Source organism: Carassius gibelio, chromosome A13, assembly GCF_023724105.1.
Source record: "Carassius gibelio isolate Cgi1373 ecotype wild population from Czech Republic chromosome A13, carGib1.2-hapl.c, whole genome shotgun sequence".
Taxonomy (NCBI): Eukaryota; Metazoa; Chordata; class Actinopteri; order Cypriniformes; family Cyprinidae; genus Carassius; species Carassius gibelio.
In genome coordinates, this window is record NC_068383.1 from 19,883,133 (window position 1) to 20,027,311 (window position 144,179).

At 37.9% G+C, this 144,179-nt stretch overlaps 4 protein-coding genes across 7 annotated transcripts; 2 read left to right on the forward strand and 2 right to left on the reverse strand.

Annotated features, from left to right (window-relative positions):
* Positions 1-23,856: 23,856 nt before the first annotated feature.
* Positions 23,857-36,135, reverse strand: LOC128026644 (pituitary homeobox 3-like). Its single transcript, XM_052613895.1, has 4 exons — positions 35,929-36,135; positions 30,028-30,154; positions 27,321-27,526; positions 23,857-25,170 (listed from the first exon to the last, which is right to left on the reverse strand). Exons 2-4 carry the CDS (start codon positions 30,134-30,136, stop codon positions 24,604-24,606), a joined length of 882 nt encoding a protein of 293 aa, XP_052469855.1. The 5' UTR covers positions 30,137-30,154; positions 35,929-36,135; the 3' UTR covers positions 23,857-24,603.
* A 1,316-nt stretch (positions 36,136-37,451) lies between these two features.
* On the forward strand, positions 37,452-118,081 carry LOC128026440 (Golgi-specific brefeldin A-resistance guanine nucleotide exchange factor 1). Of its 4 annotated transcripts, none has more exons than XM_052613601.1 (40): positions 37,452-37,668; positions 39,694-39,796; positions 40,211-40,277; positions 77,708-77,839; positions 86,436-86,554; positions 88,429-88,537; positions 89,449-89,509; positions 92,398-92,452; positions 95,268-95,412; positions 96,030-96,247; positions 96,324-96,492; positions 96,581-96,792; positions 96,881-96,979; positions 97,063-97,257; positions 97,694-97,886; positions 98,005-98,145; positions 98,242-98,330; positions 98,431-98,633; positions 99,686-99,809; positions 100,520-100,645; positions 103,417-103,499; positions 104,432-104,668; positions 104,799-104,892; positions 104,986-105,162; positions 105,275-105,339; positions 107,731-107,848; positions 107,981-108,052; positions 108,180-108,274; positions 108,389-108,542; positions 108,721-108,946; positions 109,070-109,218; positions 109,364-109,613; positions 111,133-111,335; positions 112,916-113,066; positions 113,185-113,315; positions 113,425-113,526; positions 113,605-113,718; positions 114,348-114,525; positions 115,334-115,498; positions 116,370-118,081. In XM_052613601.1, the coding sequence occupies exons 2-40, from the start codon at positions 39,701-39,703 to the stop codon at positions 116,603-116,605; spliced, it is 5,553 nt and encodes a 1,850-aa protein (XP_052469561.1). In that variant the 5' UTR covers positions 37,452-37,668; positions 39,694-39,700; the 3' UTR covers positions 116,606-118,081. The 4 variants fall into 4 exon arrangements, with proteins under 4 accessions (XP_052469561.1, XP_052469559.1, XP_052469560.1 ...); XM_052613599.1 differs by lacking the exon at positions 37,452-37,668 and adding an exon at positions 38,927-39,574 and having other exon boundaries at positions 98,245-98,330; XM_052613600.1 differs by lacking the exon at positions 37,452-37,668 and adding an exon at positions 39,459-39,574 and having other exon boundaries at positions 111,133-111,323.
* LOC128026441 (E3 SUMO-protein ligase ZBED1-like) lies at positions 81,664-84,507 on the forward strand. Its single transcript, XM_052613602.1, has 3 exons — positions 81,664-82,768; positions 83,004-83,608; positions 83,699-84,507. Exons 1-3 carry the CDS (start codon positions 81,916-81,918, stop codon positions 84,128-84,130), a joined length of 1,890 nt encoding a protein of 629 aa, XP_052469562.1. The 5' UTR covers positions 81,664-81,915; the 3' UTR covers positions 84,131-84,507.
* A 3,286-nt stretch (positions 118,082-121,367) lies between the features above and the next one.
* On the reverse strand, positions 121,368-128,275 carry LOC128026443 (core histone macro-H2A.2-like). The gene is made up of 10 exons (XM_052613603.1): positions 128,092-128,275; positions 126,442-126,476; positions 126,150-126,331; positions 125,937-126,043; positions 124,900-125,088; positions 124,713-124,820; positions 123,003-123,102; positions 122,776-122,865; positions 122,215-122,389; positions 121,368-122,066 (listed from the first exon to the last, which is right to left on the reverse strand). Exons 3-10 carry the CDS (start codon positions 126,319-126,321, stop codon positions 121,901-121,903), a joined length of 1,107 nt encoding a protein of 368 aa, XP_052469563.1. The 5' UTR covers positions 126,322-126,331; positions 126,442-126,476; positions 128,092-128,275; the 3' UTR covers positions 121,368-121,900.
* Between the last annotated feature and the right edge of the window lie 15,904 nt (positions 128,276-144,179).

Genomic DNA, 144,179 nt, shown 5'->3' on the forward strand with positions numbered 1-144,179 from the left:
AAATCTGACTCCATTTTAGTATCTTATCTGATTCCATTTTAATATAACCTTGAATTTAGGTCTCTAATTATTATTATTCTGAGATTTGATTATTCTATTTATATTCTCCTATTATTGTACTCGTTCATTCGGGTTCTCATGTCGCTCAAAGATATCGCTTTGGCCTTAGCGTATCTTAAGGTCACATTCTCATCTCAACATGTGGGGGCATGTTAGAACAAGCTGTTTTAGGGGTTTGTGGTTTATAAAGAATATCTCTGGATTTTACTTCTTTATGCACCAAGAGTTTGTAACACTCCAAAGAGAAAGGAAAACGTGTAATTGCATGATATGATCCCTTAAATACTAAATACATCCAACTATCACACTGTAAACTACAAAGCACAGTAAACTATTTCTATGAAAAATGATTGCATTACTGATTACTTTGCATAGAATACATTGTTTAACAATTCTTTGCACACTCATCCAGCTGTATTTATTACCACAGTTCTTACACTTGTATATATAATCCTACATTGCATTCCTATTTATATTCTTTACTGTACATACTATGCTTAATACTGTATATAGCAACTCCACTGTACATTCTGCACATCCCCAGTGAAAAATAATACTTAAATGCATGTAAGATTAAGCATAGCTTCACTTACTCTGCACTTATAAAACACTATATTCTTGTACTTCTGGTGAGATGCTAACTGCATTTCATTAGCTCTGTACTTGTACTCTTCATAATGACTATAAAGTTGAAGCTAATCTAATCTAACCAAGAACTGATTGGATTGTGAAAGGCGAGTGTTAAACTGTATAATGATGACAAGTTTTTGGATGGGAAGGGTTGAAAAAAGTATGAGTGATTTGAGCATCTTCAAGCAGTAGAGCTGCTGTTTCTGTATGAAACTGATACAGTTACTGCATTTCTATGACGCAGCATGTTTTTGCTGAATCTGCAACTCCTGTTGGATGAGCACTGATGGGCTGCATGCACTATTCCATCCCACAACAGAACATTTGTTGAGCTACTTTGAGACCAATAGTGCATTGCACTATAGATAACAGTCCTTTACCTGTTATGGTGGTAATCCAAAAGTCTGTGTATGTGTTTTTAGTTGAGAATCATATGTGACCCTGTGCCACAAAACCAATCTGAAGCTGAATAAATACGATTTCCACTGATTATAGAATTGGACAATATTTGGCCGAGATACAACTATTTGAAAATGTAAATACTGAGAAAATCCCCTATAAAATTGTAAAGGGGGGGAGTGGGGGGGGGTTACAATGGTGTTTCGTGTATTAAGAGTTGTTCAAGGTGTTAAAGAGATGGATTCTCATGCTAAACATGGCCAAAGTTATAAAAAATAATTTAGCAAAATGACAAAGAATTACTGTGCCGAAAATCGTACTTCCGGGTTGGTACAATTTCCGGCTGTTTTTTTTTTTTTTTTTCGATCGTGGATCTAATGACGTAGACCAGAACGGAACATAGAGCAGAACTCCTTATATGAGCATTTCTGTCGGAAAAGCACAACCCGCACACACATTGGCCAGAGGAGAGCGAGACCGCACACATCAACACGCTTCAACATCGTAGGCAGCGATAAGGGCGTTTTTGGATGTGAGGGAAAGTTTACCGTGTTCAGCTTCCCCAAGAACCCAGAGTTACATGAACAGTGGATGCAGTTTGTTTTTCCAGGGCAGTAACGGAGTGTAAGTACCTTTGTCATTTGAGTGATGAATGTTTTATAAATAAGGCCCAAGTCGACGCTGGATTTGCTCATCGTTTTCAATTAAAACAAGGAGCCGTCCCTGTGATAAAAGACCCCATTCATGTAAGTACAATTGCATCAGATTTCTGTATTTTGTTGGAAATCAGCACATAAGTGTATTTATGTTAATGGAAACAACGCAAAACATCAGTATTATTGTTCCGCTCATGGCACGCATCCAGGATCTCTGCTTTTTCCGGAAAGATTCGGAAAGCATTTTTTATTATGGAAGCCCAGGTTTCTTTATTAGCTCCTCTGCATTTTTCAATCTGCATTTTTCGATCTCTTGTTTCTCATCTTTCTCTTGACAATACAGTCTGGTGAGTTTGCTGGCCAGTCAATAGATAAAAGTCTTATGAATATTTATTTTCTTGCAAGAAAAGTTCAACAGTCATACAGTCATCTACGAGTGCAACATAGAGGAAAACACCTTGACCCACATATTCATACCTGAATCAAATCAGTATGCATATCATAATGCGTACTCAAGAAATGTGTCTATGTAATAGGGCTGTGCAAAAAGTCTAATGCGATTTTCATGCGCATCTCCTCAGTAAAGACGTGTGATTAGTAGTATATCTCCAGCACGTGTGTTCAGGTCAGGGTTGGCAGGTTTTCAAAACAAATCCTGCCAAGTTGCTTCTCAAAACAGTATTGGGGTCACTTCAACCCGCGGACATGAAAAACACCCGCAGACTTGGCAACAATGGTTCAGGTGGAGCGGCATTTACTACACCGAGCCATAGTCCAACGACAAGCTCCCCAAAATCGCTTTCAAAATCGACAAAGAATCCCTGCGATTTTGAAATCGATTTTGTGTGGATTTTCAATGAACTACGGCTATGTGTAGTAAAGGCCAACCAGTGTTGCCAAGTCTGCAGTTATTTTTCATGTCCACGGGTCGAAGCGACAGTACCAATAATGTGATGTGTAGCCCCTAAAATGCGAATTTTACAAAAGCAACCATGCCAAAAACCCTGGGGTGCCATTTTTATCAGGGAACCTCCTGGAAACGCGATTGGGATAGTTTTGGACTAGTTTTGAGAAGCACCTGGGCAGGATTTGTTTTGAAAACTTGGCAACCCTGATCTGAACGCATGTGCCGGAGATGTACCTCTAATCACCAGAGCGCTTTACTGACGAGATGCGCATTGAAAATCGCAATAGATTTTTTGCACAGTCCTACCATGTAAGATATCCAACTCCCCTAGATGTGTTTCTAAACATTTAATACAAATCAATTTCTAAGAATCTAGGTATAAAAAAAAATAATTTCTCGTCTCACACTTGTCTTGCACATACACACACACATTGAATGATGTTATCTCTCAGCTCATCAATAACTCAAGCCTATTGAAGCAAACTGAAGCACTCAGAGAGTCTAAAGAACACTTTTTAGTATGGTGAATCACATAATATTAATATTCATATTTTAGATAAAAATAACATCATTCCTCCACATATGTGTCAGTTCACTCATCTAATTAAGTCCTCATGTGACTTCAGCATGGTAATATAATAATTCTTCACCTAAATTCCATCATAAATATGCATGGGTAGAAAAAAAAAGTTATTAATCACTGACAGAAATGCCCTTATGACCCTTACTGTCCTGTGACTGCACTGACAGAGTTTAAAGATTAAGAAAAAAAGTATATGTATGAATCAATCCACTGTCAACTCTTTATCCATGAACTTCGAGGACATGGTTGGCATGCTTGGAATACTTGGTTTGTTTTGTAAATTAGAGCCAGAGAGAGGGCAACTTTTAAATCACAAACAATTTAATCTTGTTAATGAGTTTTCTTTGGGTAATTCCAAATGAACATTAGAATATAGTGATGTTTTTGTGTAAGACAAAATATGAGCACAATAAGGCCATTCATTAAATTCTCCCAGACATACCATGGGAAATGTTGAATTTTTTTAAATGGCTTGCAGTGTGCCAAAGGACTGAAGATGATTACAAAGGAAAACATTAGTGTAGAAAAAGCATGAGAAATGTAAGGCTAACGATTGATACAGTGTTGTTAATTAACTGATCATAATTCATTTTAGAACTAATTGAATTGCTGAGGGAAGGCAGATGCATGATCGCCTGGGGAAACCCAGGATGCTCTATGTTATGCAATGTTTTATTCACTGTAACATTAACCACAAGAGGAGCCCATGTTTTCTGGAGAGAGGTCAGAATCATATCTAACTTCTTTAAGTCATGTGATCTAGCTTATTTTACTTTTTCACAGGGGTTTTATATTAAAAAAGGTATATAAAAATGTATATTTGCACAGAAGAATTTTCTTAACAACTATTGTAGATAAACAGCGGAGTCTGCCACATTATGGTTGAGAATGACCTGCATTTGAACATTGACTTCCTTTACTTTCACTCTACAATTCAAAGACTTGCTTTGCTTTAAAGGAATAGTTCACCCAAAAATGAAGATTTGCTAAACATTTGCTCACTCTAAGGCCATCCCAGAGTTTGTTTTTTATTAGAACAGATATAAGAATGTATCATTACATCACTTCACCAATGGATCCTCTGCAGTGAACGATGCCGTCAGAATGAGAGTGTCATGGTGAAGGGTGACTTCTCAGCTTCCCCTGCGGTCTGTGTTGTCCTGTCTGCTCTGTAGCTCGTGGTCTGGGCAATCAGCGCTGATTGTGGCGGGGGTGCGCAGATCACAAGCTGATTCTTTCCTACCTGTCGCTCGTTCCCCCACTCCCTTATATGTCTCTGCCTTTCTGTTTGTCGTCGTGAGTAGATTGTTTTGTCTTTGCCTGTGTTTTGTGTGTGTCCAAGCTCCACTCTCACCTTCTGTCTTCCTGTCAAAGGATCCACAGTTCAGAGATCTGGTAGCGCGAGTGGTCCGCAGTGTGCCGGCCAGCTCAGAGACCTCTCCCTACTTTGCATCTGATTCCTCTGTCTAGATCACACCCTGACAGAATCTACTCACCAATAAATGGATTCAGTGGAGGAAATCGCGGCTTCTCATCGTGCCTACTCGGAGATCACTGTCCAACTCAACCAGCTAGCAGAAAGGCTTGACCAGCTGCAGGGCAGCCCTTCAGCAGCTCCTACTGTTCCACCCGCTCCTCGCCACACGGAACCACTACTTAATCTGCCCGCTCCATACTGGGTGGGTGAACCCAACTCATGTCTGTCATTTCTGTCCCAGTGCTCGCTGACTTTCACTCTCCAGCCTTCCTGTTTCCCCACGGAGCAATCCAGGGTAGCATTCGTCATCACTCTTTTAATAGGTCAAGCAAGAGAGTGGGACAGCAAGCATGACTGTTGCGTGTCGTTTGAGGCGATCAAAAAGGAGCTATGCAAGGTGTTTGACTGCTCAGCACGCGTTATTGAAGCGGCACGAGCATTGTCGTTGCTTCAGCAGGGAGAGCGGTCGGTGTCTGGTTACTCCATTCAATTCCACACGTTTGCCGCGTCCTGTGGCTGGAATGAGAAGGCTCTCTGGGATCACTTCCTCCACGGCCAGGCAGAGCATGTGAAGGATGAGATGTATTCTCTGGAGCTGCCCTCTAGCCTGAAAAGCATCGCCCCACCATAAGGCACGGCGCTACCACATGACCCGCCTTACCGCAGTACAGACACAGCTGATTATCAAGGTGACAGCGTCCCTCTCCTATGGTCAGCTGTGCTTTCCCGATCTGCATAGGCTTTTCTGCCAGGACCCTTTGTGACACCCATCTCACTAATATTACTCACACAATCCAGTTTGTCACATTAACTTTGTCCAGTAATCATGCTGAAGAGATTAAATTTCACCTTATTCACTCACCCACCGCTCCAGCGGTGTTGGGTCACACCTGGTTGGTTAAACATAACCCTCATATTGATTGGGCCCGTGGTTCTATTTTGGCTTGGAGCCCTTTCTGTTTAGCTCAGTATTTGGGTGCTGCATTTTCCCCAGTCTTGTCTCATTCCGTGTTGCAGGAGGAGCTGGTAAACCTGGTGGATTACCAGAGGCTTGCCATGATTTGAGAGCGGTTTTCAGTAATTCCCGAGCTTAATCTCTGCCTTTGCACTGCCCATACAACTGTGCAATTGACCTGTTGCCGGGCACTTCTTCACCTAGGGGGCATCTTTACTTTGTCGGGTCTGGAGAGGGAGGCCATGGAGAGGTATATACATGATTATCTGGTAGCAGGGATTATCCATCCCTCTTCCTCTCCAACCGGGGCAGGGTTCTTCTTCGTGGAGAAGAAGGATGGATCATTGTGCCCCTGTATTGACTATCGGGGTTGAATGACATCATGGTAAAGAATTGTTACCCTTTTCACTTATGTCATCGCCCTTCATGTTCTTCAAAGGGGACCATCTTTACGAAGTTGGACCTCCGCAGTGCTTATCATTTGGTTCGGATTAGGGAGGGGGACGAATGGAAGACCACATTTAACACCCATACGGGGCATTTAGAATATTTAGTTATGCCGTTTGGGCTTTCCAACTCCCCGGCGGTCTTTCAGGCAATCGTCAACGACGTGCTCCGAGACATGGTTGATCGGTTTGTTTTTGTTTAAATCGACGACATCCTGATCTTCTCCAAGAATGAGCGGGATCATGTCCAGCACGTCAGGCGAGTGCTCCAGCGGTTGCTGGAGAATCGTTTATTCGTTAAGTTGGAGAAGAGTAAGTTTCATACACAGTCGGTTCTGTTCCTGGGGTTTATACTCCCGCCTGAAGGTATCCGAATGGATCTCGCCAAGGTAAAGGCAGTTGTTGATTGGCCCACCCCAGGTAGTCGTAGAGCGGTCCAGCACTTTCTGGGGTTTGCCAATTTTTACAGGCGGTTCATTCGGAACTTTAGCCAGATCGCCCTTCCTCTGACTGATCTCACCTCCACAAGGAACGATTCTGTTGAGCCCCTTTCACACTGCACGTCGGACCCGCAATATTCCCGTAACATTGCCTGGTCTCCTTCTGTGTGAAAGCAACCCCATCCCGGAATTGATTACCGAATCGAACCCGGGTCGGGGACATAGTAACATTGCGGCAATCGATCCGGAACGAGCGCTTTGTGAACAAAAGCCGGATCTAATTCCGTATTGAAGTGATGACGCGCATTATCGCGCGACTTTTTTACCGGCTATTTTGAAGGAAGATCAACATTCGCGACGAAAACATATGTGCAAACTGTAATGAAGCAGAGATCAGTTAGTTCCTCACTTTCCGCGCTGACGCAGAGATCGTTTGCTTGCTTCAGTTAAAGTATAACGTGCCAAGCGTTGTCGACTCGTACATTACACATCACGCGCTGATGTCACGTGTCGTTACGGGATCTTCAAGGGTTGTGTGTGAAAGCACGCACATATACCGGGTCATCACTGGAAGTGTGAAAGTGCCAAATCTAGCGACCAGGGAACAATTACAGGAGACCTCTGTGTGCACCAGAGCATTTCATTATTGTTTTTTGTTACTTTGTGTTTTGTGGCGAGAATAAAACTTCTCCTTTGCCCTACTCTGCATCTGAGTCCTCTGTCTAGATCGCACCCTGACAGGGAGTCCAAAGAAGTGATAAAAACATCACAATAATCTATAAGTAATTTACATGAAACCAGTAAATCAATTAATGTCTTGTGAAATGAAAGGCTGCATGTTGAAATCCATCCATCTGTTCTGATAAAGAAACAATCTCATCTACTCTACATCTACATTTGAGGGTGAGTTGATTTTCAGGCAATTTTCATTGTTGGGTGAACTATTCATTTAAAATAAAAACAAAGCCAGAGGAAACACTTTGGACTATTTGACTCTGCTTACTCATTCAAACATAAGATTTATTTGATGAGCATCGACGAATGCTTTTATATCTGTCTCCCTTTACAGTGAAATAATTCAACTGTCTGTCTGCTTATGTCATTAATTTATTTTTGACTGAGCAGAGACGAGACATTATGCTATTCCCTGATATTTTTTATGTTTATTGAACTCATAACTGCGGTAATCCCAACACACCAATATGCACAAAAAACAGCTCTCTTGCATCTTATTCTTTTCATTTCATGCATTTTTAATCTTAGATTTCTCATGTCACATCAGTGCAATATTGTATATCAAGTTATGAACTAACAAACAATTGGGGAATTTGAGTGGATACTTATTAGGAATTAAACATGCTGCTGCCTCTCTTTAATAAATAAGTCTTATATTCAACAATGATTTTTTTATACAGTATAGCTTAGTGCGGATATACTGATTATGGCTCTTTAAATTGCATGTCATAACTCTCATAAACAAAATGTCATGATTGATGAACAAAAGTCTTGTGGTTTTGGAATGACATGAGGGTCAGTTAATAGTTTCATTTGATAATAATAAAAAAAAAAAAAAAAAAAAAAAAAAAAAAAATATATATATATATATATATATATATATATATATATATATATATATATATATATATATATATATATATATATATACATATATATATACATATATATATATATATATATATATATATATATATAATTGCATGGCAGAGATAATCCTTAACAATAAAGACAAGCAATGACAAACATGAACAAACTGCATTAACAACCATGAACAATGCTTGCTGACATTCACATAGGAGGAGAGCAACATCCCACAGGATATTGGCTGAAAGCCACAATACTACAGCTAACCTAAAAAAAACATCTGAACTGTGTCACACAGTGCCTGTGTGAACCAGACTCAACTCAAACTGTGGCTTGTGAGTTGCAAGACCAATTGGCCAACGAGCAAAGATGTGTAACCTGATATAAAGAACACAATACCTTAATTTCAGGACAATGTATCAAGGGTTTCATGAACACCAAATGCTAACAGCCGTCCCAGTGACTGTATCATTGTGAGGCATTTGAAGCCCTGAGTGCAGTGATTTCCAGCTCTGGAAGCTTTCTTTCTGATTAACTGTGTTCAAAATGTTGTGCATATCACAGTGCAGTGTACTTGTCTTGATCTTTTCAGTCTGATGATTGAACTGCAAATTAATTCTTTATTTTAATTAACTGCCAAAAGATATTTTACACTAAATTGAATTTAAAATGCAAAAACAGCCCATTTTAGCTCCAAAATGTTAACAATGTAATGTTTCATGATTTAAACTGATTACATTTCCATTTTGGTGCTGTTATAAGATTAGAAAATGCACACTGCAACTTTACAAAAATGATGAGACAGGTTTAATGGGTTCTTTTTAAATGATTTAGGCTAATTTTCATTTCAGGGGCATTTACTTTTCATTTGGGGTGGGGGGGTGGGGGGGGGGGGCTAAGTATTTTTATTTCGATAATTCTGAAAAACAATATCTATCTATTCAGTGACTAAGCATCTTGTTTTATTGACCAGGCTAGATGGATTAGATTTTTATTGTATCATTGCCTTCTAGTGGAGAAACACAAGCAGCTCCTCAAACATCACCTGGTCAATGCAGAAAGATAAACTACCAACAAAGTAGCATGGATTTATTTCTTTAAACAAATCATTGTTCATTTTGACATAATTATTTTTATTTCGTTTTAGTCATAATCTTTGGGCTAAAATGTCATCTAGATTCATCTGAATTGTTTTATTTTAGATCTACAGTAGATTTAGTTAACTAAAATCTGGATTTCGTCACAGTGTAATGCATACTATACTGAATATTCCTGGAGATAACATCTATATCAGTAGACTACTTGTCAGTTCAAAAGTGTACATCTGAAGTCCCAACCACCCAAGATATTACTTCTGACTGGATCTCTTCACAAATAGCTACTGGCTAAAAATATACCCAAGCGACTTAAGACTGGTTTTGTGGTCCAGGGTCACATTATGTTGTTTTGCATTGAATGCTTTTTTTATGCATGCTAAACAGTCAGGTTCATGTAACAGATGTAGAAGAGAAATCTTTATTTGCCAATTTCATTTCTGCTTCTTGTAATAGAGAAAATTGCTGAAAGAATGAACAACCAAAGCCTATGCCAATGTTTTCGTGACTTTTCTCATCAGACATGCACAAAGAGGCAGTTAAATGATTTGCTGACTGTCAAAAAGGATTCATTTCACAATACTTTAACATCAAGCCTAGTTTTAAAATCAATGCTGAGGAGATGTACTGCACAACAGGCCTCAAAGCATGTGATTTTATAACGTGGGATTGTAAAGACCGTTTTGGGTCCTTTAGTGATTTTACTGAAAGCACAACCTGCCAAAACAATTTAAACAGTATCTTAACTCAAGCTAGGGTCAGAGGCTGGTGACCCAGCTGGATGATGGATATTGATGCACAAGCTGAGACAAAATCATCGCCCTCTGGTTAGAGGAGGGCATCCACAACAGCGGGGATATTCCATTGGTAATCGATTACTAGATGTTAGTTGCATTAATTAAACACTGACAGACTATAATCTGCTATATTTAAAATTAATTATTGTTTGCATAAAAGTGGATCAAAAGTAATGTTTTTTTGTAAACCACAGCATTAATTGTTTTTTTATTCTGAATCTAGATACAGACTCTGGACTTCTCTCTGGAGGAGCGTCTGTGTCTGGCTCTGGACAGTGAGTTGCTGGTCAGTGGGAATGGCATCCATCAGGCCTGTTTGACCAAATGAATGCAGCCTTGGTGAGCATAAGATACTTATTCAAAGTCATTAAAAACTATATATAAATTATTATTCCAGATAATATTTTTTGTGTATGTACCTGTATGTGTGTGTACAACATTTTAGATACTCATTTTGTTGCATAATGAGAATAAGGATTTTGCATTTCAGTAAAAAGAATTATGGGAATAAAATAAGCTTGAGTTGTGCTGAAAACAATTTCCTAATGCACAAATGCTAAAAATAATTTCTCTCTCCCACTCTTTTGATATTTTTGGGATACAATGCCTCTTCACCTGAAGTAGCAATTATTAAGTAGCAATATTCTGTTAGGTCTTGGCACTTTAAATACACTACTGTTTAAAAGTTTGGGTTATCATATGTTGTTCTAGAACTTGGATATACCTTTCAGCATTGATTGAACTGAGAGCCGATAACAACTTGGGTTGTCCTTGTCCTCTTTAGTCCGGATGGCATGGCGTCCCAGTTTTCCAAAAAGAACTTTAAATTTTGATTCGTCTGACCACAGAACAGTCTTCCACTTTGCCTCAGTTCATTTTAAATGAGCCTTGGCCCAGAGAAAACACCTGCGCTTCTGGATCATGTTTAGATATGGCTTCTTTTTTGACCTATAGAGTTTTAGCCGGCAACGGTTAATGGCACGGTGGATTGTGTTCACCGACAATGTTTTCTGGAAGTATTCCTGAGCCCATGTTGTGATTTCCATTACAGTAGCATTCCTGTATGTGATGCAGTGCCGTCTAATGGCTGAAGATCACGGGCATCCAGTATGGTTTTCCGGCCTTGACCCTTACGCACAGAGATTGTTCCAGATTTTCTGAATCTTTGGATGATATTATGCACTGTAGATGATGATAACTTCAAACTCCTTGCAATTTTTATCTGAGAAACTCCTTTCTGATAATGCTCCACTATTTTTCGTCGCAGCATTGGGGGAATTGGTGATCCTCTGCCCATCTTGACTTCTGAGAAACACTGGTTGTTCCTTCTACATTTAACTTTTCCGGCCTCTTACTGCTACCTGTCCCAACTTTTTTGGAATGTGTAGCTCTCATGAAATCCAAAATGAGCCAATATTTGGCATGACATTTGAAAATGTCTCACATTCAACATTTGATATGTTATCTACATTCTATTGTGAATAAAATATACGTTTATGAGATTTGTAAATTATTCCATTCGTTTTTTACTCACAATTTGTACAGTGTCCCAACTTTTTTGGAATCACGTTCGTATATATACACTGAACAAAATTATAAATGCAACACTTGTTTTTACCCATATTTTTCATGATCTGAACTCAAATTTTCAAATTTCTATGTACACAAAAGGCCTATTTCTCTCAAATATTGTTCACAAATCTGTGTTAGTGAGCACTTCTCCTTTGCCAAGATAATACATCCACCTCACAGGTGTGGCATATGAAGATGCTGATTAGACAGCAGGATTAAGTCAAGGTCAGGAGGGAGTTCAGCTTCAGACTGCTGGTCCTGGCCTGGAGACTCCACAGTCTCCTCCCTGATAGCAGCAGACTGAAGAAGCTGTGACAGTTGTGTTAGATCACCTGTGATGCAGAGGGCTTTATGGGTGAGACGGGTTTCATAAAAGAGACATTTACACGGCCGAGGGGATGGACGGCCAAAGTAATGCCAAAAAATCCCAAAGTAGCACAATATCAAAACTTAAAGGGACAATAAGTAACTTTTTAGGGATTTTATTATCTAAAATAAATATTTTTATTCATAAATATGCCCTCAATGGTGTACAAATACCTATGCCAATGTTTAAACTAATCCTCGTAAATGAAGAATTTATTATCTTTATATACATGGGACGGGTAGGTCGACGGAGGCTTCCATGTAGTTCCGCCATCTTGCAAAACTATAATAGCAGAGAGGGACAAAAAGTACTAAGCCAACGCGTTTCCACAACGCGTTTTCGGTCAGAGCCAGAAACGCAGGTTCAGAGCAGTGAGAGGCGCTTGAAACTGCACCGGCAAGTTTAAAAGTCTGGATTGCATTCTTATTATGGACCATACATATGCCGCGCCACAGGAGAAGAAAACATAGTCGCCAAAACAGTCAAAAATAGAACGTAAAAGGAAACGTGACCGTAGATTACAGAAAACAAGAGTTAATGTCGGGGAAGCTTTTTCTAGGTAGAAAGAGCTAATGCTTGATAAAGATTTCAAAAGAGACGCTGAAGTGGCCAGTTTTTTTTTCTCGACAGGTAAGTCAGTGTTACAATCTATATTACAATATTTTTTTTATATCTAACAATGCACATTATTCAGAAAATATAACAAATAAAGAAGACATAACTACTAATTACAATATTTCATGTTTTCCACAGTCAGTAATTCATCATGTTGCTGTTTGTTTGAAATAACACACCTGTTCACCTGAAGGAAAACTTGACTAAGTGCTATTAGAAGACATCCTGTCAAAGCTTTTTGGTACATATCGCCTACCGTAGATGCAACGCGCATTTGAAAAAGCGAGGCGCTGGAGAACAAAATTAGTTTGAATGCAAAATACAATTTTACCACTAGATGGGAGTAATTCCTACTTAGTGTCCCTTTAAAATAGTACATTTCCATACTTAATATACATATTTACAGTCACTGTTTAGCGTATTTATCATAAACACCTTTAAAAATGAGACTCTGCCAACAAATAATCAGATATAATGAATGAGTATCAATGTGTTTTCGTTTCATTCGTGGTAAAACCATAGTTAATTTTCGCAAGGGAGTAATCAAGTACACGCTGCCATCTAGTGGTGGAAAGTTTCACATACAAACAAACATTCATCATTCACGTTTATCCATCTGAACATTTCAGATTTGGTGGCAACAAACCTTGGCAGTACAGGGTTAATTACACTTAGTAGGTCCCCAATATGAAATAACAACCTTAGTGAGAACCATAACAACTTCTACAGATTCTGATTAATGAGTCAAAAGCAACTAGCCATTTATAGATTGCGTGATGCAGATGCTTGTACTTTTGCGGTCAGTCAGACCATACACTGTTCCTTTCATAGACCCAGAGGTGATTAGGGTGCTTCAGTTAGAGATGGCATGACAGTCTCCACAACAATCCATGTCAGCTCAAACGTCATCTCTCATGGATGCATCTTATGTCAGGTGTCTGGAACATTTAAAAGTAAAAACATGCATAATGAACAATCAGATAGGCCTTTGTCAGAATGGTTTAGCATTACCAGCATTTAGTTAATAGTTTTAATTTCATCATTATTATTAATATCATTATTGAAACACATTTGATCATAAAGTTTACTTTAACTTATGCTCTCATATGAGCAACCAGTCAGTAATGATACTAACTGAAGTTGTACAAACCTTAACGTTGAAAAATAAAAAGAAGAAAAATAATGAAAAAATCATAATTGCCATGTTGTTGCAAACCAGTGTGGCTGTCTGTCAACATAAAATAAGATCATTTAGGTACTATCCAGTTGTGTAAATCGCAACATATTGTGACTTAAAGCACCCAATGTCAGCATCATCCAAGTAATCATCTTCCAAGAGCTTAGATCATTTTGAGCAAATTAATACATAAATCAATATATGCATACATACATACATACATACATAAATACATACTCAATATTTAAGCAAATGTACTGTAAAATCATGGCAGTCATCAGTTCTCCTGTGCACCATCCACTCCAGTCCACTGGGTGGCAAAGTTCACACAGGTGGATGTTCATTAAATTATATTATTCTGAGTTAGAAAACAAGTCATAGTGATTTGAAATGACAGGAGGGTGAGTCAAAGATGATGGAATATTTATTTTTAAATAAACTCACCTCACACATAAAACAGAATGAACTATGGTTGGTTGCTTTCTGTCTAATTTGGCAGTTATTGACCAAAAAAGCCACAAAGTGTTCCAGACCTAATGGCCCAAGTCAAGCGTCTGGTTCGGGGAAACTACTTTAATCAATGACAACAAAAACAGACAGTGTTGGCATTTGGGGGAAGTCTTTGAATGTCAATGAATGGCCCGGACTCCTGTGAAAAGCTGCTTTCCAGTCAGCCTGACAGAGCCTGAGTGGATCATTAAGACTAAATGAGGACTATTTAAACCAATTACAAAGGGTTTTTTATTCACCTATCTCTAATATGACTACTTTATTTATCATGTATGAAAGCCTTTTTCAACCACATAAAAAAATAATAATAATAATCCTGCTGTGGTAAATAATAATTATGACAAAGTCAACACAGTGAGAAACTAATTAATAATTATGAAAACTCAATTATGACAAAATGCTGAAATTATTATGGTAAAATTATCAAATAGAAAGTTTAATTATTATGATTAAAATTACAAGTACCACTGTCATAAGTATTAGGTAAAAAGTCTAAATTATAAAAATAAAAACAATTACGATATAAAAAGTCAACATTATGAGATACTAAGTCATCATTTAATGCATAATTGAATTATTAAAAATCAGAATAATGATATGAAATGTCAAAAAAAAACAGTTAACTGAAAAAACAAAATTATGACAAAGGTCGAAATTGTGAGACACACAGCGAGATACTAATTCACAAAAGAGAGTTTAAAAAATGAAATTATGAAACAAAATTTTGGCAGTCAGCAAACTGATACTAATTATTATTTTTCATTGTGATATACTGAGTCATGAGATCAAGTCAAAAGTGTGGTAAAAATTATGGGATGAAAGTTGAAATTATAAATGATAAAATGTTGAAATGTGACTTTGTATTTCATAATTATGAAATTTTATGAAAAATGAAAGCATGATTTGTTTTCTTATGTGTGTGTTCAAAGGAGAGGGTGGTAATTTACCATGCTTTACAGTGTGGGAACAGCAGAGTTTATAGGTGTGATCTAGATAAAGCAATCACACCCAAAGGCGTTTACGAGGAGTGTCAAATGGGAGATATCATTCCCTGTGGACGTGGAGTCAATGAAGTCATGCTCTGTGTCTTCTCCACAGTTTGATTGGGACGCCTCCCAAACCCAGGATAGCAGTAGAATTAACAGGGACAGCTGCAGATACGGTCCCTCTGTCAGCGGCCACAGCAGAAACCGTCCACTAGGCCTGGGCCCAAATCAACTTCTAAAACCATAGAAACTGTTCACAGCCATATCAGTGTCTTGTGCTACAACAGGTGGCCCCTGTATTCCCCAATTCAACCCCCCCCACCTTTGTCTCAAGTGTGCTGCCTTCCACTCACATGAGACCTGCGGACACTTGAGCTTTTTATTGAAGAACTCACAAAGTTCCTCTGCTTGGTTTGCATTTTTCGGGCTAAGATAAAATCCCACTTGCAGACCCTAACTTGTCTGTGTCAGAGCAGCAGTATCACATAAACCTTTAAAGCTTTGGAAGCTGTCTCTGCAGTGCTTATGGGCTCTTAGATGGATGTCTCGGGTACCTGGAAAAGGAGAGGAGTAAAAATACCAGGGTGATGGAGATAAACCGAATGAAGGGATGAATGGAAAAGAGGAAGAAGGATCAGAGAATGGGTCAGAGGGATTTGTCTTGTTTTCTCACACCATGAGTTGACCAGCATGCGTCTAAAGAGTTCCAGCTATGTAGCTTTGGCTCCTTCAGTCTTTCTCATCGACTGGATCAAACAGAACAGATTCAGCTGTGGCCTCCGATCCCATCCCGCTGGAATTGCACAAATGTTGCCACTCGAGCCGCGGTGTCACTCCCACCCCCATCCGCTAACCCCTCTCCAGCTGATTTCAAAAGAAACCTGCTGTCTGTTTGAAATGGTGTTAAACAGTGGTTCTGCGCCACAGGACTCTCTGATGCCCTGCTGTCTTGCTAAAAATAACTCCGCCAGTTGCATGCACATATGCATGACCGTGCATGATGCTTCGTTTTTATTGCATAGTGTGATTTATAATGGTAAGGTAAGTGTACAGGGCACGCCATACTATTCAGTGGTCTTTAAAAGTACAGGAGATTGTTAATGCTATTATAAAATGTCACAGTGTTGTTAGGAATGTTGTAGATCTTTTATTGTTCATACCGTCAAATAATATTTCACAGATGATTTTTGTAATTCATATTGTCCTCAGTTTAGGTTGAATTCTTATGTATAAGCTAGTCTTTAAAATATAATACATCTATTATACATCCCAAAACTCATTCATTTCCTATATCTTTGGCAAGACAATAATCAAGCTAAGTGTTATAATATATTAAAATAATTTTGAAAGAAAGAAATAAATTTTTAATTCAGCAAGGACGCATTAAAAAGTGATAGAAAAGACTTTTATCTTGTAACATTACAAAATATTTATATTTCCAATATTTAAAAAACAAATGACATTGATAATAAGAAATGTTCTGAAGGATCATGTGAGACTGAAGCTCTGAAATTACATGAATTAATTACACTTTACAATAATAGTTATTTTACATTGTATTAATATTTCACAGTATTGCTGTTTTTATTTCATGTTTGATCAAATCAATGCAGCCTCAGTGAGCATAAGAGACTTTAAATATATTTTAGAATTACTATGAAGCATTCATGCAAACTCATTTGAGCTACAATATTCTTTTTAAAAGTTTCTCATGATGCACTTCATGAAGTTGGCTGAGAGAATGAACAGAGCTGAAATATAAACAAATTTGATTAATTTGATTTGTTTACCAGTTGTAAATATTTTGTACATATGTACTCTTGTCTTATTTATAGTTTGATGCTTTTATTAATATTTTACATTATTTATTATTTACTAAATGCTTTTATTATTGTTTTAAACGTGAAAAAAATATATATGAGTGGGTTTAGGAATATAATAGAATAGAATAGAATAGAATAGAATAGAATAGAATAGAATAGAACGTGGCTTTATTTAATGAGCTTTAAGCTGTCTGTGAAGCCACTGGATGTTAGCTGTGACCTTGTGTGATGTGCTGTTTACTGTCGGTGTGAATTTCCTCTCTGATGACAGATGTTTTGATGTGAATGGTGTCTGTTGTGGAAGGCTGTTTACTCTTAATAAATACTTCACAAGACTATATTATTATCTAAAAACTGCCGAAACATTATATGAGATATGATTGAATCAATCAGCTTGCAGCTATACATTCTGCTTGGGTGATTGTGAGGATGTCTTGATTCAGGTTGTTTTATATATTGAGATCCTGTGAGTTTGGAGCGTGCTCATGTTTTTGGCTCTCTGATTGTTGAGTCTCCACCCACTGTTTTCCAGTCCACACATTCTGTGTGTGGTTCACGTCTTTAGCTGTCAACATGAGCTAGATGCCGGACGAGTGCATTTAAATTAAAGGATTTGAAGACATTTCACCCTGTCCAGCACCAACTCTCAGTTCTCTCCATAGATTAGAAAGACACTACTGCATTGTTTGTGTTACTTTTATTTTTGAGTGGCCTATTTCGTCTATTCTTCCTATTCTATCAATGACATATATTGCAAAATAATTGTAATTACATGGTTAGAAGTAGTCAGTAGTATGAAACACTGGGCTGTGACATGCTTTACTCTTTATGGAGGTCTGGAGGAATGACAATCTCCATATACTGAGCTTCATAAGTTCTGTTTTCTGACATTTAGACCTCATTACCGATAGATGGCAGCAGAGTGCATTACTCTTATATGCTCTCTTTCTGTCTCTGGACTTCTTGTTTTATTTGTATTATTATTTTAAATAAGCAACAGAAATCCCTATAATTAATAACAAATTATGGTTAATTACTCATAGTTTATAGAAAATTGTAATTCTTCCACATGGGACTCATTAGACGCCAGCAGGCTTAGATCATATAGGCCAAGTGGATGAAAATGGATAGCTTAGTTATGTCTTTGTTATTGTAAGAATGTTATAATGAAGGTGTACACGCAAATAAAACTAATTATTAGCAAACTGACAATATTAAACAAAAGTAAAACAATTGAGGCGTAGGCAGTAATTTCTGCTAGATGAGATGCCGAAACGGCTCCAGTAATTGGTTCTCAAGCCCAACATAATCCTATTCGAAAATACCCTCAAGGTATTTTTTGCTTTTGTGAGATGCCTGTGCAAGTACTGATCTATGATGAGGTGTCTGGTGCATTGTGGACCAAATGGGTGAGGCCAACAGCTCTGACAGGACTGCGGTGGTTTGCCAGATGGAGCCACAATAGGTTTTGATGCTGGCATATTTTAATGGTTAGGGAGGCGTGTCAATAGCGCCGTCACCCATCATTATTTTATACTATGCAACTCACTTACAATATTGCTTGAGAACAAAAAATGGATAATTAAAGAAAGAAAGAAAAAGATGTGCAAGATGAAGCAGGCCCTTGTGAAAAAGAAGTACTCTTTAGCATACCTTTAACCCTTTAACTGCCACCCGTCCCGTATACAGGACGCCTACATTTACAATTATAAACAATTGAATCTATATTACAATTGAATCTAATCTAATCTTGACAAACTATATATCGTTGGAAAGGTCTAAGGCTCCCAAATATATATTTTACCAATGTTCTTTGTTAAAAAATTAAGTAGGAAAAGTAATAGATTAATTTATGACAAGAGTGCACCCTCAAAAATCTACATTTTAACAGGAGTTCTGACCTTTGTTTTAAAAAAAAAAGACTTCTTCATTGCCTTTTTCTTTCTCACATTTTAGAAATCATCAGAAATTATATATCAACTGAAAACTTAAAATCTAAAAATTCATCTGCTGAATGTACTGACAGGCATGTTAGTCCACACAAGTGTTCTTTAAGGTATAGCAAAAGATTAGTAAAAGGATGATTTTAAATGTACTTTAAGTAAAGGTTTTAATTTGACACTATTACAAAGTGAAGGTTTTAAGTGTACTTAAAGGGGTAGTTCACTCAAAAACGAAAATTCTGTATTAGTTACTCTTCCTCAAGTTGTTCCAAACCTTTCTTTCAGTTGTTAAATGCAAAGGTACATATTTTAAGGAATGTTGGTAACCAAAAAGTTATCTGCTGTAGCTACTGACTTCTATAGGATGGGGGGAATTTTTTTTTTGGTGAACTATCCCCTTAAGTGTGTTAAGAAACATAGTCACAAATATATACATGCAAGATAAATAGCCTAAATACATTTAAGTGGCCTTATATTTCACTAAGATTATATTACCTGCAAGTGAAGTTTTTTAAAATGTTCTTTTACAGTTTGTTGTACACTAAAGGTGCACATTCAGTACAATTAAGTACACTTCTTTTTCATTCCACAGGGAAGAGTGCAAGATAGCCGGCAGCTTCTTCAGGATTTACCTGTGGAATTTTAATCCTGCTAATGTATTACAGTCAGGGGTTTGGACTGAAGCACAGACACTCTTCAGGGCAGAAAGGCTTTCTGACGTAGAGGGGGAGTGATTGGAAGAGTAATTCAGACCGTCATGATGATGGTATAATCCACAAAGGTGTTTGTGCGATCCACACAAGATGAAAACGTTGAACCAAGACATCTTTTAGTTCTTTTGTTGCATGCTTGAGTTTTGAAAAATGTTTGGTGTTTTTTTGTTGTTGTTGTTGTTATTGTTTTGTCGTCATGGAAACTTCAGTAATGATCCCTATTCAGATGAGACAGGAGGGAGAGTGAAACTGCTGGTAATTGGGAGGGAACAGCTCTGAGCTCGTATCCTCCCAGGGGTGAGACGTTGTGTGGTCTGTGAATTTACACCTGCCTCAGGCAGCGCTGCTTGGGGCTGCTCAAACCATTTCTATTGTATCCATTTTCTAAGCTCTGTCTGATAGGCCACAAAGAGCAATTGCGGCTTATCATGTAATGGCAGATTAGCACCTGCTAAAACAGTCGTTTTTTTTTGGAATAAAATGTTTTGGAACCGCTTTAGATGAAAAGAATTTAGGCTGTAGGCAAACTCAGGCTCCAGGTGTGATTTATAAGGTCTGCTGTACACAGTTTGAGCCTCAGCATCCATTTACAATACATTATCCTGTGCTAATTGTGTCATTTGCATATTTGAGAGAATAGTGTAAGGGTTCAGTTGAATTCTGTCATCATTTATGCACCCGATAATGAAAAAAATATACTTTAAAACAATGTGTGTTAGTGCAAACTGAAGGGAAATGTTTCAGGACACGTTACTGCATGTCAGTTGGAATGAAATGAATTTAAATTTACAAGAAATGCAATTAGTGGAACTTAAGAATGCATTTTTACCTACTTAAGTAGGACTTAAGGACATCTTTATATTTATAATTTCATAATTCCCACTGTCTTTGAACTATGGTTAGATATATATTTCAGAATGCACTGATAAGCATTTATGGTAAACTGAAATATACTTATTTCTGGTTAAACTTTTATATTATGTTTTTTATAAAATATATCTGTAATGATGAAATTTACTATTTAAAATATACTTACTTCAAATGTGCCATATAGATAGATAGATAGATAGATAGATAGATAGATAGATAGATAGATAGATAGATAGATAGATAGATAGATCTACTATACAAAAAATTAGCTTACTTCTTTAAAAGCCTTTTATTTCATTAATATTATATTATCGCAAGTACTCTTAAGATTTGAAGTACACTGGTGCTCATTCAGTACAATTAAACACACTTACTTTAAAGGTATGCATTTAAATGTAAATACATAATCATTTCAGTTCCATATGATATTATTTAAATATAATATAGTTTCATTTTACTTCACAAAAGAAAGGTGATTAGTATATTCCAGATCATTTTAGAAAGACCCCATTGAGTAGAACTAGTGTTTTTCTCATTTTAAAGTCAAATTTTATTTATGAACTTTCGCAATAACAGGCATATTTCAAACGTTCATTAAATATGTAATTTGCCAAGAAACAAGTATTATTGAGCCAAGAGAGGCTCCATCTGTCTTTGATCAATTTGTCTTGTTAATAAGTCTAGAGAGTGAGCCAGGCAGACTTTAATTTCTTTAATCCTCACTGGGAACATAGTATAAAAAGAGATTTCATCTGTCTGTTTTTATTTTCAATACTAATTATTATAACAAAGGCAACCTGTTCAGGCTTCAATTACATTTATCCAATTTTCAGTTGTAATTTCGACTTAGTGCCCATGACTCATGAATTCACTATACCATGGACTGAAAATAAAGATCAAAACCTAATTAAACCAATGACCTCCAATGATATATGCAATTATCCAATTGGGGAGCTGTTATAAAATGGCATACTATTCTGATTGTCTTATGTAAGTGTTAATAATAAGATTTCATTAATTCAAAAGTAGTCAGCTTTAGTATTACATGTTTTGTAATATTCTGTTCCTTATGTTGCCTAGTTCTTTAATTGATACTCAGATTATTTATTGATTTATATTTGTATTTTTTATTGGATGTAAATGAACATGTTTGTAAATCTCAACGCTGTTTTCATAAGCTACTTCTGAGTAAACTGTAATGTCAGAAAATGCTTCAAATTAATTCAAACCAAAATGAAATTCAAATGGAAGCATCAAACTGTATGATGCATACTAATTTCATTTTGTGATTTATATCTGTCAGTAAGTCTTAAGAGACTCACAGATTATCACAACAGCTTTGAGTAACCAAATGTTTTTTCTTTGTCTTTGAAAGCTTTACATTCACTTCAAGGTAACTGAGGCGTCCCGGCTCTTTTGCATGGTGTCGTGCTTTAACACTCTTTGATTCATTGTTTGGGTGCATGCTTGGTTTTAAATCCGTCTGTACCAAGAGGTTTTCCTGCTGGTGCTATAAAAATGTCTTACTTGATTTCTATTAAGCCAAATGTTCATACACTTTATTCACGCTGGTCTAAAATCCCAAATTCCATAAGTAAAACTAGTTCTTAATATAACGCTACCTGTGTTTGAAGGTGCCTTGGATTCTTAGGTTTTAGGATTTTTGCAGGTCGTGTATATTGTAAATGTGTTTTCTGTTCAGTTCATACGTGAGGTAAACATAAGGGAGCAGTTGATGTTTACCCTTGGAGTGGGATATTGATTTGTAGTGCTCCGTGGATCATGAGTGCACAGACTCCACTGCTTTAACAGTGTGACGATTTATTTTTAAAGGATGCCTCTCCCAAATCCTGTTTGAAATGCTGATCCGTCATGCCAGAAAGCTGTAATCATATGTCATTGTCACAGTGCAATTTAATTTCATTGCATGATGTCCTTTTGAAAACTAAACATCATATTTTCATCTGTACAAGCTGGTTTTACTTGCACGGTGTATTATACATGAAAAAAAAAAAACTATCTGTCAAAGAAAAAACTCTTTCTGTATTTCTTATACTGCTTGCTAAATCAAGTGAATATTTTATTTTATGAAAATGAATGTATTTATTTAAGTCACTCTAAAAAAAGAACATGTTTTATTGTAAAACTTTTTTTTAGATATGCAATTTATTAGTTTTCTCATAGAAGTGCTCTTTCATTTTGTGCAATATCTATTTTTTCCCCAGGTTTCATATGCTGCAGGTGAAGGAAAATATGACAGAAAAAGAGAATATATTAATTGTTGATGTAATTATTATTAGTAGTACTACTACTAGTAGTAATAGTATTAGTATGTATTATTTACATTTATAGTAATCTATTTAGATATAAAAAAACGTAGTAACAAGAGTGATAATAATAAATATGTTGTTCTCAAAGTGCTTGTCTGTGCGTGTGTTTGCGTGTGCGTGTGTGTGTGTGTGTGCGTGTGCGTGTGTTTTAAAACATACACACACAAATTTATATTTTCCTTTAGGAAGGAGAATGCATTTTTTTGTTGTTATGTATTTTCACTCCAAATATATAATATTGTAAGAACAAGATAATATATATGGAACAAGTATTTAAATGGACAACAGATTTCACTTATTTTATATATATATATATATATATATATATATATATATATATATATATATATATATATATATATATATATATATATAAAATTATTTGTATTCAAGAGGCACAAACTTTTTTATTGCTGTTGATTAATTTGGTCATGATAGAAATTATATCAAATTTTCTTGAATGCTGAATAACAGCATTTGTCTGTTGTCTTGGCTGAGGTGCAGTGGGAACTATAAGGCTGCTATAGCTGTAAACCTGAGCATGCTCCCACGTTGCGTCTCTCTGGGGGGATGCCTCTCTTATACACTTACATAATCTTGGCGGCATTCCCTCGGAAGTACGAGGCACCGCACCAAGAATCCCCCCATTACAGGATAGTGAGCGCCACTTGATGTAGGTCAAACAGATCAGTGACAGGCCAATGAGAACATCTATATCTCTCTGCCTCCCGCGCCGTCACTTCTGTTGTTTAATGTTGCTATGGATCTGAGGTCGCGTTGCTATGTCACAAGGACATTGTGTTTTTGACCAGACCAGTGTCGTGAGGGGTATTTTCTTTCAAAGCATGGGTTATTCATTAAAACAAATAATCATTTATTTTAGGTTTAATGAGACAAAGCGGGCAACACCAGAAAAAGCTTGTTTTATAACAACTGCACTCTTACATACATTATATTACAGTCAGAGACTCCCTTTTTTTAGAACACCACACAAATCTATTTACTCAATGGCTTTTTAGTAAAATCTTTTTTTTTTTTTTTTACATTTTCAGAGCTTTTCTTCTTCTGTACTTATTTTCCTTTTCATCTGAAACTACTCACTGCTAGGTTTCGTCTTGTCATCTTACAACAACCTTTGACCCTTGACCTCTGACCTTAAGTGAATGGAATTCACAACAAAGATTAAAATTCCTCAAGGAGGTACATCCGCTTGTGAGGAACATGCTCCTCTCATCATTAAAATACTACATGTCCGAGATATTTTATATCACATACAATACAGAGTCCATTATGTACACCCTCTTTTCTGTACTGATGATGAAAACAGGTAGTCGTTAGGCTTGGCAAGGTCTTCCCCTGAGTGTAGTGGAAGTCTTTAGGTCCTCTTTTGTACTTCACTCTAATCATGCAGTGGACAAAAGCTTGATAATAAGCAGTTGGTCGGTTCAGCGACAAAGTCACGACATGTTATCGCATGAGTCCTGGTCCATTGTGAGGCTCCTTTCCTCATGGAGCTTATTCCTATTTTGTCCTTTCAGAAACCATAACAAGTTCATTGCAGGGTGATGATGCCTCGGAGTCAGATGTGGGGTTGGCTTGACAAGAGCTTGAAATTCGGGTTGGTATTTTTGGAGTGCTAGACGTTAGGACTTCATACTGGCCGGTCCACAGCATACTGGCAGGGGCTTAAGTTGGACACAGGGTTCTGCACGGCCGGGTAAGCAAAGTTGGCGTGCTGTTTGGCCTTGAGCCGCAGGCTGGCCAGACTGGAGTTACAGGTGTCTTTGTACATGTACGAACTAGCCGTGGTGGCATAAGGGCAGGCAGCTGCTGACACCGCCACAGAGTTGAGGGTGGGGCTGTTCAGGTTGTTCAGGTTTCCCAAGTTATTGAGGCCTGAGCCCGGCACCCCTGCCATCGCAGAGGGCACCATGGAGGAGGCCATGTTCATGGAAGGGATGGAGCTGGGCGAGGAGAACATTGGCTGGGAGGACAGTGGGCTTACATTCATGGAGTTAAAGAAAGGAAAGCTTTTGGCTGACAGCGGGCTGCTAGCAAAACTCTTAGTGGCCCAGTTGTTGTAGGAGTAGCCCGAGTACATGTCGTCGTACGGCTGCATGAGTCCGTTGAACTGGGCGCCGAAGCCATTCTTGCACAGCTCGGTTTGCTGGTTCCTTTCTCGCTTTCTCCATTTGGCGCGCCGGTTTTTAAACCACACCTGTTTGAAAGACAACGAGGAAAGAGATTAAAACAGGGCTTATGATGGAAGTACATTTACTACAGTCAGATCAACTGGAGATTTACATCAGTGCAATTCAGGGCAAAACCGTACATTTGAACACCATTTTATTTATCACTCTAACATGTGCTCTTAATATTAAATATAAGAGACAGAACTTTCATATTTTGATTTTTTTTTTAATCATGAGATTTGAACAAGTAAAGTTGCAGCAGGCATAACTGAAGTGCTTCATTTATTAAACTTATTTATTCACTTATTATGAGTTTGCCCAGTGAGAAATGTCATTAAAGTGCTTCTCTCACATTTAGTCATCTTAAGTTTAGGGGATACCGGGTGGAGTTTTAATGTGAAAATTGAAATGAATATATTTAATTTAGCTCTCTTTTAGAAATTATAAAGCTGTTTTCTTGTCGATCTTTCCTTCTGAAAGGGTTTGCAGACTGCACTTATTAAAGAAAAACAAGCTGGAAAGGAAAATAAGAAATTAAGAGCTTTTTTTAATTATAAGGTTTTAGCAGTATAAAAACCGTCCTTTTATATCCAGTATCTGAATGAATTCCTTTAAAAGTAACATTCATAATATGACAGCGGCACAAAAAATGCCTTCATCATAACTCTACAACTCATTACATTATTTTTAATGTTGGTAACATCTAAAGAAATACGATAAAGACATAATCGTGGGTATTATGACTCAAAGTTACTTCTGAAAAGGATCACTGTCTCCACATATTTCACAAATAATCTACACTTGTGATTCAGTTTTATGGGAATATATAATGCCATCTTTATCCAGCATACTGTAAACGATACCAGTTTATATTAGGAGAGAGGGAATATACCCTCCATGTCCTACTGACATTTTGACAATGGTGTTTAAAGCCTTCCAAAATAACTCAATATCAAATATAGTTCAAAGGTCGATGTGCTCATTCTGCATATTTTGGCATATGGGAATTTCATGATATATGAAATGGCTTGAATGTAGACTCATTAAAATAAAGGTTCTTAACTGGCATCTGTGGTTCCATGAAGAACCTTTAACATCCATGGAAACTTTCAAATACATAAAGTTGTTTTGTTTTTTTAAGGGCAAAAGGGTTCTTTAGATTATTAAAATTTTCACACTAAAACAAAATAGTTAAGAACTGTTCAATGAAAGATTATACTGGGAAACCAAAATGGTTCTTCTATAGCATAACTCTGGATCTCACCGCCATCTTCAAATTTCAGATAACTTTCCAATTCAAGCTTTTGTTTTCCCAAAGAAAAATCACAAGGAAAATGGTTAAGCACATGGCACATGCTTTCTCTCAATATTGATGTAATAAATGTAAAATCCAGCATCAAATTGAGAAGAAGCCTGCTCAGTCATGTGTGGTCCACTGTGCTGGCATCAGGTCAGGGCCATGATTTAGGGTTTGTGTGTTTTTTAGAAGCAAATACTCTATCAATTGCATAAATCAATATGACAGCAGAAGCATGCGGAATATGTGGCATAAGGCTAAACTGGGATTACTGAAATACATGCACGGTTCAGGAGGCCACTGATAGACATTAGGAAAGAGGTATCTCTACCTCTGTTGTTCTTTCAAAATAACAACCAAGACTGTGTGCAATGTGACCTTTTCTCTGGCCAACATGAATTCGATCCATTAGATGCACGCCATCTAAGGAGCTAATGACTGTATCGTCATCCATCAGAACGGGAGCCCACCTGCTCTCTTTGGGAGATTCACCCATCAAACTTCTGCTTTTTGTTGGAACAGAAGGTCACAAAACTTTTCAAGGTACAGTATTTCTAAGCAAACTATTGGTCATGTTACTTCACAAATCTCACCAATCCTACAGAAGCTTTCTGGAAACAGAAAACAAAGCCACAGCCAATACCAAAACTGATCTCTTGTGTTTAAGTGTTCCTGAAAATCTATAATTTATGTCCCTTGGTTCAAAAGAACGTCCTTTCATTTCATTACAGTATCCAAATGCACCATAGTGATAGCATAGTTTACATCTTATCTTTTTAAATTAAATTCGACTTCGGTTTTGGTTATAACGTCTGAAGATTTTGCTGAAACACAATGTGCCGTAGCTATGCAGTGGTTTAGTTTGGCAGGGAGACGCACCCGTACTCTTGCTTCTGTGAGGTTTGTCCACACAGCGATCTCCTCTCGCGTGCTCATGTCAGGATAGCGGTTTCTCTGAAAGGTGGCTTCAAGTTCCTGGAGCTGCTGGCTGGTAAAGTGTGTCCTTTGTCTGCGCTGTTTTTTCTTTAAAGAGCCATCCTCCGGGTTTGACTCATCTGTGTGGTTCTGATGGGACTTCTCCGTGTCTGTATGGGTCACAGGAAAATGCATTACTTGATAGATACACTCTCAAAAAATATCTATGTTTTACATCTACTTTGAACATCCATGAAACCTTTCATTGTACAAAAAGTTCTATAGTGGTAAAACATTTCTTTAGATTATAAAATGCTCTTCACACTGAAATGTTCTTTAGAGACGGGGACCCAAAAATATTTTTTATATGACATTGTTGACCAAAAAAATTACAACTTTTTTAAGTGTGTACAGATACAGTTAAATCCCACAATATACAATAAATACACAATCACAAAATACTACAATAGATTACAAAATAATATAAGCTTTGGATAAATACATGTGGTAAATACAAAAAGGAAAAAAAAAATTGGCTTGAAAACAAAATAAGAAAAACTGCAGGGCCCAGTGTGATGAAAATCGTCCCACTGTGGTGTATAGCTCTGCAAATTCAATACCCCACAGAAAGCGCTAAATTAGCTGGCAACATAATCCTGGGATCAGCCATTAGTGACAGGGCAGGTTTGGGGCTGTTTGGCAAGAGCTTAACTCTCTAGGAGCAGTTCGAACTAATCAGCAAGCTTTCCAGGACTCCACGGGGCTTCTGGGAAAACCAACAAAACATCATGCTGCCATCTCTCAGTGGACAGAGACCCTTTAACTCTATTAATCAGAAGGTGCAATAATAATAATAAAAATAGTAAAATATTCAAAGTCACAAGGTCATAACATTTCAAGTTAAATTGAATTAGAGTTTAATTAAATGAAAAGGAGAAACTGCTGAGAAATCAACAACATTGTGGGTTTGCATCAGTGGTCGGTCGTATAAACTAATGGGAGGAACACAGGACTTTCAACACTGCTGTATTTCTTCAGTCTCTTTGATGTATCAGGCCTACGTACAACGCTATGAATTAATTGATATATTGTTCCTCTGTAGTTCGTTTTATTTTTAATCTGAAAATATGGTAGCGAAATATTTTTGTACATGAAAGAGAGTAGATTTCGATCTATAGACGCCGTTGACTGAAAATAAACGTGTTTACTATTCGTTCAAAATGTCGACCAAAATTAAATTTCGTATCATATTAAAATATAGACTAGCCCTAGTTATAGCATATTTATTTTATCTCTGGTGTTCAGAGTGACGGGAGATTCTTGATTGTGGACATATTTTAAAACAAACACGTTTAATTATAAAAAATTATGATGATGATACCATTTCATGCTATTAAAAGTAGTGTAAAGATACCCTATAATGAAGATTTAACATCTCTTTTACTACATATAGGTATATAGTTTTATAGGTAGGCTATATAATTTTTTTTTTTTTTTTAGAAATGTCGTAGTCTAATTCTGACAGAGTAAAATATTCCTTAATATACCCGCAACGTAGTCTATATATCAATTAAGGGTGGATCTAATGTATGATCATAATTTAACATCTTAATATAATAATTTTAACTGAGTTGATCAATAGTGGGAGATTTTTTTTATTTTTTATTAGCGCACCCGCTCTTTGTGACAGGCTACGTTTCAAAAAAATATAATCGTCACAAAGCAACCAGTTCTATACTTATTTAGGTCAGGGACTCAGGGCAATATCAATTTATGATAGGCTGAATGCGATCAAACATAAAATGCGGTCCGACAAGACACATGCTGGTATTTTTCAGTAGCCTATTATAGACCTCCTTTACAATATAGCCTAAGGTCCAACGTTATTAAAAAAAGACACTAAAATCGCTTTGCATATTATTATAATGTATTTTAACAATCAACCTTATTTTTGCATCGACCTGCTCGGTGAAACGCTGTCAATTTGCAACGCGTTAGGTTATGCAGTTTACCATAGCTAAATAAGCAGTGATTTAAGTCGATAAATAGACTCTTTGTCTTAGTTTGTGTAGGATTACATAATCCTCTGTCTTGCAGTTTCTCGTGCGGATCTTCTTTAGATCATTGCTCTTTTCACAGGTGTTTAGGTTTACTCAGGCCTACTGAAGGAGTCATTTGGATACCAAATTTGAGGCACAGAAATGAATAATTTATGCACCGTCCCGTCGGCACGTGACTGGTAGTCGGGATCTTCTTCAAATCACGACTGTCATCACTGTGTACATAGAAAAGACTGTCCAACATCTGTAAAAACTAGGCCTGGATTCAAATCAGCCAAGATTATTCAAAACGATACAACCAAAGTGGTGCTGTTATTACAAGCCCACTTGAACTTGAAAACGAATTAGACCTGGAGAAGAACACAATGTGCCATAAAATACCCAACAGGATGTGCTCACAATAGCATTCAGTCATGCAGTTGACTCGAATGGCTGGATGTGCACTAGATACAAAACAAAAAATATGAGGTTTTGCTATTTTACAAATAGTAAATTCTGATATAGACACAGAAGCGGCTTCATTTTAAACAAACACTCTCGAATACGTGAATGCGTATTTTTGAATTTTTGTGTGTTAACTTAATTAGACATAAACATGAACATGAACTGACCACTGTTGTCTTGGCCTTTGCATCCCGGCTCGTGCTGAGGAGTCCCGGAGTCAGACAGAGACAGCGCCGGGCTACGGGCCTCACTGTCCGCGAGGAGGTTAAACTCCATCACCTCGACCGCCAGGCTCTGCGAACAACAAATAGCCATAGGCTGTTTACGTGAAAGATGATATGCATACACAAGCTCAGTCTAGAGATAAAGCGAAGAGCCTCATGAGACTGCACTGTTTGCTGAGGCGCAATGACGCAACTCAATAAAAGACAAACACTTTTGATCTAAACATTTATGGATTAAAAAAATATATATATATATATTTTTGTAATCAGATTTCAGATTTAATTTTACCAGATATAGGGTACAGGATATAATATTTCACGACTGGTCAATGTGGATTGGGAATATCAAAAAAGAGGACGACACTCTAAACACAAAAAGTAGACTACTTGCTATTTTGCTAATGTTTGAGTCAATTGATAAGTGCATTACAGTGTTTCCACAACCTTGGATTTAATTTAAGATGAGAAATAAATAATTGGAAACTCATTTGAACCCATTTAATAGAATAGAGCAGGTTGAATGGATACAGCTAAACGAAGATGTTACAGGCTAAGGTTGTGTGATAAAAATATTTTCACATTCTGGATGTCCTTATATTTGTCAATAAACTTTCGATAATTACTATCATTATTATTATATTATTATTATTATAGTATTATTATTATTATTATTATTATTATTATTATTAATGATTTAAATACTGGTAATTTAGATTTTCCTGCGCAAAAATGGTACAAGCGAGATATATTATGAAAACAGAGTTAAACCTAAAACACGAACCTAAGACAAATGAAACCTTGATAAACCGACGACTAGAATAAATCAGAACAGCTAGAGAGAGGCAAAGATAAACCGATTAGGCAATACGAATTATTTGCATGTTTCATCAAATCAAATGAGATATAGGCTATTAGCCTAATTAAGGCGTTTGTGTTGCAAATCTCCAAAATGTCAGTCAGGTAGGGTTCATCCATTTACAACTGTCTGAAGTAGTTTTGGACTTTAGACACCGAGCAATCAAGGATCAGAATTACGCGAACCGAACAGCCTCGTAACAGAGCCTAAAACAACAGCTCGTTTATTTATGTTACACCCTAGAGATTTAGAAACACAATCACTCTCTCGCTGCGTCTTGAGATCTGTGATGTGACTGGATGAAGAGCGAAAGCTGATCAGAATTCAGAAAACGCCACCGAAGCTCGCGCGCCGAGGAGAGGGAACCGAACACGTGTGATTTCCTCTTTTTATTCGCTTTCTTTTGAAGGATTGGTAAATTGTTAAAGGCGTAAATAATAGACTGGTATTTTATAAAATAGCCTTTAATTCACTTAAATTATTATTATTATTATTTTTTACAAAAATTATTTATCATTACACGCATGCACAAAATACACTCTTAATACAATTTTCCAACTATCATCACCTGAAACGTAATTCCATCTCATGGAGACATGCATTTTCTTATCCTGTCTATCAGTTAAAGGTTACACAAACATATTTACGATGCCTTTTAGTTTAGCCAGTTAATCAAAAAGCATCAAAAGCATCGTTATTTCAATAGGGCTAGGCCCAAAACGATCGTAAATAAGCGAGCGCATTGGACAAGTGCATTTGCTTTGACAGAGATTAAAGGTCAATAAAAACATTCAATTAGAATTTATTATAAACGAGAAAATAAAAGTAGCCTAGCCTATTGGTTAAAAATGATTTACAAACCACAAAGCGCGTGGGCCTTTCATTTGATGAGCACAATAATATTAGAATAATAAATGTTTAATCGCTTCCAGATAAAATAACGTGTAATTTATTTGTTTGCGCTATGTAATGTTTAGCGACATTTCCGGATTGATTCTGCTAGATAGGCCTAGTTATGGGTTGTGTATAATGAGGAAAGTTTTGACCAGTTCTGCCCCTTTAGGCTTGACAGACATTATCGAAATCAGACATTACTCCACCTTTATGACCACTTTCCACAACATTATTTGATCATACTGTATTCAACAGCAGTGTCTCAATACAAACACCTGGCCATATATCCACATCCTAATTTCATTAGTTAGTTGAATATTATTGAAAATAGTGAAAATATTAATATCTAAATATTAAAATCTAAATTCATCATTATGAAAGCCTAAATAGAATTCCAGAGTCCTTCACTGCTTCTTTCTTTCTTTCTTAAAAAGTGCCTGTAAAATCAATAAAAGATACTAATGGAGTCCTGCATCCATTAGAAGAAAGCAGATTTCAATAACAAACAAGTGCCATAGTGATCACAGAAGTGACAGGCCCATGTAGAGATGATCAGTGGTGATAAATAGACTGTTATATCACTGATTTAGAACACTTTCTACACTGTTTACTAGTCTTTTTCAGAGCACCCAAATCCCATTTTAACTTTTGTTACCAGATAATAAACATTGAAATTATATTGCATATGGTTAAAAATATGATGGAATACGTTTAGTAGGTATGTTGTCGAATAAAATATAAAAAAAATGCAAAAATAATTACAATCATTTAAATAGAAGAGAAAGTGTGTTCATCATACTTCAGACATGTTGAGTGATGTGCTGAAAACACTTAGGCCTATAATGAATGATTAAAATAAAACATTTGGATAACAAATATGTGCTTTACCAAAGCAGGGTGTCCTGTTAAATTAGGATTTGTTTCAGTATGCACAAGAGGGCATGCCATTTGACTTCACAGACTTTAAAGATTTATATGATGTCTGGTGTAATTAGGCCTAATAAATGCCATTAGTTAATATACACATGCAGTTTATATATAAAACAGTTTATATACACGACAATCAATATCACAAAAATATGATTTTTTTATACATTCTAAATCCTACAAGAGTAGTTGTAGCACAAGACCTTATTATCAATCACTTTTCTTTTTAATCTAATAAACAATTGAGGTAACTTGCCTTTTAAGTACAGCTGGCCTGTGGGGAGGCTACCATGAGAATACAGAATTACAATCAGGACTGTGGCCTATATACTTCAACACGTACCCAAAGTGACTTTGATTAATGGTGATCTGTCAGGCAGGCTGCTCAGATGCTGTGTCTTTTGGCCAGAGTTATAAGTGACGTAAGCTGGTTATTTCATCCTAAGCAAGTTGTGAATGCACAATTGGCCCCTGCCAAGACTTGTGACATTATTACATTTCAAACTCTATCAAGGGTCCTCTAAGGATTGTGAGCCAACAAGGCCAGTGATCAAAGACTCAGTGCAAATGCCACAGATGCACTAATAGATTTCTTATATGTAAAACATGGAGAGACCAATAAGGAAAGTGACCAGGTTTTTCAGACCTTGGTTTATCTCTATGAATTATAACCAATTGTCCATGAATATCCAAAGGGTTTATTTTCAAATAGGTAAAAGGTTAAAATAATACTACTATACTTATAGCAATAAAATTAATAATCATTTATGATTTATAATGTTATTGATAATTTTAAGCTGTTTTTATTTTTATTTTAATTGTTGATTTTTTTCTTCTTCTAAATTTTCTGTGAAAGGAAGTTTGGCTCAAACTTAAAGTCTGTCCTCGGTGGCACACATCATGTGTTAATGCCATCTGGAGAAAGGAGATTTAAGCTGCTTTTGATATATTCTTATGGCTCAGGGAATGCATGTCGGTGAGGAAAAGTTTATGTACACGACATCGATCTCATTAAAATATATATAGCCAATATAAGAGAAGAGATAGCCTAATAGAGGTAAAATCCTCTCGTTTTTCAGAAGATTGCTGGATCCATCTGTTGGTTCGACCGAGGCAGACAGCATACATTTCCAAGGGCTGCTGCATTATCTCAGGAATTATTCATAAACGCGTTTAGAATTAATTCCTTGGATTAAGAGTTGATTAAGATGTGTGTCACTTTGCTGTCTGAGAATTTATTAAGGGCCCACTCGAGCCGGCGGCAGATGGAATTTCTACCCAGTGTTTGTAGATGTTAATTTCTCCCCTCCTAACACCCATTTGCATTTGCGTATGTCAAAGCGAGGCTTTTCCTGCACGCACAGCTCCGAATATTCGTGGACATGGAGATGCTCATCTATTAAGATCGGTCATGCTTATTCCATTACACAGTATACGCGCGAACACTAGTCACGTTCGACTGAGATACAAAACAAACTAGATGTTTTGAAATGTGGAAACATCACACCAACAAATGCTAAATCTTGAGATATAACCTATTTATTTATTTATTTTTTTTTTACATATTTTTGAATAATTTTAGATATGACCATATGACTGCAGGCTGAAGCATAAGCTACTGTGTTTATTAAAGGGAACATTAGAAGACTTGACCAAACACAAGAGCGTCACGCACTGTTCTCTGTTTTAAGCACACATAAATGAATGAAATGAATGAAAATGAATGAAAAAAAAGAAAAAAAAAAGAGATATTTTATTTTTATGGCTGACATTTGAGCATTTTATTTTAACGATAGCTATTTACCGTTTGTAATAAAAATAAATAGCTAGGCTAAATAAATATAAAAAAATAAATAATATGTTGACAAAAAATCATTCATCATACACAAAATAGCTACAATTTAAACACTGAAATAAAAAAACAGCTAGGACATGAAAAAAAAAAAACAAGAAAAAAGAAAAAAACAAGAATGGCCGCATGTAAATTTAAATAAACAGGTTCGTTTTCCGGAGTAGGCTATTTTATTTTATTTTTTAACAATTTTGACGAACAGAAATGCCACCAAACATTAGATGAATAGGCTACTGTATAGCCTAAATCGCTGCGTGCCATTTTTCCTTTATTCTAATTTTATTAAGCGAATTAAGCGAAAAAAAAAATTCGTTTACAAAATAACTGTTTTCAGTCTGGTTCTCTCTCTGGTGTCTCATGGCTTCGGAGCACCTGCCACCTATCCATTTAGACTATATATACCTATTGCATTAATATTTTCCCTTTTGCCGAAACAGTCAGTCCCGAAATACCGTGATGGTCTATGCAGCGATACAGAAAGAGAAATTCAGAGATATTTAGACATACGTTTTATTTTACTATTGTTGTTTTTGTAATCCAGTATGAGACAGTTGTGTTTATGTTAAAACGAGGCGTAACAAAAGTTTAAACCGCCGACTATTCAACAAATTTAGCTGAAGACACAAACTGGCTAAAACTTAACTTTAACAAAATCAATGTAGCCTAAGCTTTTAGTTTAACATAGGCCTACAGCTAATTTAAAAAAAAACATTATTAAAGCCTTCACAAGGCAGCGTTTGACTTAATAGCGTTTAAATTTAGATACCCAGGTTAAAAAGATTAAAACATGGTTTAAGTCAAAATGATCCTGAAATAATGCAGACATAATTTGGAAACATCCTTTCTCCGATTTTCTTAATGTATCAGTGTTATCAAGTTGAACAATTGCTTCTGATCACCTAATCCATATAGGCCTATTTTAAACAGGCTACTCTAATAGGCTGAATAGATTAAATAGCCTATATATTTAATCCTAAATTTAATGCATTTAATAGCTGATTTTCATAACCTTAAGTTCAAGATAGCCTATTGCATTTTTTTAAGTTGAAGCAGGCTAACCTGTAACCCTGTAACCCTACATGCAGCCGGTCATCATCAGCACATAAACTGATAAAGGTTACTCCGCAGTCAGGACACCGGTCAAAAGCGATCTTCACGAGCGATAGTCTGCGTGCGCCGCGATCAGACACATCTGGATTCAGGTGTAGCCTGTTGTTGTGAGACTGAGGAAGACAACATCCCCACAGCTTCTTCATTGCATGAGAGCACACATCATCAACACCACAGTGATTTCCATCATGCATAGGCTACTCACATGAATCCCGGTCTAGTGGAGGTAATCCTCGAAAAATGCACAACTTTTCGTACAGCGCGTGTTAGCTGTGAAACGATGCAGTAGTCATGTAGAAAGTTCCTTAGGATGATCCAACGAAAAGAGACAGTTTCTTTACCCTTTCTCTCTCTCTCTTACTGGTGTCTGTCATAAGTTTGAGAGTGATCCCCGTGCAGAGGGGGACTGACTTCATGCTAAACATCTCGTGCGACAGGTCCGAGGCAGAGAGGAATGCCCACCCCTTCTCTCTCTCTCTCTCTCTCTCTCTCTCTCTCTCTCTCTCGGTCTTTCTCACACATGCGCTGACTAAACATACAGTAAATCAAGGTTTCGGTCAATCACATGAGATCTATTGCACTGCTTCTCCAAAAAAAAAAAAAAAAAAAAAACCAACAACACTTATTTAAACCATGAACATTTATATATTTATCGTGGTACGTGGTATATATGACTATTCCTCTCTGCTTAGCAAATTTTATGTTTTGTATGCTCAACACTTAAAGTAGGCTAAAGGTTCTTTATTTGCATCCATGAATATGGAAACTTTCAGAGTTCTTTATAATGGAAAAAGCTTCTTCAGTTTATCACAATGTTCTTTGCATAAGAAAAATGTTTATTTTATTAAGATATATTCACTGAAATTGTGTTCTGTGCGGGCATCGCTGAGAAACCCCCCTTTTGCGACCTTTATTTAAGAGAGAATCGTTAATAGCAATATGCAGTATTTGTGCACTTTAAATAACCTATGCAAATGAATAGCCTAAATGAATACATAAATAGCCTAATAATAATAATAAAAACCTAAGCCAATTGTAGGCTAGTTTGAAGCAATTGTGGAGTTTCAGAGGGTTTTACATTCTAGAATGAATCGACACATACTGTAATTGCCTCACGAGTTACTTTTCATTTTCATTTATCAAATGTAGCCTACTTAATTAAATTTATTAAATTAAAAAGAAGTCAAAATGGGATGACTAACTTCTAAGACTAGTCTAAGTAGTTTATGCATGGCCACTGTTGTCTATTTGATGCACAACACGACTGTGTAGCCATATATTATGGATGGATGTCTTGCACCACTTGAAGGCAAACAATACTGTCCTTCAAATATCGTTTTAATTGGTTTGCAGTATTGACAGAAATGTCGTTACTGGTGTTTTGTTCATTTCTGTCAGACTCTTCTATGAACTGCAACATCATTCGGTAGATCTTTTGAAAACTTTCTTATTAATGAACCCGCATTATTGGAGTTACTGTTCTTTGACAGACAGGAGAAACATGAGTGCGCGCGCGTTTGAATTCTGAACGCTTCAGTCTGTGAAATTCAACCAACCCTGTTTGGATGTGACGTCAACGAAGTCCCGCCCTACTTTGACCGCTAACAGGAGAATATAAATGTTACGTCATTTGTAAACATTCTAATTGGCTTTACAGTATGTAAAACTGACCATTAAAAAAGTATGCCAATTATGTGCCATTGTTTAAAATTAACGGGAAGTAAGGTTTTAAAAACACGGGAAGTAAGATTTCAGACTTAAAAGATAATTGGCTGAAAACAGCTGTCAGTTGACAGGAAATATCATGATAGTGTGCGCCTGCACCATTTCCACGTCAGTAAAGTTTGCCTGTGGAAGAGATTTCCTACCGGTGACAGAATATCTTTCTAGTGCTATTACAGAGAATCAGCAGGGCATGACAACACTACGCGGAACTGTCTAAAATGTAAGCCTTTATTCAACGAAGTTATCTGTACGAACGCTTCTGAACTAGTTAGACAAATGAGTGGAAATGAATCTGATCGCCATTTTGGATCCGCCGCCTTCGAGTCAACAGAAGTGTTTTCATGTTTTTTTTTCTTCTGTTTTGTCAGACGAAAACACACAGAGGAAGGAACGAGCTCTTATAATCACACATTTAACACGTTTATTTGAGCTGGTTAACAGCTGTAGTCAGTATGACAAACCGCTTGCTAGATTGTTGACAGTTTGGTTAACGTTAGCTGGTTTCATCAGCTTGTTGTTTACTCACAAGTCGGTTTAGTTTCCACATTCTCAGTCGCATCTCAAAGTTGAAGATACGTGGGAGACAGTTCACATTGTGATTTGCAGGTCGCTTTACATGTTATTTGATCTTTGACAAGCATTGCGAACAGTTTTGCTAAGCTTATTGGCCTACTGATCAGTTAAGCCATAATCAAAACACACTAACGTTAATCAACCTGCGTACATCATACATTGAGAAAGACTTTGTTGTTTGTGATGATAGGATGCTGCTGGAGATGAAGGATCTGTAGCAGGGTGTCTGAGTTTGTCATGAAGAAGTGATCTGTAGCATCATGATGCTGGTTGTTAGTACGTGGCCATTATCACTGCAATATCTGATCGCAGTAGAGCAAACAGTGCTTCATTAGATGTTTATGCACAGATGTTTGACTATAGAGTGTACTTTTCAGCCAAACTAGCAGGGGATGCTGTATGTAGGCACTGAAATACACTTAAAGGGTCAGTTCACCCAAAAATGAAAATTATGTCATTAATGGCTCTAAATAATAATATTTTAGATTTAGTCCGAGAGCTTTCTGTCCCTCCATTGAAAATGTATGTACGGTATACTGTCCATGTCCATAAAGGTAATAAAAACATCATCAAATTACGCTGCTGACGTGTTGTCTTTGTTATTGGGCGCACCAGAAAACACATCAGCAGCGTCGTGAACGCACTCACAACAGACCCAGAAGAGAAGACATAAAATGCTGAATAAAGTCGTAATTTTTGTTTTTGTTATAACTGACCCTCTGATGTCACATGGAGTACTTTGATGTTTTTCTTAACTTTCTGGACATGGACAGTAGACCGTACACACAGCTTCAATGGAGGGACAGAAAGCTCTCGGACTAAATCTAAAATATCTGTTCTCTGAAGATGAATGAAGGTCTTACTGGTTTGGAATGACATGAGGGTGAGTTATTAATGACATCATTTTTATTTTTGGATGAACTAACCCTTTAACCCTGTAAAGCCTTCAAAGACCTATGGTTCTTTCTAAATGTACATTAGTTATTTAAGGTGAATTCTTTCATTTGGTAGTTCTGTAGCTTAACAGCATACATCAGGATCTAGCTTTCTTGAATGCTGATGTAAAATAGCCATTGTCATAGTGGATGCAGTATGTAAAGTTGTAGACCTTTGACAATCACAGAATGTATTGGTAGTTTATGACTTTTTGAAATGCAGGTTTGTTCACATATTATATTTAACACTGTGACTGTTATATCTAGTTGTCATTGTGGATCTCATAATACCATTGGATCGGGTTGGAGTTCCACTTTTCCAGAACATGAGCCAAATCTATGTCTGTATTCAAAAACAAATAGATTTTATGTGTCGAGTTTACTTTCTGAAGTTGCTATGTGTATACATACATTTTCTTGTCATACAGGGCCTCGCAGTTTTATGCATCATCTGTATTTCTAACATTATCCTTGCATCAACACGTCTTTAAAAAACAACTTGCCCCCACAAGGCACTATCTTGAATAATGAAGTCTGAGCTCCTGATTATCTGATGCTCTGCACAGAGATCATCTCCAGCTTTAAGCTCTTCTCTATAACCTGTGGTCTAACTGAGAGGTCTGACTAGGATCATTCTACATAATGTTCATGTGTATCTCTTGCTATCAGAAAAACTATATATGTTTGATGTTTAGTTTGTAATTGTGTGTAATTGCATATTTCTAATTAAATCTTAGATTCACTATGGTGGACAAGAATATATACATCGTTCAAGGGGAGATTTCCGTTGTTGTTGCTGCTATCAAGAGGAATTCTAGATGGAGTACCCATACTCCTTTGGTAAGTTTAGTTTTATTATAAATATATATTAGTTGTCTCAAATGTAGGTTCACGTTATGACTATACTCCATGACTATACTGGCCACTTTATGACCGTATGTTTCTCATAGTTCTTTAATATTTAAATTGGGAATGCATTGATATTAATATGATTCTAACTAAAATTGATAAGCCGATAAATGTTTTCATGTTATGGCTTATATTTAAACTCTATACCATTTTGTATAAAATAAGTAAAAATAAAACATAAAAAATGTCATTTTTAAATGCTAAAAGTGAATTTAGGCATCACAACATTGTAAAAAAATCACTTTAAGTGATTGTTAGATGATGGCAAAGGTAATCTATGATCTAATTCTAGATAAATCATAACATGCCATCGAATGATAAAATGATTTTCTCGTTCTTTAACAGGATGAAGAACAGGACCCCCTTCTCAACAGCTTCAGCCAGTTGAAAGAGACCCTCAATAACATAAAAGGTTAGACATGATCAAATTCAGGATTGTTGTAGATGGATTACTAAGTTATTGAACAAGGTGTTTGGACAGTTTTCTGTCATTTTGTAGTCCATTTATCTAGCCACAAAATATCTAATAGTAGCTGTTGGAAATATCCTTTTACCCATCAGTCTAGATAATACAGATTTGGTTGATAAAATCAACACATTTAGGTTTTGTTTTCATTTTGCGCAAGCACTATTTATTATTTTTCTTTATTCGGGACTGCAATGAAGCAGATCAGGGGGATCAAACTAAACCGACAAAAGTGCTTCTTTCCTGCTACAGAACGAAAGCATATTTAATCAGGTGTATGCTAAATTTCCTCTGAGGAAAGGGATGGCCTTTTCAAATCGGTCAATATTATCTTTCTCAGTGTATTACTTCGGGGCTCTTATGGTACCTCATGATGTTTGGGGTCCCTTTGAAACTACATCTGTTTGTTCATCTAGTCATACAAATGCCTCGTAATGAACAGCTGTGGTAAATGTTAGGCTGTGTTTATATGCAATTGTTCCTTTGCTCAGAAATAAATGAAAATTGTTTCTAGCTGTGTTGCTTTTTAATGTAAAGGGGTTTTATTATAATTTTCTAACTGATCTTGAATGAAAATCCGGTAGGAGGCAGAGATAATGCGCAAACGACAGTCTCATTGACTGGCGCTCAATTATCATTGCTGTTTTGATTTCAACAAATAAAGATTTGACGATGCTGTCGAGCCAATGCAGATTACCAGATGGTTGCATTCTTTTCTGTTCAAAATAACGATGGACAGTGGTTTGTGAATGTTGATGCTTAGCCTAAATAATTTGATTAGGAGAATCCCCTCCACCATGATTTGTATGTATGCCCATATGTATTCAGAGTTATTGAGCAACCGACTTTCATAATAAACTATGTAAACACGTGATAAAATAATTGCCGGCATTAATCAATTAATGCGTTAATGCGATAATAACGTGTATAATAAATGAGGTGTCCGTAGAGTGTTGAATGAGTGTGATGGCTGATTAAAACAAGCCCTCTTTTGGGTAAGAGGGGCACAAACAATCTCGACTAACATGACTTCCCTTTGGTAGCTGAAAGTCTTGCTAAGCATGCCAGCCTGATTCATCATAGTGAGTTTCATTGTGTATTAATGGAGGGGTGTGAGCTGATGAGATGTGCAGCAGCTCTCTACTCTGTCTGCATGTCGTCATGCCTCTGTAATGGAAGTCCTGGACAGGGAGTCCTCTCTCCGGAGAATAGTGCTGCTCAGAGATGGACAGGAGCGGCTGTGTTTGGACACAGGGAGAAATTTGCCAAACTCCCCCTCTGACCCGCAGCAAAGGCCTTGTTAGTTCTGTTGAGAAAGTGTTGACTTTCATTCACCTACTTCATATTCTTGCATAGATGATGATTGTTTTCCAAGCCACTATCATTTCAAAGTTTGAGGTCAGTAAGATTTATTTCTTCTTATAGAGGCTGCATTTTCTTTGTATAAAAAAACAGCAACATTTTCAAATATTAATACAATTTAAATAATTTTACCCCATTTTAATTGATCTTAAATTGTAATTTATTCCTGTGATGCACTGTTGAATTTTTAGGATCATCACTCAGTTTTCATTGTCACATGATCCTTCAGAAATCATACTAAGATGATAATTTCCTGCTCAAGAAACTTTTATTATTATTATTTTTAATGTTGAAAACAGTTTGTGAATAGGAAGTTCAACAGCATGTATTTGAAATTAATATCTTTTGTAACGTCATAAATATATTTACAGTAACTTTTGGTAAGTTTGCTGAATACAAGTTATATTTTTTAGCAATAAATAAATATATATATATATATATATATATATAATAAATATATAATATATATATATATATATATATATATATATATATATATATATATATATATATATATATATATATACAATTTTGCCTCCAAACTTTTGAATGATAGTGTAGGATGCAAAATAATGACTAAATTTATTTCTGAAAGTATCAAATACATTTATTTGATTTACAGACTTTACAGGACATGACAACAAGGACTGACCGGTGGCCCGGGGCCAGCGTTAAAGACGCTTGGGACAGTTGTCAGATTTGTCACATGCCTGATTGGGCCACTGCTGCCTCGTCATAAAAAAGTTTATCATTTCTGTTTTTAAGCTTTGCTAATTAAAAGAACAAACAATTCTAAAAGCATTCTTGCAAGATGCAAAAAAGAAACTCCATTCAGTACTTGCCTGCTGTGTTTTGTAAAAGCAGCGCACACACCGACATCTGTGTCTCTGATGCTCGAGCTCCCATTTTTGAGATTTATTCGGCATCTTTCTTGCGTTTGAACGGACAAATACATACAAAAATACAATTAAAAATTCCCATCTTGGTGAGTAACTTTGTAGCTTTAACAATGATTAATTTAGATACATTTTTTCAAAATTTAATTTGTGTGGAAATATTAAGTTATTATATTTATTATGTAAACGGCCATTAACAGGCGGGCGACTGTAGTAGGCTGAGCAGCTCTGTTCATGATGTGTGAAATCTAGGAATATTGAATTTTATATGGATGTGTTTCTGAGGGGAACTGACTGTTTTCAGAAAAGTTTACATGGTGTTTTCTTTTCATCTTGGCTCGGTATAATGCATTTAAAGTAGTGCTAATATGCACAGCGCTGCTTTGTTTACATCAGTAACCAGTAAATGCTGCTGTTCAGTAAGTGCCCCCTGCTGGCAGAGAGTGAATCTGCATCTCATTAAGCCCGTCTGCTGTTTTAGTTTCATGTTCGATAATTTCACAAAGCTAAAGTCAGAACATTCTGTTTTTGCTTCAGATTTTTAAATTATACAGTCTTATTTAAATTAAACTTTGCACATGCTACTAATGTGTATACATTATTATTATTTATCGATTCATGATTAAAATGCAGTGGTTAGGTTACCACTGATTTCAAATGGCTATGAAAATCAAGGTGCAACACAGTGAAGAATATGTACATTTTATTTTAAATGTGATTTTTCAGCTTCTGTAACTGAACACATACAAACAAAAAAAACTAAAGCGTAATTTCATATGTATCTTTGTTCTGAATGTTCAGTTGTACTATTGCTTGTAATTTTTTCTCATTTACTGACTGTTCTCTTGTCTTTAATAATGATTGAACTTTATATTTGTCAGGTTAGTAGTTTTTGCTGTTGTATCAAAATTGAAATCGAGAATTGTAAAATTGAATTTGTTTTAATTAGAATACAAGATAACATGCATCAAATTTTCCAGTGGCCAGTGAATATTTTGTCAGGGTAAGTAATAATTTGAACCTGACCGAGCCAGTAGAAAAAAATCCTTAGCGTTGAGCCCTGCTTTACCTTACTGATTGCCTTGTTTTACTACTTGCTTCTTAATAATGGATCTAAAAATGTAAGAGCTTAGTAAGTAAAACACAAATACTGCTTAATGCCTTTTCAAGAATGATGAAATAAGTTGAATTGGGTTCATATCGTATTGCCAGTGTTTTGGCTCACGGTACTGTGTATTAAATGTATATGTGTATTTCTTAAATGGTGTTGAGTGGACTTTTGTAGCCCAGCTGTCTTCTTTATGAAAGCCTGGTAATTCCATTGACGTTGTGGCCATTTTATCTTAACTAACAACAAAAGATTCCGCTGAAGGAAATGTGGATTAGCTCCAAAGGTTTACTAGCCACTTTCACTGGGTTGATAAAGGTTTCATTCTCCTTCCACTGCACCATTCATTTGATTGGCAGGCACATGTGCCGTATGGCAGCAAAGTGCAGCTGGAAGTATATCATCTGCAGTTTAGATTGGGTAAATATAGCAGGGAGGCTTGTCAACCCAAGAGATAGATTGTTCTGGGAAAGGAAGTGTTCTCTCCCATTCCACAAAAGAAGTGTTCTTTTCTCAAATAAGAACATTTTTGTATTTATGAAACAAAGAGTTTCCTGAATGTAGTACGTCAGAAACGTGTTGGCACTCATGCTACCTCACCTACACGTGCACTAAACCTGATTCAAGCAGCGAGTGGGCTTTTGCTAAAATGTGCTAAAAATGAATTCCCCCCCACATATTTGGATGCAGATTTGCATATTGTAAAGTTTTTCCCCTAACAAATTGGAATTGCATGTTGGCAAAATTCTTTACTTATTGGTTGAAGTAGCAGATAATATGAAATTTCAACAGGATCATAGGTTACATTTTGAGATATATATATTTTTTTATATATATTTTTTTTCTATTTGTCTCTTGTCTTGGAATCTCAATAGAAATGCAAACGATTAATTGATTATCGGTTAATTGTCGATACAAGATAGATCGATTAAGGCGATGGTCGGTTAACTGATTTAATGGGCTGCGTGCGGCTCGTGTGTAAAACACGTCTGAGCGGCTGTGAGTGACGGTGACTATATATGATTGCATCATCATTAATTCAGTAATTAAGCTTTTAATACTCATTAAGTGTACTAATTAAGCTTTTAATGTGATTTAAACTTTAAAAGTACATTAAAATAAAAACAACACAAAAGTTATTCAACATGAAAAGCAAGAGAAATGTAGTAACTAAGTCATTTCATCAGATAACTGCGCTCTGCAGGGCTGCGGAACACAGTACAGATAGACTATTCATTCCTACAACTTATTAATTTTTTGGCAATTGTCCATGTTTCATAAATTTTGTTCCCTAAATAACGCATGATTTATCTGAAATAAGGGAACAAATTAATAAATGAAACAAATGATTAATTCATGAAATCTTTCCTTTCCCTTCCCATGTTTACCACACACAGTAAGGGATGCGATTTAAAAGTGAAAGATAATAAAATAAACCTGCGAAATTAGAGCGTTAGACTGTGAAGATTTAGGAAAAGAAACGGGCAAACCAGAACAAAGCCACATAAATGAAGGCTATATCTCGAACGGCATCCAGAGGCATGGTCACGATCTAACATTTTCCTAATCCTGCGAAAAAGTTTTTTTTTTTGTTTTTTTTTAGCTTTTCCGATCATGCCGGAGCCTGGAGCACACGTATATTCTAGCGATTTCAAACTTACATTGCAGTCTGTTCATTATCAAAATAAAATACGTTCAACTAAACATTTAAAAGGTTACACTGGTCAGTTTAAATAGACCAGTATACCGGTCCTCTCTGCTGTTCCAAGGACGTTTTTGCTTATATGAAGAGGATAATCTTTTCTGTCTATGTGCGAATGTGTAAGTAGTTTACATTATAAATAATAGTTTAACATTCAAATACATTGCGAATGCCAGAAAACAGTCAACAAAGTAAACTGATCTCAAACATATCGCACGCTCTCTTCATTTTATCAAATGATCATAATCACATCTATTCATTTTATTAATCCTGCTACTAGCATTTTATTTAGACTAAAACCCCATTAATTCAAGTGAGAAAGCGTTTTGTGTGTGTATGTAGCTTTTGCACATTTTGTCATGCCAGTGACTGCTGCCTGCAATAGATGCATTTTGCAGCATTATGGGTAACGATTAATCAATGAATTGATTGTTAATTTAAACGACAATCGATTATGGAATTAATCGATAATTTACATCCCTAAATCTCAAGCATGAAGGTGGTGAGAGCAGTGATCTGTTTTATCAGTTTTTATTTGCACAAGACTCATGGAGTGAGCTATGCAGACCAAGGCTGAATCTGCAGACTTCTGCATTTTCTGCCTTAATTTTTGGTGAAAGTTACACAGATTGATTTTAGAGGGACAGGTTGCTTAAAAAAAAAAAAAATTAATTGAATGACCTGTATGACTTTCCACTATCCGGTGGAAAATACGTTTTTTAAAAATTATCTCAGGTTTTTGGCCAATGTTGAAAAAGTCGTACAGAAAATATTTTGACTGACAGCATTTGCAAATAAGCCTAAATGTTTATTGTAATAAACAAATCTCCATATTCATCGGGAAGAAGGAGGCGGGAACCGGCGCACAATCAAAACTCATTTTAATATTCAAAAGTAAATACAAAACGGCGCACCAGCCCCTCACGGAAGACTGGTGCGCATAAATAAAAAGCACACACATTAAAATAATGTCCCAGGCCTGGTCCTCTCTCGTCCTTCACGGTCGTCACTCCAGTTTTATATCCTTCCATCTCCTACGTGGGACTCGATACTAGCGGTGGGGCTCAGGTGTAGCTCATCTCCAATCACTACACCTGGCCTCACTCCTCGTTCCCACGCCTCTCGGCCCCGCCCCACTCGCCACATACCCCCATCGCCCCTCGCAGGCTGGGGGGTACTCCCGAGACTGCGCTCTACTCCCCCCCCCCCCCTTCCCTCCGGGGGAGACCGCTCACGGGGACCTGCGGGAACCTGGGGGTAGGACAGACGAGGCGAGAGAAAAGGAGATGGAAGGAGGAGCGACAGGGACGAGAGAGGGGAGAGAGGAAAAAAAAAAAAAAAAAAAAAAATCCGGTTCCCAGACGCACTGCTGCTCGGCCCTCCACCAGCTGGGTGATCTCCTCCGCGGTGCCCGGCGGTGGCACTGGACGGCCCTCGGCGGACGGCACGACACTCCTCCGCCGCCCGGTGGACGGCGACGGCTCCTCCGATTTTGGGCAGCGGCAGGAGTCCCCCGTTCCCTGCCCCTCCGGATTCCGTCACGGAGGCGGCAGGCTCCGGCCCCCTGGCGAACGGCGCCGACTCCTCCGCTCCCTCACGGACGGCAGCCGCCCCTCCTTGTCGTGGGCGGTCGGCAGCGAGCTCGCCCGTCCCCGGCAACTCGCTCCAGCCCACCGCCTCGAGCGTCCATGGCGGCACATACCTCGCCTGCTCGAGGGCACCGCGGATTCACCACAGCTGCGAGGGATCTTCAGCAGCGCGTCCCTCCTTCTCCCGGGCTTCGGCACCACTGTAATAAACAAATCTCCATATTCATCGGGAAGAAGGAGGCGGGAACCGGCGCACAATCAAAAATCATTTTAATACTCAAAAGTAAATACAAAACGGCGCACCAGCCCCTCACGGACGACTGGTGCGCATAAATAAAAACCAAAACATAAAATAATATCCCAGGCCTGGTCCTCTCTCGTCCTTCACGGTCGTCACTCCAGTTTTATATCCTTCCATCTCCTACGTGGGACTCGATACTAGCGGTGGGGCTCAGGTGTAGCTCATCTCCAATCACTACACCTGGCCTCACTCCTCGTTCCCACGCCTCTCGGCCCCGCCCCACTCGCCACATTTATATTTTTAATTTAATGTTTATATGTTGTAATAGAAAATAATACAAATTATGGTAGCTGCCGCCTCCTTTTTTATTTTTTTAAGACTCTCTCCCTTTTTGAAATCCACAAACACATTGGTGTTGGAGATATGAGCTTTAGATCTTAGATCTAGCTTGTTGAACAACTGCTCGATGTTATCCATTGGTTTTGTAAGGGAGATATTCTAGCTAAGAAACATGGTCTGTTTAACATCAAATTGAGAACTAGGATTCAGTCTGGAGTCAAGTAATTCTCTGGGGATATTTTTGGTATTGGCTGTACATTGAATATCTACCATTGAGGCAAAAAGGGAGCGGTGGGTGTGTGGAGGAAACGTCCCATTGAATGAAGATGTCTCACATGCTCATGGTATTCACTTTTTATACACTAGTCAGCCCAAGCCTTAGTCCTTTAAATCTTTGAATCCTCCTCCAGCCCTCCCCCTCCCTTCATGTCAAAGGTCAGGTTTTTGACAAGTCTGCAGAGGAAGCCGACAGACTAAATCCTCTCATTTTTATTCCTACATCATACAAATACAGGTTTAAAGATGCCACCCGGTAGATCCAATACCAGAGCTTTGTTTGATTGACAACTCTCTCACTTACCCTGTATTCCTCTCATTTGGCTTTCAGGTGCTAAGGAAATTCCTCCTGTAATAGGTCAGACCACACCGTCCGATGATTGGCTGGTGACTGGGTTTTGTAGCAAACATCTCCATGATACTTTGATCGCTGGTTCTTTTCAAGCGCTTTTCATAATCTCTTCATCTCCTGAACAAAGGGCTGTGAAGGAATCCTTTGAATGTGTCTTAAGAAATCTGACTTGCCATTGACAGGTCTTGAGTACAGTTTTTGCAAATTCTTGTCTCCCATTTGTATGTATATTTGAAACTATACTTGACATCTACCTACATATTTGAAGTCATTTCTGCTTGAGTGCTTGAGAGACCCTCCAGAACTAGTTTGACCAACAGGTGATAATAAGTCTTAATTTTTAGATTCAAAGGAGTCCAGCCTACCGTCCAGTAACCAACTTTTTATAACAACTATTTAAGATAAATAGATGACTAACTTTTTAAGAACGTTTAAATGCAACCGGCCATTGGTGTCTTCGGGTTCAGTCTTAACACATGTACGTAAAGTGAACTATAGCTCAAGGTCAAGTGTGATCTGTCTCTGGATCACAGCTGCGCCTGTGTGCTGGAGTCTTTCTCCCAGGGCACGTGGGAATATGCTGCTCCATTGAGGCCCTATGGACTCTTCTGCCATTTGATATGTGGATGTATATCATAGCTAGATGATCTTTAAGAATGTGCATAGAAAAAGAGTGGAGTCATAAGTCAGAGCAGACAGACACAAATGCAAATATGTTTACTTACCATGGCACATGGGGCAAATAAATTCTCCTTCCCCTTCAAGTGAAAGGAGTGGAAAGAAAACATGAGGGTCTGCTACTCATGTCCTTGGTAATGTCATCTGAGATTGCAAACAAATAGAAAGCAGAGTGTTCTCAATATCAGTGTGATTTAATGCTTCTACAGGGAAGTCACTTAGGTTTGAAGTTACAACCTCACTGAATTCAGCATCAGGGATGGTTCACAATGGTAGGCTAGTTGACTAGTCATACCAACAGTAATAGGTCACTAGAGCAGAATTGATATTTGCCTCATGCTGACATTGCACTATATTGCGATGCATATCCAAATTATTATCATTAACCTCTAATGCTAAGGTTTAAAGGCAGGGTTATTGTCTTGGTGTCAATGTCATAGAGATGAGATGACCTAACCTAGTGAATAGTGAGAGGTTCACTGGAAGGGATTTACAACTGCTTTCCCCTGAGGAGAGAGCTTCCTGCCATTAAGCCCAATCACACATCCTGGGTTTCTATCACAAAACAATTCTCAACTGGCCTTGTATCCTCTTCACCACATTGATGCCAGAGGAAAGATGCTTCTGTGGAAGAGGAAAGGCGATTTGCAAATAATCATAAAAATATAAAGTGTGAGACTTACTCCTGGAGGTGCAGCTGGATCATAACAAGTGGGTACTGATCATCTTTAAATGTTTTTTTTTTTTCTTTTAGCAAAACCTGTCTTGAATTGTTCATCATTCAAAAAGCGGTCAGGAGTAAAATGATTTGCGCAGACACTATGATTTTAGGTGCATTCGCTGGCGCATTACCAACAAAAATAACAAATAAATCACTGCGTCCTCAGTGGCTCTGATGTCGGGAGAAAATGAAGACTCTCATGGTCTACTTTTACATCCCACTACAAATCCCCTGCATTACTTAAGAGATGTCACTACAGCTGTTTGGAGCGCGGAGAAAATATCAACCTGGCTGAGGGCGGAGATATGCTAATAAGGAACAGCCGATCAGTTGCCTTGAGCGGGGCCTGTGTAATATGATGTCGTTCTGCTCAGAAGATCTGAGGTTTTTGGACATTTAAAAAAAAAATAGTGAATGGATTTTTATCATTGTAGGGTGGTTGTGTCTACACATTGCTAAGACATTTAAGTTCAAACACCATGTAAAAGTACATTTTTAATCCAATGTTCCCTTTAAGACAGACACTTCTCGTGCTCAGAATAATAATAATTGATTGTGCGGCTATTTTCAATTAGTTTTATTTATCAATGACATTTATTTTCACAACTAATTGATTTTGTTACATACTAATATAGTTAATAGTTTTAACAAAATAAAGCAGTGTCATCTGTTTGCCGAAAAACAAAACAAAAACACATTTGGATGTTTTAGGCACTTTATTTATGGTTGGGAGTGGGTATAAATAGTTTTCATAACAACTTAGATTTAGAACATTTAAAATGTACGCTCATAAATGCAAAAATCTACATCAGATTAGCTTTGCACATGATTTTCTAAAAAAAAAAATCATGAAGGTGGCCCAGTGTGAGATGGGAGAGTAATGTACTACTGTTGGTGTAACCTGTTTGAAAACAGACATTCATTTTGCAGCTTTGTTTGGTGACCCTACATCTGATTGTTATCAAAATCACTTAATTCTCAGCTAAAGTCCCAAAACAAAAACTACAGCGATATTCTTTGAATGTAACCTTACTGTTTTTTTTTTGCATGCTTCTTGTTGTAAATGTAGATTCCATAGCAAAGGCTTTAGTTTAGCTGCAGCATGAAGTGCATTACTTGAAGTCACGCAGATGCTTTTGCGAAGGTGTGTTGAAGTGTTACTTTAGCTCTGTAAATCCACAGTACATGCTTCATATGTAAGTCATCTGTCCCTATGGTAAGTTTAACACCCACAGCTTTGTACTGGTGTCACTCAGGGTGACCACATGCTCATCATTGCCTCTGTCCCGCTGTTATAAAACGGTCCATAAGTCATGATGATGGATGCTTATCTTTTCTTTGCCAATCAGCAACCCAGTGCTGGTTAGTAGCTGTAAATCTGGCCAGTTAACAGTGCTCTAAACAGGGACTGACAGTGGGGGCTTAGGCCCAGTGTTGGGTGGGGATGCAACTGTTGTCCTGTTTCAGAGCCTCGCAACAATGTGCTGAGTGCACGGAGGGGCCTAGTGCACAACTATTAATCATAGTCTGTGCTATGAAAGGCTCACGGCATGGGGGATACATGTGTATGGAGGAGGTGGCGTTGGTGCAGTGGTTATGTTGACAGGAACAGAGGACAAGACGGAGCACAACAAGACCTAAACGACTAGCCTCGCTAACCCAGTGCTTTAAAGAGGAAACGTTAAAAGGTGTGTGAGCTGCAAGGTTAAAACCATTATAGGGGCCAGAGAAGTGAAATTATATACTGCTCTGTTTGAGAAAGCTTTCTTACAGTGTGTTAGATGTTCAAATCTAGTATTGGGAGGTAGGGCTGAAACGATTCGTTGACTTTATCGACAATGTAATATTTTTGTTATATTAAATGTATGTATTTTGTAATGTTGTTGTCGAGTAGTCATTTTATTCAATTTGACCTAATTTAGAGCCTGCAATAATGCGGTTTGACCAGTGTGGCACTGTGGTGCAAGACTGTAATTCAGCCCTCCTCGATGCAATTCAAGAGAAGAAGAGATACAGCGCTAGCTCAGCTTTCAGACTTGCGAACAGCTGACCGACGCCTGCTTTGAATTGTTAATTCAAACGACGTAAAAACGCAGACGAAAGCGGTAAGAAAAATGAAAAACATCACCGATGTTCGCTCAGTAGATTGGGCTCTTTAAATTTACGCGCTGTTGTGACGACGTATGTCACATGCAGTGTTGTGGGTAACGCGTTACAAAGTAACGCGTTAGAGTACTCTAATTACTTTTTTCCTGAAATTTGTAACTTAACGCGTTAGTTTCGTGCGTAAGTAATCAGTAACTTCGTTATTTTTTAAAAAAAAGTAATCCGTTATTTTAAGGAAAGGAAAATCCCGACTGCAGCCTGCTTTTTGTCAGACAGTAGTCCTAGGTCTACTGTGCCACCTGCGGATGTACAGTATCAGCAGAGCCGAAGCTCTGTGATCGTAAAGTCAATGGCTGTGATGCGTCTGTGCCCTGCGCCTGACCCTGTGTGTGTGTCATATCTGTCAAGTTTTGGATTTGAAAATAAGGGAAATTTTCCAGCGCCCATTGCGAGCAGTCCCACCACCCCAACAAAGCTCCAGTATCCCTTACATTTTAAGACAGGTGTTATAGCCCAAATTAAAACACAAAAGGGTATATATGAAGAGCATTTATTTAAAGGCTTATTTGCATATTTTCTGTTAATTTAACATTGATGTCTTTACATTTACATTTTATTTTAATTCCACACATTCTTTTCATTTCATATTGCTTTTCTTTAACAGTTTTTCTTTTCATTTCACATAACTTTTCTTTTACTCTTTTACTGAGCTGTTGTACCAATTTGTTGCAGACTTTGCATTCTTTAAAAAAAGTAAATTCGCTGTCCCATTTATCACGGTATTTACACATGGGTTTTGTTTTTTTGGCAGGTGTGCCTTCACTCTCTATTGTAGCATCCATCATCCGTCTCTGTTTTTTCTTTTGTTGTTGTTTTTCCCACGTTATAACTCATGTCATCTGACCTCACACACCCCTCGCGACAGGCTACTACAGGTGGGAGTTATCGCGAGACTAGTGACAGAGCTCAGATTGGGAATGTTTTTATTATTATTATTTTATTAATTAATAACGCAGGTAAAATAAATAAATAAATAAAAATACGGGAGATTTACGGGAAAATACTAATACGGGAGGACGGCGGGAAAGAAGGGTAAAATACGTGACTTTCCCGGCCAAAACGGGATACTTGACAGGTATGGTGTGTGTGTGTGGTTTTTTTTTTTTTTTTTTTGAACTCCCGGCAAGATGGCAGAGAGGACAGCGCTTGGTTTATGGAAGTACGCACATTATTTTCAATTTGTCAACGAAAAAGAAAAGAAAATAACGGTAAAATGCACACTCTGCTAGTCTGCTTTGGTGAAAAGCTTCTGTCGACCGCCAAAAATTCTACCTCAAATTTAACTCTACGTTTTAATCACTACTTTGAAGAGTAAATGAAAGAGGACTGTGTTAAAGCGAATTTAGGCTTGTGACTGTGAGTGACACTTTAATAATAATTAGTTCGGCTATTAAGCGATTTGTCATTTGCCTGTGTGGCAGTGAAGGATTTAATTCGGTTTGTTATCATTTTTGTTTGACAGTCAGCTGTTAATTTCTGTTAGATCATTGGCTGGCTGATTGTTCATCATTTCTAAATGGATTTAAATCTGCAAGCCTGTTTAAGGTTGTGTTTACAAGTAAGCATACTTGTACTTTGATAACTGCATTATTTAAAGTTAAAGAAAAATCAGGAGTTATCGTGTGGTGCTCATAATATACAGTAGCCTAGGCTACCCGGGCTGGGTAACGTTAGGTGCGAATTTTGATTAATAATATGTTCTGTGATAATAAATAAATAAAACGCCATGTGGAATAGCCGATTGCTGACTGTCTTTCCTGTTATTGTTATCCTGCAGTGTTAATTTAGTCGGATGACTGACGTTATTCATTGTCGGGAGCAGTGTTGGGTATAGTTACTTTGGAAAGTAGTTAGTTAGGTTACAACGTTACCATCAATTAAAAGTAATCAGTTATGATACAGCGTTACCTATTCATAAAAGTAACGCGTTAGAGTACTCATGCGTTACCAAAAATTAAAAGTCGTTTGCAGCGGCTCACACATGACAGACACAGCCCCCGGCCCCTTTAAATGCACCTAGAAGTCGTGACTCCCGACAATGAATAACGTCAGTCATCCGACTAAATTAACACTGCAGGATAACAATAACAGGAAAGACAGTCAGCAATAGGATATTCCACATGGCGTTTTATTTATTTATTATCACAGAACATATTATTAATCAAAATTTGCACCTACCCAGCCCGGGTAGCCTAGGCTACTGTATATTAACAAGATAACTCCTGATTTTTCTTTAACTTTAAATAATGCAGTTATCAAAGTACAATTATGCTTACTTGTAAACACAACCATAAACAGGCTTGCAGATTTAAATCCATTTAGAAATGATGAACAATCAGCCAGCCAACGATCTAACAGAAATTAAAAGCTGCCTGTCAAACAAAAATGATAACAAACTGAATTAAATCCTTCACTGCCACACAGGCAAATGACAAATCGCTTAATAGCCGAACTAATTATTATTAAAGTGTCACTCACAGTCACAAGCCTAAATTCGCTTTAACACCGTCCTCTTACATTTACTCTTCAAAGTAGTGATTAAAACGTAGCGTTAAATTTGAGGTAGAATTTTTGGCGGTCGACAGAAGCTTTTCACCAACGCAGAGCGTGCATTTTACCGTTATGTTCTTTTCTTTTTCGTTGACAAATTGAAAATAATGTGCGTACTTCCATAAACCAAACGCTGTCCTCTCTGCTATCTTGCCGGGAGCTCGAAAAAAAAAAAACCCCACACACACACAGGGTCAGGCGCAGGGCACAGACGCATCACAGCCATTGACTTTACGATCACAGAGCTTCGGCTCCGCTGATACATCCGCAGGTGGCACAATAGACCTGGGCCTACTGTCTGACAAAAAGCAGGCTGCAGTCGGGATTTTCCTTTCCTTAAAATAACGGATTACTTTTTTAAAAAAATAACGAAGTTACTGATTACTTACGCACGAAACTAACGCGCTAAGTTACACGTTTCAGGAAAAAAGTAATTAGAGTACTCTAACGCGTTACTTTGTAACGCGTTACCCACAACACTGGTCGGGAGTCACGACTTCTAGGTGCATTTAAAGGGGCCGGGGGCTGTGTCTGTCATGTGTGAGCCGCTGCATATGGCTTTTAATTTTTGGTAACGCATGAGTACTCTAACGCGTTACTTTTATGAATAGGTAACGCTGTATCATAACTGATTACTTTTAATTGATGGTAACGTTGTAACCTAACTAACTACTTTCCAAAGTAACTATACCCAACACTGGTCACATGACAATGTCAACATGGTGGATGTAGTACGTCCGAATTCCATTCATACTACCCACATTCATACTATATAGACGGTTTCAACGGCATCAACATAAACAAACGTTAATGCGCGTGAGCGCTTTTGTGGACCTAACTTAACTTCCGGTAGACTCCAAATAGAATCAATAACAACAGCCAAGTCCCTCTAGAGTAGATATTTTTTGATAACAAACAAAATGTGTTTTCTGTGTGGATCAGGCGGACTTAATGAAAATGCTAATTCATTCTTTGCCAGCAGGAGATGTTTTAAAGCATAGACATAAAGCGCGAGAAATAGAGGTTTCCCCAGTAACAGCTGTAAACAAAGCAGAGCTGGTACGCTCACACGCTGCTTTATGCAAGTCTTCTTTCAGAAATACAGCGATATAAAAACACCCGTGCCTCGTTTTGATATTTAAACATAAATGTAAGGAATTATTATTATTAAACGTGCAGTACGTTACGTAACGTTACGTTACTCATGTTTATTTAACGAAGCCTTTTTTGAAAATCGATCAGTTTTAAAATTGTGGCGAGTCTCCAAAAATAAATAAATGTATGGGAAACACATCCCGTAGCACAGCCACCTGAGCCCAACTTCAGTCTACTCATCACCTTGGCTTTAACTGCGTTTGTAGATGGCACCGCAGCCAGACCGATATACACAACACAGACCGGAAGTTAACTTAGGTCCAGGCGCGTGCGCCCGATGAAACCGTCTATAGAACGTACTTTTCTAACGGTCGAGTAGTACGTTCAAATTCAAATGTAGTACGCAGTAATCGATTTCGGATGCAGCTTTGGTTATTATCGCCCATAACTTCAAAAGTGATCACCTTATCAATAACAAATATACAATGCCATTCCGTACTTTGGGGTCAGTAAGTTTTTTTTATGTTAAGGTATAGTTAATTTTTTATTCAATTGCTAATAAGATAATATTTCACAACGTTTTAGCTTTTTAAAAATGTAAAAAAAAAAAAAAAAAAAATTTTTTTTTACCAACCCCGAAATTTTGAATGGTACTTTATTTGAAGCACACTTACCTGTTGTAATTGATAATAAAAAAAATCAGCAATGACACTTGTCACTGTTCAACCTGGAGGACTGTAGTGATTTTTACTTTTTTTTTTTATGTATTTTTTTAACAACAAAAACATTTTTTCCCCATTTTTCTAATTTCCTGCTTCAGTGATGAATCCTGCATCTCCTAAAGGTACTGTAGTAGCTCAACACGGCACCGAAGAAAAATTGATTTGTACTCGAGACTCTCAAAATAGTCAAGCTCCTTCTGTAGAGAGTGCAAATTGACTCCAGTTACACTGGCAGCTTTTGTTGTGAGGTCTGCAGTAATCCTTCATCAGCGCAGCAGCCGATGATTAGCAAACAAGACTGCTTAATTACTTTCTGCCTTCTGAATTAATATTACTCTCATGTAAACAGACGCTCTGCTGATATGAAACCACTGTTTCTGTGCAGCTTGAAATGTCCTTCAAACTGGCTCTGAGACAACCTATTATGCTTAGAGAAAATGATGCTGCTTATACGACAATTAAGATTTTTGTCATTTTTGCCGCAATCATGTATACATTCTATTTTTTAGACTTTATTATTTTCACTGGGGATTCTCATTAAGCTCACTTCTGTGATGCAGTTCAGTCTGTTGTACCTTTCTTATGTGAGATGTCAGTTGTAATTGGCAGAAGTACTGAGTGCTTTGTGTGGCTGTGTTGGATTGCTCTTTAATGTTCTGTTAAGTATATTCTTATGGGGTGGTAACTAGTCCAGTCTCTAGGGTTGGGAGACTTTTGCTAGATGCCTGCTCGCTTTGTTACGGCAAAAGGAGAGGCCACTGGCCCATAATGACTCCAAACTGAGAGCCGAGGACATTCATAAACTGATGGGTGTTAAGATGGGTTTTGGGCTGTTTCATCACCTCTGCCTTCGTCCCGCAGCCGTTTGTGTGGCGACATGTTGACAGGACATTTGGCATTTCTTAGACTGACAAAATGACTGTGTATCTGCAGTTTCTGCAAGTGCCATGTGCTGGTTTTCTATGTTCAAATCACACTGTTGCTATGTTTAACCTACAGGAGGCTGGAATAAATTTAGCAAAGTCCGAGTGACTCTATTGTCTTTTTGATGGGTTGTTTTTATGAGCTGTACTGTTGGTGTCTCCTGCCAGGATGGTTTCACATCTGATCAATCATTCTGAAGAAAGCCCATTTGTATTCCTGTTACAATAGATGTGTTCCAGACATGCTCTTGAGTCCCAGTAAACCAGTAAGGTGCCAAGTTAAGTCTAACAGAATTAAACCATTTGTTTGTAGTTGTCTTTTTAGTTTTTTTTTTGTATGTCAAGTCTAAATTTAGATGGCTGCACCAAACAATTAAAGATGTTATAATTCATTTAGAAATCATTGTTGGTCTCTGGCCTAGCAGTTAATTGTTCCTGCTGCTATTTGAGCTGCTTTTCAGTGAGCTTTCTCATATGAAAGCCTGAGACTAAAGATGCAAGCAACATGCACGAGGCATAACTTTAGTTATTGGTCACACTAAATCTGGCTTGCATGTAGGCCTGGCTAAATTAAAATCAAAACCTCTCTGATTCTGATAGTTGTGAAAAGTTGTAGTCTGATTTCTTACATCAGGTCAGCGTAAAGCTAACCAACATGGACCGTAATGCTAAAAGAGGAAATGTTTGTGTGATTTAACCAGTGTCTGATTTCATTGAGGAGTGTAATGTTAGAGCAAGAGTAGAGGTTGCTCCGATTTTATTGACAATGGAGAGCCGTATGATGTTGAGAGGCTTCTCTTTTTGCAAAGCTGTCAGGCTGGAGAAATCAAAACACACCGTAGACCAGCAGTAGACTAAGCCCTGGTAGAGAGGGAATAGTCTGGGATGGGGGGTTTGCAGAAATAAGGGCCAATATTAGTATTTCAGAGGCAGCGCCTTGCTTGTGTGGCGTTCAGATCTTAAGCCTAGGGCGTCCCTGTGTGAATCCCAGACTGCCTTTATGGACTGAGCTAATAAACCTCTCCACACACACACACACACACACACACACACACACACACGGAACACAGCTGCTTGTTATTTCATGCCCCATAAGGACCCTGTGACCACGAACATTCTAATACACATTTCTGATTAAATGGGCATCGGTTTGTGTGCATTCAAGTCCAACTGTCTTTTTTCACTCCTTGCTCTACACACACACACACAGAATCAGTCACACAGATTGACAGGCTTATTGGCGAATAAAATTCAAACCACCCTCGATAGTCAATGCTATGACAAACACTCCTTCACTGTCACCCATATAGCAAGCACACAAAAGCATTGGTTTTATGGGGAAGTGAGGTTTCTGAGTCGCAGTTGTCTTCTGCACTTTATCTAGGCCTTGTGTTCTTTCTATTAGTCCTATATTATGTTGCATTGTTTGTTTTATTTAACACACTGTTGAGTGAATTTCTGTTTAATTCTACCTCCTTTATTCAACAAATTATTATAAAAAAATGTTTTAAAAATTTGTCATTGTATCATGAAGTCAAAGCTGTATTTGGATAAAGATTAAAGTAGAGGCAGAGGATACAGAGAAATCGTATGTTATTGTAATCATGTGTAACTGATCAAACACTCTTTACCAACTTAAAAACTGCAGCTAAATGTGGCTGTCACTTCTCTTTTGAGTCTGCAATCTCATTCTGTAAAAGCACTGTATAGTGTGGTTATTTACACAAGTAACAACCACATTCTTCACTCAAATTCAGACTTGAAAAATCACATTTACCCCTTTTCCACCCGGCAGTTTGAGTGCTTGTTCAGAGCCAGAGCCTAGTTTCAAATCGGTTCTGTTTTTTTGACACCCAAGGCACCAACTCTGAACCAGAAAAAAAGTGGTTCGTAAGCAGCACCCAAACATTGCTGGTCTAGCAGAACCACTTGGGTCAGGAGGCTGGGGGTGGGGTACCCTGACCAACAAGACGAACAGACACATTTGACCACCATTTTTAAAATGACAGCTAAGCTAGCAGATGTATTCAGCTGCATAAGATTTGGCTCTGTGGTGGCTTTCTAGGGCCGGTTCTTAGAAGACTCGCCATTGAATCATGGGACTGGCTCTAAACTAGCACCCGGTGCTGGTGGAAAAGGGCTAATTAAGAACAGAACCAGTGTTACCAAGTCCTTGATTTTCATGTGGAATTGGGCTACTTTTCATATGGAGATAGAACCGTATGAAAAGTTATGACAAATACAGTGACCAACATTTTTTGTTTTTACATGGAGGGAAGATGGGAAAAAAAGGGCATAAAGTCTTTTCTGAAGATAGTCAGAACCTTCATTCATGTATTCATTTGCATAACTCCCTTTGGACTCTGTTTTAACCTCCCTGAGTTCAGCCATGTTTTCACACAAAACGGAACTATACTGCTGTGCGCATGCGAGACTGTTACTTAAAACTTTGCTTCATTCTAGACAGTAATTATTTATCCTGAGTGGGTAAAAATCACAGTAATTGTATACGGTTTTAATGATAACTAAAATAAGTAACAGTAATACCAATTTAGTTTTGGCCGTGATTGGGCTGATTTGTTATGCAGACCTGGCAAACCTTTGCAGAACTGTACTGAATATACAGTTATTCCAGCTACATCTTTTCTGACATGCATGTCTCACTGTTCAGAAAATTGTCTCGCCATCTTCTAGTTGCTTTTACCAGCCAATGTTAACCTGTATATTAGTCTAAAGCACTGGTTTTTAACCAGGGGACAGGGGTCCTCTTGGAGGCCTCCGCAAATTTCCAAGGAGGCCTTATTATGACTTAAAATGATTTATATTTAGACAAAACAACCATTAAAAGAGCTTACAATACAATGATTAAGAAAAAAATATATATATTTTATTATTATTATTTTTTTGTTAATGCAAAACTGAAAATGAAAAACTGGAGAAGCCATGGCACTTTTTTTAAATGTTGACAATAGGTGTCAAAAAGTTTGAGGACTGGAGAGCAGCAGCTTAATAAGTATAAACAAGGCGGTTTACCAAAAATTGCTGTATCTTAATGTCTCCGGTTGCTAATGTGTCTGTCGTCAAAAATAGCTAACACCCAAATGGGAGATACCCTTGGCAATGTGTCTTATTTACAGCCACGAGACACCAAACCATAGCTGTGGTTATCAACATGACAACTATCATGGGTTCGAGATTGAGTCCTGTGTTTTGTTCACAAAGTTTTTAGGGTATGTGGGGTTGGTGAAGGCACAGTAATGTCTATGGAAAGATATTTAAAACATATTTAGTATTTTTCAGTGTTTTTATTTTTGTTGCCAAATTATAAGTTGCGAATAGACGAATGGTTGGTTTGGAATCAAAATTTGTAATGTTGTGATTCTTCTTTGCACTTATTGGTTTGGTTCAAAGCTGAGAAGGTGTCATAGAAGCATTAAAAAAAAATAATTACAGAGAAAATAAATGGGAAAAATAATTCCGCTCCGATTGCAAAAATGCAGTTGAGCTTATTTAGATAAATACTACACGTCTGTAGCTTAGATGCTGAAGTTTTTTTCAGGCTCTGGGTCTCCAATGTCAAGTTGTGGCCGTCACTCATTCCTTGGACCATCATCTTACCCTCTTTGACTAATGAAAATGACGAGTACTTTTATAAAATGTATGACAGATGTATGGAATAATTCAGTGTCCGTGTTTGATCAGCCCAGCACTTCATTAATCATTCTTCATGAAAGTTGTCCAGTGACACCCATCGCTGTCAATTACTCTTCACTGAAATGCTGTGACAAAGCTCAACCGTACGATTAAAGGCCCTATGCCCGCTGGCGGCAAAGAACAGAACGCTGGAAAGCCAATAACATTCAAGTGCCCTGGCATTAAAAAAACGCTCCTATTTTAGGCCAGCAGCTGAGTTTAGAGCAGAGCTCTTCATAAAGGTGACATGGGTCAGAACTTTATTGTCGCCGTCAGGAGAGAAACTGACGCTCTCAGATGATTAAACAACTGTCATCCATTCGTTTGAGGGGGGTGGCTGTGTAAATATTCAATTGAAAGAGGTGACACGTGGGGCAATTCTTTTAAACTTGTTGACGAGCCCTTCTTAAATAGAATCAGATCAATGCCCCCCGATTACAATTTTGACAAAAGCCATCATGCTGACAGGGACAGGAGACTGTGGCTCGGGCACTGCCCCCACAGCTGACCGGTGGACATGCTAACAACCCGGGACAACCAGGAGGTGATGACTGCCCTGAAAGCAAAATAGACCTGCTGGTACTCTGGTGTGCCAATATCCCTCCCCATGTGCTCATGCTTTTTTTTTACTGCCTTGCATGGTGCTATCCAGGCTTTGCTACTCATAGACAAAGACTTAACAGCTTTTGAAGATCTGGGGATAATGCTGTAAATAAAGCTGAGTGACGTAACTAAATATAGTAATACAGGGTGAGAATATCAAGATTTTTATGTGTATATGAATATGTAATATTATTATTAGAACTAAGTAATAATTTACCAAAATAAAAGCTCTCTGGTTTAATGTTTAAAAGCAAAAAAAAAATAAAAATTATAATTTCTCATGTTATCATATATAATTTATTACATTTTTGAATCAATGTTTTTTAGCTTTTAAATTACACTATCACATGATACTCATCTAAAATATATTACATAATACCATTTAATTACAGTCACGAATGCCTGGCAGATTCAGAACGCTAAATTCATGAATAAAAACTGTTCAAATCTAGTTAGATAGTAACAGGTTCCACACTCTTCATTAAATGAACACAAGCATTGATATTTATTGTCATTTATACAGTATGCTCAAATATATAATAAGCTGTACGAAATGGCAATATTTATCGACATACTATTTTTACCAAAACATCTGTAATATTACAAATGGCTGTGATCCTAGAAAGAAAATGTTGAACTGAGCTTGAATTAAAATTTTAAAAGGAATAGTTTGAACTGATTAACACTGAACTAGCTTTTTTGTAGCTGTTTTTATGAATTCATTTTAAATGTGTGCGAAATTAAAATTATTGAGCTTAAACTTAACTCAACTGGAAGAGCATGTCTGAAGTCATGGGTGCGATCCCAGCACATTTATAAAGGTCAAATGGGCTCCTTGAAGTCGTTTAGGAGACCACATCTACCAAATGCACACATGGAAATGCTTGATAGTAGCACCAGTCTGTCTTGGTAAAAAAAAACGCCCCCCACCCCCGTTTAGCTGCTCCGGTATGTACAGGTCAGTCTTTAGCCATCCCAGTTATGCACATAAGCCCGTGTTGGTTTTAAAACTGTAGAAAATTCCCGCTAAACTGGCAGTGGTCAAGAGTGATGAAATGTTGACCCTGAATATATGACCTGGGAACATGCGTTTTTTTTTTTCTCTCTTTAAAGAGGGCTGAGGGAGGGCACAGTGGGCTGAACTTGTGAACCAGTCGGCTGGCTTGTTACTGTTTAGTCAAGTTTAAGTTGGGCTAATCCTGGGCTCAGTGCACAGATTCCAAACTCAAAAGCACAGATATATGGGTCTGCTCTCAATATAGTAAGCCAATAAATAACACTCTTCTTTTTGCAGTGTTGAGTGTAAAAGAACAAAACGTAAAAAACAACATTTATTCAATCGTTAAGCTTCTATCATCTTGTGAATTTTTCAGTGACATTTTTGAAACTTTTGGTTTAAAGCTCATAATTGGCATTTAATGTTTACAACTCTGTATGTCAAATATTTAAAAATGCGGCACATTATCTTTAAAATACGTCCGAAAGTTTTACTCCTGTTACTGGACTACAACATACCCTAGATATTGTTTGACAGAGATTAATAACGTATGTAGCAAATGTAGCTATTGTGAATGTTGATGCATTAATTAATGTTAACTAATGAGATCTTATTGTAAAGTGATACCTATTGTTCGTTATAGTTCTTTTGCAATTTGTTTAACTTTATATATTTTTCTGTATTTTACTGTATACCATGATAAAAGCATGAGTAATTAATCGCTACATGAAAATCTGATACCGGCATATCCCTACTCACCGGTTTGTAATTGTGGCGACATTTCCACGCCCTAAAACGTGACGCTGAATGAAACCAACTGTGATTGGTTGTTTGACCATGTTGGTCAAATGTGCTCTTGGGCGGGCCTTGGCCAATGAAAGGTGCCATGGATTCCAGACCTTCAGCCGTCAGTCTGAAGGTCTGGCTATGCGAGACTAGAATTAATATTAACGAAAGTTTGTCTTACTTCAATGAAGAATCACAAGGAACCGATCAACCACATAGTATTCATCAGACCTCTGTTTCTTCTGTGATTAGCCATCTTGTTGCTAACATTCTTTCGATCATTTTCTTTTAAGGTGACAAAGTGGTTAGCCAATTGTTTTTCTGTTTATCAGAGGTGACATGACCAATGGCGCAAGTGGACGAGGAGGCCCACTGTTGCCATAGCTAAATACACATCCCTGACAGCTTCATAATAGGTTCCAGGAAGTTCAGCTGAAAATAAAAACAAAGCAACATTTCTAGCTGATTGGTTTTGAAAGGCCGTTTTTCCATGCTGAATGGGAAAAGTGTGGACTTCAGCATTCCATGGCAGTGATGCCAGTCGGATTGGATAGGCGCAGCCTTGCGTGTGCAGAACGAACGGGCCGAGATGGAGACGCAACAGACTGCGATTTATGGGAAAGAGTTCTGTCACAAAGTAAAAACAAAAAACAAAAAAACAAACATTACATAATTATTCACGATCCTCCTTTACATTTTTCATATTCATACAACGAACAAAAAAATAAAATATTCTACATGAAGTCATTGAATTGTTGTGAGCTTAATAAATCCACATAAATGTCATAGTTTTATCTCGGGACTGAATAAAAAAAAAACCAAGCTAGTTGACAAGTGTGAAAGGGAATGAGGGTCTCAATTATACACTTATAAACTAAGCCTAGCAAAGCTCATAATGTAAGCAACATTGTGTCAAGTTTAGTCTGAAACCTTCTGAGCATTGTTAGCATGTGGATTCTTATAGCGTTCAAGAGTATGTTCTGATTGCAAACTTTTTCCAGTGTAATTTGCTTTTCTTTCTCTGTTTTTTCTTATTTGATTTTATAAATAATTTTTGTTTTTACTCAAGAGATCTCATGGCCAGACTCTCCATGGAAAATGCAAAAAAATTTCAGATATTAAATCGTTTGGTCCAATCCTGGAAAAGTCATGGACATTTATAAAATCTTAAATCATTACTATTATAAATACACAGGTAGTGGATTGACCATAGTGATGTCCATTTTATTAGTGAATAGTTTTTACCAAAACCTGAGTAATTAATTTTAGAATTAGCCTGATCAAGAATCACCAACAAATAAATAAATAAAAGCATTATCCAGTATACACAAATGACTGGAAAGATCATGAAAAAAATTACTGTTTAAAAAGTTTGGGTACCTGGGAATTTTTAGATAGTTTTTTCCCAATATGTGTCGGTCAGCAAATAATAAAAAGCTTTGTATGTTTAGCGAACCTTGTGATTTTGCAAAGCTGATTGCCAGAGTTGGCTTGCGACTAGGAGGGCTTGACCGATTGCTTGCGTAGTGTGCGGACGTCTCTTCTTGCTCTCCATTTGTTCAAAATGTTCTCATGTGAAAACGGAGCTTGAATGTTTACAAACACCTATCTTGCTGTCGCTATCTAGGAAGAATTTTGTCATGAATTCATAAAGATAATGCACTCCCTGGCCGGGGGCCCATGTGCTCAGCTGTCCCACATTACCACACAGTATGGTGGAAGAGCCATTAACGCTGCACGGTTTAAAATTACCGCACTGCTGGCAAACGGCTGCAGTATTCTAGTCCACCACCACTTCTGTAAATTGTGTTTGTATTTCTTTTTTGGTTCTCCGGTTTGGGGTAAATTATGTGCTGAGAGATCTTTTATGACAAACAGCAAGCCCCAGGGAAGTGCACTTTAGACATCACTAGAAAAGGTTGAGATGGGATGGGAATTTGGCTCGAGTAGTTTTGCTTTTGCTCTTCAAACTCTCAGCCCATGAATGGACACTAAGAGGCAGTTGAGGCCGCGCACGAGTCTTCAAGTCCTTCCGTAATATTTCTTCCCTGGAACGGCTCTTCCAGCTTTGTGTGTGTGTCTTGGTGTGTGCTGTTTTGTTTTGAGAGCTACGGTAGTTGATCAGGTCATAACTGATGCCAGTCCCGGCCTGTGGAAAGCACGGTCTCTCACCCCTCTTTCCATGCCGGACTGCTTACAGTACTGCAGACATCCTGACCCACAGTGGAGTAATTTATGACAGTTGTCGTCGCCTTGGTCTGCTAAGCTGTGCAGGGCATTGCCCGCCACTCTCAGCATAGCATTTCAATATCCCACTGGGAGTACACCCGATAGGCTTTAATGTTTGCCCACTGTGGAGACCGTGTGGTATCACTGCACAGAAATGTGGTCCCCGAGCCGTGTTGTTCAAAGTGACCAGCTGTTACCATGGAGGGAGATACTGGCACTAACAGACGTTCAGTTCCTTTGGTCTTAGTGGATGATTACACTCTGATTGTTCTCGACAAATTTGCTTTTGTTTTTCAAGTATTACTGTTTCAGTGCTGTGTAGGCAGTACCATTTTGTTTTTTTAAATGACAGACATTACTTTTTGTTTACATTTAGTTTTTGTTAGTTTTTTTGTTTGTTAATTTTTTCTAAACAACTTTTTTTTTTTTTAATCCGCAGTATAGAGATATAGAAAATATTGTTTCAAATGCCATTTCTTTAACAGTGTTTGTTTGCTAACTTTTGTTTTATCTTTATTTATTTATTTTTGTATTTGATGTTTTTATTTGTATTTATTTATTTTTGTATGTTTTTGTTTTAGGTTTGGTTTGAAAATGGACTCTCAAATGTTTGTGAATCAGATATGCTGCTTTTGATGTTTGTTGTAGTGAGCAACCGGCAAAGTCAACCACAAGGATGCGTTATCTGTTTAATACATTATTTAATAGCTTTCCATCTTATTCAGTCCTGTCTTGAAGCTTAAAAGCAGCATATCACAGTTCACAATTATTTTAGCTCTTATAATTAAAAAAAAATTAAGTGTTTCGGTTCCCCCAAATTTTCACAGAATTACAAATATTTGTTTGCTGTTCATGACACACAGTTCATGGACAGTAGAGTATTGTGCAGCCGTCATAAATAGAAAAAGTGCAACTTAAATACTCTGACACACACAACTTATCAACACTGGCCCCTAATAAACTGTCCCTGTCTTGGGAGTCAAGGAGTCATGCTTCACAGGACTGATCAGTTCAGACCCTCCAGAGCTCTTCGTGTTTGGGCTGTTCCTCACTAGGGCCTCTGCCCTCTCACTCACTCTCACTCTCTCTCTCTCTCTCTCACACACACACACACACACAGCAAACTGAAACAGCTCAGATTAAGATTAATCCTCCTTAATGCAGAGGCTCATAATATAGTCATTAGGTGACTTGAGCCTAATCCAGCCCATCGAACCACCATGCTTTATAAAACACACACAGGATTTGCTGTCAATACTTGGAGGCTGGAAACACAGCATCACGTATAAATACAGGCCTCTCTGACACTTAATACTGATTAAGGCTGTGCTGAATGGTAAATGTAAATGAAGAGCTCGAGTTAGGCTGGGGTGTGAATGGACAGTATCCTTTGCTGGAAACTAGGCGCCCATGTGACATTAGGTGCTGATAAGCACAGCATTTTATGCTGATAAGAATAATTCAGTCAAAAAAATCAAGGTTTGGTCATTATTTGCTTACACTCATGTAGTTCAAACTGTAATTTTTCAGTGGAGAATTTTTGAAGATCCTTAATGCAGCTCTTTTCCATCCTGCAACATTTTATAATTACTGAAATTGACTAAAGACACCAAAAGGAGGATAAAAGTGCTCTATACTATTGGCCTTTTTTTCTATTGAGTCAGATTGGGTTCACAACTTGTACTTGAAGTGTTCCCAGCAGTTCTTGGTTTGCTGTTTCACTGTAAGGTCAAATTTTCCTGCTCACACTACTTTATGGTACCGCTATGATCACTATGAACTTTTGCTCTATGTGAAAGACCTTTTGTGAAGATTTTTCAAATCAAAATCACATTTTGCTCTGCATGTTAAAAGAAGTCAAAGAAAAGTTTGAAACAACGAAATAAGAAAATAGTCAAGCACCTTTGAATCCCTTGCGCTCTGGCTTATGGTATCAAATCGGGCTGCAGTAGCAGCAACACAGCTGGCTTCTCTTAAAGTGAGGAGGCCGAGAGAGAGCTCAGCACCTTTGAGATGAATCAGCTGTACTCCTCTGCAGTGAAGAGCTCTGCTGGAGACCGGCCAGTGTCACGCTCCAGTAGATAACTCCACTCCACCATCTGAAGAAGAAAGTCAAAACAATATCTATCTCTTCAGCGTTGTTGCAGTTTTTGTTCATAATGTATTTAAACACTTGAATTGAGGTTGGAGTTAGTTTAGTTGGTGTGAATTGCTATTAAGAACTGTTAATATGACTATGCTGTACTATATTTTGTATAATATACTATATGCTGAGGCACTCGATTTGGCAATGCTCGGGCAAATGGCAGGAGTTGACAGGTTTTGGGAAGCGCCTTTCATTTGCTAGTGGATGTCTGCGTTGCAATCGATACAGCATTGTACTTGCACTACTGCTTTATTTTAATACCACGTAGCGTATTTTGCAAGTTACCCTTTCTCTCTAAATGGGCCTACTTTTCGCTCGCTTCGATTTATTTTCGAAGCAAAGTAAAAAAAATTTTTTGCAGTGATTGGTGCACCCCATTTTTAAAAAACAACAGAGAATTTCTCCCCGAAGGAAGCTGATTGAGTTGGTTCTTTTCACATGGCCTGCTCCGCTTGCATCATTCTGAAAAGCTGAGATGTTTTTACCTAGATGTGGTGCAGACGCGCCTGGGAAAAAAAATGAGCGCGTCGCACCGCGTCTCTTCCATTATGAGCGCGCATACCGCATATGAAATAACGAAACTTGAGCACAAAAAAAAGAGGTGATATGTGAACGGCCCCTTCATTGGTCAGAATGTTTACTTTTGGTTAACGGCTAAACGGTCCATATGAGCATCCCTAACTGGTATATACACATAATATAACATAAAAAATGTATTACATTTATGGGGATACAAAGTGAAATACATGTTTGTATTTCTTGCTCTGAGACTGCCATAAAAGTTAATTGATCTTTGAAAAGGTGTACCTGCGTTATTATGCCATTATCATTATATTAGTTGAAACTGGTCTTAGAACAACAATATTATCGTTTATCGCGATAATTCCTTGGACAATTTATCGTCCTGCAAAATTTGTTATTGTGACAGCCCTATTTGTAAGGTGTCATTGTTGAATACTATTTTTTTTTCTTTTAGTATATAAAAGCACACGTATCACCCTTTCTTTGTTCTTCCTCTTGTCTCCTGACTCAAATGCGGTCTTATTGTAGGCAGGGCTTATTTTAGTATGCGCCACAGTGTCTTGCTAACACAGTAGCCTAGGCCCGTTGTCTAAATCTACAGTGTGTGGTTGCAGGATATGCTCTCACTCCCCATGGGAATGCCATTAGTGTGGAACTGAAGGAACACAGCAGGTGAAACAAATAAGGCCCAGATTTTTTTCTCCCTCTCGTCACCTCGCATTTTTACTTTTCTCGCTCCCTTGTTCTTTTTCTTTCCTCTTTCAGTCCCCTCACTCTCCTTCATTCATTCCATGCAGTTGTGGATGATAGTAGTCATCAGAAGTGGTGTGAAACGAGCTATGACCCAGAGCATGTTTGGTGATTTATCGTACCGAGCTGACCGCTCTCTCAGGCTTAACCCCTCGCTGTACGCAAGTCAAATCCCCCGCGGATGCCCGTACCTTCACTCAAGACACACAGGAGGGTATCTGCAAGGGTACACATTTAAAGGAGCCAACGGAAACCGCAGGTCTCATATTGGCTGTTTGTTTTTCCTCTAAATAGAGGCGCTAATTTGGGGCCGCCTCGGCTGAAGGACACACTGGGGGATATATGAGCACAAATAAAAGGGATAAAAAGGATAAGGATTGAATTTAATTAGAGAACCAAGCATGAGTGGATTGAAATTATTATTGGACAAAGAATGTTTTGTTTGTAAATGATGTTAACAGTGATCATATAGCCTTTTCTGTAGTCTGATAATGCTCTAGACTGTAACTAAAATGATGTTTCCAAATTTTATCTCTAATACACTGAATTGCATCAGAAGAAAACAATCTAGATACATCAGGCAAGTGTTGTTGTAAAATTCGCAAGCAGCTTTGCATGATTAGTGATGTATCAGAATTGAAACTCTTGCCACATTATGATGGCCACATCATTCCGCCACTGTGACCTGCAGTAAATCAACTCTGAACGCTACTGGGATGCTTCCTGAAGACTTCTGGAGCCCAGGAAGTAACCTTCAGCAACACATTCCTCAGGAAGCGCTTGGTGGAGACACACACACACACAGACACATGACGGATGTGGAATCAGTATGCTTGCCATCTCTCAAATGTTTTAATTCAGCATGATAAAACATCCGTTATTTATAAGGTGATTGAGCGTAAAGTATTTTGGAGCACAAGTCCATCCATCATGAGTAGACGGCAAACTGTGAAACACATTACTGTACGCTCCGGCCTGCTCTTCACTGCCCGGCTCTGCTCCGCTCCGCGGTCAGCCGGAATAATGTGGCTTCTGTTCAAAGTATGCAGCATAAAAAATACATTTTATTTGCAGGATAACAGGTGCAGGCTAGGCAGGGAATGTGTTCTAATGAAGTCATGGTTTGTGAATGCATCATGTTTGGACTGGGGCCCTCTTGTTTTTTCCCTAATATGTTTTTAATAAATATTAATTGGTACAAAACAAGTTTTAAGAAATAGTATACCAATGAATAGATTATAAGCTAAGCTGTTATAAAAGTTTTGTAAACATTATCACACAATATAATAAAGTATGTAATAATGGCATGTAAATATTTATCTATAGCTTCTGAAGCTTTTATCGATACCTGTAGTTTTGTCTTGATGTCATTATTAAAAAACAACATTCTTCAATTCAAGTACAGCACCATTTAGTTCTTTATCTTTCCCTTCTTCCCTCTTTTTGTCTTTTTTTCCCTCTTCAAAGTAGAGTTCATTCTCACACTAGCAGCATTTCACCTCTGTCAAAACTAAGAGTGTTTGAATCTGCTCAGAATGACTTCAGGGTGATATGAACAAAGCCCCCTAGGTCAAAGGTCACCCTCAGCCCTGTTGTTTATTGGTTTGCTTTTGTCACTCAAAATCTCTTCTGCACTTTTTTTTTTTAATATCGGCCTCAAGGTGCAGCAAACACAGCCCCGCTGCCCCTCGAGTGCAGGAGAGAGTGATGAGGTGGAGGAGAGAGCAGTAAAGACTGGGATTAGGGCTGAGGGCTAGCTAAACAGGCCAGTTATTTATCTTTGTGCAGTGAAGGTAGTGCTGTGCTGTCACTTTCTCATTCTTCACATAAAAAACACGCTCTTCCTCATGCTCTTTGCTTCTGGTCAGTAGTAGTTTAATGTAAGACCACTCCAGACCCCTGTCTTATTAGCTTACCTAATGTAAAGAGCTTTGACCTTGAAGAATAGTCCTCTTGATGCAGTGAAACAATTAATGTTATTTATAATGGTGTACCTTCTTTCTTTCACACTTCTTTTTTTTTTTTTTTTTTCTGTGCATTTTTACTTTTGGCTTGTAAACTACTGTTCAGAGATTTGGGATTGGTGAGTCTATAGTGTCAAAAGATTTTTCCGAAATAATTTTTAATATTTTTTCAAGATATTATAGTTAATATTATGAACTTGTCCTTCAACCCTAAAATACAGTATACTTGATTCTTGATACAGGAAAAACATCTGTTAAAAATTAGAATCTCTAATTAGTTTTTGCTGATTAATATTTTTGTGGAAGTTTTTTTTTCTGGATTCTTTGAATAGAAATTTCAAAAGAAATGCAATTATTTGTAACTAAAATCTTTCTGTAACATTATAAATGTCTTGAGTGCCACTTTTGATGTTTTGTTGTTTTTTTTTTTTTTACTAACCCCACATTTTTGAAGGATAGTGTTCAAATTGAGTTTTAAGAGCTCTTGTTAGTTTTTACTTTTCAAAGCTTTTTGGGGAGGTTAAATGGTACATAACATACAGTTTTACCTAATCATGTTAATCTTGAGTACCTATAGAGTAGTACTGCATCCTTTATATATCCAAAAAGTCTTTAGTTTTATCATATTTATAAAAGAAAAATTCTCGAACAAATCCTGTGCAGCGCTGCCGACAATTTTAAAGCGCGTTGATGTGCGCGGTCTCGCTCTCCTCTGGTCAATATGTGTGCGGGCGAGCTTTTCCGACAGAAATGCTCATATGAGGACTTCCGTTCTCGTCTACGTCATTAGATCCACGATAGAAAATAAAAAGCTGAAACTTGTACATACCCGGCCAGACGTAAGATTTTCAGCACAGAAATTCTCAGTCATTCTTTAAATTATATTTTAAAACTTTGGCCATGTATAGCACGAGAATCCATCTCTTTAACACTGTGAACAACTCTGAATACGCGAAACACCATTGTACCCCCCTTTAAGTTTATGTATTTTAAAGCTGTTTTGTGGCAAAATCAGATGTACATCGACACCCTGTGCAATATAAATTTCATCCCATCATGCTAAAATACAGCTTTGATATCGCACAGTAAGAGTAAAAAATACATCTTCAATGAGTTCCTTTGGAAGCTCTCTGAAAAGTTTTAATGGTCCCACTTTATATTAGGTGGCCTAAACTACTATGTACTTACATAAAAAAATAAGTACAATGTACTTATTGTGTTCATATTGTATTGTAAAACACTTTTGCTGCTATTGAGGTGGGATAGGGGTAAGGTTAGGGAGAGGGTTGGAGGTATGGGTAAGTTTAAGGGTGGGTTAAGGTGTAAAGTATGGGTCAACATTGTAATTATAAATGTAATTACAGAAATTAAATACAGATGTAATTACATGTTGTTGTTTTTTTTAAATACAAATACAATGTAAAAACATGTATGTACACAATAAGTACATTGTACTAAATTATTAATTAAAATGTAAGTACATAGTAGTTAAGGCCACTTAATATAAAGTGGGTCCATTTTAATTTCTCTGGGGCTGTCGAATTGCCTGTTTAGGTTGTGGCGCGCATTGCTCAACGCATTTATAAAACACCAATGTGGGTTGTACCGAACGACCATATGGAGTTCCATAACATTGTTACTACCTAATTGCCCTCTTCGACAAGTGCCAATTTTCTTCAAGAGGCAGGAGAGAAAAGAGCAGACGGGCGAGAGGTGCGTTGACCTGCGTCAAACTCCTCCCTGCAGATGCATCAGGCTGTGGTTGGGGCCTGAGATGAGAAGTCTCCCTGGGTTTGCTTAGCCGTGTTGGCCTTGTTAGTTCGTCCCATCTCCCACAGCATTAGAGCAGGCTGCTAGAAAGACCCGGCTCTAATACCACTAGCAGATCAATAACCATCAGTGTTTGGTTTTGGGCTGCTGGCTTGGTCACTGCTCACCCCCCATATGCAACCCTTGTGGGATGAGGGTCGTTTTGTTTGGAGGTCATTTTCACTGTGAGGTTGTGAACTGTGTCTCAATTGAGTCTCAATTGGTGCTTGGTGCAGTTTCTTTCTCCGTACTCTTGTACTCCTCAGTAACAGTTGAAAGAGTTTGATCAATCTTATACTCTTGTAAATTAAAAAGCATAGCTGTTTTCAGACTGACAGAAGAAGACATGATCAGCAGATGAGACATGGCCCGTATGACTGGCTATAAATATGCGACATAGCAGGTTGTCAAATTAAGTTATTCATTCTTTTGTAATTAAATTAAGCAAACATAAAGGCCCAGCAAGTCTAGTACTAAGAGTCAGCCACCGTTTGTATACTGCTGCTGTAGCCTGATCATATGCTGCTCTGAATAGCTGTGTCCTTCACAAACACACACTAGTCTATAAAGACTGCTGGAAAATTGCCTCCCCGTCTGTGTGCTGTAACATGGCTCTTAAGGAATTCTAACTTGTCAGTGGTGCTTTAGTTAAATTTACTACATTGGGGAAATCTCGAAATGGTTTAGGAAACTGGTTGATTTGAATCTCTTCTGCTTCTTTTATTCCTTTCAGTGCAGAATAATATTCTCTAAATAATCACATACTAATGCTTCATATTGTATAGAAGTGGGAGGTATGACCAAAATGTTAATGTTATTACATTATGAGCCACTTTATTTCATGGTACAAATGTCACAATATAGTTATTCTTGCTTTAAATTCCTTTTTCCTTTTTAAATTCCTTAATGTTCTTTCTCAGTCCTGTTCTCGACATTGCTCTGCTGTTTATCACTCAGACCCTCAACCGCTTAAACTGTGCTCTGTTTTCAGTTGGAATGCACCGAAATGGAAATTCAGGATGCACTTGGCCGAAAACTGCTTTATCAAATTTGTATTTTATTTTATTCATATTAAAAACTTTACTCAAGAATTTTAATACTGTGTATAATACAGCATATATTTTTGGCTCATATTTTTGACTGCTTTTCTCTCTCAACCCAAAATCGAAAATGTTTTTTGTTTTTTTTGCCAATCATTTTCGCTGGCTGAAATTTTGGTGGATCCCTAGTTTTAAGCCTTTTCTGCACCAGTGCCAATTGATGTACATGTGTAATGTGTGGCGGTGGCATGTTTTCCTCTAGATGCTCCCAGGGGCCCAAGGGTCCGGGGCTATTTGCAGGGGTACCAGACTCACACTGATGCACAGACTGGCTGTTAAACCAGACTCCGTCCACTCATCAGAGTTTAGACCTACAGCCAGCACAACAGAACGGGCAGTATCGCAATTTCCATTGCGATGGGGAAAAACTTGACGATTTGCAAAAACTCGAAATGCAATGAAAAAAGGGTATTTGTGCATAATTAAGCATTCGATATCATGAAAATAGGATATATATATATATATATATAGTCTCTATTTTTGCTTACAGCTCCTTTGCTAGTTAGGTACAGACACAATTGAATCTTAAGGGAGATTGTTAGGAGCCGTGCCGTGCCATTGCTCAATTCTCTGAGCTTGTTCTCCAAGGACACGCACATATTTGGAGACTCCAAACCCTTAGCTGGAGCAAACGTGGATGGGTGACCGACTTTAATCCCTTTTTGATTTTTGCCAATGTCACACAGAGGTCACCCTGGTTACTGTGTGATTGTCTCACTATCATGGTCCACCACCTCGATTTCTTTATTTCCCTGTGTGGCCCCGGAGATTGCGCTGAAGTACCAAGTCATATTTAGCCTTTATTTAAGAAGATTGCGGCACATGGTGGGAGGGCCGCCGATGGCCGGCCGGATCAATACAACACAATTGAGTTCTCCAATCTGAGAGACTAGGTGGCACTTACGGGGTGATCGCCTCTGATGAAGACTTTATTAGCCTCTATTGACAGATTCATTTGAAATCCCTCTCCCTTCATCGCTCCCACTTCACTCCAGACTCGCTCTTCCACTGTAAAGTAATATAGTCTAAGCCCACCTTTAAAAGTTTCAGGGGTTGATGAAACGCATTAACAGCGGAGTTATTATGTCCTGTGTTTTCGAAGCTTCGCAAACGTTTCTTCTACTTGATTTCAAAGTAACCTTTGTTATTCTTCTGCCATCCACGATTTCTTTGGCTGTTCGTGAACTCTGGTTAAGTGGTAAGCACTTGAGACCCTTGTTATCAGATACTGCAGGACTGTCAAAGAGTTTTCACTGTAGGAATGGAGCATTACTGAGCTTTTCCCCCTTGAGAATTCAAAGAAAACATCAAGTTCCACAAAGAAAGTGTGTGAGAGAAGATTTGCTTTTGGGAGTGACTCTTGAAGCGACCTGGCCTCGGATAAGACAAAGTGTGGAAATTTTCAAATGATTTTATATTTTATCTCCAAACAAGCCACAGGCGTATTAGATATCACAAGCTAATACTCGGCGGTCATATGTGCGCCCTGTAAAATTGGCTGAGGCTGGAGTCGCGCTTTGAAGTCTTGCGTTGTTTTTTTGCGTCAAAGTAGCTGTTCGGGGGAACCCTAATCCGCCCAGTATTGCTATGGCAAGCTGCGCCTCAGCTCGGCACTCGCAGCAGGTTTTCGTGACTCCACTAATTTTCCCATTGTTATTTTACCTGGTTTGTGTTTTGTAACCCTCGCCCTTTTGCGCCAGCGTTCTCAGAGGGGCTGTTCCTCGCGCCTGGGTGGATTGGCCCGGGGTGCTTTCCCATCCACAAATAAAGGGCTCTAGCCGAGATAATGAAGTATGTTGCATCCTCGGCTGCAGCTGTGTTTTGTTGGCTCTGTTAGATTAAGGCTTTATTTGTGGTGGACTCGGCTTATTTCTTATAAAACTCATCAATAAACTAAATTTGTATCATGCAACTGCCTGTTATTTTCTTAGCCTCTGCTGTTATATATCTAGCAGAATATATTTAATTTTTCGACCTTAAAGCGTTAGTTCAGCCAAAAATGAAAATTATTACATTATTACATCAAACCCGTGTCTCAGTTTATCTTCGGAACACAGTTTAAGATATTTTAGATTTAGTCCAAGAGCTCTCAGTCCCTCCATTGAAGCTGTGTGTACGGTCTACTGTCCATGTCCAGAAAGGTAAGAAAAACATCAAAGAAGTCCATGTGACATCAGAGGGTCAGTTCGAATATTTTGAAGCATCGAAAATACATTTTGGTCCAAAAATAACAAAAACTACGACTTTATTCAGTATTGTCTTCTCTTCACATTCACAACAGACCGGAAGAGAAGACAATACTGAATAAAGTCGTAGTTTTTGTTATTTTTGGACCAAAATATATTTTCGATGCTTTCGAGGTGTCACGGGTTTGGAACGACATGAGGGCGAGTCATTAATGACATAATTTTCATTTTTGGATGAACTAAACCTTTAATAAAAGCATTTCTTATGCTCTTATTACGAGTAGAGTTGCACAATAAATTTGGTATTATGTGTATTATTGGATTCAATATGGTGTTAATGTTTTATAGGTTTATTGGCTGTACTGTAAAAAAATTGATATGTTTTATTTGTATTTTGAGAATTTGTTTTAATAAATGTTGGTTCATTCTCACTGTAGTCAATAATTCATTGCATAAAACACTTTGTGATCAGTGCAAACAAAGTTTATACTTTTTTTTTTTTTTTTTTTTTTTTTTATGTGGACCTGTTTTTTAGCCTGCAAAGCCTGGCAGTAGAAATAATAATTAGAAAAATCAACGTTCTTTTTAAATATGCAACAGTTTATTTGGAGCTTTAGACAAAGTCTAATTTGTGTATGTGTTTTGAGTTTTTAGTCTTTGATAAACCATGCTTTTATGGCTAGAAAAAAAAAAGTTTTCAGTTTTGCTCAGAAGCCTAATCAGAGCAAATCTTTGTAATTTGCTACAGTTGCTGTTATTTATATAGTCAAAACAAAAGTTATTTTTGATAGATCATATAATTTCTGATAAAATAATCATTGACATCCTTATAACAGTGTAGCAGATTACTTGCATTAAATGTGTATAAGAATCAGTTTTCACTCTTAATTTCCCATTTATTTGTCTTAGTAAGATATTTAAATGCTATGTTTATGATCAGATCGCTGTAGTTTTTATTGTGGAGGGCAAAACATATAATGCAATGCAACACAGTGTTTATTGTGAAACATATAAATAAACATTTCCGTAAAAGCCTGATGATCATATTTGCTACACTCACATGTAGCACATGTTGTGCATCAAATAGGATACATTAGGCTTTATAGGGTTAATATAATTGTGATTGTATTTTCTTTTACCTTTACCTTCATCTGGAAAGTAAGAATTTGAGACTTCCACAATATAAGATATATTTTTGTTTGAAAAACTGGTTATTTTGTGATCCTAATTTTTATTTTTTGCATTTTATTTGCACATACCATTCTTGGTTTATTTCTGCTGACCGAGCCCCAGAACATGACTGTGATGACAGAGTCTCACTTTACTTCAATAGAATTATAGCGTTACTAAAAATACATGTATCAATAGCGGGAAGGACCAGAAAAGTACTACTCTTACTCTCTTTCTAAAAAGTGTTATCGTTGCATCCCTAATGATGAGAGAGAGGCTTTAATTTTCCCAGCAGCTGTTGCTTCAGCGAGCTCTCAGCAGAGTCCTCCCACCCCGGCCAGTTCAGCCATTTTCATTAGTGCTAAATCCTACATCCTACACAGCTGCACAGTTGTAATAAGATACCCAGATCTACCAAGGTGAACAAGAAACGGCCCTCGATTTACCCGTTCCCTGGCTCTATCTTTCTGTCCTTTTGCATCTTTTGCATATGTATGCGCACAGGTTTGTGATTTCAGTCGTGGCACACCTCTCATAAATAATTGTTCATGTATATGGTATGTCACAAAATGATTCTTAGCAATCGAATAATTAGTCCTAGCTGAGAGTAGTAACGGACTAGTATCTCATTCGTCATGTGTTTATGTCAGTAGGTTGAATTGCCCTCCTCTGACCTAAAGACTTCTCTCTTGTCATTCCAGATCTTTCTGATGTGGAACCCAACGTGTTTCTTAGACCTTTTCTGGAGGTGGTCCGCTCCGAGGACACAACTGGACCAATCACAGGCATTGCTCTCACATCGGTCAACAAGTTTTTGTCATATGGCCTGATAGGTAGGTTTTTATTATGCCTATGAAATGATGGCTGTTGTTTATTCATCCAGAATATATATGTATACACACATTAACTCATTAATGATAAACTCTTCAGTGAGTATCTCATTGGTCATTGTTAACAACACATTTTCATATTACTGAGTGCACTTCTCAGTGGTGTAGTCCAGATGTAACTCGACCAGAGTCACTGTTCCTGATGTGTGGACTGTGTGTTTTCCCTGACGCGGGAGAGCTTGTTTTGCAGCAGTTGTAATCAGCACAGACTGTCCTCTTCCTTGTTAGGAAAGCATGGCCAAACACCACCAAAGTGTGTAACCAGCAGCCCGTTCAAGATACAAGCCGTCTCTAATTTCTTAAAAATACTATGAATGCAGTTGTCAAGCAGCTGTATGGTTTGCATAACTGAAAGATGGTTTTACAAATGTTAAAGGTGCCCAAACCCATAACGTATTCTAGCACGGTTCCGGAATCAGTGGAGTTCTGGGATGTACTTTCTTTTACCTTTTTCCTTCATCTGGGAAGTAAGAATTTGAGGCATCCACGAACCAAAGAAGAGTTAAGATTCTGCACTATTAGTATTTTTGGTCACTAGTCAAATTAGTAAATTTGTGACAATCATAGGAAGGACAAAAGTAAATAAATAAAAGTAAATAAATTAGACCATAAAATAGCTGCACTTGCAGTTTTACCGTAGATTCCAATGGAATGCAATAGACGCAGACACACTGATGAAATAAATGAATCCCAGACATATGGGACTATTGTATTTTTTTAAAAGCCATTAAGTGTGCTTATTAAAAAAAAAAAAAAAAAAAAAAAAACTTTTTTTTTTTTTAAGTAACAGAGAATGTAGTCTTTTTTTCAACCCTCTTTCTCACACATTCATTTTTCTTCTCTCTCTCTTACACACGCGCAGAGGTGTGCTAATCTAAGGTGAGCACTCCTGATGAGCGTGACATATTAATGCACTCGGATGAGTGTGTGATTAAAAAAATTAAGTATGTTAAGAGGCTGTGTGCTGACTGATGGGTTCTGCTCATTCAGACTGCACTAATCTGCCATGAAGAGTGGCATTATCATTACTCTCAATTAGCATTCTGTAGACATACTGTACAGCCACACGCTATAGTTCTTGTAACCGCTCTAATTGATTCACAACTTGTTGTGATACAGGGCTGTTAACTTGAGGTGTTTGGTTAAAGACTAATTGATCACCGACTCTTCAGATGTTTCAGATAGGGTTTTATTGTATGGTTTGTAAATATTGTAAATCATTAATATACCTGGACCAAAGTAGGCACATATGTGATCGACTATGATAGGAAATGCATGACAGACACTTTTATTTTAGTTTATACATGGAAAAAATGTGTGTTCTCAATTCAATATATTATTATACATTATTTTTAGTTTTGTAGTAATTAATACAATATAGTTTTAATGTGCTTTGGAGAAACACTTGTAATACAACAAAACTGTAATAATAAGAATAGTAACTTATAATTTATCTCATATTACATTGAAATGTTATTATTTTGCTTTATATGCCTTTTACCTGTCTCCTCAACTTTAAAAATTCAGTAATTGTTTGCTCAAATGTGAATTTGCAAGACAAAATTAAAAAAATCAAAATAAAAAAAAAATCTAGTTTTCATGTCCAAACCCTTAAACATTTGGTTTCTTTGAAAATACCAGGATGTCTTTTGTAAGATGCATGCATAGTCTTGACAGAAAAAGTGAGTTGCTATTCCCATAAGGTTACTGAAGAGTGACTGTTCAACTCACTGCTGTGACGGAACAGAGACAGAACACTGCCATCTATTGACCAGACACATGAATGCAGTGATCTTTAGTACATTTTGTGTTGGTCCCTATAGAGAATTCAGTTATTCACCTGTCCTATGTTGCAACTTTGGATGCCACATGATCAAACTGAGCACTTCTTTTGAATTGGCACAGAAGCGAAAGAGTATTTTAGATTTTAGATTCACCAAGAGTCCCAACATCTGATTTTTATCAGTCAAACGCACCTGGCCTGTCCTGTTGTTGATCCCTCTTAACGGTGTACAGTGAGATCTGAGACCTTACGGCATACTGGGGGGTCTCTCTGTCACCATACACACACACACACACACACACGCTGTGAATTTGTTTGGTGAGGGTTAATTCCCCTCAATCTCAGGCCTGAGGTCGCTGGGCTCGGGGGGACGGCCGTATTGACAGATATCCAGATCCCAGATCCTCTTCTTTTTCCCAGGCTGGTACTCAAACCAAAGGCTCACTTACACAGCCACTTATCCCTCTAATAACTACAACAGCCACACACACACACACACACACACACACACACAAAGATATATGTGGAGTGTTTGGTAAAGTGCTTTTGAGATCCTACCTTGTTTTGAGTTCGAAAGTTGGGACATGTTTTTAAAAAAAGTTCAGAAAATTGTGACACGATACAACCTGAAACCGGTTTCACGCTGATCAAATCTGGATATATGCAATTTTTTTTGCCAGATTGGCACCCATGCACGCCTGGTTTAGGGGTTAACACAGGCTCCTTTTCTGCGATGAGCAGTTCTTTCACTTAAAGGACACTCTGGTTTCTGAATGTACTTTTACTTAACCTTTTAGTACACAACAGCTGTTTGAACCTCTTCGATACTCTCATACACATGCACAAAGACCCTCCAGCCCCACCCAGACTTCAGTTATTTCAACAATGACTCTCCCGCTTGGCTGTGTAGACCGTGCCAAGTGAGGATTAGTATTTTAGATGACTTCTGATGATGTGCTGAATAGACCGTGGCTCTTGTTTCTGTGGAGATGGGCCGTTTGGAAGGGGGTCCCGTGTTTATTGTGAGCCCGCCTCTTCAGTGCTGTTCAGTTCACTCATAGATTTTCACTCAAAATTCTGTTGTTCAGTCGCTATGCCAAATCGGCAAACTATTTAACTCTATAAACAGTAATTTGTTTAGAAAAAAAAAAGAAAATCCTGTTGTTTTAAACCAATTAAATGCTTTAATTTTACAAAACATTTGTGTTGTCGTATACCACATATCTAGTAATCAAATAAGCTATAAGGTACCGTACTGTAGGCCATGTGATATTGTAAGTGAAAAATGGAGTAAAAACACTAGTTTGGTGAAGCTTTATTACAAATGATAAGTCATCTATTTGAATATATATATAAAATGTCTAATATATTCCTGAGATCAAAGCTTTATTACTCCAGTCTTCAGTGTCACATGATCCTTCAGAAATCATTCTAATATGCTGATTTGATGTAACCTTAATTTTGATAGCAGTTGTGCTGCTTCATATTTTTGTGGAAACAATGAAACGTTATTTCAGGATTCTTTGATGAATAGAATAGTGGAAAAGAACAACATGCATTACAGAACAACACTACAGCTAGTAAAGCTCTAATTTGAAGCCTTTCTCCAGACTTTAAAAGACTAGTTCACTTTAGGACTGCACAGCGACTCTTCAGTTCTGCTGCACATGTGCAAAGCGCACACACACGCGCGTTTCAGATGGCGCGTGAACTCAAAAGAGTTGCTTCGTCTTTTGCATCTCCTCCTCATGTTTGAACGGACACATACACACAGAATTATGTTACTAGTACCCGTCTCAACATTTTAAATGAATGTAAACAGCTGAGAAAGAAATCGGATGTGTATCATTATACTGAATCCGTGCAGTCGGATTTAAAGGGACAGCAGCCTATAAATACAAGCTGCTGAATATGTCACGAATGTTAATCAAACAAAAAAACGGCTATAACAAAGATGAATCTAAATTTAATACAGTTATTTAGGGCTGTGCGATATATCGAAAATATCGAAATATCGCAAATTCGCATATCGCGATATGCATATCGTAATGATTTGCGATAGATGATAAAGTAATACAAAGCTATTTATAGTTTTACGACACAGATCATCTGACACGCGGACGTTAGTTGTGTGTGTGCGTGCGCATAGCGCCCGCGTGCTCACTGCTCTGACGTCTGACCATCAACAAGCCAGCACGCAGTGAGTGACGCGCTCATAGCAAACTAATATGATAAAATGAGCCAGCCTGAGACATCCGCAGCTGCTGCCGACGATTTAGTGCCAAAACGAAGAAGCACCTCAAAGATATGGCAGTTTTTTGGATTTAAAAGAGATGACCACATGCAGACTGAAGTTATATGTAAAACATGTAAATCTCGTGTAGCAACGAAAACGGGAAACACTTCAAATCTGTTCAGTCACCTCAAAGCAAAGCACAACGATTTGTATCAGCTATGCTCTGCAGAAAAATCTTCAAGCTCAGGTGAATCAACCCTCGTTCACCAACCCAAGCAACAATCCATATCATCAAGCTTCGAAAGCATAACACCATATCCTGTAAGTTCCCGCCGTCATAGAGAGATAACCGAGGCCATTACACGCTATCTGGCAAAGGATATGGTTCCGATCGCCACAGTCGGGAAACCAGGGTTTTTGCACCTGATGAATACCATCGACAAACGGTACAACATTCCCTCTCGAACCTATTTTTCACGCATTGCTATCCCCCAAATGTACGAGCATACTCGCAACCGTGTCATGTTGGAACTGAGAGATGTCGAACATTTTGCGTGTACAACGGACCTCTGGTCCAGTAGGACAACAGAGCCGTACATTAGTTTAACGGTTCACTTTATTGACAAAGCCTTTAAGATGAGAAGTCTGTGCTTACAGACAGCATATTTCCCCAGTGAACACAGTGGGGAAAACATAGCGCTGGGACTGCGAGAGGCTTTGTCTGGCTGGAATTTGAATGAGGCGCGTCTAGTGTGTTTTACCACTGACAACGCAACCAATATGATCAAAGCGGCGGAAATAAATGGTTGGCCCCGACTACAGTGCTTCGGGCACAGACTGCACCTTGCTATTGGTAAGTCTTACTTTTTTATATCAGAATATTTAATTAGTTATCTTAACATATAATAACTTTATTAAACACATCTTATTGTATACTGTCACAGATATTTTAGTGTTGATGATATTTAAATTAATAAAGAATTATACGTTAAATTATAGATGTAAGATTTATTCAAATTAATGTTTAAAAAATATGAAACCAGAACTTAATTAAAACGATTGAAACTATTTTATTTCTATTTATCCAGAAAATGCAGTCAAATGTGACACACGCATCAGTCGTGCTCTAGGAGTGTGCAAAAAGCTAGTGGGACATTTTTCCCATAGCTGGAAAAAGAAAGAAGCGCTAAAGAAAGCACAGAGAGAGCTTAACCTGCCAGAACATGGTCTGATCACAGAGTGCCCTACACGATGGGGCACTAAGCAACAAATGATGGAAAGGATCCTGGAACAGCAGAGGGCTCTGTCACAAGTTCTCTCTGAAAATCGGAGTACAAGACATCTGGTTCCATCTTGGCAGGACATTGAGGTCCTTGAGTCCGTAAACAAGGCATTGAAGCCACTTCAAGATTTTACAGATGCTTTGTCTGGGGAAGAATACGTGAGCATTTCCTATCTACTTCCAGTTCTTCGTTTACTGAACACACAAACCCTTGCTGCTGACGAGGAAGACACAGAGCTGACATGCTCAATTAAAACCAAAGTGCTGGGCTACATGGAGGCAAAATATGAGGATCCTGCAACCCAAACTCTCTTGAACATTGCCACTTTTTTAGATCCAAGGTTCAAAAAAGACTACATTCCTAAGGAACAATGGGAAGAAATTAGTTTAAGGATAAAATCAGAAATGAAGGTAAGAATATTTTATATAGCAAGAATGATTTGAGCTCATTAATAAAATATGGAGGTACTAATCATTATTTTCCTTTTTTTTTTTTTCTAGGAGGCACAACCTGCTGTTGCCATATCATCATCATCAGTGGGTGCTGCTGTGTCAGGTGCTGAGGCTGAGCCATGTCAAAGTGCCACAGCCACAAGTACAAAGAGGATGAAGAAGTCTTTAGGAAGTCTCTTACAGACCTCAGTCACATCTCCCTCTGAATCCTCTGACCATGCAACCATTGAAGCAGAATTTAACAGCTACATTCTGATCCCCAAAATCCACAGTGAGCAGGACCCTTTGGCATGGTGGGGAATTCACAAGGTAAATTTCCCCCACTTAAGCAAGCTGGCGGAAAAATATCTTTGTGTGCCTGCCACTAGCACACCATCTGAAAGACTTTTCAGCACATCAGGCAATGTAGTTACATGTCAGCGTGCATCCCTGAAACCAAACAAAGTGGACATGCTGGTTTTCTTGTCCAAAAATCTTTAACAATTTTAGCATGAATGCTAAAATCTGACTTGGCAAAAACAAAACAAAAAGAGAGCAAAGAAGTAACTCCACTGTTTCTCAAGTGTTTTTGTTTACTTGAATGTTCATGTTTTCAGGTTGATGTAGGCCTAACTATATAGTGGAGCAAAGTATTAGTGATATTTTTATTTTCTGTTTGTTTACATTTTTAAAATGTAATTTTAACATTTAAATGTAATGTTAAAATGTAATTTGTGTTAATGCAACATAAAAAAAACTGCTGTTGTTCACTTTCAAAAGTTGTAGTGATTTCTTTCCCCTAAATAATTTGAAATTTTGGTTATATAATTTCTCTTAATACAATTTTAATTGATTTTAGAAAAAATAAATATCGTATCGCATATCGAATATCGCATTATTTAGAAAGATATCGCATATCGCATTTTTCTTCAATATCGCACAGCCCTATATTTTACACTTAATTATTAACTTTCTGTGCCAGAATACTGCAGTTTATTTGATCTATTATTGTAAATTGTGTACCTCTTTTTTTTTTTTTTTTTTTTTTTTTTTTTTTTTACTGATTGTTCACTTGCCTTAAATCATGTTTGAACTTAAATGCTGAAGGTTGAACTTTTAAGTACTTAAAGTGATTGGAAAGCAAAGTTACAATATGAAATTAGTGTCATTTAATATTTTTGTATGTTCACAATGTTAAAATTACGTTTTCCAATTTGTGACATTACTTTTTATGTACTGCTGGTCACTTTCAGAATTTGTAGTGTTTCGTTCTTTTCCAAGAAAGAGTGTGAAACAAATTGTTTATAGAATTTACATTTTTAAATGTGTAAAAATATAATTGAAATTGATTTTACACACTTTCGTATCGCAATTTTTTTAAACAAGATATCACATAATGCATTTTTCTTCACAATCGCACAGCCCTAGTTCACTTCCAGAATAAAAATTTCCTGATAATTTACTCACCCCCATGTTATCCAAGATGAAGAAATTAAGGATTTTGACGATAACATTCCATGATTTTCCCCATATAATGGACTTCAATGCGGACCAACATGCTGAAGATCCAGTTTCATTTCAGCTTCAGATGGCTCTACACAATCCCATCTAGCAAAACAATCATAATTTTCCTAAAAAAGAAAGAAAAGTATATACTTTTTTTTTACCACAAAAGCTTGATTAACACCAGCCAGACCTCGTGCTTTGCGTAATAGTGTTGGAAAGATCACTCATGGCGTATACGGAAGTACCGACCCAGTGTTTACAAAGCATCCGTGCAAAGAAATTTAAATGCCCTTAACAAGAAAAAGGTAAAACAACGATGTCGGATGATTTTGAAGTTGGAGGAGAAAATGTGAGTTTTTCACCCTACCTTTTTGAACCGGAGTACATAGATGAAGAACTAACAATGCGTGACCTTTCCAACGTGATTACATAATGTGTGAATTTGTGGACCCACATAGCAAAGCTAGTGTAAGACGTGCATTTGTGGTTAAAAAGTATATAGATTACACTAGATAAGACCCCTATTGCTCAGATGGGATCGTGAATAGCCCTCTGAAGCTGCACTAAAACTGAAACTTAGATCTTTAGCCTGTTGGTCCCCATAGAAGTCCATTATATGGGGAAAAATCCTGAAATGTTTTCCTCAAAAACCTTAATTTCTTTGCAACTGAAGACAGAAACACATGAACACCTTGGATGACATAGGGGTGAGTAAATTTTCATTCCGGAAGTGAACTAATCCTTTAATACCTATGGGGGGGTTTCACTCAAGAGTTCAGAGTAAAGGCTGTCCTCTCTCTCTCTCTCTCTCTCTCTCTGTGTTATTTGGCTGCTAATAAGTGGAATGCACTCACGTGTCAAAGCTTTACCTGCAGTCACAGCCCCAGCCTCGTCCCCAGGCAGCCTGTGCTTATTAGTTAATGAAATGCTCTTTAAAGGCGATGGGAAAGAAAAAGCAGCCTGGCTCCAGCTTGCTATCTGGCCCTGCTCGGGTTTCAAAACATCATTGCCTAGACAGCCTTTTTACCAGGCCGTCCACAAAAGCGCACACATCTGGTGATTAGATGTCCGATGGCTGTTCGTTCTCTTCACCTGGAGCGTGGTCAGTTGATGGTGATGTGGGGGTTGAACCGGTGACCAGGTTAATTGTGTAAGATTAATCATGTAACCACGGTCATGCCATTATGACCCACGTACAGCTTATCTGGCTGAGAATCAGGAGGATTAATGAGAGAGTGAGGGGGAATATATTAGGATATTTTTAGTTTGTTTTAAATTTCACCGTCCCTGTCCTCCACAGATGCCAATCATGAAGGGGCAGCAGAGGGCATCGAGAATATGGCCGACGCAGTCACACATGCGCGATTCGTGGGCACCGACCCCGCTAGTGATGAGGTGGTGCTGATGAAAATCCTCCAGGTAACACACAGCAAATAAATATATATAAATAAACATGTACACTACAATTCAATTATGTCAAAATATTGTAAATGTCATAGCATTTTTTTTTTTACATTTTATCCAAAGCGACTTATAAATGACAATGGAAGCAATTAAAATCAACCAAAGAGCAATAATATGCTAGTGCTGTAACAAGTCTCTGCTTAATGCAGTACACATAGCAAGGTTTTTATTTATTTTATTAATATAATAAAAATAGAACCGATGCAAAAGAAAACGAATGGAGTAAGCTAGTGTTAGAGGCCTTTTTTATTGTATAATAAATAAAAAGGAAAGCAAATGGAATACAAAAAAGATTAGAGAAGCTAGTGTTAGTTAAGAAAACAAACCGTTAGTAAATAGAGTGCAAGTCTAAAAGGGGCATGTTTTTTATTTTGTTATAAAGAATTGAATTAGGATAGAGAGTGCTAGAGTTAGAGGGTCAAATAAAGATGGAAGAGATGTGATGTTTTGGTGTTTTCTTTTTGGCTCATTAAAAATTAATCTTGCTGCCACGTTCTGGATTCATTGTAAAGGTTTGATAGAACATGCTGGAAGACCTGCAGAGATAGCATTGCAATAGTCCAGCCTGGACAGAACAAGAGCTTGAACAAGGAGTTGTGCAGCATGTTCTGAAATATCTATTCGGACCGTTTTAGCAGTGTGGATTGAGAAAGTCAGCTGATCATCAATCATAACTATTTAAGGTTTCTGGCAGTTTTTGAAGGAGTTATGATAAAATTATGGTAAAATTATGATGAAACGATGTATTTGCTGGAACCACAAGCAGTTCTGTCTTGGCAGGGTTGAGTTGAAGGTGATATGGCCTGGCCTGGAAGACAAAAGGCAGACGGTGTCTAAACACGATTTAAGAGTGGAGCAGAAAGTATCAGTAGCACTGTTAGCATCAAGAGATGATAACTGTTTAGGGGAAGGAAGCCAAGATGAAACCTATAGTAGATTGCCGGGAGGGTTAGAGTGAGCGTAGGTTACATGTGAAGGGGTAAGTGATGTGTCAGGAACCATGTTGAGGTTAAGAGTGAGGAGGAAGTGATCTGGGGTGTGCAGTGGAGTAACCAGTACCATGAGCAGTGTCATGAGTAAATAAGGTTAGGGGTGCTCCGATCACGATCGGCCGATCGTTATGCGCATCTCGTCAGTAAAGCCGGTTTTCTAATCAGCGGTTAATTCCATCAGGTGCGTGATTTCACATAGAGCAGCTGTTACTACACAGAGCCGTTGTTAACTGAGAAGATGCGCCAAAAAACGCTGAAAATGAAGTGGATTTGCGCATCTTCTCAGTTAACAACGGCTCGGCCGATCGTGATCGGAGCACCCCTAAATAAGGTCCAGTTGGTTGCCTGAGTTGTGAGTAGCAGTAGTTGACACTCGGTTAAGGTCAAAAAAAGGCAAACAGAGTGTGGAAGCCTGCAGCCTGAGGTTTATCTAGGTGGATGTTGAAGTCTCCACTCATATCTAGGTGAGGACCGTCCTCAGGGAAGGTCGAGAGCAGCACATCGAATTCATCCAAGAAGTTACTTTGTGGTCCTGGGTGTCGATAAACAACTACAAAATGGATTTTAAAAGGGTGGATTTTAATAATTTATTAAATAAAATAAAATAAAAAGAACGGCTTTTATTTGAAATATAAATAGTTTGTAACATTGTAAATCTCTTTTCACTATTAAACAGTTTAATGCATCCTTGCTATGTAATCACGTTGGATATATATATATAATCAGAAAATCAACATGAAAAAACAGTATTCAATACTAGTCTGAAATGAATCCAGATAAGTGGCTTCAGTACAAGATTTTATTGCATCATTATTATTATTACTGATTTATTTCCAGGTTTTAAGGAGTTTGCTGCTGACTCCAGTTGGAGCCCATCTGACCAATGAGTCTGTCTGTGAGATCATGCAGTCCTGTTTCCGTATATGCTTTGAAATGAGATTAAGTGGTGAGTGAATATACGCGTGTGTGTGTGTATTTTTAGAATTTCTTTGTGCTTTTCACTTTTCTGCATCATCTCAGCTGGTAGAGCATGGCTCTTGCAGTGCCAAGATCATGTGTTTGATTTCCATGAGAAAATATATACAGTACAGACCAAAAGTTTTGGACACAACTTCTCATTCAAAGAGTTTTCTTTATTTTCATGACTATGAAAATTGTAGATTCACACTGAAGGCATCATAACTATGAATTAACACATGTGGAATTAAATATGGAATTATATACATAACCAAAAAGTGTGAAACAACTGAAAACATGTCATATTGTAGGTTCTTCAAAGTAGCCACCTTTTGCTTTGATTACTGCTTTGCACACTCTTGGCTTTCTCTTGATGAGCTTCAAGAGGTAGTCACCTGAAATGGTCTTCCAACAGTCTTGAAGGAGTTCCCCGAGAGATGCTTAACACTTGTTGAACCTTTTACCTTCTGTCTGCGGTCCAGCTTACCCCTAAACCATCTGGATTGGGTTCAGGTCCGGTGACTGTGGAGGCCAGGTCATCTGGTGCAGCACCCCATCACTCTCCTTCTTGGTCAAATAGCCCTTGATGCCTTCAGTGTGACTCTACAAGTTTCATAGTCATGAAAATAAAGAAAACACTTTGAATGAGAAGGTGTGTCCAAACTTTTGGTCTGTACTGTACTTCAAGCACACGCCTTGTATAAAATCTAAATGCTGTTGAGCATCCTTGAACTTTTCAATATGTGAATCTGCCTCCTGTGCTCTCAGGACCGTGATAAAGCCCTGCTCTAATCCTGACCAAACAGAGTCTAGTCTCTGAGCCCCTGAGGTGCTGCTCTTGTCCTCTGGACTAACATTTCCCTTTTCTTTCTCTGTGGTTTTGCTCTTTTCTCATCACAGAGCTGCTGAGAAAGTCAGCTGAGCACACGCTGGTGGACATGGTGCAGCTGCTCTTCTCCAGGTAACTAGAGAGAGAATGGAAGGGGGGATGCAGAGATGGGGATTAGGAACCGAGACCTGTTCTTGCTGTTCACATAATCAAACCGAACCTGAGACCAAAACAGGAACTTTGGTCGGTCTCCATAAAGGGCTCCGATTCCACTCTCAGGCCTCTCTCAATTACCTCCGGAGGTTTCTGACTTCCCCCTCACACACATACAAGGACAGGTGAAAGTGTCAGTCTCTGACAATACGAAGTATGGCTAATTATCAGGCCCACACAGAATCTGCTACGGTGACCTCTCTCTGGACGGCAGTGTATGAGGAAAACATAACATTTACACTTTTTTTTTTTTTTTTCTTCACATTTTTTCACATCTCTTATGCTCCCTAAGACTGCATTTATGAAAAAAATTAACCATCTAGGCCTACTTTAGAACCTTAAATTATTCATTATATCATTTGTCTGTGATAGAATATTCAGAATATCAAATTCCAAGGTGATATTCAAACATTGCATTTTCTAAAATGTAGTTCTGACTCTAACATGCAGTTCTATGATTGTGGTGTAATTGTGAGCCCAAGCCCTTAGTCTCCTCTTTCAGGTCATAGTGCACTGCTGCTCTAATGCAATAACATGATTACGGGGTGGCATTTATCAGAGGTGCGTATCCACTCGCATTAGACTTCCAGTCACATCCCGCACAGACGAGAGGATGAGACCTCGGAGCACATCTCGCTCTACCCATCTGCATGTAGATTAGGAGAACACACACATATGTGTGCGCAACAAAGACATAATGACAAAATGTGGTCTCTTATAAAAGGCTAATTTAAAAAGGATCAGATCATATTTTTGGCATTAAAGAGAAGCATCTGACTAATATCAGTGTTTTGACCTGTTTTTCAAGCCATGTAAACATCCTCGGTTTCTTTTTATGATTTCATTCACTGTAAAAGTCCTTCAGATGGGGAGCATTCATTAAGATTTTTTTAATTAAAGCTGATGACACCTTTTAATCTCGGAAATGCACGTACACAAACACACTCACAGCCAGATTTTGCCGGTCCTATTGTGTGTGTTCTTACTGCCCAGACCCTCTTGTCCACATCGCCTTCACAATGAGAGTGTGAAAGGCCTTAATAATGAGTGTGTGTATTTCTGTGTGCCTAAGGGGTAATAAGCAGTGAATGTAGTGTGTGTGTGTGGTCGGGATAGCCAGAGTAATGAACAGCGGATCTTATTGAGTGCTCAGAATGAGGCTTGTGCAGCCTGCTGAAAGCATTAGGGATGTTAATCTGTTGGACTCACAGATCATCCTATAATCAAGCCAGCAAGACAACAGTCCATTAACGCGGAGCAGAGTTAACATCAGGATCCATCTCTCCCAGCCTGCCTGCGCTGACATCTCACTGAAGGGAAAAGCTGCAGTGTCCACACAACACACACACATGCAGACAATGCCTTCGAGGCTGATAACATTATCCATCTAATTCAGCTAATGAACCAGGGTAGGGGGTCAAAAGTCCCGCCCTGGGAACAGAAATGCTGACTCTTCAGATATATGGTCTCTCCTCCGTTTTGGTTTTAGAGAGGATTCCCTAAAGGAGTTAATTAATCTGCAGTTTGGGGAACTAGACGTTTTGTTTTATACCAAAGCGAAGAAGCCCTTTTCTGAAATATGACACATCACACATGTATGTCAGTTTTATAATTACATGGATAAAGACCTATTTGTACTGTGTGAAAGGTATTAATCATTATTATAGAGATGTCATTCCAAAATTAAATAATAGGCTTTTATATTGCACTTAATTTTTTACTTTGCTTTAAACTGAAAACATTTTCTCTATGCTATAAGAGTAGTGTGAGATGCATGTCTTAATTTATTTATTATATTTACATTGATATTTTCAGATTGTTTCAATGCAGCTTCATAGTAATAAAACATGGGAAAACAACAGTTAGTGTTGCAAAATTGATCAATTATGAAGCAATTTGATTTTCAGACACCAATAGTGTCAATATTAAGCTCAATTTAGTTCTGTATTCAGTTTAGTGCACAGTTTTGAATCTGTTATGAAACACGTGTGTCTGGAGTTTGAAAATCCCTGAGTTGTACATTAAGCCCCTTTCACACTGCAAGTCTGACACGGCATATTGCTGGAATATTGCCGGGTCGCCTTTTGTGTGAAAGCAAACACGTCCCAGGATTGATTCCGGCATTGAACCCGGGTCAGGGACCTAGTAACATTGCCGGGTTCAACCCGGTACGAGCGCTGTGTGAACAAAAGCCAGATCTAATGCTGTGTCGAAGTGATGACGAAAAAATATGTGCAAACTGTAATGAAGCAGAGATCAGTTTGTTCCTCACTTTCCACACTGACGCCGAGATCGTTCGCTTGCTTCAGTGAAAGTATAACGTGACTTGTACATTACACGTCACGCGCTGATGTCACGTGTCGTTACGGGATCTTTACGTGTTGTGTGTGAAAGCACGCACATATCCGGGGTAATCATTGGCAGTGTGAAAGTGCAAAATCTAGCGACCCGGGAACAATTGCCGGAACAGTTTACCTGTGTATTTGCCGAAATGGCAGTGTGAAAGGGGCTTACATTAGAGAATCATTTTAATGTAATTTTTTTAGAAAGTCATTGACCTTTCAAGCCGAACTGTTATTTTAACAGAGCTTGTCACGCCAAATGGAAATGTGAAATAATAACTCTGTTTTTAGTCAGACAAACACCGTTTCATCCCAACTCCCAATGTCCTGTCACGCCCGGCTGGGCCACTTACACTGATCATGGTTCTGTTTTTGTGCTAGTAGTTGTTCAAAAATTTGAACAACACTCATAGAAAGTGTTGCCATTAATGCATCCGGTAACTCTTTGTAATATTTGTTTTGCAGATTGCCACAGTTCAAAGAGGAGGCCAAGAGTTATGTGGGCACTAACATGAAGAAGGTAAATATAAAATCCTCCCCAGATCTTCATTCTCCCTCCAGACCCTTTACACCCGTTTACCATCTGCCTTCTTCATTTCTCATTTATTTCATGATCTTTGTTAGGTAGAGGTCTCCATACCCATAAGTGAGGTCAGTTGCTGTTGCATAATTATTATACCTGTGTGTGTGGTTAGGAGATGGAAAATAGTGTCTAGTGAGAGCTAACTTTGATTTGCAGCCAGTTGGTTCTGTATTTAGAAAGACGTTTGCTCCTTTTCATCTCAATTATTTAGGGATCAAAGACTCTCTTTTCATACCTGATTGTTGATGTCGAGTTCATCATTTGTCCATTTGCCTGTTCCAACTCGCAGATCCCAAGCTGTATTCTGGACACACAGGATTTTATTCATGCAGATCAGCCTAGAAACACCAATCAGACGGGCTTAGAGAGGCTATAGCACATTTACATGCATTAAAACAGCAGTTTTTATTGGGTTTCAGCTAGTGCATTTAAGTACACCGGGACGCATGGCTTTATATTTGAACGCATGGTGGGAAGATTCACAAAAGAGTTAAAGCAAGCATTTGTCATCGCACCAAAAATGAATTCTCATCATCTTTTTTTAAAGAGATATTGAAGGTTTAGTCCAATTTAAACTATTTTGACAACAACTGTAGCATGCAATTTCATCATGTTCAATAATCAAAATAACACAAAATATCAATATGGAAATATTAGTGTTTGCAGATCATACGTAATGAGTATAAAGTTAATTTAGAGTTGCGTCTCATTCTATAGAAAGAATATTTGATGAACAGTCATGGGTAAACAGTGTAACATATGTGTGTAGGTTAGGTCCAGCTTTATACTTTATGCAAATACATTGATTCGAGGGGAAACCACATCGCTTTTATTTTCATTTTGCTTCATAGTTTCATTTGAATGCTACTTTTTATATTTAAATATATATTTTCATTCGAATGGGCCTGATTTTTTATTCTTTTAAGACCAGAAAATCCCATTTGACTGCCATTTTGCATGCTTTGTGTGTTCCTGTTCTGTTTATTGCACCCATTATCTTTATCCTTGGTTAGTCTCCCCAATTAACACATGATTGTTTGCATCGTATGCTGAGGTGCTATTCTCTCCCCGTTGCCTCGGGTTAATGTCGTTGAATGGGTGTGTTATTGAGTTCCTGATAGTGAATGTGAGTGCATGGATGTCGTCCAGGTATGCGTGTAGATTTCTTCCATGTACATCCTAAGCATGAAGGTATACAGTATGTGTTCCCATGTCATGCGTCTCCCTCTGAGCTTGGGACATGTCCATCACTAATCCCAGGCCTGCCCCTTCTCTCCTGAGGCTTACAATATCTTATGGAAAAACAAACGAGTGCAGGTAAGGAAGAAAAGATCGTCACCGATCAGACTCGCTTGTACAACCCCCATTTCTTTAACATATGCCAGTATTTTGACAGTATAACAGGTCCAGATTGAAGTGCTTTGTTCTATTTTTGGTTTCATGTTGATGTTAGAATTCACTGAATACAGTTTTTTTTTCTTTTTTTCTTTTGGAAAACTAGTGAGACAAGCTGAGACAAGCATTAGATGGTTATTTTGTGATGCTGTTTCAGTTATGTATTTTAATGAATACATTTAAAGGAATTCTTCTGCTAATCCATATAATTTTCTTTCGATACTACACACAGTTTCCTGCACCATTACAGAGTGCAGTAATCTGGTTGTGGAAGTAATAACCCCATTATTTTTCTCCGTAGGGGAGATGTTTTTTAACTAAGTATATCCTTAGTAAACTTTTAAAGGCTGAGACCTACTGTGAGATACTCAATCAGATGTTTTTTAATTTGAGTTTGATGCTTCATGGTTCATGATGATGATGATGATGATGATCATGATTTTTTTGGTCAAAAAAACTAATCATTCTCATCTGAATTCTCATTAGAATTATTGTACCTTCAAATAAGCAAAAATCAAGAGAATAAATTGAACTTTCTGTAGTTTGCTGATTTATTATATTCATATACTGTACATTGACACTCTCTGCATTATGAGGACTGTATGATCTTCAGGAGGGGTTTCTAAAAAGCAGTTCAATTCCTTTTGTTAATTACAATAGTTCCAAATTGTTAACTTTTTTCCTGTTAAAAACAACACACTTTATGTTGTGGCACAAATGTTGTGTAAAGTGCATTCGTTCAGCACCCAGTGTGGAGAGAGCATGTGTGCATGGGTGCCAGCTTGGAAAGATTCCGCAAAACCCTGGGCAGAAAATCTATCCATTTAAGAGAAAAGCTCTGATTTGGGCATTTAAACTCCTGACATCTGGCAACCACAAGAATGAAAGCTTGTGGAGGCTTGTTACGTATTCAGGAGAAGGGAAAAAAAAGAAGAAAAAAAAAGTTATATATAGATGTCATAGATGCTTCTTTAAAAATAATAGAAACGTTAATGTGATTAAGTAACTGGTTCCAGAATAATTAAATATGTTTTTGCTTCTTATAACTACACCGATAATAACATTCTGTAAATCACATTAGTTTTGCTGACTTCAAATGTTTATATACGGAGAAAAGTCAACAAAATCATCTCAGCATACGTATAGACCCTATGTTTTTTTTTGTTTTTTAACAAAATGACGAGACAATATGTGTTTCTGTGTGTGTGCTTATGCATCTTCTTGAGTGGAGGCGTTCTTTTTTTATGGCAATTTGAGGTGTCATGAGATTTTGTTTTAGTCTTGCTCTCCTGCGTCGTTCTTTGTGCAGTGAACTGCAGCATTTGGCTTGAATTAACAGTCTGTGTTTGTTTTGAAGCTAAAGATGAGAGCCGGGGGAATGAGTGAGTCGTCCAAGTGGAAGAAACAGAAGCGTTCTCCCCGCCCCCCTCGTCACATGGTACACAGTCCCTCAGGACAGATGGATCCAGGCCAGTCCAGTACCCTCACCAACAACCTTTCAGGTATACAACATAAGTCAATTAGATTCAATTTGTGTTTTTAATCTTAGTTCATCTCATTTATTAAACTCAAAAGTTCTGTTATTTAATAATAGAGTTTGCTTTAGTTACTGGTGCAACCAAAACGTAATCACCAGAGGGAAGCCTCCATTACACCTGCTCAGCATTCATTTTCGCATCTTTCTCGCGCTAATCGAAACACATCACATGACCACTCATTTACCTCGCAAACCGGAGCGCAAGCCCGAGCCCGGCCCGAGCCCGGCCTGAGCCCGCGTAAGATGATAGAAATTAAGCCCGAACCCGTCGGGTCCCGACAGGTCCCGTCGGGTTCGGGCAAAGATCTTCAGCTCTACAGAGCAGCATAGAGCGCCCTCTGGCAGCTGGAGACGGTAATATTTTTATTGGTTTCGAACTTAAAATATCTCTGTCAGTACATTCTTATTTGCAAGGCTTGAAACAAGAAAGAATTGTGAATTCCTTCACTAAAATGTATTTTGTGTAAAGTGTATTTTGCCATCATAATCGTCCTATGAGCAATCAGTATATCATCCTGTTTTGATGTTAAGAAGAAAAGCATGTCCTGTCACCCTGTCCTCATCCCAGTGTGTCCGTTTCAGGTGGAGTTCCTTTCATAGAGCAGCACAGTGGAGGTTCTTCTTCTCTTCCTGGTTCAGACAGTGCAGCTTCCTCCATCTCCAGCCCCACCGCTGACAGTGGCTTAGACACCGGCTCTAAAACCACCTCAAAGGAAGATCTCACAGACCTGGAGCAGAGCAGCTCAATGGCCACCACTCCTGTGTCACCCTCCGCAGAGCCCGGCAGACTGGAGTCACAGGTATCCCTCAGACCGTCAATAAACTATCCAAGTGCACGTGTTCAGAGCTTGATGGGATTGTGTTCTGTGTCATCAGTCGGAGGGCAGGGAAGTGGAGCGTGCCCAGTCTGCTTCAGTGGAGTCCATTCCTGAAGTCCTGGGAGACCGAGACTTGCTGGCTGACCAGTCGGATTCGCCATCGGTCCACGACATGGACTATGTGAACCCCAGGGGAGTGCGCTTTACACAGTCCACCCAGAAAGAGGGTAAGAGAAATAGAGTGTCCAGAATTTCCGTCAGAAGCTGGGACGTCAAAATGACTTCACACCAGTTCGTACCATTGTGTTTCTTCAGGTGCTGCTCTAATCCCATACGGTCTTCCGTGCCTGAGAGAGCTCTTCCGGTTCCTCATCTCTCTCACCAACCCACATGACCGCCATAACTCCGATGTGATGATTCACATGGGCCTCCAGCTGTTGAACGTGGCCCTAGAAGCCGCACACATCGCTCCCTATCAGTCATTGCTCTGTCTTGTCAAAGACGAGCTCTGTAGGCACCTCACACAGGTGAAACTTCCTTCTTCTCTAATCAAACTTATGTGTTTCTCAGATGTTTTCAGCCGTAATAAATATTCTCCGTGTGTATCTTTTGTAGTTGTTAGGTGTGGAACGAATGAACCTGTATGCTGCCTCCATACGCGTGTGCTTTCTTCTCTTTGAAAGCATGCGAGAACATCTCAAGTTTCAGCTTGAGGTACGTGACTGAATGATAATCTTTCTGTGGTGAGATATAAGCCCTCTCAGATTTAGGAAGCCATTCTTCGTATGTCTCCATAGATGTACCTGAAGAAGCTAATGGACATCATTACCTCAGAGAACCCTAAAATGGCCTATGAGATGAAGGAGATGGCTCTGGAGGCCATCGTGCAGCTCTGGAGAATCCCCAGCTTTGTCACAGAGCTCTACATAAATTATGACTGTGACTTTTACTGCTCCAACCTGTTTGAGGACCTCACCAAACTGCTCTCTAAGGTGAGCCACTCCAGTTGCAGATGTCCAGCTAGCAGGGACTAATGAGACAGGAATGGATCTGCAAAGCTAAATTAATTTACCCTTTAATAAATATTTTATATACTTTATAATGGACTGAAAATGCATTAACTGTGGAAATACGCTTGGTCAGTAAAATCTGTGTTAATTTAATATAATAGAAACTACAATTTTATGTAAAAAATTTCTGGCTTTTCAGATACTCATATGTAAACTGCATTATTCGGCTGATGATTATCAGCACATTTTTACAAGCATTAGTCCACACGCTTCAGCAAAAAACACTACACTGACATTTATATTTGTTTTTATTACCTTTATTATTTTTACAGGACAGGTTTTACCTCAAATAGAAATTCCTGAAGGGTTCTGACATTATTATGAAGTGATGTTGATTAGTTGTGTGTTTGTTCTGCAGAATGCCTTTCCAGTGTCCGGGCAGCTCTACACAACCCATCTCCTGTCACTCGAAGCCCTGCTGACAGTGATCGACAGCACAGAGGCTCATTGTCAGGCCAAAGTTCTCAACAGCGCTGCACAGCAGGACCAATCAGAATCCACGACAGTAGGAGGAGACAGCTCGGTCATTACAATCACTGATTCAACAACAGGTGGGCAGGATCAAGAGTCCCAGGATGGCAGACAGAATGAAGAAAACTAATTAAACTACAGTTAAGGATCTTGTTTCTCATAATAATGACCTCGTCGTCTTTCGTTCACTACATACAGAGGCTGGCAAATATGCACCCAGTTGTAATGGACAGAACGCTGTGGTGTCAGAGACCAGGACTGCATGTCCTCCCACCAGCGGTCATCTGATGGCAGAGAAGATGAGATTCGGTAGACAGGATCAGGAGGAGGCAGACACAGGTACTTTGACTGTTAAATGCACAAAGACAAAATACCTACTGATTTGCAATAAACCTTCGGGGATTTAGAATATTCAAATGCTGCTTTGTCTTCCAGCAGAGAAGAAGAGCTTGAAGAAGCCTCACCGTTTCACCAGCTGTCTTCCAGACTCTCAGGAACTTTTAGAGATCAAGAGCAAGAAGAAGGTGAGCCGTTCATGTGCAGTTATTTGCTTTTCACATTCATGATTATTAAGACCTTTTAAATTTGTATTGAAATGAAAATTTTCCCCCTTTATATTCAAAGCTTCTTATCACGGGCACAGAGCAGTTCAATCAGAAGCCCAAGAAGGGCATTCAGATCCTGCAGGAGAAAGGCCTGCTCAGCAGCCCCATGGACAATAATGAAGTGGCCCAGTGGCTGAGAGAAAACCCCCGGCTGGACAAGAAGATGATCGGAGAGTTTATCAGTGACCGCAGGAACACTGACCTGCTCGACAGTTTTGTCAAGTAAACCTCCTTTTTATTGCATTTTTTTTTTGGTACGAGCGTCAGAGCATTAGTTGGGAGATGTTTTGGTTAAATCTTATGAAAATAGTGAAGAAATGTTAAGGTCATATTTCACACCTGAAGAAAAAAAAAAAGAATATTCTGTTTGAAAGCAGTGCAACCCATTTTAGGATTACTTTTAAGAAAAAAAGTATTTTGCTCCCATTTCTGGAGCAAAATACAAAAAATATAATGTGGAATAAAATGTGGAATAAGTACTCTATTACAGTATTGAGAATAACCACTGAAAATATCTCATGGATGATTTATTTAAAGTTATAGTTCACCAAAAAACTCACCCTCAAAAAACAAAAACACAGATATCTTCAAAACACAAATCAAATCAATCAATCAATCAACCTTTATTTATACAGCCCTTTACAACACTCAAAGTGAACCAAAGTGCTTTCCAGGAAATCTAAAATAAAAATAAAAACAATAAAAACAATAATGCCACAAAGGAAACACAAAATGCCACAACAACTGCTATAAATTAATGATCTGATAATTGCACTAAATTGTGCAAATGAAGGTATTAGTAATGAAACTTTAGAAATGTCTGTATCTCCACTGAAAGTCCATGCAACCACATTTTCAAGCTTCAAAAAGTTCATAAAGACAACTTAAACTTGAACCATATGAGTCAAGCAGTTCAATCCAGGTCTTCTGATCAGATCTTTTAATGTGATGAACAGATTTAATTTAGACTTATGGTAACATTGTAAGTGTATATATCTCTGTGTAAATACAAATGTTTTAAAAACACTTTATGGTCCTAAAAAATAGAATAACAACTAGTTATTACAGGGTTAAGGTGAGTCAGTAGGAGCATTAACTAAAGTAGTTGAAATGGTTGTGGTGTTAACATTCGTCAACATCAACTTGTTTGAGTCTAATACCTGAAAATTGGATGTTATTCTCACTTATGATTACTATCTGGCTCAAAGTGACTGTCAATATGGAGTTTGAGGTAATTATACCTTACGTTAAGGCCATCTCTTTCTCTTCCTCAGCACATTCACCTTCCAGGGCCTGCGCATAGACGAGGCGCTCCGCTTGTATCTGGAGGCATTCCGTCTTCCTGGCGAAGCGCCTGTCATTCATCGGCTCTTGGAAACCTTCACCGACAACTGGCAAGTAAGTCAGCTGCCACACACACACACACACAGGCACGGACTGGCAAGGACTGACATGAATACATATACACTCGAGCGGGAACACACACATATACTCTTTAAATAGACTGTAGGTTCGCTGCTGTCAGACATGAGCATTCTTACAGTTCTTCCATTACCACACTCCAAGGCAATCCTGGCCACCAACTGGCCCCATCATCAGATAATTAGGGACCGTGGATCAGCGGTTCGCGCAGGATCAAGGACAGGGTCATTAGTCACACAGGTAATCAGGGAAGAGGAAAATGTTGCACTGGGAAGTGAGAGACATCCATCTGGCCTGCAGAAAGCAGCGCAGGCGATCCGAGGACATTTAGAACATGCTCACTTACTGCATTTTAAAGCCGGCTCTCTGTGTGTGACCTGGAAAGTATTTGTGGAAATGTCTTTTCTTAGGCGCCATTCTCAGTCGCTACGAATGAGCTCATGTGATTATGCCACACAGACATGGGGGTTGTGTCCTCCCTGAGGCAGCAATGTAGCGAAACTGGAATGGATTCGGTGTCTGACATTTACACTAGTAGGAGATCCCGTAGGAATTACTGTGCCGTTTTATATTTTTCTAGTGCTCAATGATCTTCAAACTGCACACTGAGTGTACATATTAGGTGATTTAATGATGCTATTCTTGTGCTCTCGGTCAATTGTATGGCCTTGTTCTCTTGTGTGCAGCAAGTGAACGGTAATCCCTTCCAGTCAAACGACGCTGGCTTCGCCCTGGCTTATGCAGTCATCATGCTCAACACCGATCAGCACAACCATAACGTTCGAAAGCAGAACATCCCCATGACGTTGGAGGTAAGCCACAAATGTTCCTGTAAATGACGGGAACACCCAAAAGTCATTCACATGTTCAGGGCCACAAATGCAATCCCTCTCTGAGAGATTAGATTCAGCTCTATGACTTAACAGTAGAAGAAAAGTGTTTGACTTATCAGTGGCCTCAATTTAATGCAGTTATGAGATCATGTGAAAAAAGATGTCAGCCACAGCAGTCACACATTTACAAATGTATTATTAACAACTTCACTTGCATCATAGGTTTACAATCTTTGCCTTGGTTGTCGTATATTACACTTAGCCATGTTTTTCTGTCATGCTGTATCAAAACTGAAGTCCTCAGATTCTCAATTGTATAACAGATACAATGTTAAGAGTAGGGATTTCACTTTTGTGAAAAAATTATTTTAGATTTTTAAGACATAAGTGTTCATTGAATCGATTGTAAAATCGATTTTCCATGTCAAAAAAACCCCCCGACATTTTCATTTTCAACGCCAAATAACGCACGAACGTAAAGCGAGCACTGGAAACGCACAAGTCAGCAATATTTCTTATTTATTGGCATGACGTTTCTTGCAGAATAAACAGCAACAGGAGTGCAACATTCTCGAAAAAAAATATATGCAGAGTGGACTGCTGCCATAACATAAATGATAAACATAAATGAAAAACATTACTGCAGGCTTCAACACGGCTGCATTTATGATTTAGGCAATTAAAAAATCTCCACATTTATTTACCTAATCATTTCAAACAACTGTTCTTTAAATGGACTTACTTGAAGTTGGGAGCAGGCCATGTGTGTTTTTTATTGAACGTAACCTACACTTAGGCTAGGCGGCACTAGGCTGGCATAATGAAATGCGCAAAAAGGCTAGACCCATTACAAACTATTGGACAGGTAAACAAGTAGATCAAAATTTTTGGGGTCCAGAGCAGAGCGTTTTTTATTCACTATATGTCCAGCTATTGAGAAGATGCGCTTCAACCACACTGATGTCCCAGGGACAACTACTTCATTGCCAGCTGTGCAAGGTGGGGATATTTCGTACTGCCAATCTTCCACCACAAAAGCGGGTCACTGTCAGCTAGCAATGGTGGCTCCTTTTCATAATTCATCATGCCGTTGTCCTCCATTTTCTTTGCAAAACACTAGATGCAGCGATTGAAACCGTGAAACTACAGGCGTGTTAATTTGCTGGGTATTTTCTGTCTAGCTTTCGCAACGCCTACTGCAATTTCGGAATTCTTCATTTTCTTTTTCTGTTTGTTTGTGAGTTTTGTTACATCTATATATTTTTTAATTCTTTTAAAATTAATAGTGTACATATTTGGTTAAAATCGAATTTTTTGGGTTGCTCCGATCGGTTGTGCAATCGATTTTCGAACGAAACGTGACAGTCCTAGTTAAGAGATACAATACAAAACTATTGGTACATCTGACAGACCCAATAAAAAGTCAGATTTTATTATAATTACCTAAATGTGAAAATATCTATATACACCTCTGTTTAAATGTTTGGGGATCAGAAAAGGCAGTAAAGAATTATGAAAACAATGTTATAAAAGATTCCTATTTTAAATGCTATTCTTTTGAACTTTCTATTCATCAAAGGATTTTGAAAAAAAATTGGATCACAGTTTCCACAATAATATCAAGAAGCACAACCGTTTTCAAATATGGATAATGTTAAATTTTCTTGAGCAGCAAATCATATTACAATTATTTCTGAAAGATCATGTGACACTGATATCGATATATACGATATGTCAAAATCCATATCGTGTTTAAAAAAATCTCGATATATTTTAAATATCGTCCACCCCTAATGTGTAGTTTAGGAATGATATTACATTAGTATAAGATAAAAATTCAAAGTCAAGTTAACTTTATTTATATAGCGCTTTTAACCATACAGCTTGTGACAAAGCATCTGAACAGCATTAAATAGGAAAATAGTGTGTCAATAAAGCATAAAAGCAGTTCAGTGATGTCATCATCCAGCTCAGATCGGTTTAAATAGTATCTGTGCAATCAAGTCAACAGTAACGACTATCAACTATATATTCCTGTGATTAAGTAATCAGTATAGAATAACTGTAATGATAATAATCAAAATGAAAAAAAATATGGAAATATGCTTGATTTTTGCCTTCATGGTTCGAAAAATAGGCTGAAACCACAGGCAATAAAATGAATAATTTCTCAGATTCGTGGCTGATGGCATCTTTTCATTGGTGCCCACGGACACCTCGAGTTTTCCATGCATTAGCACCAGCTCCATTTAAACAGATGATCACACAGATCTTCCTGCTAAAAGCACTGGTGTTGTAAAGGAATACAAGGAGCAGTGGGATTTTGGCAGACGGTGTGTCCAGCTGTCTTGTCTCTGTGTCAGCTAGCGTGTGTGTGTGTCTGCTCCAGCTCTCCAGTCCTGGAAAGTCCCTGTGTTTACTCCTGTGTTTATTTCTCTTTCTGTTGATCCCTCTCTCGTGGGGGAGCTCCGGTTTCCCTTGCTTTACCTGCCATTAAGAAAGTATGCAGTAAAAGAGTGGCCTAACGCCATCACTCAGCAGCGGACGTCAGTGTGTTTATTTGAGCTGAGGTTGGCCTTAGACCAGCCTGCTTAACACTAACACCTATTAAGTGTCACCAGCAGTAATAAACCCAGACCAATTATTGGATTTGAAAGGTGATAGTCGGAGGATGTCGCTGTAATTGGATGGAATGAAAGCATTTTAATCAGTTTCCTCCTCCTGTTTGTTGTTTTGTTTTATTTTCCCAGCAATTCAAGAAGAATCTCAAAGGTGTGAATGGAGGAAATGACTTTGATCAAGACATGCTGGAAGACATCTACAATGCAATCAAGTTAGTTATTTCCTTTAGTGCTCATGTATAGTTTTCATTTTCTCTTACTCGCTGGACACTTGTTAAATATATATGTATATAATGTAAATTGATAGTATGAATGCACTCTAAGTCGCTTAGGATAAAAGCGCCTGCTAAATGCATTAATTTAATATATATTATTATTATTATTATTATTTTTACAGAATTTAATTTGTTTTGTAATAATCTTGGACAGATCAAATTTTATTGGGTTAAAAATTATAAACCTTAGTTATGCCATTGTCAGCATGAGTTTGGGTTAATTTATAGCTATATAATTTCTAACTATTGTTACAAACTAATATTACTTTATTTACTGCTAATTTGCCTTTAAGACATTATACACTACCTTTTAAAAGATTTTTTGAAAGAGTTATCTTTCGCTCACCATGGCTGCATATATTTGATAAAGTACAATAAAATCAGTAATATTGTGAAATATTACAATTTAAAATAACTGATTTAGATTATAATATATTGTAAAATTTTCCTTTTGGAAAGCAGAATTTCATCAGCCATTACTCCATTCTTCAGTCTTCAGAAATCATTCAGATGTAAGAAGGAATGAACTGTAGATCAGCAATGTTAAAAACTGTTGTTTTGTACAAACCATGTTTTTTTTAGGATTCTTTTAGAAAGAGAAAGTTCAAAAGAACAGCATTTATAAAAAAAAAAAAAAAGAATTTGTAACAATGTAAAATCTTTACTTTCATGTTTGATCAATTTACTGCATCCTATTTCAAGTGCATATAAGTACAAATCTAAACATCTAAAAAGCCATTTTTGTTGAGCTCTGATGTTTATTATAAACCTCATGTCTCTGGTCTTTAAGTGTGTGTGTGTGTGTGTGTATAATGATGTAAACAATGGCTCATATGAGATGAGCTGAGATAATGAATGTGGTCCTGCAGGAACGAGGAGATTGTGATGCCTGATGAGCAGACGGGGCTGGTGAAGGAGAACTATGTGTGGAGTGTTCTGCTGCACAGAGGAGCCTCGTCTGAAGGGATGTTCCTGCATGTGCCTGACAGCAGTTACGACCGCGACCTCTTCACCATGACCTGGGGACCCACCATTGCTGCCCTCTCCTACGTTTTTGACAAGAGCCTAGATGACAATATCATTCAGAAGGCCATTGCTGGGTTCAGGTAAAACCTGTAGATTGGTAGACCGGTTTTGCATAGAGCCTTTAAATCCGTTAGTGTGCTTAATGATTGCCAGAGGTTTGTTTCTACAAAAAATTGAAAATTTATCATGACTTCTTTTGCTTTCTTTCAGGAAATGTGCCATGATCTCTGCACATTATGGCTTCAGTGATGTCTTTGATAACTTAATCATTTCACTCTGCAAGTTTACTACTCTCAGCTCTGAGGTAAGACCTGGAGCATCCTGACCAGATACATTCAGTTCCCTGCAGCAGCTGTAGGTCATGAGGGTCAGATCTGACTGGGATTTGTGTCTTTAGTCTGTAGAGAACCTGCCCACTGTGTTTGGCAGTAACAGGAAGGCTCAGATTGCTGCCAAGACCGTGTTCAGCCTGGCCCATCGGCATGGTGACATTTTACGAGAGGGATGGAAGAACATCATGGACTCCATGTTGCAGCTTTTCAGGGCTGAGCTCTTACCAAAGTCCATGGTTGAGGTGAGATGGGAGTGCCAACATATCACTTGAAATCTTTTAACAAACACTTGCATACTTAGGAGAATAGTGCCACCTATTGTCACTTTTGACAGTATGACCTTCTTGTTGAAAGGTTGAGGACTTTTTGGACCCAAATGAGAAGATTTCCTTACAACGTGAAGAGACACCATCAAACAGGTATATTGAAGATTATATTTGAAAGTACTTCAGCTTTATATATATATATATATATATATATATATATATATATATATATATATATTAGGGGTGTAACGGTTCACAAAATTCACGGTTCGGTTCGATACGATACACTGATGTCTCGGTTCGGTTCGGTACGTTTTAGATATGGCAAAATGTAAAAACATCTCAACTTTTCAGAAAGCCGCAAGCGCACCGTGGGTCATGTGACAAGAACTAACCAATCAGCTTCATCCTTTCCCGTAACAATGTTGGAATCTCAGCCAAGATGAAGGAACAGCTGATCATAGTTGTATATGGATTGCAATTGTGAAATAAATTTAGTAGCAGAGCTACTGCAAGCGATTTTTAGAGCTGCAAATCCATTTATCCTTTGCTGAAATTTCCGCGTCTCATGGACAGAGCACGTCATTGTTGCTTCGCAAAGACAGACGCCTCATGAGCGGTTCTGCCAGAGCGCTTTGGAAAGGAGGAGAAAGCGTCGTGACTAGCGTTTTCCACGTGTTTTTAGGCGCGATATGTGAATGGCCCCTAAGGCGCTCGCTCAGTCAGCACGCGCTGAAGGCTCGTTGCAAAATGTCTAATGCATTTAACAGACCAGAAATAGAAGATCCTCCAATAACCAACAGGTCTGGTGTTTGGGTGCACTTTGGATTCCCTGTAAGCTATAATGGTGATGGCAGAATGAATGGTGAATAGTAAGGTCTCATATCCACGGCTATAATGTAAATGAAGCCTACCAATCGCCGTTTTGATGTCTTTTGCCCTGTTTGAAATCCGTTGGAAATGTCGGTCTAAATGCTGCGGGGATAGTTTGTTGCGTGTATGTTTCTCCTTTTTTTCGTCTTTTCCCAGATACTGACATAATAAGGTGATGTCGGCGTAAATGAGTTGATATGTTTCAAGTATTCCTGCTGGTGTTTTTTTTTTTTTTTTTTTTTATTCCCGCTGGTGTACCCTATTGTCATGTAGCAGATGCGACATACCGTTGTTTTTTTATCCACATAAATAATCGATTTTATTGATTAGTTGTTGCAGCTCTGTACGTGTGTGTGTGTGTGTGTGTGTGTGTGTATATATATATTAGGGGTGTAACGGTACGTGTACCGTACCGGACCTTTCCGGTACAGGGCTTTCAGTACGGTGCAAGTGTGTACCGAATGACTGAATGCAATATTTAGTGTGTGGGACATAGGTAAATTTTTGTGTTTCCAAACGAACATATTAAGTGGCGGAAGTCTCCGTGTTCAGCACAAATCCCGCCCTGCAGCTGATTCTAAGGCCGGTGACACACTGGCTGCGTGGCGTGAGCGATGAGCGTGGCGTTTCTGCTGCGTGTCAGTTGCGTGATGGCTGCTTCGCGTTTCCTGTGTCTTTACACACCGGAATCATGCCTGATGCGGCGCTTGCGCGCTGCTGTTATTGTAGGTGACATAGAGGGAGACCGCCGACAGACCAGGATCTTGTCTTCACGACAACAATATCTATACTTCATGTTGAGCATAAATATAAAGCCTACTGATAAAGGACACCGTCAACAGTATTGACGACAAAATAGACTATGTTTGAAAGGTGCAATATGCCAGTGTGTCACCGGCCTAAGGTTTTCAAAAGGCATCACGCAAGTGTGAACATCACTACAACTAGGAAAAAAACGATTGTAATTCAAACGCAGCTCCCGTCTGCATTTAAACAGACCTTTGCTCTTAATTCCGATCAGTCCAACACTATAACGAAATCTGAGCAGGTCTCAAAACTGAAACTGTGAATGTTGCACTTTACACTTTGGAAAAGTTAAATATATATATAAAATATGAGCAGGCCTACAAGCTGGGATTGGTAATGCTGCACTGTAATCATAGTTATTTATTTATATTTTTCATTATATTTTATTGTATGATATTGGTTTGAGCCTGAGAGTATTTTATTTAGTGGAGAACTTTGCAGCAGTATTTTATTTAATATTAATATTAAAAAAAATTTTACAGTAATAAACAACCTGCAGTTGAATGTTTGCATTTCTTTCCCTTTCTGTACCGAAAATGAGCCGAACCGTGACTTTAAAACCGAGGTGTGCACCGAACCGTGATTTTTGCGTACCGTTACACCCTTTATATATATATATAAGCGCACTATGTCTCTAATGAAATGTTTGATCTGCTTAATCAGGAAATCTGAATATTAATTAAACTCAAAAGATCTTGGCCAGTTGTGGAAAAGTTTTTAAAGCACATTTAAAGTCATTTGTCATTTTCAGCTCAATTAGATTTTTTTATGTCAATCTAAACCAGCTCTTTTTTGAGGTGCCTGAAGGTCCTGGACAAATTAGTTAAGTTAATCTTTTCTTTTCTACAATTGTACTTCTGTCAGGGGTGAGTCAGCTGTATTGAGTTTTGTGAGCTGGTTAACACTGAGTGAACAGTCCGGGCACCGAGGCCCCTCCACTGAGAACCAGGAGGCCAAACAAGCTGCCCTGCTCTGCATAAAGGTGCAGCACACACATTCACTCACAAAAGACATTGCTTTAAAAAGTCAGTCTGAATCATTACTCCATTTCCAAAAATATGCTGGCCTACCTGAATAACAGAATTTTCTCTCATTTCTTCTTTCTTCCCGTCAGCACTGTGACCCAGAAAAGCTGATTACTGAAAGCAAGTTTCTTCAACTGGAGTCTTTACAGGAGCTCATGAAGGTGTGCGGGCTATGTAATAAGATTGGGTGTATACCAGAATGAAACCATTTTCTTTTTTTTTCTTTTTTTTGGCGTGTTCCAGTATTACCGAAAGGTTTGTTTGTTATGTAATCTTTAATGTTTCCAGGCTCTAATCTCAGTGACCCCGGATGAGGAAACGTATGATGAAGAAGATTCAGCTTTTTGTCTTGAGATGCTGCTGCGAATTATTCTTGAAAACAGGTACTGCGCTCATTAACGCGTTGCATTGCGTCATTGAGAATTACTAGTCGATGTAGTCAGACTAAGATACAGCAGCTTGTAGGTTTCTATACAGAGATGTCTGTGTGTTTGCAGGGACAGAGTATCATGTGTTTGGCAAACGGTACGGGATCATCTGTACCAGTTGTGCGTCCATGCCAGTGAGAGCTGCTTCCTGGTGGAGAGAGCAGTGGTGGGATTGCTCAGACTCGCCATACGCTTATTGCGCAGAGAGGACATAGGCTCACAGGTACGCACACTTGACACATACAGTGCAAACTCTCACTTTGTGTAATATAAGTTGGCTGTGTTACAGTGCTGATGAATGCATGTTAACGACTAGTGTTGTGGAGGATAAAACTGTGAGAAGACGAGCAGGAAGTGAACCAAACAGACCGCTAAGCAGTTTCCTTCCTCTCCCTGCACAGGTTCTCCTCTCTCTTCGCTTGTTGTTGATGATGAAACCTTACGTCCTTATCAGAGTCAGTCGAGAGGTGGCCTATGGCTTGCATGAGCTGCTTAAAACCAATGCTGCCAACATCCACTGCACTGACGACTGGTACACGCTCTTTACACTTTTGGAGTGCATCGGGGCTGGGGTCAAACCTCCGGCTGCTCTACAGGTCACCGACATCAACCCAGACATCGACGCAGGTGATTCAGTCATTTCTACACATTTCCAACCATCTTATCTGTTAATGCACCTCAAGACGCAGTCAAGTGTGGCCTAAAGTACTTTTCCAGATGGGCTTATCTTGTGTTATCCCTTTGTTCCAGGTGCTCAGTCAGATAGCGAACTGAGTTTATATCATGAGAGCGAAGTTCGTCTTGATCGGGGATATACGTCCGACTCTGAGGTTTACACTGAGCACAGCAGATCCAGAATGCCTCGTTCAGCTACTGATGTGGATGTAGGCTGGCTAGTGGTAAGTGTTCGCATAATACCCCAGACAGGAAGTCTGTTTGAGACAGATCCGCCCTCACTAAGGGCAGTGTGTCTCCTATCATTATAATGAATGTTGATTTGGATAGACATGTCCCCAATATGATTTTTTTTTCTGTTTTTGGCAGGTGGGTAAAGAGGATTTGGATGGATCTAAGGCAGCAGGGACCCCAGCTTCAAAACCCTTGAGCCATCCTCTCGTTAACCAGTACAGTTTAACTCTTGGGCAGGACATGGGTTTGCATGACACCAAATCCCTGATCAAGTGTGTGGACTCTCTTTCCTTCATCGTACGCGATGCCGCCCATGTCACTCCAGAAAACTTTGAACTTTGTGTTAAAGCCATACGAGTGTTTGTGGAGGCGAGCCTTAATGGAGGTATGTATCTCTTATACAACAAAGTGCTTAGTGTCCGAAATTAACTGGGGCTTTGGGTGTGAAATGCCACTGAAATGAATAAGTCACAAAAGTTCAAGATACAAGATCAGAAATCCACCTGTATTAGTTTTTGTTAAATTCATAGCATGTTATAGTTAAGCAATGTCACACAAGAGTGTTGTTTTCCCAAAATATCAGCACAATTGCAATTCTTTATCTGAACAAATCGATGGAGTGAATGATTCGATGACCCATTCATAAAGACAAGACACTTGCTTCATTTGTGAATTGATCAGGCTTTTTAAACTAATTGATTGAAATAATGATTCAAAGACTCCCTTATTAAGCCAGTAACTCATTTCCACTTTATGGTGGTTTTAGTTTCATATTAAAAAATACCATCTCATAGCATTATTAATGCAACTTTAACTGCAGTCCAATGATGGCTTTTGTCGATACTGGTTTCATTTGATTGGTAACTGCCCTATAGTGTCCTATTTTTCTAATTCAGTTGTTAAAATAAGAGAATTTGACTACGGATGTTATATATTTAATACAGTTAGAAATGAAATAAAATGCCCTTCTGAAGGTGAAAATGCCCCCTGCTTATGCATGTTTTGTAAAATGGCAATTACTTGAATATTTTTTTTGCTGAATATGGTGAGTTCATTGACACAAATTAATTGTTAAATATCTGATGAATATGAATTATCATCTCCACATTACCACATGACACACAGCCATTGCTCCCGTTTGAATGCTGCCACATTAACTAAATATTCAGTGTTGCCAGAGTACAAGTCACATTTCATTTTAGGATGGGTTTCATTCCAAACAAATCTTTTGGAGGGCGTTTATTCAAACTTCATCTTGGAAGTTCGACTCCTTGGGGGATTAGAGTGTCTGCCTCTCTTCTGTGTCTTTGTAATTGGATGTGTCAGTGCCTGTAAGCTCTTTAGTGCTGTATCTGGAGCTGTGCTCCACTGGTGAGTCATTTAACTCGGGGGCAATTCATCTGTCTTGTGTGCCCTCTCTATTTATCCTTCACTCTTGTCTTTCAGTTGCTCTATCTAGGGTGGTCGGCGATCTACAGTAGGCTTAGTCAGGACTCTGTCAGCACTTTGTAGCTGTGCTCTGCCAATCGGCATGGCCTTTTCATGAGCTAGAGGCCTCTGTTTACATGGGAAGATACCTGCTGTCATCAGGGGCTTATATACTCACATTGAGGGCGGCAGATCAAAGTTTTGAGTTTTGAACATCTAATGGACGCAGTTCATGATAATGATATGATGGATATCTGCTCTATTCTCCTTTCACTGAAAACAGAGCACAATATTTTTGATTGCAATCCCAAAATTGACCAAGATTTTTCAGATAATCAACAAGTTAAAGGTTGAGAAGTTGGGCTGTCACATTGAGAAAAGCTTGACAGTCGTGAGAATGGGGCGGTGAGCACTTGAAAACTTAATTTGAGTTCCCTTGTTAGTCACTCTGTTGATTGTTTCCACGCCCTCCGCAGGCTACCGCGCCCACGAGAAGAGAAAGAGCCACAAATACGACTCCAAATCCAGCCGGCTCCGAAAGAAGCCGCGCGAGAAGGAAGGCACATCACGGAGAACCAAAGCGTCCAGTCAGCGGCCCACCCGTTCCCATAGCGACGATGAGGAAGACGAGGGCGTGCCGGCCAGTTACCACACGGTGTCTTTTCAGGTTAGTCTGGACGTAAGTATAACAGCCCTTTCCCTAATTCCTAAATCTGTCCATCATCATGCTTGCCGATCTGCTCTGGGGGATGGCTTTCTCATTTCACATTTAAAAAAACTCTACACTACAGCTGTATTCATGCTTTGCTTTGAGATTTGTTTAGTTAATACAAAAATGTAAGTTTTCAACACTTATAAAAGTACAATTTCACATTTCTTTACTAAGTTTTGATACCACAGCAAAAACGACAACGCTGTCAAGCAGAGCTTTATTTAAAAATGTTAATTATTAAAAATGTATAGTTAATTAATGATTAAAGGTATTTCACAATCAAGTCCACATTGATTGAAAGTAAATAGTAATATGTAGAAATAAATTAGTAGTTTTTAGGTCTTCAACAGCAGCATGAAGTATTCAAGTAAAGATTTAGAAACTGACATAAAAGTATTGACTGCATGATTATTGGATATTAATTATTAGATATTAATACAAATTTATCTGAATCTCACTGAGAAGCTCCCAGTGCATTAAGATTTTCTAGAAAATGTTTTGCCTCTAGGACTGTGTCTTTAGGACACACACACACACACACACACACACACACACACACACACACACACACACACACACACACACACACACACACACATATATATATAGGAGAGAGAGAGAGAGAGAGAATGTTTTGCTTAAAGAAAATCAAGCCTATTTTTGTGAGAATATTTTCTTTTCTTTTTTTTCTTGACTACTTTTCACTTCTCCATCTAATTCTTAGTTGATTACTTTAAGATTAGATTTAGAACATTGATTTTTTTGTATTATTATTGAAGTAATGCAGAAAACAAATAAATATTTATAAATAATGGCACAGCTGATTTGTATGGCTACCTAACTGAGCGTCAGCAAAGACTAGTCGATTAGCTGCTGGTCCTATAGTTTGCGCAACAGGATAAGAAATCTTTGAAGTCAACATTTACACTTCGTTTCCAGAGTTAACGTGACAAATGCATAACACAAAAGCGCTCTACAAGACACGTGTGATTATATAATCTGAATGCCTGAAATTGAATGGGAGAATGCATGTATTAAACAGCTTATTGTACAGGTAAATTAATTGATGTTCTAATCTAATGTGCTGCTGCACTGTAACACACACACATAGGCTACAGACAGAAGCTCGTTCATCACGCGCAGATCACATGGACACATTCAGTAGCATTCTGTTCTGTGATTTCTCAATAATATAGCTTAGAAGCTGAAAAGTTCTAGCATATATTTCTTATTTACTAAAACCCACTGCTTAACTTTTAGTAGAGAGACACTGCCAGGTAGAATTAATTCACATGCAATCGGCCTCTCGCTAATGCATTCATATAAATGCAATCTTTACTGTGATCATTTATCTGTATCTGATCTAGAACGAGCATGAGCGGTAATCTGTGAAAAACATCTGTCATGTCTCAGTAGTGGTTGTATTGCAATTTATATTGTCTCCATTAATAAGATGAAAGTGAGTCTGTTAGAAAAGCAAAGTGTATGTTTGTGTGTGTGTGTGTGTGTGTTTAGTGATTATTAAAACAGCCTGTTTGTCCATATAGTTGTTAGACCTGATGCACACACTGCACACTCGAGCAGCCGGCATCTACAGCTCTTGGGCAGAGGAACAGCGCCATCTAGAGGATGCTGGCAGAAAAATCCAGGCGGATTCTCAAACACTGTGGTCCAGCTGCTGGTGTCCACTTCTTCAAGGTCAGACAAGCCAAAACACATATGCTCACAATATTGAGGTTTTGTTGTATTATCTGATGTCTTTTTGAATGTATGATGCTGAGCGATGCTTTGTAATGTATGTGTTTCGGCCTTGTAGGGATGGCATGGTTGTGCTGTGATGCACGGAGGCAAGTCCGGATGCAAGCTCTCACCTACCTACAGAGGGCACTTCTTGTACACGATCTACAAACTCTGGATGCAGTGGAGTGGGAGTCCTGCTTCAACAAGGTGAACTAGTTCTGTTTGGCTATTTAGTTGAACATGAATATTTAGTTTTGGGAAAAGGTTCTTCTGTACATAGAACTGAGAAATGGTGGTAATGTCCGTCTGTCTTCAGGTCCTGTTTCCTTTGCTGACCAAACTCCTAGACAACATCAGTCCAGCTGATGTGGGAGGCATGGAGGAGACCAGGATGAGGGCCTGTACACTGCTTTCTAAGGTCTGGTATAGGACTCATTTATCCTAATAACTTAAATCTGAATTCATTTCATTTATTGACATTTTTTGACCTCCTCAGGTGTTCCTGCAGCATCTCTCTCCACTGCTTTCTCTGCCCACGTTTGCTGCCCTCTGGCTCACCATTTTAGACTTCATGGACAAGTACATGCACGCTGGCTCCAGCGATCTTCTGGTAAGATGCTCTCAGATGAGTATGAGAATCACCTGTATTGACCTCAACATGATCTCATCATTTTACCCTCATGTTGTTCCTGAAGTATAATATTAACAACAATTAAAATTGCAATGTGTTCCTCAGACAAAGGTATCGTATCGACTGCAGAAGACTTGGAAAATAGTGTAGAAGTCACAGGGACTCATTTTATGTCGAGCTAAGGGAGTGAAATATATCTAAGGATAAAATTGTTGTATCTGTTTTATTGTTTTTGAGTGTCATCTGTTTGTACATTAGATCTGTGCTTTAGGTTTTAAAGTGACAGCAGCCCAATATACTTGTTATCTGTCATTTAATATTAATCAAGCAACAAAAGACAAAAAAACAAAACAAAAAAACCCTTCACTGCTCTTGAATGAAGAGCTTTTGTATCTAATTGGTGGATAATTCAGTGAAGGCTGCAGTGTAGTGTACAGATTTATTTTTTTTGCTTGAATACTTGGCGATATTTTGCCATAACCCACTCCTAGAAATGATGTTCAAAGATTTACAGCAAAAAAAAACCCCCAAAAAACAAATTATTAAATTCTGAGCACTGTTGAATTTTGAATTTTTTTAAATTGAGCGTGTTTGACTTTGGTGCACAGCTGGAGGCCATCCCTGAGTCTCTGAAGAACATGCTGCTGGTGATGGACACAGCAGGGATCTTTCACAGCGCTGACTCCCGTACAGGCTACTCAGACTTGTGGGAAATCACCTGGGAGAGAATTGACTGTTTCCTGCCCCGTCTGAAGGAAGAGCTCTTCAAACAGGCTGTCATTCCAGGTACTGAGCTCCCGATAGCTGTGTTTCCACTTTCAGGCCAGAAGCGAGCGTTCTAGTGCATGCAAGTCACTACTGGGGCTTGATCGGGCCTAGTCAGGGCTTCCTCAGCACCAACAGCCCGGGATTTTCAGCCCTCTGAAAGGATGACAGAGGGAAGACAGCACTCAAACATCCTCGCATTACATAAATAGTGGAAAATTAAAATTATGCTCATTCTTTCTAAAGTAATTTGACGTAAACATATAAGGGTATGTCAGTATTTTTCTGTTGTGTTATGCGCGTATGCCTTTGGACTTAAAAGCCCTAATCGAGTCGCTTTGTGCATTCCTGTCATCACAAATAGTACTGAAGACTGTGTCTGTTCTCTATTTATGTGAAATAATGATAAATATTTGTTGGATTTAGCTTCACATATGTGCACTCCTGACACAAATTAATAAATAAATTTTTTTTAATCGTAAATCATTGGTATATAAAGTATTGAGGCTGGAGTGTTTATGTAAAGACCAACTGCCCGCTTCTGAAAAGTTTGTTTTTTGCGACATAGTTTTCCTACATTTTCCCCTCACTGGTGAAATGCTGAGGTTGTGTGACATTCTCTTCAGGGAGGCGTGTTAAAGGCAGGTTTTACAGTAGTGCTGGTCTGACAGTGGAAACACAGCTTGATTTTGGCCTTGGTCCCCTCGCTGGTTGTTCGCCCTGGCTCGCACTGGCCTGACAGTGAAAAGCGGCTAATCACAACCATGTACAACATACAGTAGATATGGATTTGGTTAGCTGATATCTTCTGTTTTTTGTTTTTGTACAGAACCTGTATGTAATGTTCCTGTGGAGCCTGTCCCGCCGCCTGCTGCTGTTACTCCCGCCTCTCCCCCTGTGCCAGCCCCCTCACCAGTGCCAGCTGCCCCCGCAGAGCCAAACATCCACAGCAGACCTGCATCTCCTCAGGATATGCCCACACCTAGTGCCAACGGTGATCATAAGCATTATTTAGACACATGGGTATGGTGTCGAATTGGAATGGGTGGTATAGTGTTTACTATGGTAATAGTTCACATTACTGGTTAAAGGTTTTGGGGTTGATAAGATTTCTGTAATGCTTGCCGAGGCTGCATTTATTTGATCAAAAATACAGTAATATTGTGTAATATTATTAAAATTTAAAATAAATGTTTTAATTTTGAACATATTAAGAAATGTAATTTATTCCTGTGACGCAAAGCTGAAATTACTCCAGTCTTCAGTTTTATACATTTCAGAAATCATTCTGAACTCAAATCTTAATTATTATAAATTATTATTTGTGCTCAATGGTCAATAATGGTTCTTGTTATTATGGGTGTTATTTATATCAATTATTTATATACATATTTTTTAATGATAAATATTACGTTTTTTTTTTTACAGCTTATTTTATTTATTCAGCTTTCAGATGATGTATAAATCTCAATTTTGATGAATGTCATACATTATCGAATGTGTATATATATATTCATACACAGATTCATACATGTATAGTGTGTGAATGAGAGAGTAGAAATGTGTGTATGTGAAAGAAGAATGCAAGTGTGTGAGAGTGCCAGAATTAATCATGGCTTGTACAGCCCCTCGTGTCTGTGTGTGTGTGTGTGTGTGTGTGTGTGTGTGAGAAATATTTGGCATTTTTCTATGATTTTTCTTATTAATTAAAAATTCAAAAGAACAGCTTTTATTTGGAAATAAATATTTTGTAATTTTAAAAAACGTTTAGAAATGTTTTAACTTTATAAACAATATTGTATATCATCTTTTGATTATTTTGAGTTATTGTCAAAATGGTCAACTCTTCTATTTCTTCTGTGCAGGAACAGACAGATCATCTCCAGTTCCTCCCTCAAAACCACCGATGCCCACTCCAGCGAAGACGAGTCCTCCTGAGTCCCCGCCGCGTCCTCTGGGCCAGTCTCCACTCATCCTGCAGCCGCTCGCCTCTCCTCTGCAAGTGGGCGTCTCCCCGATGTCCCTGCCAATCATTCTGAACCCGGCTCTCATAGAGGCTACCTCACCAGTGCCCCTGCTGCCCCGCCCCTCCAACGACTGACCCGCCCCTCAAACATAAGCCCAAAAAAGTGCCGCCACGTCTGAGGGAGAAACAGTGGAAGCAGCATCTGATGTGACTGTTCTCCTGCACGTGTGCACTCGCTGTAGCCCACACTATTAAATTATGTAACAGCAGGACCTGGAATAAGAGTGCATGGAGGACATCGACATGCATGGTTGCCTTTCCTCATTTCAGACATCAAAGCAACTCCCAAACTGCTCAGACTCGAATGTGCCTCTGTTAAGAGATGTTTCATACTGTAGATGATCCTATTTATTCAAAACAGGAGGTACCACGCTGGAGGACAGTTCATTATAGACAAGACTAGATCAGAGCTCCCGTCAGAGCAGATTTTAATACATCAATACTCAGTTGTTACTCTTGAGATTTACTCAGGCAGTGATCACTTTAATTATAAAGTTTCACCGTAAATTGCTCCATAGGAAACGAAAAAGATGTAGCCACGTAAAATGTTTGCCATTCATGGTTCATTTGAAAATTGAAAGCATAGTTCACCCAAAAAACTAAATTCTATTATTATTTACTCACCCTCATGCCATTCCAAAATCTGTATGAATTTCTTTCTTCTATAGAAATGTTGTAGAACTTCTGGTGGAAATCGCCCATTGATTTTCTATTGTATGGACCAGGGTTTTTCTTTAAATATCTTTGATGAAAGAATGTCATACAGGTATGGAACAACATGAGGGTGAGTAAATGATTACCGAATGTTCATTTTTGGGTAAACTCTACATTTGTTCTTTTGGTTAAAAACAATAAAATCTGGCTTATAATGACGCCACATAATTCATTATCCTGCATCTCTACGACATTCCAGACACCTCACTGATGTTTCTCAACTAAACAAACCAGCTGTGTGTCAGCATTTGTTTTATTTTGATGGGTATTTTTATCCGCGAGTTGTCTTAAAGAGAGCTGGTTTTGTTTCTCACGTTTATGTTGTTTTGCTGAGGCACATCTGCTCTTTGAAGCTTACCCTTTCAAGAATTTCTCCTGGACAATAGATCATTTCTTCCAAATAAATGTTTCATCAGTTGTATCCCTTTATTGTCTTGATCTCGGCTCTGGAAGTCCACGGATCACTTCTATGAGCCACTTGGTATGAATTAATGAATGCTTCGTGAGAAGTCGAATCTTAAAAATCCACTAATAAAAATATAATAACTCTAACCTGCACCTCCGCTTCCATCAGCCAAGAGCTCAAGAGCTTCAAGTGATCAGCGTATATGACCCTGAGACTCATGCTATGTTTGGATCAGTACAGAGACTGTAGGTTCTTTAAGGAATGATACTGTAATTTATTGTATATCGTCCATGCCGTGACTGCAGATCAGTGATCACACCTTCACAAACCTAAGAGGTGGCCGAAGACAGAAATAGGTTTGATAGAGATATATATATGAATAAAAGTTCATGTACTTTTTACAATGTAATAAATATATGGTAAAATATAAAGTGTCATTGTTTTTCTCTTTGCATGTCATTTATGTTTTAATACATTTCCACCTTTGCTTATAACTGTTGTCGGGCCTTTCTGGAGTGAAACTATTAAAACTTCCTCCTAGCCTTATCTTAAGTCTTGCAGGATAAAACATACAATGTTTTGTAAAGGAAAATATTTAATTGGATGAGTGAAACAATACAAAAATGGTTAATAAAACATTGCAACAACCTTCTGAACTTTTGGTATTTATAATCTCTGCAGAGGAGTTGACCCTCTTTGGGTGTAGCATACTGTAGAAAAGAGGAAACATTGAGACAAAATTACAGTGTAAATAGTTTTGACATTAAATTAGTTTTACACAATATAAATAATTAGTCTTAACTGGTTTTGCGCATGATGTATATTGTGCATAATGATATACTCTTTGCTAGATTTGACTAAACATAACTATTGAAAAGGCCCACTGTTGCACAGGGAAAGATACACATCATACCTCATAACACACGCTGACGTTTTGTGGGGAATTAATCACTAGAGATACTGCTAGAGAAACCACTTACCCCGATACACCAGTAAAGGACGATGTCTTGATTTCTGTAAAATTGCATGGAAAGAAAAATGAAACTGGGGAGAAAGAATGCCTGGGCTGGGCTGTTTTTGAAATATCCATACGAAGACTAGCTTCGTTTCAGCCTGATATTGTACGAAATGACATCATATCAGTTCGTTGTTCGATTTCGTTTGAAGTCTACTAAGTCTTAACTGCTGGTCATTGACGTATGAAAGGTCTACAAGCCACCAGTTCTCACGACCAGCAGTTTCAGCTTTATATATGTCCATGGAATTTCCTGGATTCCTGTATATGTCCGTGCACACCGGAGTATGTGGGTGTTTCTGGAAGTGTGCTGTTCTGTGTAACTTGGCTTGGGTAATTTCCACATACAGGTGCCAGTCATATAATTAGAATATCATCAAAACGTTGATTTTATTTCACGGATTCCATTCAAAAAGTGAAACTTGTATATTATATTCATTCATTACACACAGACTGATATATTTCAAATGTTTATTTCTTTTAATTTTGATGTTTATAACTCACAACTAAGGAAAATCCCAAATTCTCGATTCTCATTCTAATTTTTGATTCTCAGAAAATTAGAACATTGTGAAAAGGTTCAATATTGAAGACACCTGGTGCCACCCTTTAATCAGCTAATTAACTCAAAACAGCAAAGGCCTTTAAATGGTCTCTCAGTCTAGGTCTGTTGGCTACACACTCATGGGGAAGACTGCTGTCTTGACAGTTGTCCAAAAGAGGAACATTGACACCTGCACAAGGAGGGCAAGACACAAAAGGTCATTGTAAGAGGCTGGATGTTCACAGAGCTCTGTGTCCAAGCACATTAATAGAGAGGCGAAGGGAAGGAAAAGATGTGGTAGAAAAAAAGTGTACAAGCAATAGGAATAACCGCACCCTGGAGAGGATTGTGAAACAAAACCCGTTCAAAAATGTGGGGGAGATTCACAAAGAGTGAACTGCAGCTGGAGTCAATCCACTATTGAAAAACAGACAGCATCAGAAGCGTCTCACTTCAAAAAGGACTGGACTGCTACTGAATGGTCCAAAGTTATGTTCTCTGATGAAAGTAAATTTTGCATTTCCTTTGGATATCAGGGTCCCAGAGTCTGGAGGAAGAGAGGAAAGGCACACAATCCACGTTGCTTGAGGTCCAGTGTAAAGTTTCCACAGTCAGTGATGGTTTGGGGTGCCATGTCATCTGCTGGCGTTGGTCCACTGTGTTTTCTGAGGTCCAAGGTTAACACAGCTGTATACCAGGAAGTTTTAGAGCACTTCATGCTTCCTGCTGCTGACCAACTTTATGGAGATGCAGATTTCATTTTCCAACAGGACTTGGCCCCTGCACACAGTGCAAACCTACCAGTACCTGGTTTAAGGACCATGGTATCCCTGTTCTTAATTGGCCAGCAAACTTGCCTTACTTTAAACCTATTGAAAATCTGTGGGGTATTGTAAAGAGGAAGATGTGATATGCCAGACCCAACAATGCAGAAGAGCTGAAGGCCACTATCAGAGCAACCTGGGCTCTCATAACACCTGAGCAGTGCCACAGACTGATCGACTCCATGCCACGCCGCATTGCAGCAGTAATTCAGGCAAAAGGAGCCCCAACTAAGTATTGAGTGCCGTACATGCTCATACTTTTCATTTTCATACTTTTTAGTTGGCCAAGATTTCTGAAAATCCTTTCTTTGTATTGGTCTTAAGTTATATTCTAATTTTCTGAGATACTGAATTTGGGATTTTCCTTAGTTGTCAATTATAATCATCAAAATTAAAATAATAATAAAAATAAACATTTGAAATATATCAGTCTGTGTGTAATGAATGAATATAATATACAAGTTTCACTTTTTGAATGGATTTAGTTAAATCAACTTTTTGATGATATCCTAATTATATGACCAACACCTGTATATCTGACAAACCTGAAAATACCCAGTAGTTTACTATGGCCAGATATCACCAGATTTGACCCTTTTCATGCAGTATTTTATTTTTTGCAAAGGTCACTGTAAGGGCTCCGTAATTCTAGCCCTTAAGAATTTTTTTTTTCATCTTTAAACTGGAAATCAATGGTAACCAAAATTGTTTAGTTACTTACAAAGTCCTACAGGTTTAGAACGACCTGAGAGTGGGTAAATAATGACAATTTCCATTTTTGTGCACTCTTTAATCTACTATGGTGGCTGATTTATACCTCCAAGCTCCTCAAAGGACAAAAAGCTAACGTAATCAATGTCATGTGCCTTGTTAAATCCCATGTTTTTTTTTTTTTTTTTCATTGATGAAATCACTCCTGATGCATCTAAACTTTCAAAAAAAAAAAAATCAGAAAAAAGATTTCTTCAATTTCATTTCAGTCTGTGCCTACATGGAGTACTTTATGATTTTGATGGTATAATAAACATTCCTTTCAGTTTTCTGGAAAGAAATGTTTGGATGTTAATCATTTGGAAAAACAAATGATGATTTCAATTTTTGGACATTTAAAGGGATTCTGTCATTTCCTCACCATGTCATTCCAAACCTGTATGACTAACTTTCTCCTGTGGAATGTAGTGTATTTTTGTCCATATACTGGAAGCGAATGGAAACGGAAACGGTTTGGTTGCCAACATTCTTCAAGATATCTTTCATGTTCTGCAGAAGAAAGTCTGTCATACAGGACTGGAACGACAAGAGGCTGAGTAAATTAACTGTGAAAAAAAAAAACATTTGTGGTGTAAAACATTTTTTTTTTATTTCAAAGAAGAACAAGAAACACGTTTTTTATTTTTTTTTAACCAAAAAAACGGTCAGAAACCACACATATCTAGGCAAAAAAACAACGGTCAAAAGTTCAACTCTGAACATGGAATGTAAAAACAAGATCAGTCTAAGGATAAAAATGGCAAACAATGAAGATTAAGTTGATCTAGTCTAAATGAATGTCTTTTCTTTAAAGGAGAACAGTGAAACATAAATGTGTACAGTACATCACTCACAAAAATCTTTGTTTAAACACCTTCAAATAATCTGTTGTCAAAAACATATACCTACAACATCTTTCACCAAGCTGCACTACACTCCACTTATTACGCTCCTACTAGCCTGGATGCACTCTCCGCTAAAGCTCACGTTCAACTCATTTCACCTTCCCACGACGGCCAGGCCGACAAAACCAGTCGAAGCTAAACTAAACAGAGCTGCATCGAGGCGGTACACTTTCAAAAAAAAAAAAAAATCAAACCAAACCCACGACTCGACATCACTTGGCGTCCATCTTTGCCATCTCCTGCAGGTATATCCCAATGCTCTCGCTGTCAAACAGAACAAAGTAAATGTTCTTCAGAGAGGAGGTGGTTGCTGAGACAAAATGGTTTGAAATGGCCTTCAGTATTAGCTGGGCTGCTGTCTGCTTTGGGAAACCATTTCTGGGGGAACAAAAACCAAAGAGATTAGATGTTTCCTGAGAGCTATTTCTTGCCACAAAGACTTAGCCATGCAATAAATGAGCTTCAAATCTAGTTGACTTTTGATCTGAAAGCCAAAGGACATTGTCTGAATGATTGTGATGCTCACCGTCCGGCGGGTAGCGAGGGGAAGGCCACCGACTTGAGCTTCTTCTCCTCGGCAGCAGACAAACAGTTCTTGACTGTTTTCTCCAGCTGATCTTCACACTTCTCTGAACCCCACTGAGGAACGTGACAATGGATGATGAAACGTGCTGCCATCCCATTGGCTTGACTCACAGCCACTGCAGAGCAGAAACAAAAACATCTTTCTTCAGCATCACTTAAGTTCCCAGACTTTTTCATCACAGAATCAAAGGGCTGAGGAAAACGAGTCACTGTTTTGGGCTGATTTTCCATCAAATGTCATGTAACAATCTTTGTAGAACACTTTTTAGTGTACAAATATCTGCAGAACAGAACAAGCTGTAAAAGTCTTCATTCACTACTGAAGATTTTGCACTTTTCCGGGCATGTAAATGATCCTAAAAATCCCTGGTATCACTAGGTTTCCATGACTTTTTTCTCCATTAAAATATTTAACAAGGTCATTTCCAGCCCCTTTGAACACTGCTAGAGCACACACACTAATTGAAGTCTGCTTGAGTCAAGTAATGTGTGTGATTTTAACCTGATGAAACCTCCAGAGGACCCTGGCTTTTTCTCAGCTCCTTGACGGTGTCTAGGAAATCTTTTCCTCCTGCTTTCTCCAGAGCGTTACCTGTGTCACAGCACAGAAATCACATCAGCTTTCACCAGATATTTCAAAAAGAGGCTGAAATTTGCTACACAAATCTATAATTTTACCATCGAGCACATGGAACTGACATTAACTTAATAGTAGCTAATAGCACTGACCGATTCCCTCTTTCAGATCGATCTCTGCGTTTGTGGGATTGATGATTCCCTCCACTTTGATCGTGCCGATTTTGCCGATTTCACTCTCTGTAAGAGACAGCTGATAAAACAAACCACAGTTAATTAATTACATTGTCAAGTCATAAATCACCAGTGTATTAGAAATGCTACTATAAATATCAGTAGTAATTCATATATATATATGTATATATATATATTAGGGGTGTAACGGTACTTGTATTCGTACCGGACCGTTTCGGTACAGGGCTTTCGGTACGGTGCACGTGTGTACCGAATGACCGAATGCAATATTTTGTATGCGTGAAAAATAGGTAAATTTTTATGTTTCCATACGAACATATTAAGTGGTGGAAGTCTCCGCGTTCAGCGCAAATCCCGCCCTGCAGCTGATTCTAAGGCCGGTGACACACTGGCTGCGTGGCGTGAGCGTGGCGTTTCTGCTGCTAATATCGCGTTTTCTGTGTCTTTACACACCAGAATCGTGTCTGACACGGTGCTGGCACGCTGCTGCTGCTGTTGGTTACAGAGGGAGGCCGCCGAGGCGCCAACAGACCAGGATCTTGTCTTCACGACAACAATATCTATACTTCATGTTGAGCATAAATATAAAGCCTACTGATAAAGGACACCGTCAACAGTATTGACAATTGCGATATGCCAGTGTGTCACCGGCCTAAGGTTTTCAAAAGGCATCACACAAGTGTGAACATCACTACAACTAGGAAAAAAACGATTGTAATTCAAACGCAGCTCCCGTTGCCGTTTAAACAGACCTTTGCTCTTAATTCCGATCGGTCCAACGCAATAACGAAATCTGAGCAGGTCTCAAAACTGAAACTGTGAATGCTGCACTTTACACTTTGGAAAATTTATATATTTTTAATATGAGCAGGCCTACAAGCTGGGATTGGTAATGCTGCACTGTAATCATAGTTATTTATTTATATTTTTCATTATATTTTATTGTATGATATTGGTTTGAGCCTGAGAGTATTTTATTTAGTGGAGAACTTTGCAGCAGTATTTTATTTATTATTCTTTTTTTTTATTTTATATATTTTTCATTTAAAAGTACTTTAAAAAAGTTTAAAACAAATTGTTAAAAAAAGATTATAGTAATAAACAACCTGCAGTTGAATGTTTGCATTTCTTTCCCTTACTGTACCGAAAATGAACCGAACCGTGACTTTAAAACCGAGGTACGTACCAAACCATGATTTTTGCATACTGTTACACCCCTAGTATATATATATAAGAAAGTTGAAAAGAATAACATTTACTTAAAATAGAAACAATTTATTTATAGCCACTTTTGGTCTTTTGAATTTATCCTTGAGGAATATAGGTATTAATTTATAAATACATAAAAAAATCGATCAATATCACCCCAAACTTTTGAATCGTTTATTAAGCAGTTTTGCATAAAAAATTTGAACTGCTTCCATTTAGGGTTTGCCAGATTTTTTTTTATTCAAATGAATTTTCATATTTATTTTCTAATGATTTTTAACCAGTACTATGTAGAATACATATTATATTATCACATATATCAGCTTGAGATTGCTCAGCGACCACCCAGCGTTCAAAGGTATACAGACTTGTTAATGTGCTCTGTAAGTGTTAAAATAAATAAATAAAAAGAAGTACGAATTCTCAGTAATGTGTGATTACGAGCACAGCTATTTCCACCTTTTGTCCAAGGAACAAGCTTTTCGCAGACAGAATGGTAAAGCCCTCTCCTGGTCCATCTTCAGTCGTTGTGTTGGCATCTGCCTCTTTGTCGTTCTCTGTGCTTTTCTGCATAAAAGAAAGGTCTTTTAGTATTCTCACAGACAAACACGGTACCGGAGCAATATATGTATGACTCTGCACGCACTTTGGGTTTGCGGCCTGGTTTTCCTTTGATCTTTTTGCTGGGTTTCTTGATGGGTTTCCGGTTCACCCTCTTCTCGGGAACGGACACCTGAGTCTCCGCCTTTGCCTTGGCTCCTCTCTTCTTGGAGAGCAGCTCGGGATGGATGCGAGGCAGAACGCCACCATTTGATATGGTCACCCCTCTGAGCAACTATCCAATAACATAGAAACACACACTCATCATTGGTATTGCTACAAGGACTACAAATGTGGATGCTAAAACATTTTGCAGAGCTACACTACTAAACAAAAAACTGGAATATTTAATATTTTTTAGTGTTATGAAAAAAAAGCCTCTTGTGCTTTCCAAAGCTGCATTAAAAAAATACTCAAATAATTTAATATTATGGGAATATTCTTGAAATGTATTAAGTTTGGGGTGATATTGATTGATTTTTAATTAGAAATTAATACCTGTATTCCTCAAGGATAAATTCAAAAGAACAAAAGTGGCTATAAATACATTGTTTCTATTTTAAGTTAATATTTTTATTTTCAACTTTCTCTGTCCAACAAGTAATCCTGAAAAAACATATCACGAAAATAGCAAAAACTTTAACATTAATAATATTAAGAAATGCTTTTTGAGCTGCGAATCAAAATATTAACATGATTTCTGAAGGACGCTGGAGTACAGGTGCTGAAAATTCAGCTTCATCTTCACAGGAATAAATGACATTTTACAGTCATTAAACAGAAAACAGTTAGTTTAAAAAATAATATTTTACAATACTACTGTATTTTCCATCAAATAAATGCAGCTTTGGTGAGCATAAGAGACTTTTTGAAAATGTTAGAAAACTTTATTACTCTAAACCCTTGACCAGTTATGGATATAAGAAGTTTGTGTAGCCTAACCAGAATAAAAGTGGGCTACTTAAACGAAGGTGCCATAGTAGCCTACAGAAAAAGTGTACTGCAAGTTGTTTTTGGACACGAAGAGTGTGCTAAACATTAACCCTAACCGACCTCAGTCTATTTGAACTTGTAACTCTTTACCTGGTTGAGCTCTTCGTCATTGGCCACAGCCAGCTTGATGTGTCGTGGAGTGATTCTCCCCTTCTTGTTGTCTCTTGCTGCGTTTCCAGCCAACTCCAAGATCTCAGCTACAAAACATCAGTGCAACAGAGACTCTCAGAAACGACTGCATGATGACAATATTTTTGTATTTTTTTTTTGGTATAACATTAATCAGAGATTCTGGATTGTCACCTGCTAAGTACTCGATGACAGCTGCCATGTAGACGGGGGCGCCCATGCCAATGCGGTACTTATGGGTTCCTGTGCGCAAGTAACGCATCATCCTCCCGACTGGAAAAATGACTCCTGCCCGGGAAGAACGGGACAGCTTGGTGATCTTTTTCTTTCCTCCTCTGGCTGACATCCTGCCTTTTCTGTTGACAAAAATATAATATTTCTGTCATCATCGTCATCTTTCGATCAAGGTAACAATCAGCAAGACGTAATGAAAGCATCAGTGGTGTGAGTGACGGAGCAGACCCACCTCCTCTTGACTCACAGTGCCACTGGATGGGAAACCTACAGATGGATCAAGATCAAATGTTTCATTCATTAACATCTCTGAACGGGACTGAACTCAGCCGATGATGATCACACACACGCTTTTACCCATGAAAATGACTAAATTATTACAAGAACAATTCTAATACATAGGCAAGTAAAAAAAAAAGGGATTTTTCACTTCCGATGACACGCATATGCACAAAACGTTCAAGTTTGGTTCACTCAGATCTGCAAATTTGCATAATGAGATTGACTTATGACCAAAAAAATTTAATCTAAATGCCATATTTTGATTAGCGCCATCTTGTTAATAAAAATGGGTATAGCACACATACATCTGCATCTGCTTTCAAAGCAGACTCTGTGCTATGCTTTGAATGAAAAGTATACTGTGCCTTGCTATACTAATTATTATTATTATATGGTAAGCATAAAATCTTTAATGGTTAAAAGCGCGAAAGGTAAAAACAGCAAGAGAGACACAGAGAGACTTACATAAACTGAAGACAGCTAACTAGTCCATAAAAAAACTACTTTAATTTCTGATTAGTACATTTTTACAAATTAATACCGTTGCTGTGTTCGTCTTATTGTCCAATAATTTATTTGGTAAATAACCACGTCATTAGGATCATGTACAAATTAAAGGTGAATATTGAGAGATTCTTTTATTTTATTTTTTGCATGAAATGTAACCTAGACTTATTCTTTCCATGTTTCATGAGATCTACCCATATACAAATTGCTTATAAGCGCTGCATGCCATAAGGTATTTGTTTATGTTGTCAATTCACACCGTGTTTATTTATTTTGCAGACTAAAAGAAGGCATGGAAATCACTAGCCCAACACAAATATGACCCAGGGTCTGCGAAAGGCATTCCGACTGTGAAGCAGCGCGTCGCGTCGCGTCTCTCTCTCTCTCTCTTCCTCTCTCTCTGTCTATGTCTCTCTCTCTCTCTCTCTCTCTCACAGCCTGCAGCGACCTCGCACTGCCTTCACAAATTAAAGGCGCAGCGTTTGCTTTAAGACAAACAGCAGACATGCATAAACACAGAGCGCGATTACTCCACGCTATAAAAAGTTTCGCCTCTAATATAAGTGACAAAAGACCCGGCTCATGCCAGCCACGGCACGTTAACACCGTTACACTGAGTCGGGATGCGGTACGTGATCGCGAGGCCGTCGCCGAATCTGCGATTCAAAGCGTACGCTCAAAGGCCTCGCCTTAACTTCACCGCTTCTCCGTCAAATGCACGGAAAACAGAGACATGCTTGTTTTCCAAACACATTAGGTCGTGCACAAATACATATTCTTGGTTTTTAACCCCGCTCCTCCCACATCAGCTAACCCCCATTTTGTTTTTACCTCGTTGTATTTACATACAGTAAAAGACCCGTTGTACAACGCAAGCGAGTGATGCATTTCGACGCGACGCGGCACAACTGGCCCGTTGTTGTAATAAACAACGCATCTGCAAGCGAGCCGCGTTCAGCTTTTTTTTTTTTTTTTTTTTTTTTTTTAAATAATGCGAACCCTGTCGTTTCGTCGCGTACAGTGCGCTCGAACCGTATTCGCATGCATCGCACCGCGCGCTTTTATCAACTCAATATCTCGTGCCAATATTTACCTGTGTGTTCTCTACAAATGCTGCATGTACGAAATATATCTATCCTCTGACAGGCGCAAATAAGGAGCAGTTCGTGGTCTTATTACTATTCCCTGTCCTTGTGTGCTGAGCCTCTGCTGTTCCTTAAAAAAAATACAGAGAGAGACCGCGAAGAACTACAGCAGCCAGTACCCCCTTGCTGTCGATGGAGGCAGGCTTTAGGCTGCTGCTGCTTCTCATTTAAAAAACATTACATCCAAGAAATGAATTACATTAGAGTGCATCCAATGCAATTCATGCTAAATCATCTATAAGCGAATAAGGGATATTATGTGGATCAGAGGCGATTCTAGGATTTTCATTTTAGGGGAGCTTAGCCACCAATGAGGGTATAATAATAAATCAAACAATAAATAAAACAAAATGTTTGACTAATAGGGTAGGGTAGTATACTAAACTTATTGCAAAACGTTTTACTTATTTTAGTCATGAATAAGCAAAATACAAGTCTTCCTGATCACACACACACACACGTTTGTTTTTGTGAAATAGACGTAATGGTTTTTATACTGTAAACACTGTATTTTCTATCGCCCTACACCAACCCTACACCTAACCCTAACCCTCACAGAAAACTGTGCATTTTTACTTACTCAAAAAAAAAAAAAAAAAAATCTAATTCTGTATGGTTTATAAGCGTTTTGAAAAATTGGGATATGGGTTATGTCCTCATAAGTCACCCTCTCCTTGTAATACCTGTGTCATACCCATGTCATTATACAGAGTTGTGTCCTGATATGTCACAAAAACAAGAGCACACACACACACACACACACTTTCTCACTTGAATTGATGGGGTTTTAGTCTGAATAAAATGCTAGTAGCAGGATTCTGAAATGAATAGATGTGATTATGATAATTTGATAAAATGAGAAGAGCACGCCATACGTTTGAGGTCATTTACTTTGTTGACTTTCCTACCACGCACAGATACTACTGAACACGCCGCTTTAAATGGTTTTGTGGTGCTTGTTGTTGTATTTTAAGACTGACATTATGACATTTAAAATAAAATGATCCCAAACGTAACTGTGGCGTGCGTGTGACTGCGCTGGGCATTACGTGAACTTCTTTCATCGGCGCTGCTGCAAAACACACTGTTGCCCACATTAAAGGGTTAGTTCATCGAACAATCTAAATTATGTCACTTATGACTCACCTTCATGTCGTTCCAAACCCGTGAGACCTCCGTTTATCTTCGGAACACAGTTTAAGATATTTTAGATTTAGTCCGAGAGCTCTCAGTCCCTCCATTGAAGCTGTGTGTACGGTATACTGTCCATGTCCAGAAAGGTAAGAAAAACATCATCAAAGTAATCCATGTGACATCAGAGGGTCTGTTAGAATTTTTTGAAACATCGAAAATACATTTTGGTCCAAAAATAGCAAAAACTATGACTTTATCCAGCATTGTCTGACATGGACAGTGGACCTGGCGAAAATATAAATGAGCCTTGAGGCGATCACCCAGATGGGATTTATCTGGGCTAGATGGGTGTCAACTGGGCATGGGCTCAGAGTGGGGACTTTGATGGGCTGAATGTGGGCCCCAGCTTGGATACAGTTATGGGCCCCAGTTAGACTGCCCATTATTGTTTATTTGTGGGTCCAGATGGGCCACATTTGGGCTATATTAGGATATACTTATAGGTACATTCATTTAAAAAAAAAAAAAAAAAGTTATATATATTTTTTTGTGCAGATTATTTTTATGCAGTTATGGGCAGCTACATAACAATTAAATTGATTAAATTGTATGAATTTCATGTTTTATATCATTTAGGGTTATATCATAATGTAACAATACAAGATTATTTATTTTATGAATAATCCTTTTTTATTTTATTTATAAGTATCTCAAAGGGTTTTTAATGAACGTTATTACAGTAATAAGCATTGTTGCATGAGTAATAAATTTATCCACACCTAACATGTAGTAAAGTATCAACAAATTGGGATAAACTAAAATAATTTCTGATTTTTTAATGTCCTTCCTCCACAACAGACAGCACAGAGAGTGTAATAAGTTGCATTTTAGGTATTAGTCATTTTTAGTGGTTAACAAACATCTCCCCGTGCGATGGCATGGCACCATGACAGATTTATTGTGAAGATGAAAGCCCACAAGAGTGTGGTAAGTTTACTTTAACTTTATACCTTTTATTCTGACGATGTTTGCTAGATATAAAGCTACATTATTTTTATAAAAATATAGTGTGAGCAAACTCAAGTTGTGCTAACTGGCCTTTTCCTCCCACTGTGGGGCTGTCAGACCAGAGCGGAGACTCGTCGTATAGTTCTTTTACTTGCTCACTTTCCCAGTAAACTAGTATTTTCCTCTCACAGTGGCACCAGCAGATCAATAGGGAGACTCGTGAAGACCTAAAAATCAACGGTTACGTTAAATGGGTAGAGTAGGTGAACTTTAAACCACTTGAAGTCGTCTCGTTTGTTTTATCAGTTAAGTCATGCTAACTAGCATTTCCCTCCCGCAGTGGTGCTGACTGACCATCGCGAGGCAGACGGGAAGAGTCATCGCCATAAAGAAGACCATTTTATATGTTTTGAGATGATATGTGTTCTCTGAATATTGCTGTATAGTATTACTAATTAAGTACATTAACTCTTCAGACTTTTATTTTTATATTTACACCATTTATTTTCAACTGGCAAAATGTGTTCTCTATGATTTTACTTCTATGTTCATTGATGAAATATGGTTAATATTCTGGTAATTCTGTGTTAATATTCAGCTCTGAAAAATAAAAGATGAATCATGAATAAAGCTATTGGTGTGAAGCAATAACTTGTGTTATTGAATATACAACAACAAATAAAATAATAATAGTACTTTTAAAAATACATTTCTAAACTGAATAGTGTCACTTTTAACTTGTTCATATTAGTAGTATAACTATCCCTTTAAGTGACTTTTTTGTCACTTGGGCAAAAATATAAAGTACTGGTACAACTTAATTATAACCATGCATGCTTTTTAATGCTTTTGTGAATGTTTTAGTATTTTATACAACTTATAATATGTTGGATCATCTCATGAATATTCATAAGAACAGGTTTAAATATATTTACTTATTTGTGGTTGTAGCTTTTAAGAGCATGATTATTTATAACACAATGAACACGTTGCATCCACTTTTACAATGGATTATATCTCTCATAGTTTTAATGTATTATAAGTCTCATATCTTGCCATGCTTCTGATGCTACTTTACTTAAAGAGGTCAAAGACCACTTATAAGTAGTAGTAGTAATAATAATAATAATAATAAAAAAATAATTTCTCTCAAACAGCCATAAGATCAGATATCAGATCAGATGAATTTGTAATATGACACATTTGCTTTGAACTATTTTTATTGTAATATCAGTTTGATTATTTTGATGGTACCCCTTAGGCAGCTGTTGGGTTACTCTGCAACTATATCAACTAGAGTTCATTAAGAGTATTAGTATGTATGCTACTGTAAATATATGCTAACACTTTATTTTGATGGTCAACCGACAGATAAACTGACATAGGTGTCTTTGCCAGTACGTCAGCTTATTCTACCATACTAGATTCTACCATTCTTGAGCATACTAATACTCTAATGAGAGTTAGTTGGGATGTAGTGGCAAAGTTGCATATAATCGATTGATTAAGGGGACCATCAAAATAAAATGTAACCATATAGAAGATTGCAATTTTTTTTTTTTCAGTTGGAATATTAAGCTCACATCAATTAACATTAGCTGCAAAGGAAACACTCAAGTAACACTAAACATCTAACCACTCACAAGCTGTAGTAAGATACTGTGCAGATCTTAAATAAACAATGTCAGGATATGATACAGTCCATTATACTGTAAATGAAGTAGATTTAATATGGTGTTCATTGTGTTATAAATAATCATACTCTTAAACTTATAATGATTAATTATATTATGATGTATTATGATTGTTATGATTATTCATGAGTTGATATATAAGTTTTTTTTTAATAATGCATTATGCATTCAATATAATGCCTTAAGAGTACCCTTATAATGTATTATAAATATGGGCTTCATAGAAAGTGTTTCCATATTTTTATCCTGTTTTGTTTTATTTTGTTTTACCCAATAAAAAACGTGATTTAGAGATTCTGAGTTGAAGTCATTTACTTCACATTTGAAATATTTTAACATGTAATTTAAAATGTATTAACTACCAATTTTTTAGGTAAATAAAACATTTTAATTTAGAGTTTCATATTAGCACATTAACTTTATACAGAGGAATTAATAAAGAAATTAATTCTAATCCAGTTCTGACCCACTGTGGTCCCACTAAAACCCCATATAGGGCCATTTGTGTAATCAGTGTAATCACCCATCTGGGCCCCATAAGGTATAAAGTATGTGGCCCACCTTGGCCCCAGTTAGAACCCATTTGGGACCCATGTGGGCCCCTCTAATGAACACCCACATGGGCCCCACTTGGAGCCCACTATGGACACATCATGGGCCCCTATGGGTTAACACACACGGGGCCCAAGTTGAGCCGATGGACAAAAATGTACGGGTCCCATTTGGGTAGCCCATGCAGCCAGGGCCCAACTGACAGCCCACCAAAAACCCACGTGGGGCCCACATGGAAATTTTGGCTGGGCAGTAATTTGTGTACAGTTTATGGAGATAAAAATGGCCTAGCGACGCCCATGATGTGGATATAATGCATTATCAAGTCATAATTTCCCATCTATAGACGGTTAACAGCAGCATGGAAAAGTCAGTCGTCACAGACAGCTGCAGGTGACTCTGGGAGATTGATACTTACTCTAAAAATCTCTCTTCACCTTGTCTCTACGCGAGGGCGCGTTGATCTTCATTCATTTTCACCTGAATAGACACTCTGCTGGCGCCTAATGAACTTGATCTGATGTGCACAGTGAAAAATTAACCTCACGCTGGCACGACATTAAGCACACAGTGCACACGAACGCGTTACCTTGAGTGGTGCACTTAAAAATCAGATTCCTTCACTGTGAGTTAGGATTGCTATACACCTGGTCGGATTTATAGACAAATATCTGGGAAATGTAAAATCTGATGTGCGCTGAAATGCTCGAATAATGACCTCAGTAGCGCTTGGTGTCTGTAAAGTCTTTGTGCTAGAAGATTTCAGATGCACGGGTGGATTGTTGTGGTCCTGAAGGGGGCAGCATTGTATTATGTCTGGTTATGTTTCCACAGCGCAAATCAGACAAGGACATGTAGATATTGTAAGCATATGTATTTGCATAAAATGTTTTAATTACTAGTTGAATTTAATTGAGCTAATTCAAGTTACACATAGCAGGACTGAGAAAAACATCTTTAACCAGACATGAAATGGTTTTATGTTTCCACTCAAAATATCTGCTCAAAATATCTTCTAGATGCCATGAACACTCAAATCTGACCTCATGCGAGAAACCCCATTAATTTCATTACATTACATGAAATAACAAAAATGCAAAGTATTGAAAAAATTGTTTCTGAACAAATACATATTATAATAATTCCTGAAGTCACCTGTGTGAAATATTTAGATGGTAAGTGAGAGTAAAATAAAATAAAAAGTCTAGTTGTTATTTTTAAAGGCCATCCAAGACAATTGTAGAACCAAATTAACCAAATTAAGTGGATAAACAACAAACACACACACACACACACACACACACACACACACACGCACACACACACACACACACACAATAAAAATAATATAGAAGATGCTTAGTCTGTAATACCCATTGTGTGACAGATTCCTTATGCTATCACAGAGGGTCTTTGAAAATGATTTCCCCAGCCCTGCAAGCTCTTCTGGGGCAACTTTCAGGGATAAAGTAAGCCTTGCCTTCAGAGTGGGCCCAGGAGGATGCTGGGAAGAGTGACACACATACTCTTAGTCAGAAGAGCCAGACTGAATTATCTAAACACCTGGTTCCAGTCTAAATGAAGAACTGGTGATGACTGGACCTGGTCTACAGAGGCCCTCAGCTCCAGCATCTCTATGATATCGAGCTCAAATAGAAGTATGACATACGCTTACCAAAAAAACCCAGTCTGTCTCAAGTTTGGTGATGTTTAGAGATGGTGATTCTGCTTTAAGTGTGAGCTGAATGTAAATACAGACAGTGTGCTTATTTGGTGAAACTTGAACTCTCACAATATACATCTTACAGAGCATAACATCACGTAAGTCCCAAACTGTGTTACATGCAGAATGAAGCTGTTTTTGTATGAATTCCATCTCTGTTTTCTTATTGCCATTTGATATTTTGGTATTTTTGGTACCAAATATGTATGTGTATATATATATATATATATATATATATATATATATATATATATATATATATATATATATATATATATATATATATATATATATATATATATATACATACATACATACATACATACATACATACATATAAATTACATACATACATACATACATACATACATATATATATATTATTATTATTCTCTATGAGTGTGCTGAGCAAGTTATTTTTTATGGGAACCTGTCAATAGATGTATCCTTATTGCACTGCGCATTATGTATTTGCTCTTTAGGAATGATATAATAAATTAACATTTAATTAATATAATGGATGTTTATTATGATGGAATTAATGTTTGGTCTTGTATCTTGCAAGCCTCTATTAGTTTTAGATTTACTGTATGGTGAACATTTTACGATAAATAGAGAATTTAGAATAAAAACAATTCATTTAACTCTTGCTTTGGAGAAACTGACATATATATAATTAGAGGAAACAGATGTATTTTAGATACATAAGATGTGTATCCCTCTTAATACAATTTGTTAACTAAATATTTAACAATAAAAGATACTGTATTGATAAATGTAATTGTATCTGTCATTTGAACTTTTTAGTCTTATTTTTACTTTTGATAGTAAAATAAATTTCAACAAAAAACTGAAAATAAAAAAGAGATTAGACAGAATGCCCACGTCATTTTCTGATTATATAAGAATTGTGTAAATGATACGTATATTTACAAATAACCAGTTTAATTCAAAATCACCATTTCTATAAAGACAGTTGGTGCATTCCTATATTAATAGAAATTTGGGTCACTTACATAGCCTACTAAACTAAAATGTCCTAGAGATATGTTCTTAAGAAAATGTAAAAACTGACTAAAGTTGATGTAAGGTCACATGGTCTTTTTATAATGTCATCAAGACTTTTGATATTAAGTTGTTTGCAGGATCAAGCTTTCCTGACAGTGGCATGATTAAAAACCCATCAGCAAAATAACCCCCATCCCGCAGCTCCGGCATGGCTACCTTTGGCTAGTATTTTTAAGCCTCAGACAAGCAGGCGATGGTGTGTCTCCCTCTCCCAGAACAGATACCACAAAAAGAGCCACCCTTGGGGATGCTGTGAATAGCCCCTCTTCTGTGTGTCCCGTCCCTCTAAGGTCCAGTGTCATTGGAAAGAGTCCCAACGCAGAAATATCTGTACAGAGAGAGAAAGATAGAGAGGGTAACAGAGGAAGAGATTCAGATTACACTCAAAGGGGACTGTCGTGTCAAAATAGGCCTTCAGAGTGGCGACAAACCATGGGCCACCGACCTTACCCCTTTGCCAAGTCGAACATTCCTGCCGGATATTTTTAGAGGTGGCATTTAAAGCTGGCAGAGCATCAACTCCCAGGCAATTTGCAATGTTTCCTGTTCCTGTAAAAGAGGGAGGTCTGTGACACAAATGCCCACCCAGACAGAGCGGTCTAAAAATAGACGTCAACCATGTTTTACTTCAATTTTAGATTCTGTTGATGTGTAAATTACAGTTTTGTTTACAAACCAGCACACATTGTGTTGTGCTGAAACAGAGCATTGTTGACATTGCTGTTCAATATTAAAAGAGATGAATTGTGGTCCTGGTCCAACATAGAAATACACACACATGTAGATCTGTGAAAAGGCTGGGCGGCTGCTTTGATCACTATTTATGAGGTAAGAGCCAAAATGACCATCATCTGTCCAACTTTGCTAGTTAAAGCTGCGGTAGGGAACTTTTGACGCTCTAGCGGTTAATAAACAGAACTGCTTGCGTCTTGCGGAAGAACATCGTAGCCAGAACTACTTCTCTCTGTTTATGTCTATGAAGAATCACAAAGGTACTGGGTTACTCCGCCGCGGTATCCTCGAAGCAATCTAAAATAGTCCGAATATAAACACTTATTATAGGTGCACCCTAGTGATTCAGGACAAGCAAAAACACGGTTTGGAAAATGGATTCATGGTGTACTCGCTTATTATATACATTTTTCTACATTTTGAACACAAACAAAGTTACGGACTGCAGCTCTGATTGGTTGTTTTCTTACCGGGAGCGGTCCGTAGCTGCAAATGCCAATAGGACCACTGGGAGGAGCCAGAGGAGCTTGATTTTTTCACAGATCATCTGTCTCATACTCTACTGTCAGGACATAATGACAGGTTTAACGAATATGTAAAAAATATATTTTTACAAAAGTTATTTATTGCAGCTTTAAGCCAGACTTTCCCTAAAGTGGTTTAATTTGAAACAGGTTAGCCCAGGTAGCCAGGATCCCATTTTGAAAGTTGAAATATCAGTAAATATTCATCAGTCAGTTGAGAGGAGATTTTATTTGCTGATGAAGCTATATTTGTAACTTAATGTGTCACATCACCTCTGAACGTTAGATACTGTATGAACTTGTTGGTGTTTATAAATGAGTATAGAATATTGGGTAACACTTTAGTTTAGGGACCAATCTACACCATAGCTAAACTTAACAGCTTTATTAACTATTAATAAGCAGTTAATTAGGAGTTTATTGATGCAAAAGTTGTAGTTAGTAGTTATCTAATATAGTGAGAATTGGTCCCCGAACGTTATTGTTTTTTGGCCTATAAAGATCACAGGAAAAGGAACTGTTGCAAGCAGTAGCAAATCACTAAGCCATGTCTCTGATATTCCACTTGGTCTTTTTGCTCTTCTCAGAATCAGAATCAGAACTTTATTATCAAAAACATTCAAGGAATTTGTTCTGGTGACAGAAACTTCCAGTACACAGAGACAACTACAACAACAAAAATAGACTACATTTGTATGCATATTTGTGGTATATAGATGGAATAGAATAGAATTTACAAGGAATGGAATATTTATAAACAAAAGAATAATTCTTAATCTATATATACTACCGTTCAAAAGTTTGGGGTCAGTAAGGTTCTTTATTGCAGCATGTTTTGATCAGAAGTGCAGTAGTTAAAATAGCTGTTGTCTAAATGAATATATTTTAAAATGTTGAATTTTGGGCATCATTCCTCCAGTCTTCAGTTTCACATGATCCTTCAGAAATCATTCTTATATGCTGATTTAATGCACAAGAAACATTTATTGTTATTATTATCAGTGTTGATAATTGACTAATTTTGTTTCAAATTTTTTTTTTCGGATTATGTGATGAATGGAAATTTAAAAAGAACAGCGTTTATTTGGAATAGAATCTTATGTAACATGTCACAAACACTTTTGAGCAATAGTGTACGCCAGGATTCCATTTAGTCCAATTATTTTCCCTTGTAGAGAACTGGATTAGATTCATATCCATTTCATATCACTTATCTGACACTTAATGATTGCTCTGCATTAAAAGCACACCCTTGACTCTGGCCACAGGCACACATAGATCACTGGAAATGTGTGAAATGAACAAGACAGCTTCCCTGTTAACACGGACAGCAGCAGTGGAACCAGCCCTAGTGTCATAGATGCTTGAATAAGTGCCTGGTTTTTTTTTTTTTTTTTTTGGAGCTGGGATAGACAGGATGGATGGTGATGACAGTGTGTTTCCTAAAGATAGTGCTTTCTGTGACATGGGCTAATTAGGGACAAAAGGCCACACGTTACTGGCATTATTGGATCTGAGTTTATGATCCTCAGATAAAACTGAGTTTTATGGTCCTTTTCTTGATGTTATGAGTAAAAATGTATGCATTGATTGTTTTATTGTTTCCAAAGCGTGAAATCTACATTCAAGATTGTACTGATGTCTTTTCCATGACCGAATATGGTTCAACAGTTTACACCTGTGACCTTACATTTTTCAACAGGATTTGAACAGGAATCCATGCATTCTGGAATTTCTTGTGAGGACAAAAGATTTCCCCATGCAGATTTCACAGTGGGTTCAGGATGGTCATGTGGATTCAATGTGTTCACAAACAAAAAGCTGCTTGGTTTTGCATTTTTAATCATATGGGAAAAAAATAAGTGACTTTTCTGCGTAACGTCTTTTGGGGTTTACATAAGAAAAATTAGTAAGGTTGAGTAAATGATGACAGAATTGACATTTTGGGAAGAACGATCCCTTTAATGTCTTAGTGGTTGGACACACAGAGGTGCAGACCCTTCTCCAGCCCTCACTTGATACCTGGAGGAGTGCGTCATGCAGCATATGTCAGACCTGGAGAAGGCTTTGGATCTGGCTAGCGTCCTCCTAGCTTTGCATCCATCTGGAAAACGAGTCTGGCCCATAAATCAGAGGATCCAGCGAGATATGCTATCACGGGCTGGCAACAGGACCCGCAACAGAAAGGGGGGTCTATCATGAAAAAAAAAAAAAGTTATGACAGCAACATATAGAATTGCCCTCACAAATACAGATGTTTCTGGAGGAGCAGCAGCTCCTTTCCCAGCAACAGCATTCACCATCTGCTCAATCGCTCAGTTCACCTTTTTTTGTGTACCCCTGCACAGCAAACGCTTACCCAAGATAAACACTGCTATGTTGTGTGAAATGAGAGCGAAGTGAAGTGGAACATTAGAATCTGAGGTTTGGTTGTTTGAAATGAGTCTACACTATTAATAAAGACTTTTTTTGAAATGACTTGTATGCTCACCCAAGGATGCATTTATTTGATCAGAAATAAAGTAAAAACAGAAACATTGTGACATATTATTACAATTTAAAATATTGTTTCTTTTTTTATATATATTGTAAAATGAAAGTTATTCTTGTGATGGCGAAGCTGAATTCTCAGCATTATTAATGCAGTCTTCAGTGTCACATGATCCGTCAGGAATCATTCTAATGTCCTGATTTGCTGCTCAATTATTATCCGTTGCATGAAACCATGATACTTTTTAATTTTAGGATTCTCGGATGAATAGAATGTTTAAAAGAACAGCATTCATTTGAAATAAAAATTGTTTGTAATTATGTCATTACTTTCACTTTTGATAGATAAAATGCATCCTTGCTGAAAAAAGGGAATAAATTAAAAAAAAGAAAAAAAAGAAAGTCCTTTACAACAGAGATTCTCAACCAATTCTTAAAGTATTCTGTATTCAGGTCTGCTCTGATAGTGTACTGCAGAACAATTATTATTCTAATTTTTTTTCTTTCGTTTTTTATAGTTTGTTTTTTTTTTTTTACAAATACTTATTCTATATATATACTATATAACTATATAAACAAGCAGATTAACATCTACATCAGCTGTAGGAAGTGAGGAGAAAATCTTTCCCATGTGTTTTGATGTCGAAGTCAACACTAGAGGACTAATCACTCTTAAGGTATTTTGACACAAAAATGTATCTGTCACTCGATAGAAGTAAAATTAAACAGATTCAACATGAAAAGGTCGTGCAACATGCCTTCTTCCTATTCTTAGGCCTATTTAAATATTAATATATGTTGATATTTGACTGTTTTTATTTAATTTAGCTTCTGTTTTGAATCACTACTTGATGACTAGGGTCACTGTCGCAAAATTAACAGCACTGAAAGTACTTTTATGATACAGTTATTGTGTAAGATAATAATACCATGGCACTGATATAGGATATATAAAAAATGCACATACTATATGTACATGGTACTTCAAAGAATGTCATAGTATCAGTGTAGTGTCTGCTCTTATTACTCGTTTTAAATACTTTTTATACAGTATGCAAAAAGGTAGTGAAAGTCTTCTACACTAACTATGTCTTGACAACTCTGAAATGTCCTGTTTAGGCCCCTTGTTTATTGGCTTGTCACTTTGAAGGACAGTTACCGCAACAACATCACATAACAGTGTTGAATTTCAAAGACAGTGTGGCATGCAGGCTGCTCATGTGTGCATCTCTCTGAAGCCTGTGGCTAGTATTGAATACAAACAATACTGGATAAATATAGAGGCAGTACCATTAGGTATTACACGGAAAAGCAGAGCACCTCACCACCTTTCACATACAAAACCCTAAAACACACCACCAGAGAACAGTCTTAAAGAGCTGTAATTGAAATATATTTGTATACTATAGTTTTATTTTACTTACTGTTCAAAAGTTAGTAAGAATTTTAGGGGGAAGATGCAGACTTATTTAGCAAAGATGCATTATATTTATCAGAAGTGACAGCAGAGTCATTTACAACGTGACGAATGCTGTTCTTTTTTATTTTTATCCTGAAAAAAGTATCATTGTACTCACTTTTTTCTATCTAACCTTGTAAAATGTAAATCAATAAAGGTTAAAAATACATAAAAATACATTTATTTTTTAAATAGTTTTATTCAGCAAGGATGCATTCAATTGTTCAAAAGTGTCAGTAAAGACTTTCACATTGCTGTTTATCTGAACTTTCTATTCATCAAAGAATCACAAAAAACAGGGTTTCCATAAAAATATCAGGCAGTACAACAGTTTTCATTAATAATTATAATGAGAAATTTCTGAGAAGCAAATCAGCATACTATAATGTGACGCTGAAGACTGTAGTAAAGATGCTGAAAATCTGTTTTTGCATCACGGGAATTAAATCTATTTTAAATTTCTAATATTTAACTAGAAAAAAGGTTATTTTACATTGTAATAATATTAGACAATATCACTGACTTTACTGATAAGTAAATGCAGCCTTGGTATACATAAGAATAATAGTCATGATGGTATTTTGGCGCTCATTGTGAGTGTAAATATCACTAGAAATGGCCCTGACGGTCATCATTTGTGACGTCACATCTGAGCTGGACGATTGAGGCCTGAATACAGAAACAAAGGCTGTGACATGAACTCCATTCATTGTCTCCACTATATTTTAGACATGACTGAGCACAGCGTTTGTAGAGCAGGTTCAGTGACCTCTGAAGCTGGGATTTTAATGGGGTAGTGACCTGTTGGCAGCACAACCCGAGAAAAGTCCTTGACCCTGGAGAGGAAGAGTTTATATTAGCCCTAGGGCACGGACTGTTTGGGCTCCACTGTGACTCTCAGGTATGTATCGCCTCATTGCCTTGAATGGCTTTGGAAACTTCCAAATATACCTGCTGTGTGTTTCATTCAACCAGAAGATGAAAATATGGATACATTAATATTGCAGTGACACACCTGTTTCTTAATTGATCTAAGAAAAGGTTTTACAACTCCCATATTAAATCAATTATCAATTCATCAAATCAAACACAATCCCTCAAAATGATGGCTGTTCACAAAAGTGAAGCTGGTAGCTACTCTGAAGCCCTGTCTGTTATGATTTAAGAATACAGCTGTGGAAGAGAGACACCTGTCCACTCCTCCGTCACCAGACACTACTGCAATCTGACACAGCATGCTAACCTGAGCAGGAATCTCACCCTGTGTGCCCCAGAGGTCAACACGGGCCCTGTCTTAATGACAGACCTCTTCAGCGTGGCCTTGTTCCTCCGGCCATGTGACACCCACTCACCTACTGACCTATGACCTTCCCCTTAAATATACAGTGGGGTCCAAAAAAAAAAAAAAAAAATGAAAATGAATACAATGACACAATAGCTTATAAAATAAAAAATAACTAGATAAGTCAATTTCTGTCTTTGATCATGTGATTCTTTATACAGACAGGCTGATTATTATTATTTTTTTACTTCCAAGCTACAGCTCATGGTGCTCTGTAGATCATCTCAAATTATGCTGGAGAACATCATGATCATGTTTTACACGCACACACACACACACACACACACACACACACACACACACACACACACCTGTGAAGCTCATCCAGCTCAAGTGCTGCTGTTCATACCAAATACTAAGATTTTATTTTAGTTTATGTTCATCTTTCAATTCAGCTTCGAAGAATGCAAAGTTACAGTTTATTTTATAAAGATGTTGTTACAGTGTAATTACATAAATACATACTCAGTAATATTAATGGTAGCACTTTATTTTACAGTCCCGTTCCTTATGTACATACTATGTACTTATTATAGTAATTACAATAACTATGTGATAACTAGGTACTAACCCTAAACCTACCCCTAAACCTAACCCTACCCCATGTAGTTACCTTGTATTACCAGAACTTTCTTAGATAAGTATACTGTAAGTACACTATAAGTACATGTAAGTACACATACTGTAAAATAAAGCGCAACAATATTAATTAACTACATGTACATTTAAGGTTAAGGTTAGTGTTTGATTTAGGGTTATTTGCTTGTAATTATGCCTAATTTACTGTTGTTATTAACTACATATTATGTACACACAACATGTAACTACATTTACATTTATGCATTTAGCAGATGCTTTTATCCAAAAGAGGAACAAAACAATTTGTTAAAGGAGCCAAGAATACAATGCCATGTTTATTTTACAACTAAATTAAGTAATACAGGGTTACCAGATGCAAAACAGAAGCATTTTCACTGGTGGTCTCAGACTTTTGGACCCCACTGTTTTGTAAAATTATACATTGCTGTAATATAATGTTCTTTCATGCGCAGACAATGGAGCATGTCATGGATATCCACAGTATACAATATATGACCGACAAAGCTGCCAAAGAAAACAAACACAATCTCACGACTAACTGGTCTTGGACTATCTCAGCGCTGTATGGATGACAGGTCCTTGAGAAAGAGGGTGATTTGTGGGTGTTAAGGGGAGGGTTATGCTACAGTGACCCTGTAGGAGGCCTAAAGTAGCTCTGCAGCCTTCACTTGCCTAAAGATGTAGAGGGTGAGATCCTTGGCCTCGCTGCACGGCTCAGGACATGTGACACCTCCAGGTGCTCACTGCGTATGCTGACCTGAAGTCAAGGATTTTTTTCTGTGTGCTCAAAATGCTATAGCAAAACTAAAACCAGTCTTTGATTTGATTTCAAGCTAACATGGCTTATTTTCAGAGCAGTTCTTTAATATATATTTTTTGAATGCAATATTGAGATACAAAGCATATTGCAATGTACATCCAAACTTAACTAATTATCAAAAAAGGATACTGCAATGGATTGTAAAAATAAAAATAAAAAAAAAAATGAAAAAAATAAAATAAAAAAACTTGTAGACCTTGGATCTAGCCATGGTTTATTGACTGGATTTTGAGATCGGGGCAATGCAATTTGACAATGTAATTGATTCTTGCATTTGATCATGGATGTTTAAAGTGTACTAATTGATCCAGGGTTACGACTTTGATTAAAAATTATGAGTTAAAAAAAAAATTAACATACATGGTTCACAATAAGATCTGGAACTTGCAGGATTTTACTTTCATGTTGACTTTAAATGAAATTATCAGGTCAATGGAAAAAGATGGTTTAAAAACAGATACGCACTTTATTTCAAACATTCATATGAATTTTTATCTAATCCTGTTAACACTATTTTAAAAGCAATTCTTCAGCTTGTATTAGTTGTATATCATAGCTAACTGAAGTCATCAGAAGACTCTCAGATTTCCACAGGATTGCAATGCCCATCATGTGTGTTTGTTCACGAAATATTTTGGCTAATTTGATCATGCTTTCTAATAACTTTTAACATTTAAATTTTTTTAACAAAAACTTAATATTGTATGATAAACTTAAACAAAAACAAAAAACAAATATAGAAATTAGAAATGTTTTTTCAAAATGCGTGCAGAAAATTTGAAGGAAAAAAAATAAGCCTGCAGATTGCTTATGCATCAGCAGCAGGCATCTGAGTGAGTCAGTCCATGGTTTATTAATGGTCCACCATCAAACTGCTGTTTTACCATAAT

What these genes read in the sequence shown, in the direction of transcription:
- LOC128026644 (XM_052613895.1), bottom strand. Translation starts at nt 30,136, where the DNA reads ATGGAGTTTAACCTCCTCGCGGACAGTGAGGCCCGTAGCCCGGCGCTG. An exon ending in CAAAGGCCAAGACAACAGTG is followed by an intron (nt 27,527 to 30,027) that starts GTCAGTTCATGT and finishes TGACCCATACAG; the next exon opens with ACACGGAGAAGTCCCATCAG. An exon ending in TCACAGAAGCAAGAGTACGG is followed by an intron (nt 25,171 to 27,320) that starts GTGCGTCTCCCT and finishes TCTTTCAAACAG; the next exon opens with GTGTGGTTTAAAAACCGGCG.
- LOC128026440 (XM_052613598.1), top strand. Translation starts at nt 39,510, where the DNA reads ATGCTCTGCACAGAGATCATCTCCAGCTTTAAGCTCTTCTCTATAACC. An exon ending in CAACCCAGACATCGACGCAG is followed by an intron (nt 108,947 to 109,069) that starts GTGATTCAGTCA and finishes CCTTTGTTCCAG; the next exon opens with GTGCTCAGTCAGATAGCGAA. An exon ending in TGGATGTAGGCTGGCTAGTG is followed by an intron (nt 109,219 to 109,363) that starts GTAAGTGTTCGC and finishes TGTTTTTGGCAG; the next exon opens with GTGGGTAAAGAGGATTTGGA.
- LOC128026441 (XM_052613602.1), top strand. Translation starts at nt 81,916, where the DNA reads ATGAGCCAGCCTGAGACATCCGCAGCTGCTGCCGACGATTTAGTGCCA. An exon ending in CAGACTGCACCTTGCTATTG is followed by an intron (nt 82,769 to 83,003) that starts GTAAGTCTTACT and finishes CTATTTATCCAG; the next exon opens with AAAATGCAGTCAAATGTGAC. An exon ending in GGATAAAATCAGAAATGAAG is followed by an intron (nt 83,609 to 83,698) that starts GTAAGAATATTT and finishes TTTTTTTTCTAG; the next exon opens with GAGGCACAACCTGCTGTTGC.
- LOC128026443 (XM_052613603.1), bottom strand. Translation starts at nt 126,321, where the DNA reads ATGTCAGCCAGAGGAGGAAAGAAAAAGATCACCAAGCTGTCCCGTTCT. An exon ending in TGTCATCGAGTACTTAGCAG is followed by an intron (nt 126,044 to 126,149) that starts GTGACAATCCAG and finishes GATGTTTTGTAG; the next exon opens with CTGAGATCTTGGAGTTGGCT. An exon ending in ATGACGAAGAGCTCAACCAG is followed by an intron (nt 125,089 to 125,936) that starts GTAAAGAGTTAC and finishes GTTATTGGATAG; the next exon opens with TTGCTCAGAGGGGTGACCAT.